Consider the following 144179-nt stretch of genomic DNA (forward strand, 5'->3'; position numbering starts at 1 on the left):
TTCTTATGATGGTCAAATGATCTGAAAATAAGATAAAAACTTTTTGAGTTACAGCACTTTGTAACTATGTAACTAAAAATTAAAATCACAAAAATACTGAACTCAGAGGAAAATCAATTTGGAAAGTCCATAATCACATGGCAAAATCAAAAAACAAAACGCATCAAAAACGAATGGACAAGAATCAGGGGGGTGTTTTTTTTCACATGTCGCACGGTATCTCAAAAACGATTCTTGCTTATGGCTTAAAACTTTAAACACTTCTTAGTTATAATAATCTCAATATCTGTATACTTTTTGGTGATGATTCAAAATTTGATTTTTGAGTAATTGAATATTTTGTAAAAAAGGGGGAGGGGTTTTTTACATGTCGCACCATATCTCAAAAACGATTTATGATTTTTGCTTAAAACTTTACACATGTCTTTGTTATATTAATCTAAAGATCTGTATACTTTTTGGTGGTGATTCAAAATTTCATTTTAGAGTTATTGAGTCTTTTGTAAAAAAGGGGGAGATTTTTTTACATGTTGTGCCCTATCTCAAAAACAATTTATGATTATTGCTTAAAACTTTACTCACTTCTTTGTTATATTGATCTAAAGATCTGTATACTTTTTTGGGATGATTTAAAACTTTATTTTTGATTTATTGAGTATTTTGTTAAACAGGGGAGGGATTTTTTTTACATGTCGTGCTTATTGTTACCTTCTAAGATTAGATGAGAAATATAATTACACACCTTCGTTTGGCTACAGACAATGTTTTTATCTTTGAAATTGATTTTTGGGGTTTGTCTTGTTTCATATTAGGTACCAGGCTTATAATTTGATACGCCAGACGCGCTTTTCTTCTACATAAAAATCATCAGTGACGCTCAGATAAAAAAAACAGAAAGTTTAAAGTTGAAGAGCATCGATGATCCAAAATTCCCAAAAGTTGTGTCATAAACGTATATTATAGAGATTTTCCTTCAGATTGTTTATTTAAGAAACACTATGTACCAAAGAAAATAATTTCGTGTTTTGCTATTGATAATAGGAGAATGTTTGACGAATTTGTTAATTGTCCAATTTGTATTTTCCCACATTATGATGTTTTAAGTTCTTTGTATATTACTTGGCTTCTTCTATTAGAATTAATTGTTGATACCTCCTGGTACTAACACCTGATACTCATAGGGATTTTGTATCCATTCAAAAAGTACTTAAAAAAGTATCGAGCTCTAATATGCACTGTGATTGAAATACATAACAAAAGCTGACACAATGAAAAGTATTCAACTGACGGAACAAAAGAATGACATCTATTATGTTCCGAAGAAAATCGTTGAGTACAACTGGTATCATGACCATTGGCGAGTAAAATTATAAATAAGTTCCCGTCGTGAGTACCAACTTCTTTCCTTTGAAGTAACTCTGTGGTTATGTAAAACATCATACTTTGAACGACAAATTTATTTTATTTATTAATATTGCTTTCACCTATGAATGACAAAACTATTTTTATTCAATTATACTACTTTTTCTGTTAAGTCTGAACGGGAAACAGGAGAGGACATACTTGGAATCCAAACCGATACTGCTAAATGCCAAGCTGTATTCCTGGTAGAGGAAAGCCGAAAATCATACGATAAAGGATCTCGGAGAGAAACTACCGATGCATAAGGGGAACAGCTAAAACCCTCAGACATCAAATAGATTGGTCTGATAGTTTCCCACATGGAAACTACTAATGGATCCCATCTGACTACATGTCTCAAACAAACCTGAAAATATCTGCAGAAACCTTTCTCAACAAATAAATATAATCCAAATCATAAAATATACGTTGTAAGGATAATAAAATTTATCCATGAAACCAATTTGACAAAACAATTTCAATGATGTTGAAGGATTGTCTGTGCAAAAATTTTCACGTCCGCTCTCATCGGCATGCTCAATTCATATATTATTTTAAGTCTGTTTTTTGTTAAATCTACTTTACGTGACTCTCCATGTATGATTAGATTAGATAAGTTTTTATTTTAATTAAAGTGCAACCTGATACAATATACATGAAATTACAATTACATTTCAATACATTAGCAATAGTATACCATATCAATATGTATGTATGCCGTCATAGTTTGAACGACAAAATTATTTTCATGTCTACCTGTTCGAATTTCAAACGCGCAATTTTACACCAGTACTGAAAACCTTCTATCCTTTACGGGTAGACTTAATATAGATAAATTAAGTCGTATAAGAAAAGCAAAATGTCATGAGTATGTTAAATTTGATGTATGCTTTTTTTGTGCTTCTTCGTTACATTTGTTGTTTTTATAATGATATTAAGATGAGAACACAATATTGACTGTTGTTCCCCTATTTTTGTCATTTTAACTCTTTGAGTATGTTTGTTTTGTTCATGCATCGTTGACAATGTAATGGAATTTGATGCGACTATCATACAAGTGAGAGGTTTAGCTAGCTATAAAACCAGGTTCAATCCACCATTTTCCACATTCTGTACCAAGACAGGAATATGACAGTTGTTATCCATCTGTTTGATGTGTTTGGACTTTTGATTTTTGATTTTCCTTTTTGAATTTTCCTTGGAGTTCAGTATTTTTGTGTTTTTACTTTCTTTTAAGCCTGTTATATGTAATGAGTTTTTGTATCTTGTTATTCAAATTGATGTTTTTTTTAATTTTCTGTTGTATCCACTTATTCTCCTATAAGATAAAAGAGGAATTAGAAAATTATATTTTTTTTTATCTATTTAACAACTAAATAGATATAAGAAGATATGGTGTGAGTGCCAATGAGACAACGCTCACTGCAAATAACAATTAAAAAGAAAAAAAGAGTAAACCATTATAGGTCAATGTACGGCCTTCAACACGGAGCCTTGTGTCACACCGAACAACAAGCTATAAAGGGTCCCATAATTACTAGTGTAAAACCATTCAAACGGGAAAACCAACGGTCTAATATATATAAAAAACGAGAAACGAGAAACACGTATATATTACATAAACATCTACTGTGCATCAGACTTTTGACTTAGGACAGGTGCAAACATTTGCAGCGGGATTAAACGTTTTAATGGATCCAAACCTTCTCCTTTTCTCTGAAATAATAGCATAACATCACAACATAGAAAAACGCGTGATAAATTATCAATTGGCAGACTTAACTCAATCAAAAAACGTAAATTAATTAATATACATGTTGCGAAAAAGACAGACATCGCTTTAATCAAAAGAATATTATAAGCTAATACTTTAAATAAAAAAAGAATCATTTACACACCTCTACACTAAAACGTAAAATCACAAACATACTGAACTTCGGGGATAATTCAGAACAGATAGTCCCTATTTGAATGGTGAAAACAAAAGCTCAAAAACACCAAACGAATGGATAACAACTGTGATTTTCATGATTCGGTACAGGCATATTCTTAGCGGGTATTCACACAATGGTGGATTGAACTTAGCTAAACCTCTCTCTTGTATGACAGTTGCACCAAATTTTATTATATTGACAACGTTGTGTAAACAAAACAAACAGAAGTAATTAGTAAAAATATTATTAATACAGCAGTCAACATAATAATCCAAACAAAACATGTAATAAAGAAGCACAAAATGGCATACACACTAAGCATATTAGGTAACATTAAAGACAATAATACACAAATTTACCATAGTACAATAGCACAATGACGGGATGTATAAGTACAAAGCGACGTCTCATATGTTACGAAGAAACATAAAAAGACATATTGACAAATTTAAAGCACATAGCAAAAATGAAAGACAAACAAGTTTTCGAAGAACCCCAAAGCAGCATAAACATTAATGACAGAACGTACACGTACCACAAATATCTTATTAACAATAAAACAAACAAATACTGAACAAAGAAGTACAAAACATATATCAAATGAACAACCTCATTCATTGCTTTCTTATTTTTTAATTCCTTTTATGTATGTTAATTACATATTTATTTTTATTGATTTTTTTTTACTAGAATCAAAATGCATGTCTATGTGTCTGTCCATGTAAAATGCTATAGATAAGAACTCAAACATTTTCTGTTGCATTAGTATCAGGTTTAATCTTAGTTTGACTGGACTCACACATGTCATGACATACAAAAGTATTATGTTTGTTGTTTGTTTCTAATTCAGGAAGTTGTAAAATAAGAGAAAAATCTTGACTATTTTCACATATAGATTGAATTAGATAAGATTAACAAGGTGCATTATTCCACTGTCATTCATCTCAACTCGGTCGATTCCGTAGGAGAGTAGCGGATTCTACCGAGGATTGCCGAAGTATTTCTATAAGAAGGGAAACACTTGCCTTTTTTCACATATATATTGAATTGAATAAGAACTACAAGATCCATCATTCCATTGCCAGTTATAATCTCCAGATAATGCGAGACAATCTTCGTTTCCACCAAAATTATTCGGCTCATTAGGGTACCAGTCGTTATAATCGAGATCACTGTCGTCTGCCGACCATACCCAGCTACCTTCAGTTATTTCGTCTCGTGCTCCTAACCAAAAATCTAAAGCAAAAATAAATCATGCATAGCTAGTACCACTTATACATGTATAAATCTAATTGAGTGTTCTTTGGTTGATAATATTTGGAATAATCTCAAATATTTCATAATCAACCAAAGTCAATCATTTGCAATAATTATCCCCCGAATTAACACTCTGTGTTTGATTGACAGGATTCCTAAATATCAAAACTCACAACAAGAAAAAATGTCTTACTGTCAAGGTAAAAATATATTTAGAGCTTGTTTTTTACATATGATTTCAATATACCAACGTACGTTAAAGTACTCAGGAGGTCATCAAGAAGTTGAAAGGATACATATTCAAAAAATAACATTATCCACTTAGATTTTATCAATTTGTCTTCTAAACTGTCTAGATCACACTCGGAATAATAAACATTGTCTCTTGTTAAATGGTAATATTATGTAATAATGCAAAAAGATACAATACAGATTCGTCGATCAAAAACTAACATCGCCACAGCAAAGACACACATAGGATGTAAAGACGAACACGTTCAAAATACACTAAATAGAAAACTAAAGATTGAGCAACACGAACAAGACAAAAAAAACCAAAAACAATATGGTTCATCCTTTGGTAAGAAAAGTATACATCACAATAACAAATTGATTAATGTAAACTTTCAGATTTAAAACAACTGACAAAATCGGCGATAAGAATTTATCAACTGACGGAAAAAAATGACTTAGTTAGAGCCTGATTTTATAGTTAGCTCCCCACTTGTATGACAATTGCTTATATTGACAAAATTGGGTGATAAACCCAAATATACATTATAGGTTAATGTGGTAATCATTGGAACCCAGTAAACTAACATTTATTATAAAAATCAAGTCACATTAGATCTTTTATTATTATTTGATGAAGATCTTAGAATAATGATTTCAGTTTCTCCATTATCAACCTCTCGTATTTTATCAAAAATTTAAATTCCGGATACGTTTTGGTGTATAACAGCCAGAGACCGTATTCTATAAATTAAATACGACTTTGATCTGACAACGTGTATTTCACATCAAGAGTTATACTTTAAATTAATTGGACATCAAACACATTTGCAGAATAGATGCATATATAATTTTTCAAACATTTAGCTTTCACCGTCAGAAAAATAGTATACAGTTCTTTGCTGCTATAACATATCAATTATGGGTTATCATCTGAAAATGGGGCATTCATAAGATGTAGAATTATTCGGGTTTTCAACACCAAACAATGATGAAGATGTCCTTAACCTCATTTTAGTCTTAACTGTTGGTATGTGGGTTTTGAATAATCTTCAACATCGAATTGTAATTTGACTTCAATCTGAATTGGTACCACTGGTGAGTTTTATGGAGTCAAAACGTGCGTACCGAATCATAAGCTTTGTTACTTTGATGAATTTTTCAAAACTTAAGTTTTCACGAAAGTGTTTATACACAAGCTGGAATAACCAATTATACGGCTTATTTTAGGCTGATAATAATAAACATACTGCAAATCAATCAATATTGTCAAATTGCACCTCAGTTGTTATATAAGACAAATAAAACATTCTCCGTCAGACCCCTTCAGAGAGAAACATACATACGTGTACCGTAATCACTTGCATTTGTCTTAAGAAACATTTCTTCGTCTACAGTTTCAACTTTAACAAGATCAGCATGATAAGATTGACAAGATCTCTGAAAAATATTTCTGAAAAATCATTTCACATATTTTAATAAAAGTAGTTTTGTAATTAGTTATCAAGGGCACCCGGATATTTGATTTCGTCTAAAATGCATCACATTTTGTATAGATAATCTTTAACTTCTACATTTCGTTAAGTGAGTAATGCATAGGTCAAATGACTGATATTTTTCTTACTTATATATGACAATAACTCAATACCAAATAAGTTTGATGATTTACGTTGTACGTCGTCTTATGTTCGATCTTATAAGTCATATACAATAATGATATACGGTATGATTGCCAATAAGATAACTATCACCCAGAGTTTACATGAAGTTGTTGTTAGTAATTATAGGCAATTGTTCGGTCTTCAACAATGCAAAACACCGTACCGTATCGTCAGTTGTAAAAGACTCTGACATAAAAATATGAAAACCATCAATTGATAAAATAATCCAGCTACTCTATAACAAAACAATATAAAAAAAACCATATGTAGCAGACATGAACTAACGACAGCCACTGAACTTTAAGTTCCTGATTAGGACAGCTTCAAAAAGAATGCACCGGGGTAAAATATGTTTGCCAAACCCCCATCTAGCTTGAGAGGCATTTTTTTTTAAAATGTCCTGTACCAAATCATGACAATGACCATTGTTATATAAGAGTTCTTTTCTGTGTATGTTACATTTAAGTGTTGTGTTTCTGTTGTGTCGTAGTTCCCCACTGGCCATTGTTATCTAAGAGTTCTTTTCTTTGTATGTTACATTTAAGTGTTGTGTTTCTGTTGTGTCGTAGTTCTCCTCTTAAAGTTCATGTGTTTTCCTCAGTTTTAAACAATAGGTTCTTGTTGTTTAATAAGATTTAATCATTAAGCATTAAATCAATTTAATAAATTAAGATTATCGTCTGCTAAACTAAAGTTGTCTTTTCTTTAATTTTGAAGGACTTGAGCGTCTTTCATTTACCTACATAATTTCGTAAGCGGTTTTCCCGCTTTTATTTGGTATAAAATTGCATGCTTTTCGTGATTTGTTCATTGTGTGATTTGAACTGAAGGAACACAAAACCCACCCTATCCCACCCTTGAGAATATTTTCTGCTCTCTGTTGTATATTTTCAGATATCGTTAAAGAAGCGTCATGGATTGGACAGAATATGAACTGAATATATTGATTTGTCATCCACACTGAAATAATTTTGATCATCAAATTGTAATAATTATTATTTTTATCAAAATGAAAACAAATTTTGTAACATTGTGAATTGGTTTATCTAGGAAATTTTCGAAAAACTAAGGTTTTTTTCTTATCCCAGGTATAGATTACCGTAGCTGTATTTGGCACAATATTCTTGGAATTTTGGGTCATCAATGCTCTTCAACCTTGTACTTGTTTAGCTTTATAACTATATTGATCTGAGCTTCAATGATAAGTCCTATATAGAAGAAACGAGCGTCTGGCGAATTAAATTATAATCCTGGTACCTCTGATAACTATTATACTAAATTGTTTTAAAACGTTTTTGCTTTGTATAAATGACATTTAGATTATTACCAGCATGTTGTGGTGACATAACAATAAATGCTTACCGATGCCTTATACCAATTCAATTTATCTTTGGCAAATAAGTAACACGAGTTCTGAAAATGTTTCCATCCTGTATGACAATCACAGTTTATACAAGCTGAAAATAAACATAGTATTCATTTTTTTATCAAGGCATTTAATCAGCAGTATATGCGGAGCTATAATCCAACAGGCGTATTTTGTCACGTGTACACAAAATGATAACTGTATTAACATCTTATCTTGAATTTTTGTTTTTCTCACCATAAAATATCTACCATTGCCATTATAATGTCAATGTCAAAAACACAATGCTCAAACTGTCATATTCCTGATCGACTTGGTACAGACATTTCTCTATGTAGAAATTATGGATTAAATCTGGTTTTAAAGTTATTTGAAACCTCAGTTTCGGGGTGCATAAGTACCGAGCCACGTCAAATGAATATTGAAAACCTAAACAGTAAAAAAAATATTCACAAAGACAAGTAATACTACAACACGTTATTAAGATGGTAAACAATGTTGGTACCTAGAATCTATACTTCAAGACCATCATATATCATTTGTACAGTTTATACGGAATATTCATCAACAAAGTCTTGGTACCTTCCGATGAACTTCTTGTCAAGAAAAAGGACAAGAGTTCTTTGACATACCCCTGGTTCATTAACTTTCTGCTTTTACACTGATGACGTTTTACAAAGTTTAAGTAGCAGCTGTAAGCTCTTGAATACCGAATAAGTAGGGAAATGTATACCCCATCTGTAGGTGCATTTGGTATATTACTACTGAAGTGGGAGGATATCAAAATTAAAATCGTTTCAGGTTTAGTTTGTAACACGGATTTATTTTTCTTAATCGATTTATAAATTTTGAAAAGCGGTATACTACTGTTGCTTTATTTGTAACTGATTCTGTCAATGCTATGAAAGCGTGTGTCAAATTCAAGATATAATTCTAAACACGAGGCAGAGGAAGCCGTGTCTGCTTTTTCTTTTATTGTTAGCAATACGAAGCCCATTAAAAGCTGAGGGGATAGCATATAGGACCCGCCTGGTTGTAAATGTAAGTAAAAACTCGGGGATCAATTTTATTATGCAGGACATATTCGAGAAAATGAGGACGCTAAGTGTGGCTACGATAGTTGGAAATATACACATATACGTTGTCATCGGAGAAACAGATATTCCATATAGCTTAGTTTGTTTACTATTCAGTGCAGAGAATTATGTAGACTAAAATGAATAATTATGTTTTGTTCCCAATTACCTTATCCCTGTATGATAATTTGGTGAGAGTTTTTTAAAATTAAAAGTAATCTGTGCGAAAATGCACAGATTGCCAAAATCAACATAGTTGTATGATTCTGACATTAATATCAGAATGAGATTATAAGCTAATAACTTAGTTTCTTAGTTTCATATTATATACCTGTCTATACATTATCCAATTTAGCACATATTTACAACTTGAGTAATCATGTGATTAGTCTAATGACATCTTATGGCTGACTATATATAGCTCATTTACATAGTTTCGTTAATCTACTCACTATAATATCATTGTAAAATATGGTCTTTAAAAAGGCCCTTGACTTTGGAATGAAAAGAAGGTATCTGCTAGTGTAAGTATCTTTATTGATATAAAGTGGTGTTTTTCTATGCTTTCTATGCATGTACTTATTTACATGGTTAGATGACAATATAAATTAACCAAAAGCAGACAATTCTTAAATTACAGTGAAATTATTTATGAGTTTGACTGTCACTTTGGTATCTTTCGTCCCTCTTTTAAGTTACAGTGAAAGCTTTACATTCTTGAAAACATTTTTTTCTATTTCACATAAAACTAAAAACTATACTAGTATTGAACATGCTTTTGAACTCGTACAAAAAGTTGGACCCCCTCCCATATCTTTAGTTGAAACACCTTTTAAAATGGCTGGAGCTCTCCCTGGTATGTACCCATAGGTAGTCTAGTGGATATTTTACATGTATGAAAAATTTGTCACTGTACATTAGGCGACCAATAAGCGACCAATTTGTTACGAAATATATAACTTATTGCTTTATCGATAATTTCCATTCATAAGATTCATGGTTGACTCTTTTTGTGTACAAAGTAATTGCATGGAAGATAAAGGATTACAAATTTTAGATGGAGTTGACTTATATAAAGTACTTTAATCAAGGTATAACAACACTATAACTATTACTCTTTATTCTAATGAAAGCAACTTTTAATTGTCATTTTTTTCTTATAGATCAAAAGATTGATTAGTTAGATGTTAAAAATCTGTTTCAAAAATAAATACAAACTATTTAGTTAAATTTGGAACACAAAATTTATTAAAAAATAGCCAGTAGCAATTTGTGTTCTAATATCTTGATAAACAAGGTTAAACAAGGATGTAAACCCTGTTCGAAAAGTACCTATATGGTCTAAAAATTTTCATGATCTGTCCGTTAATAACAATTTCAATTTAAAAAATCAAAAACCTAAACCGACTTTAGTGGTTGTCGTCTGTTTATGTGATTCATCAGGGTTTCTTTTTTCTCGTTTTTATATAGATTAAAGCCTTGGGTTTTCCGTTTTAATGGTTTTACACTAGTAATCTGTTAGAAACCTTTATAGCTTGCTGTTCAGTATGGTCCTTGTTAAAGGCCATACCTTGACCTATAATGGTATACTTTTATGAATTGTTAATGGGATGGTGAGTTGTTTAATTAGCACTCATACTACATTATCCTATATCTATTCAAAACACGCTCATTTTCTTAAGTACCAATTCGACCAAAAACCATGCAAGGGGTAATACATCCATAGTGTAGGATAGTTATCTGTTGACTTTGAGGTTTCAGATGAAATTGACTATGTATTTATTAATGTTATAATAAACACATGTATTGTTTTGGCTACGGACGTGCAGAAAAAACATTCGCCCATTGTAAATATAAAAAAAGTTGCTTTACTCTGTCCATGCAAGATGATATTCCAAACTGTGATTGTTGTTTTATTTAGGGAAATAATGTAATATGATTTCTATCTATGAATAAATAACATTAGAAATGAAGTGCCCACTTAATAACCAGTGTAGCTGGTTATTTTAGGTGTGCACCACATTTTTGATGTTATTTCGAATAGGCTCCATGCTTGTCAGACTCCAACAAGGGCAAAGTATGGTCCTTTTAGCGTTCCTATCCATTTTCTTTTGTTAATTTTTCATTTCAGGGGCATCCTAGTTTAAATTCGCTGAACAATTATAATAAACTGCTAAACTAATACGAAAAACGTCGTTTACTTGGACCGAACTGATTATGACCCTGAATAATATTGCGGGCAAATGGCAATGGCACGCACTTTATCGGGCCTATTTTATTTACTAGTAGTTTTGAATTACATAAACTCATTATAAATACCAAGACTAAATTTTGTATATACGCCAGACGCGCGTTTCATCTACAAAAACTCATCAAACGCGCGTGCGAACCACGATTCTTTTGCGACAGACGTACGACACTGACACGACAGTATATTTTAAGACAGTAACACACGCATCCCATGACACGAAAAAAAACACCTCACGATTGTCGTGCGACTGTCATACGACTGTTGCACGACCGACTTTCGGCAAACGCACTTTTGGCCTTTATAAATATTTTGATATGATCTTCACTGATGAGTCTTATTTACGGGAAGGATTGTGCCTGATGTTCATATGATGAAATCATAATCTTGCAGTCAGTTTAATTGAAGTCTGGAGCTGGCATGTCAGTTAACTGCTAGTAGTCTGTTGTTATTTATGTATTATTGTCATTTTGTTTATTTTCTTTGGTTACATCTTCTGACATCAGACTCGGACTTCTCTTGAACTGAATTTTAATGTGCGTATTGTTGTGCTTTTACTTTTCTACACTGGTTAGAGGTATAGGGGGAGGGTTGAGATCTCACAAACATGTTTAACCCCGCCGCATTTTTGCGCCTGTCCCAAGTCAGGAGCCTCTGGCCTTTGTTAGTCTTGTATTATTTAAATTTTAGTTTCTTGTGTACAATTTGGAAATTAGTATGGCGTTCATTATCACTGAACTAGTATATATTTGTTTAGGGGCCAGCTGAAGGACGCCGTCGGGTGCGGGAATTTCTCGCTACATTGAAGACCTGTTGGTGACCTTCTGCTGTTGTGTTTTTTTGTTTTTTTATTTTGGTCGGGTTGTTGTCTCTTTGACACATTCCCCATTTCCATTCTCAATTTTATTATGTAGACGAAACGCGTGTCTGGAGTACTAAATTATAATCCTGGTACTTTTGATAACTACTATCATGACAGTACAATTGCAATTGTTTTCTTTGAACATGTAGCTGATGTGTCTTCTCGAAACATTGTGTTGGCGTTTTGCACGACAAAATAAAAAAAAAATCGTACGATCTTTTGTGACCGGGGCTTAAGAGTATTTTATAAATGTTCCGCAAATACTGCAAAAATAAATTAAAATGTACAAATATAACCATCGTAAACTTTCAGAAATTTTCTACTAAACCGCATTATACATTTAGTTAGAAACAATAACCTTTTTAAACTTGAATGGTCTCAAAGAATGAGAATGAGTGAATAAACTTATGTCAAACACTCCATCTGTTTTATTTTACGAGACTGCATTCTTTAAACTTTGTTGTTTTAAATACTGCTTGCCTACTTCCTTATAGTGAGGTTAAGTATATGGGATAACAGATACACTTCTATAAAATAGATTTACGTAGAATAAGTAATATATTTGTTAACTAAGTGGTGTTTGTCTTCGGAAACACCAAGGAAGTACAGGAACAGTTTAATTTAAAACAATATGTCTTTATTAGACAACTACACAATCTTAGTGAAATAAGTTTTCTTGAGTAATAAAAGGATCTTTTGTTCAATCTTGTTCAAGCTATATTTGTTTTTTCCCTAATTATTTTCGTCAGTCTGTTCGGCTGTCTGTTGTCTGTTCGTCCGTATGTCTCTCCCGATTATAATTTTAGTCAGGGAAGTTTTTGATAAAGTTGTAGTCGAATCAACTTTCAAATTAGAATACATGTTCCCTATGATGTGATCTTTCTACTTTTAATGCAAAATTAACCCCAATTTTACGGTCCACTGAACGTAGCAAATGTTAGTGCGATCGGGGCATCCATGTACTATGAACATTTTTTTTTATATATATTTCTTCCTTAGTCCTGGTTCTTCAATACATTAATTTCATAAATAATATTCTTTTCAATGTTCAATATAGTACCATATATTAAATACATTTTGGTCAATTACTAAATACATTTATAAAAAACAAGGTAAGAAATAACATAAAGTTCCCGCTAAATTATTGTTCAACAAATATGTTGTTCAAAAACAGTGTTGATAAAGTACACCATCACATTGTAAGCAGGGTATATTTATCAAGGAATCAATCAACACAATATACAAAATAATGAAAACGCACTACAAAACAAGTCTAAATGCCACCCCACAGGCACGGGATTGATTAATTATTTGAAGCTGTTTTCAATTTAACAACGAAATATACCTATGTTAAAGGGACACAAGCTGTCAAATTCATGCTTAACAATTCTAATCAAATTCTCATATTTGATTTATAACAATGTAAAACATTTATCCAAACTATTAAAGTCTAAATAAAACAATAAACAAGGCACCGGCATGACAACACGTTGATTGGTTTCGTGTGTATGTGAGTCTAAACGCCAACTTATTGTTTATCGAGATAACCTCTATAATCATCCGATGACCATATAAGCGACGTGACCATAACTATAGATATACATATAGATTCAGAACACACGTACTGTTGGATTATTCAGGTCTATTTAATTTCATATTATATTATATAACAGATAAAAAATAAATCTTTCTCATCGCTTTTATCTGTATTAGTATGTATATTTGTGGATCGAATCAGTAAATCAAATGATTTACCTTTGTTTCAATATCAATGTTGACATCCTCTTATAATAGCCAATATATAAATATAATAATAAATACACACACAATTCACGTGTCGTTCATCTCAAGCTAAGGGTTTAAAAAAGTTCACATAAATACGGATTCAATGAGGTCGAATTATTCACGTGAAGGTAAATAATTCATAATAACTGTTTATTTTGCTAATTGTGACTAAATTGAACCGTATTGGCTATTAAAATGAATTCTTATTGCAGGGCAAAAACTGTAGTAAATTGCCTACCCTCTGGGTCATAAAACAAATAATTTTACTTGTAAATGCTATGATTATACAATTATCAAGTTCTTGTTATAGAAAACAATAACTATCCTTGGAAGGTATGCAAAAAAAAGATATGAGCAGTCATCTCTATAAGATTTTAAGTGATTTTAAACCCAGACTGGTATCTGCATACATACAACTATTACAACATGTTCAAATATGGCTTTGTTTAAACACTTCTAGTATATATATAAGCTAAATTGTGTCAGACATATGGTTATAAATTAAACTATTGTGACAAGAATCCTAAATTGACTATTTGAGGCAGAACATTTTAATTGACAAATAGGCATACAGTAAGATGTGAACTTGAGACAGAACCAGGATTGGATACTTTATATACTCTTGAATATTGTAATGATTTACTGGTAAACATTACATTTATAGTATTCTGATATGCTTTCAATATGTTATCAAAACAGTTTTAAAAAGGTTCTTGGCATTTTATATATAAAAAAATATGTAAATAGGGTAAGGTGGCATTAAAGTCTTAATACTTTTAGAAATTGAAACAGGGGAGGGGGTATACAATGTACAGTAACAAAACCTTAGAGTATTCTCAGTAATTTCGTTAAGGCTATAATTCTGATAAATCAGTATTTATGTGAGAAACACTGATATCGGAGAGTTTTCTATTTGAATAAATGTTTGTAAAGGTTGCACGTTGTAAATACAGCTATTCATAGAAAATTGATTGTGTTTACATACTGGTTCCCAGTTATGCTCTCTGTGTTTCATCTCACAGACATAACTTGGGAATGTTACCAGTGCATATTGTTAACATTGAAATATGTGGTAACCACTCATTCGAGGTAAGGGTAGTTTAGAAAATTAGTGTAAGTTTAAACTCCGAAAAGTTCAGGGCATATAAACGTTGAAAATATGCCGCACTGCCCTACATTTTGACCTTTGAAAAAAATTGTAGTGCATATGAACTTTCAATTCCAGAATAAGATTTTTTTACAATTACATAGTAAAAGTGGTACAGTTTCAGCTGTAAAAAGAGTTCCTATGGGAAATGGCATTGTCAATATTTACAGAAATGCAACCTATGTTCATAAATGAAAATGAAACTTCTCCTATAACATTGATGGGTTACTCCTATGGGTTAGAATAACATGTACGAATATATATATTTTACCACTTTTTACAGTAGAAAATGCCTTTACCAAGTCAGGAATATGACAGCTGTTCTCATTCGTTTGATGTGTTTGAGCATTTGTTTTTGCCAATTGGTAAATGACTTTCTTTGGAGTTCGGTTTTTGTGTTACTTTACTTTTTTCTATATTTTTCACATTGTTTAAAATTATAACCATGCGATAAAATATTTAACACACCTTTTTAAACCACCACAATCCCCTCTCCATCCATCTGATCATATATATACGAACCTGATTGATTAAATAACGCCAACGAATCCGTAAATGACTTCTCAATTTTCGACAACGAATCCGCAAATGACTTCTTAGTTTCCGACAATTCACTTCTTGTTTCATTAAGTTCGAGTTGATTCTGTTTAATGATATCGCTTAATTCTTCAATTTTGCATGACCAAAGTCTCATTGTGTTTTCAAGTTCATTGTTTTGCTTTTTCAAGACAGAGGTTTCTATTTCATCATAAATTACTCTTTTTAGAAGAGTATGGCTATTTCCTTTCATGACTTCAAATTCCGCTTTGAAGTCTAAGATTTCTGTTCGCTTAGATCCATCCTTCTTCGAACTAAGAACAAACACAAATTCATTATCGCAGAATGAAATAAAATAAAATATCACAACTAACCACGTTTTCATTTTACCAAATTTAACTTGTAGATAATCGTTATAGAATGTACATCAACGAGAGATTACTTCATCATGTGTAAAGAGCATACGCTATATATTGCATCAAGGCAGTCGAGATGTTTTAAAGGCGTTCTATTTCTATCTTCCAGATGATTGGCCTTCATGTTGCACTGAACTTTCACATATCACCTCTTAAGAGTACGATATTAATAAGTAGAAAGTACTTTTGATTTCATTCATGAAAGGCGGATTAAAGAAAACTCATTGATATTGTAATATTAAGAGGTGGTATATTTCAAATGTTGTAACTACAGTTCTGCCCCCTTTTCACCAAATTTGACTAATCATCGTTGAGCAAGATCTGCTTTTTCATTCAGAGTACCCGAGCTCACTCCTAGCTTTGGTGGGGTTCGTGTTGCTCAGTATTCAGTTTTCAATGTTGTTTTTGTACATTTATGACTATTTGGTTGGTAGTTTTGGAACATTTGGAATATATCCGTCGTCACTTGTGAATAGATATTGAATGAAGGGCAACCAAATAGTGATGGCGTCGGCACGAATAACTAATAGTAGGGTGCCCAGTATCGACGAAGGTGTCCAGTTAACGAGTTTAAGTTAACGGATAACACACGACTCTCTCTCTCTCTCTCTATATATATATATCAAACTATTGAAAATCATTATATTTTCCAATCATGAATGTCGTCGTAAGCTCACATGATCACATTTTTTTCAAAATTTGACCATACAGGCCATCTTAAACACGAAAAATAAATTGCTCTATGTGTTTTTTTGTTCAAAATATACTTATAATAAAGCTTAAAATTTAATTGATCATGGAACGAAAGCTGAAATAATTTATGTTATTTCAGTATAAGTATTTCATGATTTTAGTAAGACTATTTTTTAGTTTTAAAGGATAACCCGAATGATTTCTCTGATTTGTCAACCTTTCTAATTGTGACATCGATGAATCAATAGATACAGCACGAGACCTTGTTGTTAGGTTGAATGATCTGAAATCAAAACTCAAAACAGATAATAGTGACCAAATGAAATTGAGCGTAAAATTGGCCACAATTTAAAATTCCTCCCTTGTCAAATTTCCTCCTTGTGAATATACATTTAACTGAACAATATGTAATAAAAGCTTCATAAATTTGATGTCTACTCATACAGCATACAGCAAAACTACCCTACCTTGTACTCTTCGGATGAGAAAATACAAATGTCTTGTTTCTGTCTATCTCGAGGGTCAGATGTCATATGAATTTCTGCATGATTGAGTTTTTATTTGTAAGGAGAAATTTGTGTTTTCAAAGGGTTGCATTTTCTTCGAACAAAATGTATCATGTACTGACATTGGGACGCATTTTTCATTAGGAATTATTGAATTCAAAAATTCAATAGTTTGGTAAACAATTGATTTATACAAAAGACCATATCAATGATAATTCATGTCAGCACAGAGGTGCTGACTACTGGGCTGGTGATACCCTCGTGGAATTAAAACTTCACAAGCAGTGGCATCGTCCCTGTGGTTGTAAACGAACTCATCAGAGATTTTCTTATAAAGCGCATAGTATATTTGGTTAGAAACTATAACCTTTTTGTACTTTAATGTTTGTCACTCTTATTGTATCTTAAGTATGGTATCAAAGAATGAGAATAAGTGAATAAACTTATGTCAAACACTCTTTCTGTTTTATTTCATGAGACTGCATGCTTCAAACTTTGTTGTTTGAAAAACTACTTGCCTACTTCCTTATATATGTTATAGTGATGTTAAGTACATGGGATAAACAGATACTCAACTATAAAGAATAACATAAAATAAGTAATATATTTGTTTTTTCTTAAGAAACACTAATGAAGTATAGGAAAAGTATAATTGCAAACAATATTTCTTTATTAGACAACTACACAATCTTAGTACATGTTTAGTAATACAATGGTGTTTTGTTCAATCTTGTACAACCTCTAGTTGTTTTTCATCCTTAACAAATATACAACAAGTACACACACATACAGAGCATTAAAAGTTTAGTGCAACTTTAAATTGATTGCTTTATTGTATCCTAAGCCTTTAAATTCACAAGGCTTGTTCATCCTATCATGGACATTTTCTTGATGCAGTGACTGTTCGGAGTATTCTACAGTTGTCTTCCACTACTCAATTAAAAACCAAGGCATTTTCTGACATTAGGGTCTTTCAACTGTTCTTATTTGAAGGTTGCCAACCTTATCGAAGGAATTCTTTTGTTTTCCTTTTAAATGAACTCCCAACACGGTTATGATTATTGGTTACTTCAACCTTAACGATATGCTTAAAATGGTAGTTTTGATATAACGTTTAATGTTTTACTTTTACGTGGCATCCATCTTAGATTTTGACATGAGCGTCACTAATGAGTCTTATGTAGACAAAACGCGCGTCTGACGTACTAATTACACAACTGGGTCGGTGCCACTGCTGGTGGACGTTTCTAGGTTTTCTGTTTACAAGACTTTGAATTTTTCGAAAAATTAAGGATTTTTTTTAAATCCCAGGCATAGATTACCTTAGCCATATTTGGCACAACTTTTTTGAATTTCGGAACAATGCTCTTCATATTTGTACTTGTTTGTCTTTATAAATATTTTGATATGAGCGTCACTGATGAGTCTTATGTAGACGAAATGCGCGTCTGGCGTACTGAATTATAATCCTGGTACCTTTGATGACTAATTAGACATCTTCAAGCACTCTTTAACAAAGATATTATAATAAAAGAAGATGTGGTATGATTGCCAATGAGACAATTGTTTTCACTTATTTTTAAGCGTTTCAATATGGATCACATTAAGGAATTAATTGCCATGTAGTTTTTTTATGTAAGCACAGACAAGTTTTATTGACACGAACAAATTAGTGTAAAGCGGCGCCTTTTGATATCATGGAAATTGGCATTAAATTGAAAAGTGTTAAATTTTATCAACGTAGGAACATGAGTAAAATTAATTTATGAGTTATTGAAAAAAGATAATGTTGTCCTTCACTTCTTTTCTAATTCTCATTTAATTTTTTTTTTAACACAAGGCCCTTTGTTCCAAAACCCACCACAAAAACAACAATGTTAAACACAGACGTTTAAGTGAAATACAGGACTATATGCATGTATCATTTGTGTACAGTCACCAAACTAAGATAGTCATGAATATTAGAATAGAATAGAAATGGGGAATTTGTCAAAGAGACAACAACCGTATCAAAAGCAGCAAAATACAAAATGAGGCGGGTTTCAACTGGCTTCTAACCAGTAATGTTTACAAGCTATTATACTTGGAAAATAGCAATTTTTTGTTTTGATCGCATGCTAGATTACTCGAAAAAAAGGTCTACGTTCGAAAAACAAGTGGACCAATTTAAGCGAAAAAAACTCTTTTCATTTTGTGTATCAGTATTCATAAATTTACTGTATAAAAAAGTATAGAGGACATTGTTTTTGTTTCAAATACAGAATGAATTAGCGTTTTTTGGGTTTTAAATTTTTGCAGAACTGGTAACCATCTGATGCTCTATTGAATGAAAAATACATCTTTGTTGTTGTCTTGGAACAAGGATGACTGAGTTCCATCTATACAATCACCTTTCAGTGTACAGACATTTGTTTTCTTGTCATACTCTGCAGCTGTACAGGCTGTATTTGTAAAGCACATAACTGTACACTGAATGCGGTTGTTCGCTTCAGATGTTCCTATGGCAGGACCTAAATATCCGTGCCCGATATGTCCACATGCATCGGCAGTCCTTGATAAACCTTAAATAGAAATGATTATCAATTGTTAAATCTATTTGGATATAGATTGAAACAATACGCCAGCCTAAATGCAAGATACCTACTTTAAATAACATCTTATATCAACCAATTTTATAGTTATTGTCCCCTTCCCCTTTCGAGGAGACAAAACGTCTGTCTAAATTTCAAACACCTGCAGGGCATGTCATATCTTCCTGTAATATAGTAAGGGATCCCCTCCCGAAGAGACAAAACGTCTATCTAAATATCAGACACCTGCAGGGTATGTCATATCCTCCGGTTATAAAGTTAGGGATCCCCTCCCGAGGAGACAAAACGTCAGTGTAAACATCAGTCACCTGCAGGGCATGTCATATCTTCCTGTTATATAGTTAGGAAACCCCTCCCGAGGAGATCAAACGTCTGTCTAAATATCAGACACCTGCAGGTTATGTCATATCCTTGATATTAGACACCTGCAGCGGATGTCATATCTTCCTGTTATATAGTAAGGGATCCCCTCCCGAGGAGACAAAACGTCTGTCTAAATATAAGACACCTGCAGGGTATGTCATATCTTCCTGTAATATAGTTAGGGATCCTCTACCGAGGAGTCGAAACGTTTGTCTAAATATGAGACACCTGCAGGGGATGTCATATCCTCCGGTTATATAGTTAGGGATACCCTCCCGAGGAGACAAAACGTCAGTCTAAATATAAGACACCTGCAGGGCATGTCATATCTTCCTGTAATATAGTTAGGGATCCCCTCCAGAGGAGACCAAACGTCTGTCTAAATATAAGACAGCTGCAGGGTATGTCATATCCGCATGTTATATAGTTTTTACGTTTGAAGTTGGATTCATAACAAACTGGACATATATATATTACAGTTAATTGCTATTAATAAGTATTACAATATGCATTTTGTTTTAATGAATTATCAGTATTTAGTTTTAATATAATCTTAAAGCAATCCTAATTCTAGCTCACTTTTTAAATTATAGTTTTTCATAGTTATCAAAAGTACCAGGATTCATGTGTGACGTCATGCTGTTTCTAAATTTTATAAATTCAAATGTAGCATAACGTTTGCCTTTTCGCCATCGTATGTGACGTCATTTTTTTAATTGCGTTAACGCCTGGACTGATTCTGGTATGTCTATGCTGTATTGAACTTGGCATCATTCCCGATGAAACAAAACGCCTGTCTTAATATCATAAACCAGGAGCGTATGTCATATACTCCGGTCATATAGTTAGTGATCCCCTCTTCAAGTGTAGAGAAAAACGCCTGTCTACATATCAGACACTTGAAGGGGAAGTTATATCCTACAATTATATAGTTAGACCCCCCTCTTAGCGCCTGTATAAATCAGATTCCATCAAGGAACGTCACATCCTATGGTTAAATAGTTAGTGACCCCCCCCCCCCCTCACACTGACAAGACTAAACGCCTGTCTTAATATAAGACACCTGCAGGGGATGTCATATCCTCCGTTTATATAGTTAGTGATCCCCCTCCCAAGGAAACAAAATGCCTGTCTAAACAAATGTGAAAGGTGGACTATTTGTTGTATGCTTAACATCTATTGGTTAATACTGCATGCATGTTCGGAACAAAAAAAAGGGGTTAACATCTTATTATGTTTTACTTGGATTACTTTGTGGATTTATGCTCACTACAGCTACAAAAGAAAGGGTAAATTTGAATGCATTTTGAACACTATAATGGATTTTAACGTTTCAGCGCACTATACCATACACCAACTAATTGAATGTTATTTTAACCGGATTAAATATTCGTTCTTCCCACTGACCATATAACTCATTGATGTTGCATGATTATAATGTATACTATTTTTTTCTGATTACCTGATTCAGTCATTCTGTATACTGGATCACCCTGCACCTCTACCTCACAAATTCCTAGACTTTCCATATCCTTACGTTTAATCCTAACAAACCTCCCTCTTGTGTTGGGAGGGCACGTTATAATGATTCTGTGGCTTGCTATTGCCTGATAGTGACAGTGAAATACGTCTCCCTCATCTAAACTGTTCCATCTATTACATGTACATGCTGGCATGATAACTTCAACATCAAAGTTTGTCAGTGTGTTAGCTGAAAAGCGATCAAGCATAAGAGCAAGTTATATATACATGTATTTCTATTACATATTTATCATATTAGATGGTTACTAATGTGACAAGTATCTTCTTAGTAAGGTAAGTATTTGATTGGCGAAAAAAGTACCAACTAAATGAGGTAAGTATTTGTTTTGTTGGAAAAGTATCTTCACAGTACAAGTAGTAATTGGATTATTGGAGAAATGTCCACAAGGTAAATTTAATTTCAGATGATTTGAGACAGATACCAACAACTTGTTTGTTGAGACAAGTGTCTTCAAAGTTAGGTAAGTATTTGGTTCGTTGAGACAAGTATCTACAAAGTTAGGTACGTATTTGCATTAGATCGTTGAGACAAGTATCTATAAAGGTATGTAAGTATTTGGTTCGTTGTGACAAGTATCTATAAAGTTAGGTAAGTATTTGGTTCGTTGAGAAAAGTATCTATAAAGTTAGGTAGGTATTTGGTTCGTTGGGACAAGTATCTATAAAGTTAGGTAAGTATTTGGTTCGTTGAGACAAGTATCTATAAAGTTAGGTAAGTATTTGGTTCGTTGAGACAAGTTTCTATAAAGTTAGGTAAGTATTTGGTTCGTTGAGACAAGTTTCTATAAAGTTAGGTAAGTATTTGGTTCGTTGAGACAAGTTTCTATAAAGTTAGGTAGGAATTTGGTTCGTTGAGACAAGTTTCTATAAAGTTAGGTAAGTATTTGGTTCGTTGAGACAAGTTTCTATAAAGTTAGGTAAGTATTTGGTTTATTTGACAAATGTCCACAAAGTAAGTTAAATTTAAGGTGAGTTGAGACAAGTTTCAACAAAGTAAAGTTACTATGTAGTTGTTTAGAAAAGTACCAACTTAGGCAGGTTTGTATTTGGGTCGTTTGGCTAATATTCACAAAATAAGGATACTTTTATGTGAGTTAAGACAAGTAACAAGTAAGTAAGTAAAGTAAGTGTTTCGTGTGATGAGACGATCTTCTACCAAGTTAGGTGCCATTTTTTTGCCGAGACAAGTTTCCAATAAATAAGATATGTATTTGGGTCGCTGAGACAAGTATCTACTAAGTATGATAATTAATTTGTTCGTTTAGACAAATATCCGTAAAGCATGGTAAGTATTTTGTTCGTTGAGAATTATTCACTTACTACGGTTACAATTTGCTCTTTGAGATAAGTAAGTATCCACTGCGAAAGGTTAATATTTGGTTCGGTTAGTCAAGTTTCCAATAAATAAGATAAGTATTTGGTTCGTTGAAACAAGTCTCCACAACATAATGTAATATTTGTGTCGTTAAAACAGGTCTCCACTTAGTAAAGTTAATATTTGTTTTGCGGAGACACGTATCTACTAAGTAAGGTTTAAAATCATTTGTTGAGACAAGTCTCCACTTATTAAGGTTAATGATAGGTTCGTTGATACAAATCTCCTGTAATTAAGACAAGTGTGTGTTTAGTTGAGACTAGTGTCTACAAAAGAAGATTAGTATTTTGGATTGTTTAGACAAGTGTCTACAATGTCGGATAAATATTTTGGTTTGTTTAGAAAAGTGTCTACAATGTAGGATAACTATTTTGGTTTGTTGAGACAAGTAGTTAGTGAGTAAAATGTACTTGGGTCGATCAAGACAAGTATATACTTAGCAATTTTTGTATTTGGTTAATAGAGACACGTATTTTCTAAGTAAGACTAGTATTTAGTTTGTTGATTAAAGTCGTCACAACTTAAGGTTAATATTGGGTACGTTGAGACAGGTATTCAATTAGGAAGGTTTTTCTTTTTGTTATGTGCTAAAATTTTAGAAATACTTCTTCGAATGAACGAAAATATTAAAGGTATTACAATTGAAGACTCCGAATTTCAATGTCACAATATCCTTCTTCAATAATAGCACGATGTCAAATCGGGGACTTTTATAGCTGACTATGCGGTATGGGTTTTGCTCATTGTTGAAGGCCGTACGGTGACCGACAGTTGTTAATGTCTGTGTCATTTTGGTCTTTTGTGGATAGTTGTCTCATTGGCAATCATACCACATCTTCTTTTTTACCTATTTTCAATATATTCTGAGAAACTTTTTGACTTATTATATATTATATTATATTTTGTAGTGTACAGACTCATATTACATGATCCATCGCCCTCTACATAATTAAAGTTTCACAAAATATTTTCTGTACGGACTCGTCAGTAACCATAGAACACATTTTCTGGACATGTCCAAAACGAGTTGATGTTTAAAAGTTCAAATTGAACTACCAATTACTTAGATATAGACTTAAAAGGGATAGTAGAAAAAACGGGAAAAAAACTACATCTGAAACTTTATAATATTATTTACTTAATAGTATATACACAGAACAAACATAAAAAATTGGACAGGTATATATTGTAACTTTGAAAAATTATCTTAAAGGAAATAAGTTTAGTGACAAAATAATATTTCATAATTATAAAACAGTGCAAAGAGCTGCTCGTGTTGGGACCCCTGGCTCAACTTATATAAAAATCATACAAGTAAATGTTTACGTAATGAAAATATCTTCACGATCCAGGCTGCCTAGGTTTTTTTTTTTTTACCATTTTCATTTATTTATAAGTTCTACATATGATTAAAAAAATCAACTATCTGTATTTGTTCTTGATTTTGCAGATGTACTATGTACGTAATACAAGTCACAAATGTATACATAGCTGTATTCCAAGTACCGTATGTCGGCTATCTATAATTGGATTTTATATGTACCCCTTTATCTTTCACTATAACAAGTTTGCTTGAGTCAACTCAAGGGTTGGTATAAAATCCAGAAAATAGAGTGGCCGTGACGAATTCATTTAAAGAGGACCTTTTATGGAGCTATTGCTATGGTTAAAACAGACTTTTTAACTGTTACAGTCCAAACGTTGCATAGTTTTGGGACGACACCTTTTCAAAATCCTGATCTGCATCTAAGTGGGTTACTTATAGTCATATTACAGATGCATATTAGGTTATCAGCACTTTTGAATATAAACTGTTCAAGTAAAATTCGTGCTCTATTTTTAAACGAATATTTGTTTTGTTTGGTTAAAATTGTTTTCCAACATACGACAAAATTATTTTTATGTCTACCTGTGCGAATTTCAAACGCGCTATTTTACACCAGTAATGAAAACCTTCTATCATTTATGGGTAGACTTTACATAGATAAATTCAGCGTATTTGACGTGAAACTGTACTTATGTATCCCGTCATACTTTAAAGCACAACATTATTTAATTTATTATTATTACTTTTACTGTTAAGTCTGTTTTTGTTATATAAACTTTACGTAAGTCTTCATTTATGTATGCCGTCATACGACAAAATTATTTTTATGTCTACCTGTGCGAATTTCATACGCACATTTTTAAACCAGTAATGAAACCTTCCATCATTATGGGTAGACTTTACATAGATAAATTCAGCCGTATAAGAAAAGCAAAATGAGAATGTTAAATTAATGTATGCCTTTTTGTGCTTCTTTGTTACATTTGTTGTTTATGTAGAGATATTAAGATGATAACACAATATTGACTGTTGTACCCCTATTTTTGACATTTTTACTCTTTGAGTATGTTTGTTTTGTTCATGCATCGTTGACAATTTAATGGAATTTGATGCGACTGTCATATAAGTGAGAGGTTTAGCTAGCTATAAAACCAGGTTCAATCCACCATTTTCTACATTAGAAAATGCCTGTACCAAGTCAGGAATATGACAGTTGTTACCCATTCGTTTGATGTGTTTGGACTTTTGATTTTGCCTTTTGATTTTTGATTTTCCTTTTTGAATTTTCCTCGGAGTTCGGTATTTTTGTGTTTTCACTTTTTACTTTATTTACTTACTTAATAGAGGTATTTTTAGAAAAAAGAAAAAAGTAAGACTTACGACAACAATCTGTGCGTCCATAAATATCTATAACACTGATATCATAAACATTCTGTAGATCGACTGCCCACCATGACTGCTGATTAACGTTAATGTCTGAATGTGCACACAAAAAATCGCTACCTGTCCATACTGTCTTTTCTCCATCAACAGCATATGTAGAGTTACAACACAGATAATCTTTTCCCTCGCTAAGTTTAGGATCATAGATTGAAGACATCTTTGTAGGTTTCTTTAATGCAATATTCACATCAGCCATTACTAAAACGAAACGAAATACATGTTATATAGATATAAGAAAATAATGTATGTGGGCCAATCAGACAACTCTCCATCAATGTCACAATTGGTTTAAACAGACACATATAATTGCAGACAAAAAGGTAAGGGTGAAAATTGGTACATCCCAAAACAAGTGAAATGCACAAAACCCAAACTTTGCTAAAAACTTTACCTATAATGTTTCTATCAAATTGTACTTCAAACACATTTCTACACAAAATAATTACACTTATCATCTATTCTCTGTCACATTCCCCACCACATTTACAAAGTGCTGTACATAACAGAATGGCCTTCACACATTTGCATCGTCCACGACATTTCATTTCAATTTTACAGCCACATTTTATCAGCTCATTACAACAGGCTGAAGTTTGTTGCAAGAATGTCTAATAGGGTATCCACATCTGTGTTTTGGCTTTCTGTCATCCTCTTTCACTCGGTGAACCTACTTGGGGAGAAGATTCTAGAAATTTCCCCCTATAGTAGGGTGCCCAGTATCGAAAAAGACGTCTAGTTAACGAGTTTAAGTTAACGGATAACACACGGCTATATTTATATGCAAATTATAGGAAAATCATTATATTTTCCAATCATGAATGTCGTCGTAAGCTTCCGTGGTCACGTTTTTCAAAATTTTGTGGTTTCTTAGGGTATCCAAAGATACCTAATCATACAGGCTATCTTCAATACGAAAAATCAAATTATTGCGTTTGTGTTATTTTTTCAAACGATACTTATCTTTGTTCCTTTGGTATTTCAACCAAAGATGAAGAACTGGATCTTCCATCACTGTATTGGATACCTTAACTACATAAGTGTCCTTACAAACAACGGTATATTGCTGGGTCTTCCAAGTGCTCCACGAAACCCCTTTCTAAATTATTAACATCCATCTTATCAGCAATCAAAAAACGGGCTTCAAAGTTATTGTGAAACTGCCTATTCCAGAGGTGGCGTCAATCAGATGTGGATACTTAAAAATTCCAAAGATCTCTTAGAGTACATACAATCTAACTCTCTTTCATCTTGTAACAGTATTAAAACATTTGACTTTTCTACTCTTTACACTAGTATTCCACATTCCAAACTAAAAGACAAATTAAAAGAGTTGGTATTACTTTGCTTCATAAAAAAGAATGGCCAACGTAGATACCAGTATCTTGTCTTAGGGAGGGATAAATCCTACTTTGTAAAGAATCACTCTGATTCAAACAAAAAATTCTCTGAAACCGATATTATCAAGATGCTTGATTTCTTGATTGACAACATATTTGTTACGTTCGGAGGACGTGTTTTTCAACAGACTGTCGGCATCCCAATGGGCACAAACTGTGCCCCTCTACTTGCTGACTTGTTTCTTTATTATTATGAGGCTGACTTCATGCAGGAACTTCTTCATATCTTGACTTACATCTAGAAATTGACAATGAGGGTCGGTTGAAGACAAAACTTTACGACAAAAGAGATGATTTCAGCTTTCCAATTGTGAACTTTCCATTTCTAAGTAGCAACATTCCAGCAGCACCTGCATACGGGGTATATATCTCCCAATTGATACGATATTCCCGTGCTTGCGTTTCCTATCATGATTTTCTTGATAGAGGGTTACTGCTCACAAGGAAGCTATTAAACCAAGAGTTCCAAATGGTGAAGTTGAAATCATCCCTTCGTAAATTTTACGGACGCCATCACGAGTTGGTTGACCGTTATGGAAAAAGCCTTTCACAAATGATATCAGATATGTTCCTTACGTCGTAACTACAATCCCCTTCCCTTTCATGAATTTGACCTACCGAATTAGACTATTTACCGGATTTGTAATCACATAAGCAACACGACGGGTGCTGCATGTGAAGCAGGATCTGCTTACCCTTCCGGAGCACCTGAGATCACCCCTAGTTTTTGGTGGGGTTCGTGTTGTTTATTCTTTAGTTTTCTATGTTGTGTCATGTGTACTTTTGTTTTTCTGTTTGTCTTTTTCATTTTTAGCCATGGCGTTGTCAGTTTGTTTTAGATTTACGAGTTTGACTGTCCCTTTGGTATCTTTCGTCCCTCTTTTATCATTAGCTTAGAATTTAAATTTATCATACAACGAAAGCCGAAAAGATTTATATAACTTAAGTATAGACTATTTTTTTAGCTGAAATTTACCACATTTTGAACGAAAGAAACTTTATTGCGTGTTACTTTCACGGGATTTTACTCTGATTACATCAATAAGACATGGTTCATGTGTGAGCCAAATATCTTACATGTAATGTTAATAGGTGAGAAGAAAATAGCAATTTAAAACACAAATTTAGTGCTAATTCTGTCTTTTTCAAAAACGCCTTTTCTCGTGCCGTTAATCGTTTTGTTGTTTACACTATCAGGTCATTAACTAGGACAATTGTCACTTAGTTCATTTCTCTTTTTTGCTTGTTGTATGGTTGATTTGTATAATTGGAATGGTCCAGTTAGTTTGGAGAGCGTTGTTTTGTAATTGGAATGGTCCAGTTAGTTTGGAGAGCGTTGTTTTGTAATTGGAATGGTCCAGTTAGTTTGGAGAGCGTTGTTTTGTAATTGGAAATATTTTTTTGTTTGTTTATAACTTTAATTGTTTTTTTTTTAATAGATAGGTTTGATATAAGAATAAGAATAAGAATAAGAATAAGAATACTTTATTAATCCAATTATGGACCCTTGCGGGTTTTAAATTTCATACAATGATTACAATGATTTGTTATAACAATGAAATAATAAAATGAAATACATGACACTAGAACTCTGAACAGTTATTGCATGCACATGGAATAGAAAGTAATATGGGAGACAATCAATCAATTTCTGTAAGGATTATTCCCCTTTAAACAGATATGGTGTTTTGAGTTGCATACAAATGATATGCAGCCCCAACTGATTAGATATAAGGGTATTTTTCTGCCATGTACACACAGCAACCAATTACTAGATATTTATGTATATAATTATATTTTTTGACAATTGCAGGAATATGATAAGCACCTTAGAGTTTTACTGCAGTTTGTTTATAAGCATTTACATATTAATAGAAGAAATATGCATACACATAGAGAAATGTGCACTTAAATTCAATTTTTGAATTTAAAATATATATATATAGATAAACTAAAAGAGATTTAGCCATTAACAGAATTTGTGGATCTCAATTGAAAACTCTGGATAAGAAAAATGCATAACTTTTTCAGTATATGTTGATCTTCAGTGGTCATTAACCATAAAAATTTTGATTTGCAGTCCAAGTTATTGAAATTTTGACAGTGTTCATGAGCTTGTGCAAACAGTGATTCTCTACATTGATTATACAATGAACAGTTAATTAAAAAATGAAACTCATCTTCAATATCATTATGAGAACAAAAATTACAAGTCCTCTGTGACCTTTCTATAGGTTTGTTCTTATGTCGCTCTTTTTCTACTCTTAATTGGTGAGCACTTATGCGAAATTTACATAAAATTTGTCTTGATTGAAAACTTTGAATATCAAGATATTTTTCCATTTGGAAATTACTTTTATGAGAAAAATATGTATCTAGCTTTCCATTAACATTATCTTTATCATTGAACCATGCTTTTAAAAATAATGTCTTTAACTTTTTCATAATAAGTTGTTTTAATCTATTAATTGAATAATCAATACAATATGTTTCTTTCAATTCAAGCTTTTGTAAAATAAATTTAACAGAGGAATACCATGTCATAGTGTTATTTTCATGCATATCTTTGTTACATATAATTGTAATATACAAAACAAATCGTTCGGTCACGTATCAGACTAGGAATATGGCACACATTCACAGTAAAGCCCAAAACGAATAAGGACTGAAATACAATGGGATAAGTGTTATATGTCAGGGTTCTTCTACTGAATTGCTTATAAATAAGCGAAGAATTAGCACTCAAAATCGTTATCGAGACTATGGGAGCACGGAAAGACTTTAGCTTATTGCATGATGCTTCAGACCTAGACCATCTTTGTACTGATGGTTACATTGATTGATTGTTGGTTGAAGACACAACTGCAGTTATTTTATTAGTAGTGTGCGTCTGTAAAAGTGTGTCATGCTATATATAGAAGGTCGTCAAATTCCTCACTGGAAAAAAATTCTTAAAACCATCAGGCCTTAATCAGATTTCTTGTCGAATCGATTGTACAACATCATGGTATATCAACAGTTACGATTATACATGAGGAAGTCATATTCTAACTAGCACTTCCAAGGACTCTATATCAGCTCAGAAGGAGTATAAAGTAGATGCTCGCATGGTTTCACTGGCTATTCATGTAGACAAAGAGTTCTTTGTGAAAGGAATCACGGGTAGTATAATAATAAAGTCAGTAGGTACACATGTTCTGATCTTATGCGTTCATGCAGCATGCAGCATACGCATGAGCTATGGTTTCGAACAGGCACTATAACTTGCACACAAGATTTTCGCCGCTATACTAGTATACGGTACCTGTCTACGAAATATGTAAAAGTCTCATGACCAGTGCGATGTACAACGTTATCGGCCCTGTTTAGGATCGTTATGCACACTGTTTTTTTAGTCTTGAAGGACAACTTAGATGATTTCTCCGATTTGCCAAACCTTTCCAATTATGACATCGATGAATCTATAGATGCAGCTCGAAATCTTGAATCTCAAGTCAAAACTTTAAACAGATCATTGTGCCATTAACAAATTGAGCATAAAATTGGCTGCAATTTAAACTTTCTCCCTTGTCAACCTTCCTACTTGTGAATATACTTTTTAACAATATGAAATAAGAGCCTCACGCCAGACGTAAATTTGATGTATATTAACCACCGACAGCAGGTATAGACAATAGTAAATTTGATGTCTTCCCATATAGCAAAAGTAATGGGAAATGAATAATGACTTGGTTCTGTCTATGTCGAAGGTCAGATGTCATCAATATTTCTGCAAGATTTTGTTTGTTCTTGAAATAGGGGGGAAATTGGTGTTTTCAAGGGGTTTGTCTTGCTTCGAACAAAATCTATCATGTACAGATTTACGCCTATGTCAGGCAAATGACATACGGTCAAAATGTTAATTCTCGTCTGGTTACAGTACGAAACAAAAATGACGATGTACAAGATTTAATTTTTCTGTGTGTACAGACCTAATAAATCATTATTAGCTATCGAATGAAAATTAAGCAGTCCATAATATTGTCTTAACAATAAATAAAAAATCTAATCAATTTTGAAATCGTTGGAAATATAGTAATAATCTATCTAGTGGTGATTCCGAAGGATATTTTAAAAAAAATAATTAAAAAAAACCTCTGCCATATGTTCTCTGACCATGGCGTGGTTGGTGGGCTTTAACTACAGGAGACCATAGAATGTAGTAGGTAATACTAGCATCGATCACAATTTTCTATTTGCATTTGTGTTTTTGTTCGTGTTTTGCCATGCTGAAGTCTGCTTGTCTTCATTTTATATGTTTTAATGTCTCTTTGGTTTCTCATGCCTTTTTTGTTTGCAATTGTTTGTAAAATACATCGGTGCTGTGCATACCACTCTCCCTTAATATATTTTTTGGAATACTTGTATACATTATAGTCAATTGTTGTTCATTTAGTCATCTGAATATGTAAGATGTGGTGATTTACCTGTATTTTTATTGACGTTTTGTTTTCGTAACTTTGACCCCCCCTTTTTTTCTCCGTATGCAATATTATGCAGCAAAGCTATACACAGAGCTTTATATTCAACCATGTTCGACATTTCGAAACAAATCATTTATATATACTCTTTCACATCCAATAATAGAAATTTTATATTTTCCTAAAAATTGACGAACACCTTACTGATCTCAATGATCAAAAGACGTAGAAAAAGACATTTTGTTTTCGACAAATGATTAAAATTAAGATCTAAAAAACGTCTTTATATATTACTTGTAACGAATTGAATACAAAAAATTCAAATTTAGATATTGAAATAGGTCAAGGTCACTGTTATTTAACAGCTGTTTGAACATTTCAAATTTGCCCCACCATACAAAACAGTCAATCTAAAGTTCTTTTAAGCGATAAAAGTATAAAATAAGTTCTAAATGTAGTTATAAAAGATATTTTTCTATAAATTGGTAGTTTTTATTTTACTCTGAATGCATATATTTAGGAGAAACAAGCTATCTAAATGTGACTGTGCATTTTTCATGATTTTTGCTTTGACCTTTGACCCTGATTTAATAAAAAACGTGACCACGGCAGACAATGACGACACCGCTATTTCGATGAGGCTTGTTCTCCTCTTTCAAAAGATATTAAATATAGCCGTGTGTTATTCCGTTAAGGGCATCCGATAAGTTTCTCGATTAAATGTCATTTTTATAAATTTGTAATATGTTGTAGGCCTTGGCGAGTAATAAAATAAAACACAAAATAAAACATAGGTCACCGTGCTTGTTTTCGAGAAAATTGAGGCTGAAAATTGGGGATTTGTGCAATTTTGTAAAAAAATTAGGCAATGTTAAAAAATATTTGGAGCAGATATTTTTCGTCGTAAATGATTAAGATCGGGTTCAATCTGAAGCTGTGGTAAGTGACAAAAAGGAAAAAAATAAATCACTACATGAATAACTATACAATTATTCAAGCCTTTCTTGTCATTGCGGACCAGATGCTCAAAGAAGTATTTTTTTAAACCTAAAAAAATAGAAATAAACTGTTTCTGAAAATGTCATTTTTATAATTTTTCTGCATAAATTGCATTTTGTTATGCTTTCTCCAAATCCCAAATAAAAAATATAGGTCACCGTGCTTGATTCCTATGATAAACGCGATTTATCCTAAAAATTTGGCCCCCCTTTGTAACCTCAACGTTAGCGCTAAAGTGCACGACGTCGCTGGCAGACAATTTCGACGTTATCTCTGCAAATGACCGGAGTCATTTTTCAGATGTATACATATTGCTTGAAAGTTGTAACATGTGTAAATTACTATCTATAAATTGGTAATATTGTTTCTGGAAATAAAATCATGTGAATAACAAATCCCTCTCTCTGTTTGTGGTCTAAGTGAGAAACATCTCAAGAAAAGTTATTACGGACTGTTGATAATTTTTACGACTTTTAAAATTAAAGACTCGGCAATTTAGAACTTGACATATTACAGGTACATTTACTGTACACACTCGTATATTATTTCATACCGTATCTTGACCTCTAGATTTATTTTGTTTTGTTTGGTGGGCTGCTGTTTCATTACAAATTTTCCTTAAAGTCCTTTTATTCACGCTTTAATCACTGAGAAATCCGGTTTTGTTGATACGAATTAAAAGTTAACGTCGTTTGGACAGTAAATCAAATTTAACGCGCATTGCAATTCGAATTATAATTTACGTTAGTACGTAAAACATTTTGAATGCGAATTAAACTAATTCGAATTAGTTAATGCGAATCGAATTCGAATTACGTGTGAACTCAGCATTATCCTGCAAACGGAACTTCTTTTGTACATAAATTGTAGCACATAAATTAGGCCGTTACTTTTCTCGTCTGAATTGTTTTACATTGTCATTTCGTGATCTTTTATACTATGAGCTGACTATGCGTTATGGGATTTGTTCATTGTTGAAGACCGTACGGTGACCTATAGTTATTAATTTCTGTGTCATGTTTGTCTCTTGTTGAGAGATCAACTTGTCTCATTGGCAATTATACCACATCTTCTGTTTTATGTGGTCAGAAAACAAAAGCAAAATCTTATAAAGGAGAAGTCTTCAATTTGCTAAAGAATGCTTTAATTGTCATCTTGTTTATTTTCTTTGGTTACATCTTCTGACATCAGACTCTGATTTTTCTTGAATTGAGTTTTAAATGTACGTATTGTTATGCGTTTACTTTTCTAAGTCCAAGTACCAAGTCAGGAGCCTCTAGCCTTTGTTAGTCTTGTATTATTTTAATATTAGTTTCTTGTGTACAGTTTGGAAATTAGTATGGCGATCATTATCACTGAACTAGCTAGTACAATGTATATATTTGTTTAGGGGCCATCTGAAGGACGCCTCCGGGTGCGGGAATTTCTCGTTACATTGAAGACCTGTTGGTGACCTTATGCTGTTGTTTTTTCTATGGTGGGGTTGTTGTCTCTTTGATACATTCCCCATTTCCAATCTCAATTTTATTTTGTCCAAACAATGAAACTATAACTTTGATTTTTTTTATTTGGCAAATACGATTGGATTAGTTGCGATTAAAATCCTTCTCTCATAGCGTTGGTCAATAACTATATATTTTTTCACCATAAAGCGCGTACATAAAATATCGCACGTCCATTCCTCTGTCTGTCCTTCCGGTCCTTCTGGTTAATTAAATTTTCAAGTGTACAATTCTTGTTAACTTTCTATAAAACTGATATCGTATGAACACGCTCGAAAATCAGTGCATATCAACTATTCTTTAAAAGAGTTATGCCATTCGGAAGTATTGATTATATTGGAAATTGCATTGTATTTGCTGTCATACCGTCATTTCTTTAATATATTTATAAAAAATATAAAAAAAAATAAAAAATAAACAGTTGCGCTACGATAATTTGAGTCCATTCATTAGGACTATAATAACTTGCATGAAATCAATGAGACAACATTTATTGTTATATTTAGTTTGCTCATACAAGGATTGCAAACTAATTTTCCTTTTATCTAAAATAATGAAGATTTTACATTCAGAATACTTTCATTATGATATATTTTAAGTTAAATGAAAAGGGAAGGACCAGGTAAAAGTAGCCTAATGAAAAGGAACTCCTGTTTTTATCAATAATCCTGTCTTGTCAGATCCATTATTCATGAATATTTTGACTACTTCTTGTATTAATTGAGTAGAAATTTATTTCTGTGTAGAAATAATTTGGTTACAGCAGTAAAAATACTTACCAAAACATAAAAATTAAATTAACCTTTGGAATATTAAATTAATATTAGATTATTACGGCACATAGGGACACATAGGGCCTATTTCACTGGGAGTGGACTGAGTTCTGAAAAGTGCTAAAAAGTGATTCACTATTTTTTTTACAGTATCAAAATATATTTAATAGAATTATTTTAATGATATCCACATGTAATTACAGCATATGGTGCTTGGTATAACAATAGTTTGTTCATGATAGTGTCAAAAAAGGGACGTAACTCGTGAATTAACGTCGGCCTCGCTTCGTCAGAAATATTGACACATCTAACTGGCACATTTGCGTATCTTAGCATATCAACTGGCACAAATTTGACATATCATAGTCCAAGTTATGTTACATAACATAATTTAAATTCAGCATAGCTTCCCGAGAAGTTAAGAAAGAAAATTACGATTTTAATTTTCTGTGACCAATTTTTGTCGTCAACACCTTGACTTTCAGAACACATTTGAGAGAGAAAAAAAATGAGTGTAATCCATAAATGAGTTGAGTAATATATTTCTTATATACTCAAGAATGTTCACTATAAAGGAAATTAGTTTTAATTCATGCAAAGTACTACAAATTCCAAAAAACGGGCTTAACTGTTTTTGGTAAAAATATGCCCATATATGGTAATCACATGACGTCCATTGTTGCTTTAAGAAATGGGGTCAAACCGGGGTCAGCTTTCCGACTGTATACGATATTTTGTTGAAGATCTTAAAGAAACTGTAATTTGTTTTATTTCTTATGATGTTATTAGACTGTTATCCTGTTAGAATCAATATTAATGGCGTAGAAGTTAGCATGCGGAAGAAACAGCAATTGGAGCATAAAAATTCCACATTACGTTTCTTATTACGGAACATAACACGCATAACGTCCCGTAAAAAGTGACGTATTGTGGGAATTCAAACGCTTACCGTTGTGCCAAGAGTTAACTCCCTTGAAACTGTATCGGATGCCCTTAAGGCAAATCGATAACATTTCTTGATTGGGCATCCTACTTCAGTTAAGGCTTGCCATGTAAACAGCTCGATCTAGTAAAGCCGATTCTAATGGAGGAATATTATCTATTGCTCTACTTTTCTAGTGAATAGATCTTTCCGTGCGTCGTTCACCTTCGTACATTCACTTGTTTTATCATACATCAGTATAACATATCGCTCTATTTGAAGCATGAAATTGGAAATAACATTAGGTGATGCTGTTCTACTGAATGTTTCAAACACAGGTGTAATCTCTTCAAAAGAGCTCCATTTATCCCATGCAGTTTTCCTTCCTTTGCAGATGTAAAGGAGTGCAAAAAACAAAAGTCCCCTTGAAATTAAAGATCCAGGACTTTTGGCGATGTCATGAACAGCTAAATATCTGAAATTTTTGCCAACTCCAAAAGCAATCCAAAACTCATTGACCTCAATTTCATGGACAATAGAAATTGCTATAACTACCACAGCAGTATCAACTGTCCTCAATATAACCCGTTTCAATCCTTCTTCTACAGCATCATACCCATGCATCATCATCCGTGTGTCTGCTTCTTCGTGTCTGCACGGTGATAATTTTCTTATATCTTTTGGTACAAATGTAGTCTTCATAGAACATCAGTTCCTTACGTAGTAATCACCTGTTTCTGTTCATCATACCCTCTTGCTGAAGCTACTAATTGTTCTGCAGCCGGTTGTACGAACGTTTCATTAAAGTTAACGGCTAATTAAAGTGTCATTAGCGCATCATTAACTAATGTGTCATTAAATCTGTTGTACAAATATTTTAATGAAGTAAAAGTTCATTAAACTGTCATTAAAAATCAAATTATTAAATGATGCCCATGGGGCATCATTAAGCGTTCATTAGCAATTAAAGATGGCAGCCAATGTTTTATTTGACCAACTCGGACGCCAGCGAAATGACCGTGTTTACAGGGAAAGGATTGATCACTTAGATCAAATGCGCGACGAGGAAGTTAGGAAAAGATACAGATTCAACAAAGAAAGTATAAGGTTCATTTGTAACTTACTTAGAGAAAAACTGCAGCAACCCACTAAGAGATCACAGGCTCTCTCTGTAGAGCTCCAGGTAAATTATGAAACAGTTTTCGCATACAAACCCATTTCCACCTGTCAAAATACTGTTTACTAAATGACGTCATATATCTATAACATTGGGACCGATAACGGGCACTTTTTTGGTTCCCGATCCGGTTTCTTCCATCAAATACCTGTACCCGATTAAAAAATTAAATAAACATATTTAATCAAATTCCAGGTATAACACAAATCTGTATATTACGAATGTTAGTCCGAGATTGCTTTGACGTTTGAATGCGTCTTTTTCTCCATGATTCTATAGTTTGGGCGTTGTTAGCCGACGACGGATGTTTACAACTTAGGAATTGTGGGAAATATTTAAGGGAAAACCAATATTTAATGATAGTTTAATGACGCACCCTTTATTAAATGTTCATTAGTTAATGAGCAACAAAAGTGTGCTTCGTACAACACATTTTAATGGACTCATTAACTAATATCACATTAAGAACTTAATGCATCATTTAGCCTTAATGACTCATTAAGCTAATGACACTTTCGTACAACCAGCTGCTGCTTAATATATGAACAGCTCCGTTTTATTGTCATTAACCCTAAGAAATTCCTCCCAGTTTCGTGGTACTCTTGAATCTGGTAGGACTCGTCTTATCACAGCTTTGCCTCTTTTATATCTTGTTAAGGCTTGCAAACTACTACTAGTAGTATTTTTTATAATGAACTTCGAAATGAACTTTACTCAACCATACCAAGCAAAGAAACATTTTTATCACTGCCACACTGTGAACAATTAATACAATTTTTAATTTATTTTCCAAGAAGAACAGCTAAATATATTTTACAAGCATTTACAAAACGCAGACAATTCATTTATGTAAATAATTGAACTACATGACTCTACTATGAAATGATTTAAAGATTTATATTTTTTAAGTGACTTATAGGTCCAATGGGCCGGGTGTACAACTATTGTATTGACAAATATTATTATTATATTGTATATATACACAATGTCACTATAATAAACAAATTCGTATTCGTATTCGTATTCGTAGTATTCGAGATGTACTCATCCCAAACTACATCAAGTCGACTTTCAAAACGCAACTGATCATATATTTAAGGCATGCAAATGTCGTTGAAATAGTCTTCAAATGTCTAACGTCCACGGGGTTTTCAATATATTAATGATTGATGCGCCTTTATTTACCGAAACGTCTGCATTTGGTGCCTCCTCATGCAGCTCTGTCAATCATTCCAATGGAACAAACAGGTCAGATTTTGATCCCGAAAGCATTTCTCTAAACTATTAAAAATGAGCCTTATTATTTCAAAATTGTTATGTTTTGTTAACGGTTAATTTATCATTATGACCGTATCAATGACAATATACTAGTATGCATTTTGGTCATATTGAAATATGAAACAATCCTAAAGACAATGTAGGGGTAATTTCAAATTCTAGTGTAAGTGTAATCTCCATTCGCTGAAAATATGCTTGACAGCCCTTTGTTTTGACCTTGGAAAAAAAATTAGTTAGGCATATGAACTATAAATTAGGATAATATTCTTTTCTAAACGTCATAGTCACAATGGTACAGTTTTAGCTGTAGAATGAGTTTCTAAGAGAAATTGCAATGTCCATATTTACAGAGATGCAACATCTAGACATATTGAAAATTCAGAATTAAATAAACTCATAGATACCAGGATTGAATTTTATATTTACGCCATACGCACTTTTTGTCTACAAAAGACCCATCAGTGACGCCCGAATAATGACATGTGAAATGGCTAAAGAAAGAACGAGCTTGAAGAGCATTGAGGACCAAAAATTCCTTTAAGTTTTGCCAAATTCAAATATCGTATTACAAAATTTTAATAGATATTACATCACAATATTACATCTCAACATTTAAGTTTCTAAACTATCATTTTTCACCTTTGTACAATTGCATGGGGCGTATTTAAGTAGAATGAACATTCAAACATTGTATTTTTAATAGATTAAGAATTAAGACAAAGAAATGCAGCAACTTTAAAATACATTTTGATGTTATATGAAAGGTTATTTATTCTTGACACTTATTTTGTAAAACAAAAACTGTTTCAACATACGATAGATATAGGGAGATGTGGTGTGAGTGCCGATTAGACAACTCTCCATCCAAAAACAATTTAAAAAAGTAAACCATTATAAGTCAATGTACGGCCTTCAACACGAAGCCTTGGCTAACATCGAACAACAAGCTACATGTATAAAGGGCGCCGCATTACAAGTTTAAAACCACTCAAACGGGAAAACCAACGGTGTAATCTATATAAAAAAAAATTATATATACTGTTTAATAGTACTATAATACATTACCACACGAAGTAAATATGTACAATAATCCTTTAACATAACTTGACTTCATGGCAACCTAGGGTAGTCTCTTTATAGCTTGATAAACATTCAACAGATATCAACAAACTGAATGCTCTTTTTATAATACGATTTCATCATAAGGTTTCATATTATGGTTTTCATAGGTTACTTAAAAAATATTTTGTAATAATTGCTATTTCGTTGTTATAGTCTATCGAATTTCTAACAATTTTGAAACAAATCAGTAATACAAATTTTAATAATTTACATTTTAACTACTAGTATCATTCATCACCCTTTTACAGTCGTAAGGGATTGTCATCGTATAACAAAGTTTGATTGATTTTACCAAAGCATACATTTTTTAATTAGGACTTTTGCTCAATAATTTGAATTCTGATTTAATCAATTGGAACCAAATTTATTATTTATTTCATTGAGGACAATGCCAGATTATGGGCTTAACGAGAAAATGTTCAACTGTTCCTTTTGTCAAATTTGGTCAAAACAATCAGGTCTTTGATATACGTCAAATTCATAAGTTGAAACACTGTGAATAATAGCTTAAAGTCTGTTTTCTAACTTTTTTGGATTCGAGCGTCACTGATGAGTCTTTTATGGATGGAACACGCGTCTGGCGTATATACAAAATTTAGTCCTGGTATCTATGATGAGTTTATTCAGAGACAAATTAGCTGTAAAGTAATCATTTCTTCACGATAGATATGTTGCTGTACCTGCGGAGAAAGCTTCAAACAATATTGTCTTACTACTGCGAGTGTCTTGGGAATAAATTAGCATTCATGTAATTCCACACAAAAAAACCATATATACTTATTCAATGAATGTATAACAATTATATAAATTCTTAGGACGTGTTTGTATTCTTAGCTTCTCAAAATACAATACAAAACAACGGTACATTACCAGCTCATCTGCATGTTTGACGACAGAATTGTTCATTAAAGTGACAATACAATTCTTTTCGCAGCAGAAATACTTCGAAACTGTTTACTTACGAAGTGTTTAACTAATCATTTATTAATGTACTGTGTATATACACATTTTAGGTATCAGTCATCCTAATAATTAAAGATATTAACTAGAAAGATGTTGAATCTCATTTATGACTGATACTCAAAAAACAGCTGAAAAACAGTGAAATGATCAATATGCCACTTCTACAGTGCCCTATAGACGGCTGTAATTGGAAATAACAGGACCTGGATGAAGCATTTGCGGCTGCTCTAACCACTGCTCTACAGATTCATGATAGAACCGTCCACCTACCTCTGACTCAACCGTCAATTCACAAGTAAAAGTTGGACCCACCTACTATAGCTGCAGGATGTGATCCAGACCAATGGTCAGCAGTGGAAAACAGGGATGACAATCACAGACAATGTCTTGCCCACTGCCCTTTTCTACTGTTGTGACTGACACTTATCTTTGTAATGACATTTTGCGTGACCTTAAAGGAAATGTCGCCAGTATGGTCCAAGGACACAGTTATCGTCCTTTGGTTTTCGTTGTTTACGAGTAAAGTCCCTAGTGTAAACAGTGTATAACTTGCATGTTTTATTTGATACACTTCCCCAATTTATTTCATGATATTAAATGCATGAAATATTAAGTAGGGGGATGTAATTACATGTCAAAAGAATTTTGGTGCTGAATCTTTATGTTAAGAAGTGAATTGGTCCAGTTCTAAAAGGTCAAATTTTATCACGTCTGAAGCTGTCAAACTGAATTTTACACCCTCTTAACACAGAATTGTCAAGATTTTGAGTTAGAGCTGGTAGAAGTTTCTATAATTTTGATATTTTTTGGCTCACTGGTAGTACACTACACTGTAAAAGTCTTTTTGTGAAAGAGCAGGTGCGAGTTTTTTAATTTGAATTTATTGTCTAAAAGAAATTCACTACGAAATAACTGTGTTCTCGGGCCGTATGATAGAGACAGCTCTTCTAAAAGCTATCAAAAGACTGGCCGTAAAGGAAGGAAGCACACTTGTCCAACGTATTAAATTAAACATTAAACACATTAAACAGAATGGCTCAATCACCTGGGTCAAATATCAGGACTTTTTTGGCCAATCTTAGAGGCCAAGCATCACTCTACCAGTATAAAGCCACGTGCAAAGAACTAGGTTGCAACCACATATTTGATAACAGTGATGATATCATAAAAGACAATTTAGTGAGAGGTATTGCAGACCCAAAAAATATGTCTGACCTGCTAGGTGACTGATAGAACACTAGAAGAAACGGTGTCATTTATTGCTCAGAAAGAACAGGATAAAGTCACAAGGAGTGCAGTTGGAGATTTAGCTAGTGCAATGAGTGCTTCATGTAATACAAGTAATCCAAAACGACATCAAGCAGATAGAGCCAAATGTTGGGCTTGTAATGGTCCTGCTCATGGACAGAGGAATGATTGTGATACTGTGAGGCGTGGACATTCACATGTGATAAATGCACAATTAAAGGTCATAACACCAAATCATGCAGCAAGTGCACTACCTGTGGAGTATGGAGCCACCGTGATGCATCTTCTAGAATCTGCGCTCAAGGTTAGGGCAACAGGAACCACCCCCCCCCCCCCAATCAAGAAAGATCAAATAAAGATACAGACCAGGAACAAGTTGGTTATAAATATGAGCAGCCGTGCACTACATCAGAACAGACAAACCAAGCACCACGTTTCGAACAGCACATATTTGATGGACAGTGGGTGGCTAGACCCTAAAACCCCCCACCTAATGCTTCTGGTAAACATGACAACTCTGCATGAGGACCATGCATTATTTGGGCATCCCTTGCAAGACACCTCTCAGTTTTAGTCAATCACTATGTCCAAGGTGGCTGATACATTAAATATTTTTTTTTGAAGATTTAATTCTTATGAAACATTCTTCACAAATATACATTGATTGAACCTATTTATAGTTAAAAAAAATCTGACTTTCAGGGAGCCAGATCTGACATGGTATTGAAGAAAACACGGAAGTAGGATTTATATATCAGGAAACCTGATCAGACATGGTATTAGAGATTGCCCAGAAATAGGATTTTGTCTGAATTTTTTCAAGCAATCTCTTTTTTTATTTAGATTTATTGATGAATATCATGAGTAAGATCCCTGGTCACAATATAAACAAAAAATGAAAAAAATATAGCTGTTCAAGCGTTTAATTTATCAGATTAAAATACGCCTTTACACATTTGCCAATGCATAAATAAGCAAGGAAATATAGTATATCATTCCCAAACTTGATCTGCTAGCATAACTTACAGTATAATAAATCGTTCAAAAAGCAATTATATGAATCATGTAATTAGTATATTGTCAACGAAGTATTATATATCTTTTCCATTAGTTTACTGTTTTCTGTTTGGTATCAAATAAATAATTGATATCTATTGATCTGAGTTTTTTTTTTGCAATCTCCAAGGCAGTCAGCAGTGTTTATATAAAAACCATATTATATAAAACTGTTTCGATTCTTTACATCACTGAAAAGACATTTATTGTCGAAATCCGGATATGGTGATGTCGTTAATACAAATTAGTTGTAAGAATATAAATTGGCCTTTCGATATTAATGCTACGTCAATCTTTAAAGACTCAAATTGAATGTTGCAAAATATTTGTCCTATTTCCATTACGAATTTGCGGTTGTCCCCGCAGATAAAGCACAAAATAACATTGATTTTATGTGTAAATATCATGACATTAACAGCTTGATAAATGAATTAGTTATTGACAATTTACTTTGACACTCAGCATGACCCTTCGACACTTATCAAAGAGGTAATCCTAGATAGTCATAGGTTTGTTCTATGGTCCTTTGGAATTTTAACTAAAGATGAAAAACTCGGTCTCCAATCGCTCTATTGGATACATAAACTTCACAAGTATCCTTACGCAAAATGGTAGATTGCTGTGTATTTCAATTCATCAAAAAAACTTTTTCTAAATTTTTAATATCTGTTGTATCAGCCGGGATTCAAAGATGTTGTGAAACTGTCTATTCTGGAGATGGCAAATTGGTAGAGTTGGTATTACTTTGTTAAAAAAAACAAGAATGGCCAACTGAGATACTAGCAGTATGTGTTTTACTTAAACTATAGGTACCAATAAGCTAAAGAGATTACACAAAAAAATCAATGAAGAATTTTGTTTTTCACTGACCAACCTACCCTCTTTACTTAATTTGGGAAACATCGATTGAACAGTAGGGATGTCAAAACAAAACACTCAGCATTTTTGACCCCCAAACTATTTGAATAAAGTTTTTTTTTTTATTCTTCATTGATTTTTTGAAGTTATCCTTGAATGAGTTTCATAAATGTTCATATACTTTTGAAATTTATGAATTTGTTATTGATGACAGTTGTTGCAATTCACTGTTAGTTTTAGTCTGTAACCCGGATTAGATTTTTCTCTATCGATTTATGAATTTTGAACAGCGGTTTGTTACTTCTGCCTTTTTTATTTTGCTTTATCCATATGTTTTTCCATACCAAGCCGACGAGCGTGTGACACATTTTGTGGGAACCTGTCTATTCTATTTTGACCCATATATAAATCTTGTTGTTGGGGTATTTGATAGACATATTCTTCTTATGTCGACAAAAAACAATTATGAATGCATCACTGTGTGGTAAATCCAGATTCGAAGCATGAAGATAATTCTGACTTAAGGCGTACTCGACCTCAACAGACATCTGTTACTCTGTATCTAACTTGCAGACAATATCACATATATAAAATACAAACTCAATGACCAATATCGTGTTTTGTTTTTAAATAAAAATCAAACTGTGAAATCAAAATCATCAGTTTCGTTCAAATAAACGTATTGGTAGGCTATATTAAATAAAACTAAAGTAATAAAAATGACATATAAGGCTATACCAATCTATATCTAATGGTAGACAACATGAGAGATTCGAAATCAACATTTTATGAAATCAATTTTTAGCAAACAAACATATCAGTATTCGTTTATCACAACACGACAATGCTGGTTATATTACCTTTACGAATTACACGTCCATCAGCAGTGATCACAACCACGTAAAAAACTGCTATTAAGAGTTTAATGCATGATCGGTGATTAAAATTGTATATGGTAATTTTCCAATGTTATCATGAAAATCAAACTCGGTATATCTATGAACTTTCCAAGAGAGGTTTTAGAATATATTAAAAACAAGAATAATGGTGTGTAAATCAAAATATCAAATAAGGCAAGATAGTTCCATGATTCATATTTGGTAGCAGTCATTATCATAAATTAAAATCACATACATACAGTTGATCACTATAAAAGATTTTTTTTAATGAAATCGTAGAATTGATTAAGCGGGTGCGTCTAATCCAGTGTATGCAATTATACAAATCGATGTAAATGTTACTCGTATATATATACACGTGGAAAAGGTATTGCAACACCAAATAGAAATTGAAATAAAAAAAAACGCTCTTTATTTTTGTGTGATATTATTTGGTAAAATAGAACTGGTTTAACATTATTTAAGTATCACCTGAGATTAATGAATAATAATCGACTCGATAAGTTCTTATCTGCACATGCAACTACTGTACCCATAAACAGCAAAACAGATGTTTTTATCCTCAATGTTTTCAACACTTTAAAAAACCAAGTTTTTAAATTTATGTGATTGACACCTTGTAATGGGTATTCGAAAACACTTCACTGTAGCAAGATGGCAGATTATCAGCATGAAAGAAGCAGGGATATCGCTGTAACAACCGCACGTATTGTTGGTTATCACCATTCCACTATAAGTCGTTTTGAGAATAAAAATCAGGCAATAAACAATGTTAAAGACCTCCCGAGATAAAGAAGACCCCCTATACCATTTGCTAGGGAAATCAAGCATAATGACGGTTGGTCAGAAAGAAACCCATTGCATACAATACAATCCTAAAAAGAGAGTGGTGGGCATACAGGAGCCTTTTAACAAGAACTGTTCGAGATCGACTCATCGCTACTGGTAATCGTGCGATAAGACCATTTCGGAGACCTTTGCTTACGAACAGACACACAGTTTTCCTTATCCAATGAAGTGCAGAGCTCGCCAAATTTGGAAATTAGCATCGTGGCGGAGATCCATTGTTCCAGTGGAAATCGGTTTATCTTCCTTGGCCCGAGCGTAGCCCATATTTAAACCATATCGAGCATATATGGGACACTTTGGATGGAAAGTGCGCGAAAGGACACCTCAGTTCAAACACATCATGAATTAAAAAATGCCCTTCATCAGAACTGGTTGCTGCTACCTTATAAAATTAGCAACAAATTAGTCGATTTATGGCAGGAATCAAAAGACGTTAAGATGCGGTTATCCGTTTACGTGGAAGCTGCGCACAAATTACTAATTATTTGGCGTATAACGATCAACCATGATGTGAACAGTCATCTGAAGATTAATTTTGAAATGTCTGACATTGTAAAATGCGACTACAGTAAAAGTTGTAAAATGCATTTTTTTGTACAAAAAAAAAATTATTTTGTTATTAAAATTGTGGTTATATAAATCATGTTTTTTCAAACATTTTTTGTTCGTTTAAATGCCAAAGATATCATAAACTATGTTTCAATAATATCACACAAATATTTTATTATATTTCATCCAAAAAAAGAGGCTGCTTTTCAAGTTTTAAAAAATCAAAGTGTTGCAATACTTTTTTACATGTGTATATATTCTAATCGACCTTTTTCAGTGATAAGAGGCATAACTCAAGTACTATAAAAGTAGAGTCAGATATAAGCCCAGGTGGTCGTGTGGTCTAGCGGGACGGCTGCAGTGCAGGCGATTTTGGTGTCACGATATCACAGTAGCATGGGTTCGAATCCCGGCGAGGGAAGAACATAAAATTTGCAAAAGTAATTTACTAATCTAACATTGTTGGGTTGGTGTTTAGACGAGTTGTATATATATTTATATATATATTACATTAATTTGTAGGATCCTTTACTATAGATAATTTAGCTGATCTGTTACAATAACATCTTCATGCCTTATATAGCATGTACTGTAGTACGCCGCTAGATTAAAACTGACGTGGAAAGGTAACACATGGCCAGCGAAAGCTCATTTTTTGAGAGCCCAGGTGGTGGTGTGGTCTAGCGGGACGGCTGCAGTGCAGGCGATTTGGTGTCACGATATCACAGTAGCATGGGTTCGAATCCCGGCGAGGGAAGAACCAAACATTTACGAAAGCAAATTTACAGATTGTTGGGTTGATGTTTAGACGAGTTGTATTTTCATTATGTACACAGCTAAAAATGAAAAAGACAAAACAGAAAAACAATAGTACACATAGTAATAAGTCTGTAACAATGCATTAAAGGGACGTAACCCTTACAAAAGTAACGTCTTATCTGTTTAGGCTTGGTTTGTACTTTTGTATAAACATATTTTCTTTATAAATTCTCATTTCTTCGATGCATTGGTCGTCACATTGGTAAAATGGGAAAACATAGTATTTGGGTGATTTGTTGCTAGCGCATAAATCCAGGTGTTCACTTACGTTAATCATCCTAATTTCTTTATGTCGGATTTGTTATCGGTGATCAGTAAATCTTTTCCGTTAAGTGTTTCCTGTTTGTCCAATATAATCTTTTTTACACCCATTACATTTGATGTCATAAATAAATTGCGCGATGCACACGTGGAAGAGTTTTGTGATAGTGAAATTCTTTACTGATTTGAATTCATATGACTGTCCTATATATATATATATATATATATATATATATAACAAGTCCCGGTTAGCGGTTGAGTTAAGCCATTTTTAACATTTTTTTTAATTTGTTCGTATAATGTACTATATCGCGACTGTCTCGGATAATTAGAGTGTTTGGTGCCAAAAAGACGAGTTTAACCGCGCAACATTCTACATATGCCTGTCCAATGTCAGTAGCTTGTTATTCAGTGGTTATGGTTTGTTGTTTTTCTCAGCTTTGTCTTCGTTTTTGTTTTGTATGTGTAGTCCTATTGGACCACTATCCAATTTAAGGAGAAGTGTTGACGCAAACAAACTAGTTGATTCCCGCAACATTTTGTATGTGCCCGGTTTCCGGTTTTTTTTGCATTGAAATATATTTGCTATTCATTAATTATTTTTACATAAATTTGGCCGCTAGTTTCTCGTTTGCATTGTTTTACTTCAGTCATTTCGATGCTCTTTGCAGCTTACTACTCGGTATGGGCTTTGAAAAATAATTTATTGACTAGCATCATAAAAACAATAACAGATAGCTACATGTATAGAGTCTATACCACACAAAAAAATAGACTAAACAATCAACCAAATATGACTTATCAGACACTTTATTTATAAGCATTTATTATTATATACTGTGGATTCATTTTTATTCGTGGTTTACCAATTTTCGTGGTTTTCGTGGGTCACAGCGAACCACGAATTTAAGAATTCAACGAAGAATAATCCCGATAAATGTGTATGAAGTTGGATGTTTATTTCCGGTTTTGGTATGCAGTTTTAGTATAGTGTTGACTAGCGATAAACATTGTAACATAAAACGTGTTTTTTTTATTAAAAGAAGATACAAGTGTTATAATTTAATCTATAAAAAATATATCGAATATCAGTGATAATTTACTTTTTAAAATTGGTTTAAAACTGTTCATGGAAAATAACTGCAAGTTGTTAATTACCGTGTCATAGTTTGGTTTACTAGTGATTAAAAATCAATAGGATTAAGATCCGGGATATTGCCCGTAGGTAATATTGTTTATGACAGGATCATTTATTTTCACACCTTTTACTTAAAGGATAGTGGACTGTTTATTATATCGTAATTAGGGAAATGAGCTTTCAATCATAAGTTTTGATTGTCTTATAGAATCCCGACAATCATTTATAAATTGTAAAACAAACAAATAATTAGTTGTCTTTGTCCATTATTGTAATAGAGGTTTTCAATGAACACTTTAACCTAAAATGACCAAGCAACGATTTTGACAATTCAAAACTTTTTCAATGAATTCCTTCTTTTTTGTTTGTTTTATTATTGATCAAACCAAGGAGGTTATATGATCTCCTGAATGAAAAAGAAATCCACGAATTACGCATCTGATTTTTTTTCTATTTTATAATCAGCGATCCACGAATTTTCGTATACCACGAATTGTCTCTTTTTCTCTATCCACGAAAATTGATACCCACGAAAATAAATGAATCCACAGTAAACTATTTAAAAACTAGTTGATATACGTATTCAACATGTTAAAGAACATTTTACTATTCACAATAACCACAATATACTCATTTCTCGTATCAAACATAAACTAAAAGAACTAGCCAATGAATTCTTTTGTGTCTCTGCCGATAAAGCTGCTAATGATATTATTATTGATTGACGTAAATTTTACATTGAGGTTCTGAAAAAAGAAATCACATATTCACCAACATTCCAACTGACTCCATTTTCAAAAAACGACATCTGTAACAAACATAAACTTTTAGCTACCGCTTTAAAAGCAGAACCAAATACAATGAAAGTCCCAATTATGAACTGGATTCCGAAGCTTCACTAAACACCTTACAGATATAGATTTATTTCGTCTTTAAGCCATTGTTCCATTACTAAATTGTCTATTCTTCTTACCAGCACCCTTGGTACATTTAAAAACCTGATAATAAATTGTTCAAATAAGGCATTCGAAAATAGTGGAATAAATTACTTTTGGAGTGTCAAGAACTCGTTAGAATTACTTGATAAATTGCATGCTTATATTGGTGACTTTGAATCTGTTCAAAGTTTTGAATTTTCTACCACATTGCGCACATTCTCATTAAGACGAAAATCACACACTTAATTAAATGGGCATTTAAAAAGTCAGAATGTGAATATATATTTGTTTAAACTCTTTTAGGTAATTTTTTAGTAGCAATAAACAAAAAAACTATGTCAATTGGACATGCTTTGATACTATATATGCCCTTGAATTTTTACTAGATAACATTTGTGCTCGCTTTGGAGATTCCGTATATTGTCAGGTTATCGGAATTCTAATAGGGGTTAACTGTGCACCACTTATTGCGGACCTGTTTTTTGTATTGCTATGAGTTACAATTTATGACAAAAACAAGCAAAGACCCATAGTAACAACATCTGATAAACAAATTTAATAATACTTTTAGATATTTGGATGATATTTTGGCTCTCAATAATGACGACTTCAGTATGTATAATAAAGAAATTTATCCTGTTGAACTTACTTTAAATAAAGCTAATGCTAACAATGACCACTGCCCTTTCCTCGATATCTATTCCTATCGTTAATTATCCATTTTTAGATGGGGACGTTCCTTCGTTTCCATCTTACGGTGTTTATATATCTTAACTTGTACGATTCGCTCGTGTATGTAACAATGTTTTACATTTTAACGAGAGAAATTTATGTATTACTAAAAATTACATCAGTGTTTTCGATATCACAAACTAGTCAAAACATTTACTACATTTTATCATCGGTATAAGGACTTCATTCGTAAATATAAGTGCAGACTTCTTATACGTTCAGGTATTTCACATCATAATTTAATGGAAATATTCTTTATAAAGCACAGAGGTGTCAGTATTCACCTCAGAAACTAACAAACCCTCTGAATAGACTTATTAAGAAGGGATATAGTTACGATACTGTCGTCAGGTCATTAAAGAATGCATATTTTGGCGTTAATATTGATTCACCTATAGGGTCTTTGCATCGGAACTAAACACATTTATTCAAAAACCAGTTGTTGGCATGACACGGATTATGTTCTTCTTATATATGGTATGATGGTATGATACTAAACCCCTAACGGGAAGAATTGTGCCTGATGTTCATATGATGAAATCATAATCTTTCCGTCAGCTAAATTGATGTCTGGAGCTGGCATGTCAGTTAACTACTAGAAGTCTGTTGTTATTTATGTATTATTGTCATTTTGTTTATTTTCTTTGGTTACATCTTCTGACATCAGACTCGGACTTCTCTTGAACTGAATTTTAATGTGCGTCTTGTTATGCGTTTACTTTTCTACATTGGCTAGAAAAAAGTTTTCAAAGGTACCAGGATTATAATTTAGTACGCCAGAGGCGCGTTTCGTCTACATAAGACTCATCAGTGACGCTTATTTCAAAATATTTATAAAGCCAAACAAGTAAAAATTTTAAGACCATTGTGGATCCAAAATTTCAAAAAATTGTGCCAAATACATCTAAGGTTATCTACTCCTGGGATAAGAAAATCCTTAGGTTTTCGAAAAATACAGAGTTTTGTAAACAGAAAATATTTAAAAATGACAACATAATTGATATTCATGTCAACACCGAAGTGCTGACTACTGGGCTGGCGATACCCTCGGGGACGAAACGTCCAACAGCAGTGGCATCAACCAAGTGGTGTGAAAAGTTATCAAAGGTACCAGGATTATAGATGTATAGGGGGAGGGTTGAGATCTCACAAACATGTTTAACCCCGCCGCATGTTTGCGCCTATCCCAAGTCAGGAGCCTCTAGCCTTTGTTAGTCTTGTATTATTTTATTTTAGTTTCTTGTGTACAATTTGGAAATTAGTATGGCGATCATTATCACCGAACTAGTATATATTTGTTCAGGGACCAGCGAAGGACGCCTCCAGGTGCGGGAATTTCTCGCTACATTGAAGACCTGTTGGTGACCTTCTGCTGTTGTATTTTTCTATGGTCGGGTTGCTGCTGTCTCTTTGACATATTCCCCATTTCCATTCTCAATTTTATAATAATTATCATGTTACGACCGACTTACAACATGCATGTCTCAATCATCGAAGCTATATTAGGTTATCTAAGCTACGATGTCCTAATCGCTGTTCTTAATGTCAGTGTATAGAATTGTATTATAAATGTAATAAAGTATTGTTGAAGATATAAAAGATGATATTTATCAAAACATTGTGCATTTAAAGTTTATGGAAAAAAAATGTCACGCAATAATGCATCATTTAATAATTGAACAAACAAATTGTAAATATTGAAAACTAATAAAGTACTATCGATTACACTATATATTATTGCATGAGTTTACTTTTGAGTGTCACAGTTTTATACTATATGGAGTACAAAGACAAATCTCGTACATCTTTCATGAAAATACTGAGAATTTTTGTTTTTTGTTTTTAACTATTAACTTTTTTCTTATGATAATTTTTGTCTCTTCATGAATTTACAATTATCAGCATACATTTATCTTGAAGCACATGCAAGTGAAACAAACAAGCATAACAAGCATGCAATAGTATGGTAGTATGAAATATGTGCATTAATTATAAATAACAATTTCATTAATATAATAGTAGTATGAATAGTAGTGCAAAAATATACATGTATATATATATAAGCATATGGTTTAACAATATATATGCATATAATTTCAAATTCTCAGATGTGGATTTATTCCATTTGAAATATAATCAGTGAACTTAGCCCAGGGGTCACAGTTCAAGTTGTGTTCTTCCGCTCTTACAATATTTTGAGGAAATAAGATTTAGTTTCTAGAATCAAGTTTTCTTTTATGCAATTTTGAAGTCATTTTAAAATTTTAAAATGAGTTTTTATATTTTCAATCGTAAATGAAACACTTAGTCAGCAAAATAACATGGTTTCTGGTAAAATTCAATTTATAAGTTTTATAGAGGCCAACAATGGCAATATTTAATTAAGTAGAATTTCGATATGAACTATATCTAAAATCTAAGAATTCAGATCGTGTCAAATAAAGGCTACCATATGGCAGAATTATCTGTTGAATTCCTTTTAAGATTATATAAGTTAATAACTACTATAAAAACAAGATGGCTGACAGTTCGCAAAATCCTTTGTGTCAGGACAAATTGTATTTGCATTCAAAATTGTACAGTAGTTTACATATTTGAAATCAATGGCTGGTCATATTGTAAGCACATTCATGTAATGGCGGTTTTCCTAATGTGTTCCAGAATTAAATACAGGTTGGGATAAAGTGCACATATATAAAATCATTTACTATAAGTTCACTAAATTATTCAATTGGAGGGTCAATAACAGCCCTCTGTTAAAAAATTAATTTAAAAAAATTCAAATGATAAATCCAGTTGACAACAGTCACAATTGTTCTTTAAATAAATAGACGAAGCTTATATTTCGGTACTGACATGATTTAACAAACTTTACTTAAATTTGTCCGTTTATAAATTTATAAATTATTAAGAAACTAAGGTTTCAACTCCCTCAGGCAAAGTTGGCTTTAGATGAATTTGGCTATTTATTTTAGGTATTTTTGACATACAGCTCTTCAACGGTTTCGGTACTTATACATCTTCGGATTTCAAATGTTTGGCTTTGAGCGTTCCTGATGAAGGTAAATCCAGAAAAGCGCTTCGGACGCAAGAAATTAATAACGTGTTGTTTTCAATATTTTACAAACTGTTGCCCTTATAGCTGAACTTTTACTGTTTGTATATATATATATAAATATATTACTAGTAACGCATTATCACTGAAGTTTGGCACAAATATTGTTATCCTCTGACATTCCTATCATCCTTTGTAGAAGTTATTTTGTAAACGTTTGCACTAAATCCAGTGTATTGCACATTATGGTCTGTTGTGAATGTAAGAAACATATATCGTCCAGTCGATATCATTGGCGGAGGTAGATCGTCTCCACTAAAAAATCCCATGAGATCAGTTGCATCCACTGCATCGAATACCTGCAGAATAAAAAGGAGTAGGTCGGGTTAGACCCCTTTGTGGCCCCAAAATATAGCAGTTTTACAAAATTGTTAAACAGTAAACTTTAAGTTATTTATTAGCCAGTAGAATGCTTCTGCTACATAAATATGGGCTGTTTTTGACAATACAGTGAACATATATCGGGTACTAGCACCATAAAGTCATGCCAAATCACTGAAATCTTCAAAATTCTATCATTTTAGTTAAATTTAGACGGTTTTCGTGTAAAACGAAAGGGGCCGCATTCGTGTTCATCCTTAATATTAAAATGTAAGTTGTATTTTATGATAATACATAACATATATAAAGGTTGAGGATGAACACGGATGCGGCCACTTTCATTTTTGACAAAAACAATCCGAAAAGTGACATGTTTCGGCATATTTTGTAGATTTTTCATATTTGAGCTTGAATCGGATCGTTTTTAATGACAAAATCAGTTAAAATATTAAACATAAACTAATAGAATAAAATAAAATAGACAAGTGTTTAAAAAGTGGTCAAAATCTTTCGTCAGATGAACCTGAAATTTGAGACCTACTCCTTTGATGATGCATTGTTAAGAATACCTCACATTTTTATTTGGTATAAACACAATGTAATCATGCAGAACAAACAACGTTTAGAAAAGATATGTTTTGTTTTTATTTGACTTTATTTGTTGTTAAAAAACTTTCTTTATACGCTTGTAAGACGACGATTATAATACAGTGTGTTCCAATTTGCCACTCATTTTAAGTAAAGAGGACTCGTGATTAAACTCTTAGTTAATTATTAAGTACTCTTCTTAAAACTCAGATAGTTATTCCTATGATATGGAATTACACAAGATATAAATATGTAAATATTCAAACAAGAATATACGGTATTGTGCATACTTCAAGTAGTTGGAAGTGTCTCATATACATTTAATTAGAACTTGCAAAATCAAAGAACAAAAAGCATCAAAAACGAATGGACAAGAACTGTCATATTTCTGACTTGATTCAGGCATTTTCAGATGTAGAAAATGGTGGAAACATGTTTCTTTGTTCATTGAAACCTGGATTGAATATACCAAAGTCACTAACATAAAACAGTTCATAACAATTTGAATGAAGTTGGACTTTGTGCTCTTTAGGTGGAAGAGTAAACTAAACTGACTTCGGTAATTAGACATATGAAAAGACTGTTACAGAATAAAACATGTAAACGAAAAATAACAAAAAATACCGAACTACGGGTAAATTTAAAAACGGAAAGTCCGTAATCAGAAACTTAAATTTCAAACCCACAAATCTAAAGGATACCACCCTTCATATTACTGGCTTGGTACAGGCATTTTCTAATGAAGAAAACGGTGGACTAGTATACCGTTGGTTTTCCCGTTTGAATGGTTTTACACTAGTAATTTTGAGGCCCTTTATAGCTTTTTGTTCGGTGTGAGCCTAAGCTCCCTGCTGACGACCGTACATTGACCTATAATGATTTATTGTAAACAGGGTAAGTTGTTATTTGGATTTCCATAATAGCTGCCTTAGAAAAATCAACAAAATATTCTGGCCAAATAAAATCAGCAACAAGAGCCTTTTGAAGAAATATAATGCTAAAAGTATAACAGCAGAAATCAAACGACGATTTAGATGGTTAGGCCATGTTCTGAGAATGCCACAACATCGCACACCTAAAACAGCTTTATATTTGACACCACCAGAAAAAAGGAAACGAGGGAGGCATAGAATCACCTGGCGAAGAACTGTTATCAGTAGATTAAAAGCTAACTAAATATTACTAGTATGTTATATGCATATCCATGTTCATGGATCTACAATCTGTCGATACCTGTAACTTGGCATTGCACAAGGTCATGTTTTTCTCTGGCTGTTTATGACGTCTTTACACTAAAACCATTGTATGTTTGTGGATAGTTGTCTCATTGGCAATCATACCACATCTTCTTTTTTATATATTACAACTATCCACAAAAGACCAAAATGCCACAAACATTAACAACTATAGGTCACCGTACGGCCTTCAATATGAGCAAAGCCCATACCGCATAGTCAGCTAGAAAAGGCCCCGATAAGACAATGTAAAACAATTCAAACGAGAAAACTAACGGCCTTATTTATGTAAAATAAATAGCGAAAAACAAATATGTAACACAAAAACAAACGACAACCACTGAATTACAGGCTCCTGACTTGGAGCAGGCACATACATAAACAATGTGGCGCGGTTTTACATGTTAGCGGGATCCCAAACTTCACCCTAACCTGGGACAGTTGTATAACAGTACAACATAAGAACGAACTATAAAAATCAGTTGAAAACAGCTTAACTAATCAGATAGACAAACAATACAAGTGGACGTGGCCGGGTACTTATACATCCCGACAAAAAAACAGCACAATGAACAGATCTGAGAGTACTCGCAGTTATCTGACAGCTTGTTCAAAGCACCTAACAGCTAATAAAAAAGAATTCCTCTAAGACTAAACACTCTATCCGTACACATCCAACATACAGTGGATTTAGTGTGAAGACGTCATAAACAGCCAGAGAGAATCATGACCTTGTGCAATGCCAAGTTACAGGTATCGACAGATTGTAGATCCATGAAAATGTATATAAATATAACATACCAGTAATATTTAGTTAGCTTTTAATCTACTGATAACAAAATCTATATTTATTCCAATCAAAACAATATTCAATGATCTTATTACAGTGTTGAATAGTTAACATTTTAGAATAAGTTTATTTAAAGGAGCAACAAGTTTACATGTATCATTTATAAATTTCCGGGGACGGTTAATAACATTTCCATAAAAATGAGGATGTGCTATCCCGTTTGAAATAAGATTTCTACAGGTACAAGCAAACTTCAAAACCAAATCTTTATATCTATGGAAAAATTTAGTAAAGGTTTTAAGTAATTTATGGTAACGATATCCCTACATTTGTAGTTTAATAATTTACCAGTAATACATAGGTTGCGTTCGTTAAAATCAAAAACGTGACAACAGACACGGACATAGCGAACAAGTTGTGAAAAATAAACACCGTAAGATGTTGCCAAAGGAACATCACCATCTAAAAATGGAAAATTATCAATAGGGAACGAAAAATAGCCAAACCTAGTGCATGGCTAAAAACAGAGAGAAGTTGAGGCAGTTTGTTGTGGCCTTACGTCCCACTTGGGATGAAAAGGATAAGTAAGTAAGTATTTGGATGGAGAGCTGTCTCATTGGCACTCACACCACCTCTTCCTATATCTTTGAACCTAGTTTTAAAGATAGGTAAATCTCTCACTTGTATGACAGTCGACACAAACTTATAGAAGAGACCCACAACATAGATAAAGCTGGATAAGACGGTCCTAATAACATAATGGATTTATTTTTATAGTCGTCCTCAAAATAAAATGGTGAGTAACATTGAAACAAGAGTAAAAGGAATAGACAAAAGAAAAAGAAAACAGAACAGAGACGTTTTATTGTACTAATCATGCTTATGAGTTACTGAAACAGATCATGTGTATGAGTTACTGAAACAGAATATACCAAAAAGTTATCATCAAGCTATTCTTGGTCACAAAAGAACGATGCCAAGGTATCCAAATTTGTATCCTGGTATTTAGGATTAATTCATTCATAATAAATTAAAAATATATGAGTAAACAATAAAACACATAAAAACACCGCTAACGACGAAAAGATAATAACAAAATAAACAAAACACTGAACAACAAATAAAAGACCGTGCAATACGAATCCAGAACAAAACTGAGGTTCCCCGGATGTGTAAACATTCCAGTCTCTACATGTAGCACTCGTCGTGTGTAAAGTTAAAAGTAACTTATTACTTGATATAGGAAAAGAAGATGTGGTATGATTACAAATGAGAAAAATCTGCACAAGACACCCTGTTTACAATAAAAGTTATATTTAAACTTTCCGTTTATTTTCTATTGTTTACATTTAATTCCTTTCAAGATACTGTTATCGTTACAATCAAATAACATGAAATAACCGAATATCTACAAAAAAGTAATAACATCTACAAACCTTTACAACATCGTATGTGCGCTCAGTGGTGAAATTCGTAAACTGTAATCTTGCCCTGTATCCACTACCGACATCAATACTCCAATTCTTAGCTAAGTTATTGCTATATTCTATTGGATAGCCAGGAGATATTATCGTTTCAAGAAAACTGCCTATGATTATACCAAACAATATAGATATTTAATTTGTTACACAAAAAGGTATACTAAGGACACTTTATTTAATCGAATGGAAAAACGATAGGTACTTTTAGAGATTTGAAACCTTACCACTAGGTCGCATTCGAAGAGGATTGTATATGTTTTTCTAAACATAAATGAAACCGCTTTTGAATTTTTGTTGTAATATGAAGCTGCAAAGTTAATGTTGAAAGTGATAAAACTATTAACAGCATTTTGTCCATTAAAATAATTCGAAAAAAATATAAACAAATTCAAATGTGCAGTGAGTCTTGAAACAATGAAATATATATGAGCGTCCTGTGTTCAGGTAACATGCAAACCAATCAAAATAAAGATTATTTTGAATAATTTCTTCCGAGTTAAATTTAAACAGTTGTCCATGTGGCAATTATCATTTATTATGAAACTCAATAAATGCACAAAATACATTGGGACATTGGGATTTTGGCAACCTTTATAATCGGCAATCCAAATAAATCATCGATTGTAAAAGTATATTATCGATTATAATGATTTAAAAATATATGAGTAAACAATAAAACAATAAAATGTTGGGAGGTGTCGTTGCGGATTTCAAACATTAGCTTTAGTGATATTCATATATGTAAATAATGTACATAATGGTGGAAGGATGATCCAAAAAATTCATGGATATATTATGGTGATGGGACCCACAGACACAGCACCAATGTAAATATTGAGCACCGCCACCCAAAGCACCTGTTCAACACACAGAAACTGTGTGGTTCTCCTTTGAAGGGGGTAAAGATACAGAGGTAATGTAAGGTAAGGATTTATACATACTGTGAAACCATTTACATGTATTATTGTGGTTACAATTTTCCGTCGAATTATTTCAAATTGTATTTTCGTAGTTTTCACAATTCACAAAACAAGATTATAGATTTTTATTAACTCGCTTGATATTCCGTTACATATGTGATTCAACTTTAATCATAATATTTATCAAAGAGACTATAATTATAATTTAGTACGCCAGACGCGCGTTTCGTCTACATTAGACTCATCAGGGACGTTCAGATCAAATTAATGTTAAAGAAAACAAGCACAAAGTTGAAGAGCACGGAGGACACAAAATTCCTAAAATTAGTGACAAATACGGCAAAGGTAATCTATTCCGGGATAACATAAACAATTCGACATTTAAAAAAAAAAGAAGACAAGGCAGTCTATTCCTGGGATAAGAAAATTCTTAGTTTTTGTAAACAGGAAATTTATCAACAACAAAAAATGAGTTTACGAACTATCACGTAGACTAACCATGGAATTTTTATATAGGAACAATTATATAATGCTTCCATGGGCTAACTATGCTTGATGTAAGAACAACTATATAGTATATTGTTTTTGAATAGTTCATCATTTAATGAGATGTAAATTAGCAAAAAATAAATCTTTGATTGCTATTTCATGAAAACACAAATGTGAACTTTGATCTCAACTTTTCCACGTTGATATATGTAATCATGGCTGAGTTGTCTGGCACTATGAATATATTGGCAGATAAATTCATTCTTATTTAATAGATAACAGTTTAACTTGAACGAAACCATAAACAAATATTGCTTACAATGTGGAAAGAAAAAACGATTTGAATATTTAGGTTAATAAACTATTGCTGTGTTCTTTCCCATCATGACGGTGTTAAATCAAAGACCAAAGTCAACACAGTAATCAAATGCTACATGTACAGGTGAGAAAATAGATTTCTAACGTATTTTTTTTTAATCTGAAACCCAAAACTGTCTTCTTCTAATGAGAATCATTTACCTGCTTTGTATACCAGCAATCTTGACACCTTATTATAGAAGTTATTTTTGACGATCCAAATAATATAAGTGTACAGCTACTAATACTGTTTAAATACGAACAATAGCAAGATGTGGTCTGAATGCCACAACGAGACAACTCTCAATCAGCGACAACAAGACATGGAGATTGATAAACATTTACAGGTCATTGTTTGAATTTTAACAATAGGTGAAAGCCATATTGCAAAGTCAGCTATGGATGACCCCGAAATGGCAAATATAAAACATAGCAATTGCGAAAACATACGTGCTAATTTACTTGCATCACAATGGTGAAAATTAAATATGATATACAGCAAAACATGACAACCACAGAATTACATGCTTCTGACTTAAAACAGGCCAATACAGTACAGAGTATATGTCATGGATTTAACTAGTTTGTAGGTAAAAACTATAGTTTAGTGGTGCAACACTACAACATAAGAACACACTATAAAATCATATAAAAAGGTTCACTACAGAAAAAAACAGCTTAAAAAAACACATACCGGACATGGAAGGAAATTGAAACATTCCAACAACACAAAAGACACTTATGGGTAGACTTTATATAGATAAATTCAGCCGTATTTGAGGTGAAACTGTACTTATGTATACCGTCATACTTTGAACCACACCATTATTTTAATTATTATTATTACTTTTACTGTTAAGTCTGTTTTTTGTTATATCTACTTTACGTGAGTCTGCATTTATGTATGCCGTCATACGACAAAATTATTTTTATGTCTACCTGTGCGAATTTCAAACGCGCAATTTTACACCAGTAATGAAAACCTTCTATCATTTATGGGTAGACTTAACATAGATAAATTCAGCCGTATAAGAAAAGCAAAATGAGAATGTTAAATTTGATGTATGCCTTTTTGTGCTTCTTTGTTACATTTGTTGTTTATGTAGTCATATTAGGATGATAACACAATATTGACTGTTGTACCCCTATTTTTGACATTTTTACTCTTTGAGTATGTTTGTTTTGTTCATGCATCGTTGACAATGTAATGGAATTTGATGCAACTGTCATATAAGTGAGAGGTTTAGCTAGCTATAAAACCAGGTTCAATCCACCATTTTCTACATTAGAAAATGCTTGTACCAAGTCAGGAATATGATAGTTGTTATCCATTCGTTTGATGTGTTTGGACTTTTGATTTTGCCTTTTGATTTTAGATTTTCCTTTTTGAATTTTCCTCGGAGTTCAGTATTTTTGTGTTCTTACTTTTTAGTACAGACCAAATTAATTCATAGCCAATAACAACTTATTCGTACATCAAAGACTAAAAATATCAATCTGTACAAATCCGACATCCAATAGATTTAGTGTACAGATGTCTTTAACAGTCAGGGAAAAAAATTACCTATTGCAATTCCATAATACAGGTATCGACATATTATAAAGTCATGAAAATGCCTTCAAATATATACATGAAATTGATTTATATTTTTCTCTGACTGTTTATGACGTCTATACATTAAATCAATTGGATGTTGAATGAGTACTGAGTGATAATTTAGTCTTCAATGCATGATTTTTTATAAGTTGTTATAAACTTTGAAATAGCTGCCAGTTACTGTGAGTACTTTCATATGTTTCAGATCTGAACTTATTACCTTTTGTTGTTTGGAAGTACAAGTTCCCGTTCACGTCAACTTCAGTTATATGTAAATATATTTGTATCCATCAGATGAGTTCAGCCTTTTCAACTGATTTTTATAGTTCGTTCTTATGTTGTACTGTAAAACCAGTAGGATGGGGAAGGGTTGTGATACCGCTAACACCTTTAACCTCACCACATTCTGTTTGTATGTGCCTGTCTGACGCCAGGAGCCTGTAATTCAGTGGTTGTCCTTTGTTCCTGTATTATATATTTGTTTTCGTTCATTTTTGTACATTAATTAAATCGCTTATTTTCTCATTATAGCTATTGTTCTAACTTGCTTGATGATATTTCTTTGTTTTATTCGGTTTAAGATAAATATGAATGAATATTAATGAGCTCTCCTGGTATTAATACTATATTTACAACATGATAAACATACGAACCTGTACAATTACATTCAGTCTGATTTTCTTCACATTTTAGCTTTTCCGGTTGACGATGGCTCAGTTCTTGCATTGTTTCATTTAATAACTTCAAAGACTGAGTAAATGAAATCCTAGTTTTTATTAACGCAGCTTTTGTGTCATTTAGCTTGTCTATAGTGATATCGTTTAACTCTTCCATTTGACATGTCATATATTTCTTAACGTTTTCAAGTTCATGTTTCAAATGTTCTTCTCGACTTTTCATATCTTCAATTTCATTTTCGTTATTTATAACTCTTTTAAGTAATTCATGGTAATTGTCTTTCATCACGTTGAATTCTTTTACGGTGTCTGTCTCCCTTACTGTAGCATTCTCCGAACTTTCATTAGTAACACCAGACACGTATCTGGTGCAGTGATACGACACACAATATAATACAATATATGAAGAACTAACCGCATTTCCATTTCATCAAAATAAAACTTTTAAATCTGAATTCTTAAATTCACATATAGAGGTAATTTATTTCTTTGCAAGTAAAATGTTGCACACAAGATGATGAATGAAGATATTATGATCCTATAATGTAAAGAAATATATTTTACACTTGATAAGCCAAAATATTGCAAAAAAACCGGATCTACGCTTTCCTCTTAAGATCCCGATATAGTCAATTGGAAATTACATCACAATTATAACTCACTTCCGTGATTTTTTTTTTACTGAATACATATGCTATTATGTTACTATTTTGCTTTTTAGATATACGTACCACAGGTTATATGTGGGTTTACTATATAAGAAGTTTTGCCATATATGTATATATATGGTGCTGTCCAATACTAATAAGAAATTTCATGTTCCATGCTTATGGTTTCAACGTTTAGTTTTAGATATAGTCATGTAAGTTGTGTGTGTGTGTGTGTGTGAGAGAGAGAGAGAGAGAGAGAGAGAGAGAGAGAGAGAGAGAGAGAGAGAGAGAGAGAGAGAGAGAGAGTTTGATAGAATACAATCCAATATGTATATGAACCAATTAAGGGGCCATAATTTTAGAACATTGGAAATGACAGTTCATTAATTAGTAAAACAACTATATAATTCGATCATTTGTTAGTGAGTGAAATAACGTCCATATTGTGCCCAGCCAAAGATATTATTGAATAATATAATATTGGATGTTTCACGAGAATTCACTATTTAGATAACTGGAACAATCAACAGTAAAACAGTACAGATAATAGAAACTTTAAGATACTCGTTCTATTTTAAATAAATCTAGACTCGAAATAAATAAAATATCCGTGATAAGCGTTTTGTGTTTCACAACTCATTTTTGTATATGGTTGTTAAATAACGTTTTCTATCTACATCCAGTAAATGTCCTGCCACACCTTAATCTCATTTGGCTTACGCTCTTTTTTCAAATTTTTGAATTTTCAGAAATAGTTAACATTTTCTACCATAGGATTATATATCTCTAGATGTATTTTGCCAAACCTATCGGAATTTAGGGTATTCAAGGCAGTATTTTCTTCGTTTTTTTGTTTGTTTTTATTTTACTTTTGATGACTTTCTGTGTAGGCGGAACGCGAATCTAGAGTACAACATATTTTACCTGACATCTATGATGAGTTCATTTGCAACATTAGTAGCTCGTCACGAAAACCCTTGATAAAGACTATGTCTTTTGAGATTAGGTTTTGATATAAAAAAAAATGTACTAGTAATTTTTCTGGGTTGTGCAATACTTATGTTTTTCTTAGAATTGCAAAGATTCTTTATGGGTCAGTTTGCCCATGTCAGCGGTTAAGATTTCTCAACCCCATTGAATGCTCTACCCTACAATCTTTTTTTAAAGTGAAGATCTCGTATTTGATAGACTGGTCTTTTGTTGAATCAGGGTTTTTGTTGAATTTCGGAATGTTATACCTTGTTAAATCCAGTCAAGATCCCTCTGTTGTCTATATCTAATATAAACAACCAAAATTCTTTTAAATGTTTTTTTTCAAAACAAATATTCTATTAAGTGTAAACCAATTCATCAACATTCGTATGAAACAGCAAGGATTCAAGCCTTGTGTTCACTAGGGTGAGAAACATACGCCGACACAAATGTGAATTATAAGTAGACTAAGAATAAGACTCAACATAGCATCTACTTTCTATACTAAATATAATATGGTCTAAGTAAAGCTTTATCTTTCATTTATATTATATCGGGAAAACCAATCACTAAAATATTAATAGGTAAAAAAAAAGATAAATATTAATATTGGTCTAAGTGAAAGGAATCCTATGTAATATTGAGGGATATAATGAACTTCTAAATTGAATCAGGGAATGTTCCATGCGCTTCTATATTGAGGCAGGACTGTCAAATTGATAGTATATATTATGCATATCCTATTGTGCTGACACCTGTTACACCGATTTCAAAAATAAAAGTAGAGTTGTCACTGACTCAGACGTACTTATAAATATAATTATTTTCTGTGACTGTATCTTACATTAATTTGTAGGATCCTATACTATAGATAATTTAGCTGATCTGTAACAATAACATCTTCATGCCTTATATATCATGTACTGTAGTACGCCGCTAGATTAAAACTGACGAGGAAAGGTAACACACGGCCACTGAAAGCTTTATTTTTGTAGAGCCCAGGTGGTCTTGTGTTCTTGCGGGACGGCTGCAGTGCAGGTGATTTGGTGTCACGATATCACAGTAGCATGGGTTCGAATCCCGGCGAGGGAAGAACCAAAAATTTGCGTAAGCAAATTTACAGATCTAACATTGTTGGGTTGATGTTTAGACGAGTTGTATATATATATATATAGAGAGAGAGTCTATAACAATCTACCAACCAGTAAACTTAATATTCTTTTAGACTCATATATATATAACTCGTCTAAACATGACAATGTTAGATCTGTAAATTTGCTTTTCGCAATTTTTTTGTTCTTATATATAATATATAATATATCAGAACAGAAATGTTCAACAAAAGCAGGAGTATATGTATATATAACAGAGAGCCTAACTTAAAAATAGGGAGAGTTTAAAATTAAACTTGATTTGCCATTCTTTACGCTCTAATAGACCAATTGTTCGGTGTGAGCCAAGGCTCCGTGTTGAAGGCCGTACTTTAACCTATAATGGTTTAATTTTTAAATTGTTATTTGGATGGAGAGTTGTCTCATTGGCACTCACACCACATCTTCCTTTATCCAATTATAAGTTTGAACAGACATTCTAAGAACTAGAAATTTCAAAGTATGTACAAATCCAGTTGCTATTTTTAATTTTAAAGGTCTTGTAAATTTCTTACTATAATTTCTTAATGGCAAATATGGGAACCAGCAGATGTTATTTTTTGTCTCAATATAAGACCAACAGAATAAAATCTTATCATAGGCTAAACAATACACTGACCCTGGATTAGGAATATCAAAAATGAAATTCATAATATTCCTTTGTGTTGTTGGTGAGTGTAAATTTGCATTTCTCCATTTAATTGATTATTTTGGCGTTTTGTCTTTATTTTTTTACTTTAATTTGGGTTGGTTTTCATATGAACTTATTTCTTCCATTTTTCTATCCTCAGTAAACAATTATAGCCTCGTTCTTGCAAGAGCTTAGGAAAAGTAATGTCTTGGTTTTTTGCTGTCTTGTGGTTTGTTGCTGATTTATAGTAGTTTCTCTTTTAGAAACGCGTGTCTTGTGTACTAGACTATACGCTTGGTTTCTGATGGTTATGAGTCAATTGATTCATACCATAATTACTGTAAACTCATCATAGATACCAGAATTGAAATTTTATAATTGTGCCAAACGCGTGTTAAATCTACAAAAAGACCCTTTAGTGGCGCTCGAATCACAAATGTTAAAAAGGCCAAATAAAGTATGAAGTTGAAGAGCATAAACCTATACATCTATAAGGAGATCTGCTTATTGTTAAATCTTTTCTAGTTCAAAAGAAAACAGTTACGAAGAAAACTTATACAACTTGAATTTAAATAAGATATAAAACAACAACTGTCAATTCTGGTGTTTGTCATCTCTCAGCATTTGTAGCTTGAATAAAAATTCTATATGTACATTAATTAAGTTCTCAATATTATAGTATACGTTATCTGGAACATAGTTGACTGCATGATACTGTTACACTGATTCTTTGTTTTCCCAGAACAACAACATTTTTTTCTAAATTTCATATAAGGAACATCATTACTACAAAAACATTCTAGTTTTGGTGTATTCTCCAAACGGAATTATTCCAAACTCTACCTCTTAACTACGACGATAACTTGTAAAATAAACGATGGACATGCAGCTAAAAGCGCTGCGTGTTGCCTCTAGGAACCACCAGTATCATTTATGTATGCCAAAATGTAATACCAGCAAAAACCGTTGAACTTGACCTTGTTCAAGTATAACCGGAAGTTAATATTTACAAGAAAAACAACATCATGATAAATTGAAGAAAAACAACATCATGATAAACGTTACAAAAAAGATGTATCAATATTCAAACACAGCCTGCGTATCAAATAATTATGTTCTTCCTAATTGATGTTATTTTCTCTAGTTTTATTTCCTAGATTATTATTCCTAAAAAGATAAAATCACTACGTTTGTTTGGTGATGTTCGTGTGTTTATCTTTTATTAAATGATTCGTAGATTTCTTTTGCAAAAACTTGGTGGTAACTCATCGAAGTATAAGCAACAACGATATCTAACAAAAACCTTACAATTTGTGACAATTGGTAATTTGGACGGTCCCATTAGATAACTGAAAATACTGCTCATTGTTGAAGGCCATATGGTGACCTTTGATAGTTGCTAATATTTATGTTATTTTACCTCTGGTAGAGAATTGTCACATTCGCAATCATACCATATCTTCTATTTTTTTTATATTTACCTATAAAATATACACTATGCATGTATTGATATAGGCTTTACATGTAAACTGATATGTGAATACAAGAAGTAATGATGAATTTGATATTTCTTCTTTGAATTATAGTTGCTTCATATGGAGGAGTCGTGATTCCTGAAGAGGAAGAGCTGTCAAATCAAGCTAAGGTAATTAAAACATACAGCTTATCAAAATTATCATAAATAGGTATTTAAAACAAAACACAAATTAACTACAACTGCTCCATCTTGTTTGTTAATTATAGAGGATTGTTGGTGGTAGTGATACAACTATTGGAAAACACCCTTGGCAAATATCTCTCCAGAGAGGAACCGGAAGTTCATGGAGTCATAGTTGTGGAGGATCAATCATTGATGAAAAATGGGTTGTAACTGCCGCGCATTGTGTTGAAGGAAGTTCGTAAGTAATCATACAAAAGATCAAAGTTTATAAAAGGGTAGCATTGGTTTTGAGATCGTTACAATCTTATATGTACTTGAAAGCAAAATACAATGGACATCTAGTAAAGTGGAGTTACATTTCAGCATTAACTGCACCACTGAGATGTTGTTATATTTTTTTCAGTTGCTTCGGTACTTCAGAGCTTGCGTTCAGAGGGTTGTTTGCTTTCATCGAGGGTTTCAGCTTAGTAAATATATTTTATCTACGGTTCTTTACGGAAAGTGGCGTAACAGAACAACATACGAAAGAACTATAAAAATCAGTTGAAAAAAGGGCTCAACTTATCAGATTGGTACAAATACAATATTAACAAACATCGTTATTGACCGAATACCAAATAGTATTTTATGTGATTTATCATCTTAAATTTGATTTGAACTGAATTATTTCATGTCTTATCTATGTATGTGTATTTGACATTTATATTTACAATCAGGGAATACCATACTATTTGAAAGTTTAGGTCATATAAACTTTATTCAAAATACCAGATATGTTTTATTCCTAGAGTTCCTAGTGGCGGATTCAGGATGTTGGGGGTATCCAGTGATGGAAACAACTTTCTTGACAATCTGTGCATTTGAATGGGGACATGTGATGGTAATCCCCCTTTTTCTTCTGGGTTGCGGTACTCTTTTTTAAAAGGCTGCATCCGTACTATTTGTAATTTAAATAGTAAAACACCTTTAAGTCTGTTGCACCAAAACAACAATTATTTTATATGTTTTAATGAGTACAATGTATCAAAGCGTTGTGTTTTTTTTTTTTTTTTAGTTAATTAAACTGTCTGTACTTTTTTTCGACTGGTGAATTTGTTTTTGTCTCATTTTTTGGTTCATTGATTACTTCTGTATCTCCTTTTTTTTAACAAACTAAATGCCAAATATTATAATGAACGGCGTTCCGATAAGGTATTAAAATTTTTCTTCCCTTGAGTATCATACTTTGTTATATGTAATGCATAAGCTAGTATATAACTTGCAATGACGGATTTTTCACATTTGAGTTGTTATATTTAGTTGAAATGTTAGCCGGTAAAGAGGCGACAATTCAATGTGCAAGTCTTATCATGTTCACTAAGTATGTCTATTTGGGTATTTCCAACACATACATTTATATGTCAATATGAGTTAACTACAATGTATAAATAAACTGTTCAACATGCGGGGAATTGAGAAAGCTATAAAACCAGGCTAACCCTACATTTAATTCAGAGATGCCTGTACCAAGTCAGGAATATGACACTTTTTTTTCCATTCGTTCCGTTGTTTGTTTTCATCGAGCATTAACTTTTTTTTCAGGTCCTGTAGATCCTTCTTTTACTTTGAATAAGATTTTTTGTCAATAATGATTGGCTAAAAAAAGAACTTTCCAGGAGTTGGAAAGACACTTGGTTTTTTTTTTGCTTTGACCACTAAAAGTTCTTTGTCTTTTGTTACGTTGGGTTGCTGCAGTCTTTACATGACCTCAGAGTATAGCATTATGATTATTTTACAGGCCCTTGTCTCAGATCCCCCCCTACATACCTTAATATAACACTTATATATATATATAATGTTATATTAAGGTATATAGGATTTTTTTTTTCTGAGACAAGTGCCTGTAGATTATGCTTGGAAACTTCAATCTCCAAGTAAATTTAATGTTTGACTATTTAAAGATGAATATTTATACTCATTTAATAGCAAAAAAAATAAAAATTCAAGTCGATGCGTTTTATAGGGATAATGAATGAAACGCTTTCTGTTCATCATAAAATCACTTGTTACAACAGGCACTCTTAGATGGGACCGTAGATGTCCTAAATGCAATTACTCAACCATGTTGATTTTGAAGATATCAACTTATTTATGTTGGTCTTTCGTGAAAGAATACACAAGAAATAAAAAAAAGTATACAGCTTGTGCTGTTGAAAAAACCCGAAGTGAAATGGGTTTGTTCGAAATTTTTAAAGATCAGGTATAACTAAATTTCTTTCGACGTAAATGTGGAATATTTCGCATTAAAATAAAAGGTCATATTTTCTTCGATTTATGAAATTATTTTCATCCAATGACGCAAATTGATACATTAAAAGCAAAGTTTGCTAAATGTAACTTAAATACTAAGAACTTCTGTATGTACCCGTATCCGTGGAGGACGTAATTTCGTCCATCAAAAATGTGTCGGACTTTAAAAACAACTTCGACTGGATTTGTAGAAATTTTTATTGTAAATAAAAATTACAGTAAATAAATTGTATGTAATAAATGCATGTATTGTAAATATAGAATAAATGTCTTCAACTTTTATTATTTAGTACATATTACTAGTCCCATCACGTACATTGCTTTTTTTCATGTAACAATAATGTAATGTAACCGTTGTCTCAATAATTATTGTTACATTCGTAATTAAATAGGACCTTACCCAACCATTCATTCAGGAATTTAGTCTCCAATGTAACAATAATATTTTTACCATTGTTACATTTCCATGTAACCGTAGCCAGTGCCTTTATTCAAAGGTTTCACTGCTTTTCTTTTTTTGTAATTGATTTGGTGCTCTAATTGTGTTAATTCAAGATTCATTGGCGGATCTCCATCACAGTAATAAAACACATACTTTATAATATAATTCTGGTATACATGTATATGGCTTTAATATGCAAATAAACTTCTATCCCAAATCTAAAGTTAATGTTGACTCTAAAAAGAAGTAGTAGCAACAAATAGCTCGTTGCCTTTAAATATTTATACACAAGTTTACATGCGAGAAGTTGTGACCGTTATCATTATGAATCTGGAGCTGGTTATATATTTATAATTAGTGCCTTACTGTTTTAAAGACTGACTGCAATGACTTACATCATTAACAAAGTATGTGACTTAAGAATTCAGATTCATTATAGTTTTTGAAGAAGCAAAATGAGAAATATTTCCGGAAAGTGTTTAGTGATTGTTCCCGGAGACGGAAAATATTCCAATGTTTTTGTGTACTGTATTTTTGCAATGTGCAATAGAGATTGAGCTTTTTACTTTCAGGGTTAGCTCATTGCGAATAGCTGCTGGCTCAACAATATGGAGTGAAGATGTTCAAACAAGACCTTTGAAAGGTGTCACCATGGTAACTAAGATATCGTCTTATAAAATGTGACTAGATCTGATAACTTAGTAGCTAAGATAACTATTGCAGGGTCCTTATTAAGATATAAAGTTGGAGATTTGTGGTAAAATAAGTGGTATAGTAAAATGCAACTTGCCATAAAATAGGGATAAAAAACAAACAAAGAATGAGTACAACAATACAGTAACTGATCGAAAAGCAACAATATGTGGACAAATCACATATCCCTTTCATTTGTGTCTATAGTTTAATATTATGTCTATAAGAGGCATACATATGAGGGCCTTTTGATAAATCGTTTAAATAAATATCACATTGCGGCCTCTTAGCAAACTAGAAAGAATTGATAAACACGTGTTGATTGGCCTTAATTAGAATCTGACGGAGGTGTAAGTTTATTAAAAAAATAAATCAAATGTTCAAATGGATTACATGTAGTAACTGCAAGTGAAAAAAAAAACTCGATTGGCTGCCTTTGCATTGCGATTTGAAATACAGGTTTTCTTTTAAAAAATCGTGTGTATTGAACATTAAATTTGTATCATCTTTTTTAAATACACGTATCAACATGACATGTTTACAATAGCATCCTGATTATGATGGCCCAGCAAGTGGTTATCCGAATGATATTGCTGTAATGGAGTTGGAATCACCATTAGAATTTAACGAAAATGTCGAAAAGATTGACATGGCGGACGAAGATGGTGATTTTGCGGGTGTGGAATGTGTTATATCTGGATGGGGACAAACAGGTGCGTCTCTCTTTCTCTCTAACGCCTCAAACATACATTTATGTAGTTCATGTTTTAAAGATGGAAATTGAATTGTTTATCAAGCAAACGGATCAACTGGCCGATGGCTTTTAGAGATTTCAATGACCAACCAGTCCAAAATAAATACCACAGAAACTTGTGAAGAGATCATATTTTTTTTATCATCATACTCATTAAACAGTAAATGGCATAAGAATATACCTCCCATAGTCGTCGAAATGAGAATAAGAAATATAGGAAGATGTGATGTGAGTGCCAATGAGACAACTTTCCATCCAAATAACAATTTAAAAATAAGTTAACCATTATAGATCAATGTACAGCCTTCAACACGGAGCCTTGGCTCACACCGAACAACAAGCTATAAAGGACCCCAAAATTACTAGTGTAAAACCATTCAAACAGGAAAACCAACGGTCTAATCTCTGGTTTCAACTGATATTCAAAAATTGACTGTTTCATATGGTATGATGCATCATGCATGTATATATACTACTAGTACTCATGTATGAAAAGGTTACGCAAATCGGAGTTATCAGGTTTGTTGTAAATCATAAATGTTTAAATTTGTCAAACGTGCGTTAATTTCATAAAATCGACATAATTATGAAAAAGATCTGAAGATTTCCTGCTTTATACTACATTTTAAGGTCACATGCGGCGGTGTTAAACATGCATGTTAGTGAGATCTCAACCCTCCCTCTATACCTCTAGCCTATGTAGAAGAAATAAACGCATAAGCATTTTTCAACATGATTTTTCGTTGTATCATTTCTGTTTAATATGAGTGCAAAAAGTCGGCTAGGTTAGATGCACAATTATAGAATCAACCAATCGAGTTCAACAAATATATCTTGAATTTCAAACAAATATATTGAAAGGAGTATCCACCACTTGAATTAGTTATTGTATCCTAGACCTATAAAAAGACAGGGTTAGTTATAAAGATAGACTATTGACAGTTATCTGTCTTACTTATTCCAAAAGACGAAGCAGTCAAGGTTAATTATATCTGCTTATAATAACTGAATGTATAAAGGAAGGCAGCTTATCATAGTACAGTCTTCTTCTGCACATTTTGTAACACTAAAAAAACTGTTACTAGCTTCATAAATCTACTAGTTATAACGTTTAACACAAACTGCTGGGAAAGCACCCGTCACGGACAAAGTACAGTGGGAATCAGTAGTAAAGTCTGTAAAGTTTAGCAGATTTTTTTTGTAAACATTTTGTTTCCGTTATAGGAAGCGGGAGTATACCAGAAACTCTCCAAGACGTTAGTATGACTGTTTTGTCCAATTCCGATTGCTCAAACATCTGGACTGGTTCTATAAATGATGGTCATATATGTATAGGAAGTGACACTGATATAGCAGATGGCAGATCTGCCTGCTTTGTAAGTGTTCGTTATTGTTGAGAATTTGGTATAGTCATTGACTTACCTTTTAAGATGTTTTTTTTTGAAAAAATCAAAGTTTAGTTTTTGAGAAAATGAAATCATACCAACCTTGATGATACGATAGGTGAATAACTATAAAATGTATTACTTGGTACACACTCTGTACTATTTGCTTTAGTCTTGAAACTCGTAAAGTTTCTGCGTATTGATACATCACGCGCCTTTACATGTCTGTGTCTGACTGTTCCTGCTGGGGAGAACCAAAAAAAGCTTGATTGAATTGTTAAGAAAATCTTATCACAATTTATTGCATAATCTTAGGATTTGCTCTTGTATGGAAAGTTTTATGGTTGTTGTTTTAATATAGCTACATGTATATTCCAGGGAGACAGTGGAGGTCCTATGATTTGCCAGTCTAAACTGGCTGGAGCGACGTCATGGGGAAGCGGATCCTGCTCCGGTAAACCTACCGTATACACGAGAGTTTCTCAGTTCCGAAAGTGGATACGGGACCAGACAGGAATTTAATTGTTTATATTAAAATAGTTTAATATTATGTGGATATTATTATTGTTGAAAGCAGTTCCAACACTTTAAGCTGATTAGTTCATGATATGATCTTGACATTGTTCTTTAATGTTGACTCTGAATTCTGTTAATATCATGTCCGCTCAGGTGAACAGCCTTTTGATAGCCAAAGAGATATCTACCCAACAGAGTTTACAAGAAATAGATGCAGACAATTACAAGAAACCGTACGGCCTTCAACAATGAAAAATAATGTAAAGTTGACTATAAAATGCCTGTATATGAAACATATGAAACAATTCAATTGAGAAAAACAACGGCCTAACGTAAACCACATACCGTTAAATGATGGTCATATATGTATAGGAAGTGCCACTGATATATCAGATGGCAGATCTGCCTGCTTTGTTAGTGTTCGTCATTGTTGATGATTTGGTGTAGCTATTGAATATCTCTTTTAGATGTTATTAGAAGAGTAGTTATCAACATAACTAAGCAAATTTACAAAAATCAAATTTGACGGACATGAACAAATGAGAGTTACTGAAGTGAACTGCAAGCTCATTCGTAATTTTAGGCAGTTTGTTCGAAGCAGATTGTCTATGTTAAATTCATAGTCAACAGCTATAATTTGCACTTGTTTAATTATGCCCCCACCGTAGCGGACGGGGCATTGAGTGTTATCCGTGTTCGTCCTTCCCATACGTCTCTTACGTCTGTCCTGTACGCCCCCTAAAATTGGTTTCCGTTCTCTTACTTTAACCAAATATTACAAAATTTATACTAAACTCTTCTTGTCGTATCTCAAATAACCGCTCAAAACGTTCCTTGTATACAACATGACAAACAGTCGGGTTTAAGAAGAAGAGAAACCGAACGACACAATTCCACAAACCACAATACTTTACAGATTACCAAGTGCCGATAGAATATGTTAAACTTAATTTTTGTCCTGTTTCTAAGACTAGAAAAGTTTTTAGTGTATAGGTTTAATTTTACCCTTAATTCACTGCGAAGAAATATGATAACTATAGTGCTTTAGTCGGACAATTTATTGTAAAGAAATATACATTATCATTACTTTATTTTAAACTCAGTGACTTCTTATCAAAGGAAACAATTAAGTGTATATTTTTAATGAAATCTAGACTACTGAAATTTGTTATTCAAAAGCAGTCTGAAATCGTTCTACAAATCTAACCTGTAAAAAAGTAATTTTGTAGATATATGATCATATATAAGATCTGTTTATCTTATGCATGTTTTCCAAATAAGTAAAGAAAACACGAAAACTAACTACTAGGAATACAAACGAATATTGGGTTTAATAATTGAAATTGTTTTCATATTTTAGATTTTCACGATTTGGGAAATAGTTGTATAAATTATTCATTTATGAAAGATCTACTTTCAAAAAACTTCCTTTTAAATGAGCATTTCTAATCTTGATTTAAGTTTGGATTATCTCTCTTTACATGTAGCTGCCGTGCAGTAGGTGTGATAACGCTTTCATTGCGTGTGTGCATATGAAAAATAACAAAGATATGTGTGATATGATTGCCCTATTTGACAGCTATCCAACAAAGACTAACTGTCCTAGGACAGTGGTATTGAATAAGATAGCGCCAATAGTTGAGCCGAAGTCGATCAAATAGAGCACGATAATTTCGCTGTGCAGTCAATACTAAGTACTGCCATACAGGCAGTCCATTCATATATTACGATAATTACCAGTTCTTCAATAACTATGATATTTATTTCATTGAGAGACCATGTTTAAAAAAAATTAAAACTGTTCAAAGCAAACTTGAGTTATTGTACGAGTTATTTAGGAAAGAGTAAAAACCAGTCGTAGTGATAACTATAAGTCACTGCCATTCATTTGAGTGCATTTTGCCAGTATATGAATACAAAATAAAGTTTTCTATGATTTTGTTATTAACGAAAACATGGTAAACAATTCAACAACTGCAATAAGAAATTGAAAACAGGAGCCTGTTTTATTATAGGGACAGCTCTCCAAACAGAGAAACCACACCCAACCAGTCAGTAACATGTAATTGGCCGTGAACGACTTGTTTTCTGCATGGTCCGTATTTTTCTGTAAATGACCGATAGAAATTATTACTGGGGAATAAAAAATGTCATGTGACCCCTTGTTATCTAATAAGAGAAGCTAATTCTTAACCGATATAAAAAATGTTAAGACAATTGAAATGAGGAAAACTAACGGCCTGATTTATGTAATTTTGGGGCCCTTTATAGCTTGTTGTTCGGTGTGAGCCAATGCTCCGTGTTGAAGGCCATACAATGACCTATAATGGTTTACTTTGATAAAATTGTTATTTGGATGGAGAGTTGTCTAATTGTCACTCAAACCACATCTTCCTATATCTATAAAATAAATAATAGAAAAGAATCTAAGTATGATATACAGCAGAAAAACCACGAGCACTTAATTACACGCTCCTGCCTTGGGTCAGATATATACAGATTGTGTAGGGGTCAAATACATTTCCTGGGGTCAAACTCTCACCCTTACCTGTAACAGTACAACATAAGAATACTACTATAACAATCAGTTGAAAAAGTCGCATTGACAATCATACCACATCTTCTCTTTTTTATCAACTCATCAGATGGATACAAAGCAAGCATACAGCTAACAAAAAACCAAGATCGGAAGTGGCAGGACATTTACTCTCACAATAAAACAGACACAAAGCACATCTTAGGAGTACTCACATCTATATACTGACAGCCAATAACTAATACAACAATCATGTATCTAACACCAAAGTATCATCCAGCACACATCCAATATCCAAGGTACTAAGTATAGTAGAGACGTCATTAACAGTGAGAGATGACCACGGAATGTGTAGAAGGTCATTTTGCTTAAATTAAAATCATTGAGATGTTTATAATCAAGTGGTCAGGGAATATACCTATTGTATTTGTTGGACACTCTCTTAGACAATCAAAGTTCCAATGGGAACCGTATGTGCTCCTCTTCGTGTCGGTGCATTCCTTTTTTGTATAAGGCAGCAAATACACAAAATTTCTATAAAAATCTAGTGATATATTCTTTATGTAATTTTGTTTTGTATTGAATTTGATATATGGTGCTTTATTCAAGTTCATTTAGACTTCTTGTGAATAGTTGTATGTTTGGTTGGAATTTATACCACACCTCCTTTTTCTATGTACTTATAGAGATATAAGTTCTTTAAATATTTTTTTTTTACAGATATGATTTCCCTTAAATCATTGATTCTTTCCCAATTTGTATAAGTTTTAAATTCCCTGCAGCACGTTCAATAGGATATTTTTCTGTAATTTATAATTTTGACCAGAACTCTTTTCATATGTACATATATGAATAAACACATGTCTGCTACAATCATTTACATGTTTGAATGTTTTATCAATAAAATGGCACGTTAAAATGATTTTACATAACTTGCATGTTAATGCTTATTACTAGACTCATTTGACAACTTCTTTAATTCCATTTGCCTTTAAATACTGCAATATTTTATAAGATATTAAAAAGAAGATGTGGTATGATTGCCTATGAGACAACTGTCCACAAGAGACAAAAATGATACAGACATTAACAACTATATGTCACCGTACGGCCTTCACCAATGAGCAATGCCCATTCCCTTTCGACATGATGGATAGCTTAAACGATCTTATTCAAAACGGAATTTAAATAATTTATTTCTAAACCCTTAAAGTACTCAAACATAATATGAACTGGGAGACATGCGTATAGTCGGACGTAATCGGCATTCGGCAATCCTCGGTAGAATCCGCTACTGAGGGTACGGAATCGGCCGAGTTGAGACGAATGACGTAATCGGTACGCTTAAATCATTGACATACATCTCAGAAAGTTAAACTAAGAACATTTTCTTCTTCCTTACTCGATTTACTACAGAAAAGAATAACAGGAACTTTAACTTTCCGGGAGCCATATCAACCATCTGAAATATGAATACCCTACGATACTATGTCATTTATACAAATATTCTATAGATAATTGAAATATTGACAAGTTATAGAAATCAATTGAACTCAAAAACCGGGAGTTCATCAATCACAGTCTTTGTTTCTTTTTATAAAAAAGTTTCCGACTTAATTAAACTTTCCGGACTACTTATGTCTTAGAAGAACACCGATTTTTCCTGTCGAGCTAGAACGGTTTACTCGTCCACAGAAACGTAGTTTGTTCCCTTGTTTGGTTTGGTTAGTTTTGACTATTCTCACTGCTATTGTTTATTGTTAAACTTTTCGTCTTTCTTTTTAATTCAAAAACGTTTATATTTTTGTATTTGAATATAATTTAATAAAGCGCCTATCGATACAATTCGCCGTTTCAGAATCTAATGCATTCTGGGTAATATTTACAGAAGCGCACACCAAAACGTCCTGATTGGTTTAAAAAGTCATAAACAATGGAAATTTAACCAATGACGTGACGTTATTTTTATTTTGGGGTACGAACAATGAAATTACCCATGAATCTTTAGATTCTGAAACGGCCAATTACGCATGGTACTTCATGGTAAACTGGTAAATCTGGAACATGTGGAAAACGAATCACTTTTATCATCTGTATTTGTTTGTGTTCCTTGAATTACCATGTCATAATCGTTAAAACAAATGTATAATCAATGCATTGTAGAGTATTTTGCGTGTGTACTTTATCACTATGAACACAAGAAATGTATATGATTTAAATCATTGCAACAGGTATATTCCCTTTATCTAGCGTTTTTTTTCTCCATTTGGCCGTCCTTAGATTTTGAAAAAAAGGTGATAAAGATCAGTGAAAAACAACATTAAATAAAATGATATTTACAGGGCAACATACACACTTCATCACTATAATAGTCTGTTATCATTCATTCAAAGACGTAAAGTCAGTATGGAAATATATCCTATATACAATAATTAAATAAGATATGTACGTCTTAACATCACCAATAGAATAATAAAAAAGAAGTATGAAACAATGAAAAAAAACATTGAATGAAAATTTCGGATATTTTAACAATAGCCTGATAGATTGGCGATATTGCGCCTGTTCCAAGTTAGAAGCCTCTGGCTTTTCTTTGTCTTGTATGATTTTTATTTTAGTTCATTTATATATTTCGGAGTTTAGTTTGACGTCTATTATCACTGAGTTAGTACGCATTTTTATTAAGGGGCCAGCTGAGGCGCGCCATTGATGGCCTTTGGTTGTTTTCTGCTCTTTATTTGGGTTGTTGTCTCTTTGACACATTCCCCATTTCCATTTTCAATTTTTTAAAATTTGTCTGACGTTCAAATTTTGGCCAAAAAAGATAATCAATTATACGATAATACATAAAGCCGCTTGTACTTTGTTATTCAAAATATTTATTAAATTATGGATACATTGTTTAATAATCTTTCTGACAAAGTATATATAATATCAGACGAAGTGATTAAATAACAGTGTAATCAGAGCTATGTACATGATACATTACAGAGGTACATTTCTTAATTTCAAACAATTTCCAAAGTCTTAATATAGCAAAGTTTTATTAAACAATATGTTTTTCCATGCCATTAACAAAGTACTGGTTTTCAAAACAAGATGCTAGAAATGCGATTGGTTAAATCTCTCTTTAACAAGAGACTATTAAAACAGAAATCCATACGTAATGTGTGTTATTCATACTGCTTGTGTGGCCGTGTTCATAATCAGTCGTTTAAAAATTGAACTCTTTGACCAATAGGTCCGAGACCACAATTATTTCATATTGTATTTCTTTTAGAACATAAATAAAAAAAAAAAAAATCCCACCTGCGCTTTCTCAAATTATATCAAAATTATAGAAAACGTCATCGGCTCTAACTCAAAATATGGACAATTTTATGTTTAGGGCATCTAGAAATCTTGATAGCTTCCTGAGTGCTAATTTTCAACATTTTTCAGCTGGACCAAATCACTACTTTCCTTTAAAATTGTGGATCCAATTTTTTTCACAGTGTAATTCCCCCCCCCCCCCCTCCCCCTTACTTGCAATTTGTGGCATTAAACATGGAGAAATAAATTTGGAAGTGGTATAAAAATTAATGGCAAGTAACCCACTGTCAACACTAGGGACTATATTCGTGACAACGAAAATCAAGGGACGCGACATCTGTAGTCAATGCATAATAACATTTATTTTTGGCATTGTACAAGTCTTGTTTTCTTTGACTATTAATGACGTTAAAATACTAAATCCCTGGGATGTGTTTTAGTTGATTTTCGTCTCTGATGCATGATTTTTTATTATTTATTGGTTTTGGCTCTTAACTAGCTGTCAGTAACTGGGAGTACTTTAAAATCGTATTTTCTTGTTAATTCGACCTGTTGATACTGATTATAATGCTTTTTTGTTATTTTTTATTTATATGGATCTTGTCTGTACACCAGCTTTGATTATTTGTAATATCTTCAATTTTGCACTTATTCTTACTACATTTGTATAAACTTCAAGATTATAATTAGTTTTTTCAAACCGATTTTTTTTTCTAAAGTGAATATTGATCAATATTTTCGAAGGGTTAAATATTTCTCAGTGATGTCCTGCCATGGCTTTGTTTGAATTTGTTTGTTAGCTTTTTGGTCATGAATGATTGTCTCTAATATTTAATTAACTGTGCATTTGTATTCAGATATCGCAGATCAAATATATTCGTTCATTGTGTAATCATACGTTTTTTGATTGAGTTAAGTCTTCCAATTGATATTTTATCGTGTGTTTTTCTATGTTGTGATGTTATGCTATTGTTTCAGAAAAGGGGAGAAGGTTTGGATCCATTAAATCGTTTAATCCCGCTGCAAATGTTTGCACTTGTCCTAAGTCAGGAATCTGATGTACAGTAGTTGTCGTTTATTTATGTAATATATACGTGTTTCTCGTTTTGTTTATATAGATTAGACCGTTGGTTTTCCCGTTTGAATTGTATTACACTAGTAATTTTGGTGCCCTTTATAGCTTGTTGTTCGGTGTGAGCCAAGGCTCCGTGTTAAAGGCCGTACTTTAACCTGTAATGGTTTACTTTTTAAATTGTTATTTGGATGAAGAGTTGTCTCATTGGCACTCATACCACATCTTCCTATATCTATATAAGGTATCATTTAATCTGAAATATGAAATAGACATTTCTTGTGGTTTTCACATCTTAGGTACGTTGCTAACTGTGTTCCGAGAAATTTGACATAAATGTAAGTTGATCGTTATTTTCAGTTTTGAAACAAGAGACAAAAAAGAAATGTGACATATCTGCATTGAGCAATTTCTTGAAAATCATCGTGCAAGATATCATAATCATTGTGTTATATTTCTTTAGTTATTTTATTAAGACAGGAACAAACATTTTGACTCTATTTCAATTGATGATTTACAGATTATCAGATACAGGGAAGTATTCTGGGTTTATCTCAGTTTCTCTAGTGCAGTATATTTAAAGGTCCAAGAAATGAAATATAGCAGTTCATTCAGCATTGTAATATAGACTGTATTGGCAGCATTGAAGGTAAAGACATACAGTACACTATTTTTATTGTTAAATTTGCATTTCAGCCTTAATTTGTTTATTTCAAGAACTACATAGATATAAACTTCACGTTTTTATACAGTTAATATCTCTCTCTTTCAGAAAAAAACCCAACACAAAACATGGCAGATGAAACGAAAAAGGAACCAAAAGTAAGTTCTTAAATATTGAAACCTAAACATAACAAAACATTATATTTTATCATAATAATTATGATTATTCTTTCCTTCTTTCTTTCTATGTTTCCTCTTTATTTCTTACGGGTCTTTTCTTTCTTTCAAAGCTTACGGCTTTTGATCACCACTAACTGTCCCCTGACATTTTTATATTTTTATATTGATGATATTTTATAAATAACATATAAAAATTGCACCCTATATACCCATTTCGGACCACGAACACGCAAACGTTAATCTGCGTTCTTTTATGACATATCACCTTTGTGTATGGCACTTAATAAATATTTTCAAGTCAATCATTTATGCGCATTCATCTTAAATGTCTTTTTATAATAATTGTAGTATAACTCGGTTTAGGAATCAGATATGATGGTTGCCGTATAAGATTATTTCGCATTTTCATAGCAAAAACGCGAAATCGCGAAGTTTAAAACGCAAAGACTTAAAAAAAAATTCTTTCCGATTCCGCGTTTTCAATTAGTGTTGTTACGAATTTGTAGTTTAAGAAGGTTATAATAGTTCTACAGTTTTATATTTTCCGATATCTCTATTACTTTCCCATATCATCCGTTTATCGTTGAAAACTGTATTTAAAATCATCCCTTTATCCTTGGTTGCTATCAGACGCTTTACCTGTACAGTTGTTACTAGGGTGCTCTCTTCGAGGTCCGCGTTAGAAGTATAAATAGTGGGTAGCTATTCAGTTCAAAAGGGCGCAAGTTCCATAGCAGGAAAGTCGCCTCCCAAAACATCAATAATAATAATAATAATAGTTCAAATCGTCATTTGTACCGAAGACAGCAGACAGTTAACATCGGATAGGTTGGAAAGAAAGTAGTGAATAGCAGGCAGACGGTTTAGTTTAAGTAAAGTGAAGTGCTTGGAACCTGCGGAAAGAATATAGAAAGGGCTGAGACTGTTGGTTCGGTACAGATTGTCCAAACAGGGCTGGTGCTAAGGTTTTGCGTCTCACATCTCTCACTATTGTAGTGAGTGTTTGCTGACATACCATGCCTTAGTGCTGCCCTGTTGTTCAGACAGTTATAGACATGTTTATTAAATAAAGTTTTATACCTTTTAGGTTTCAGCCTAGTTTGGTACATTTCGGTGTCAGTCCGTTTGATACATTTAGGTTTCAGACCAGATTCCAAACATTTAGGTTTCAGACAATAGTTCCAAACCGTCTGACCCGTTTCAAACATCTAGGTTTCAGACAGGTTCCAAACATTTAGGTTTCAGACAATAGTTCCAAACCGTCTGACCAGTTTCAAACATTATATAATTAGGTTCCAGACAGGTTCCAAACATTTAGGTTTCAGACAATAGTTATAAACAGTTGGTTTTAAACAGTATCGGACAGAAAGGGTTTTAAACAGTTTTAATTCAACAAGTTCGGGTTAGGTTGATAGGTGTTGAAAATCGTTTTATGTAGTTTAGTATTTGTTTCATATTTGATAGTGATAGTGTAAACTTTTTATTGACTTTAGTATTTTTGAATTGCTTTTCAAATCCCAGGAAACTGGTACGAACCCGAGGATAAAAACATCTAAACGTCCCCGCCCGGTTACACGTTACAAATGGTGGCAGCGGTGGGATTTGTCGAGCATTTCTTTTAAGTATTTTGTGATTGTCTATGACTGTCCGTCCGTCGGATGGGGACGTTAAATCCGAGGTCCCGTGTTCAGTGAGTACCACGCCTTGTGCACGTTAAAGAACCCTTTACAACAACTCTTATTGAGGGGTCCGTAAGTGGCCTGTTGTGGGGCAAAATTGTTTTAAACCGGTTTTTGGCAATACAACTTTTCAAGTGGTATTCAAAATAGAATATTTGAAACGGTTTTATCTGGTCAAAATTTAATTTAAGTTCAGTATTCAGTTGCTTGTATAAATGTGAATTAAAGTATGATACTAGTATTTGGAAAATAGAAACTTAACAAACAAAACAGAAAGAACATGCAAGTCGAAAGAGGCTGACAGGAACCCCGGAACTGTGAGTAGGCTAAGGTACCCCTAGGTCTGACGCTTGTCGGCAGATTGTTGTAGGAAAGCCATTAGTTGGTTATCATGGTATAACCCTCGGTGTACAAACAGTTGCTGGGAGAGATATTCTGCGGAATGAGTGGATACATTGAGGTTTAAAGTAAAACCTTGGTATGGTGTCAGCTAGTTTTAACGAGAACAGTTTTGATTGTGTTTTGATTAAGTCAGTATAAAATTGTAAAACTCATGCGAGGACGCATGAAATCGGAGGCGTGGGTAGTGTTACGAATTTGTAGTTTAAGAAGGTTATAATAGTTCTACAGTTTTATATTTTCCGATATCTCTCTTACTTTCCCATATCATCCGTTTATCGTTGAAAACTGTATTTAAAATCATCCCTTTATCCTTGGTTGCTATCAGACGCTTTACCTGTACAGTTGTTACTAGGATGCTCTCTTCGAGGTCCGCGTTAGAAGTATAAATGGTGGGTAGCTATTCAGTTCAAATCGTCATTTGTACCGAAGACAGCAGACAGTTAACATCGGATAGGTTGGAAAGAAAGTAGTGAATAGCAGGCAGACGGTTTAGTTTAAGTAAAGTGAAGTGCTTGGAACCTGCGGAAAGAATATAGAAAGGGCTGAGACTGTTGGTTCGGTACAGATTGTCCAAACAGGGCTGGTGCTAAGGTTTTGCGTCTCACATCTCTCACTATTGTAGTGAGTGTTTGCTGACATACCATGCCTTAGTGCTGCCCTGTTGTTCAGACAGTTATAGACATGTTTATTAAATAAAGTTTTATACCTTTTAGGTTTCAGCCTAGTTTGATACATTTCGGTTTCAGTCCGTTTGATACATTTAGGTTTCAGACCAGATTCCAAACATTTAGGTTTCAGACAATAGTTCCAAACCGTCTGACCCGTTTCAAACATCTAGGTTTCAGACAGGTTCCAAACATTTAGGTTTCAGACAATAGTTCCAAACCGTCTGACCAGTTTCAAACATTTAGGTTCCAGACAGGTTCCAAACATTTAGGTTTCAGACAATAGTTCCAAACAGTTGGTTTTAAACAGTATCGGACAGAAAGGGTTTTAAACAGTTTTAATTCAACAAGTTCGGGTTAGGTTGATAGGTGTTGAAAATCGTTTTATGTAGTTTAGTATTAGTTTCATATTTGATAGTGATAGTGTAAACTTTTTATTGACTTTAGTACTTTTGAATTGCTTTTCAAATCCCAGGAAACTGGTACGAACCCGAGGATAAAAACATCTAAACGTCCCCGCCCGGTTACACGTTACAGTGTTTTCAACCTATAAAATATAAAGGGGGAACACGAAATTGTTTTAACCAGCCACAAAAGGATATGGTTATTGCTGAAGTTATTTTCAATTATCACTTCGTGATTGATTTCAAAATATAAATCAAACAAAGAATTATCATTCTAAATACTATAATTCTATAAAAGTTTCAAACCCTTTGAACAGCCTTTTGTTTATGCCGACTGCACTCCCATTATTATCATACTCCTGCTAGAGCGCGATTCAAATTAATTTTAGAGTGTTCAGTTCAGCTTCGTGTATACTTTACCATCTACAATTTACAGTTTTCTCTTTAAAAGAGGTTGAGAGATACCAGAGGAACAGTCAAACTCATAAAACGAAAACAAAATGACAACGCCATGGCTAAAAATTAAAAAAAAAAAAAAAACAGACCCATAAGTGTACACAAGAAACAACATAAAAAACTAAAGACTGAGCAAAATGAATCCAAACAAAAAACGGTAATCTCAGGTGCTCCTGAAGGGAAAGCAGATCCTGCTCCACATTTGGCTCCCGTCATCACGCTCTGTTAAATGTCAAATTAGTCTGGACGAGACTATATTTTGATTTTTAATTTCAGCTTCAATATTTGTATTCAAATTTCTGAAATAATTTTTGAAGATGAAATAAAAGGAAATAAACAGTAATATTAATTTTCTGTTTCAGATAATTTTGTACGAAGGAGTTAATTTCAAGGGGAGATCCAAAACATTCACACAGGCTCATCCAAATATGGTAAATGCTGGATTCTTTGACTGCGCGTCAAGTGTCATAGTAGAAGGTGGCGTGTAAGTTTCATTCATTGTTTGATAAAGATGTGTACATAAGCTACATGTATACTAGTGAATGAACATTAGTTAAATTTCAAAAATTAAGTATGCTCAACACAAGTATTCCAAGTAACATTATGATACTCTAAAAAATGTCAATTGAACGAAAATTTCAACTGTTTTAGAAGTATATGATATAAAACAATAACAAAGATAATATCGACATCTATATCGGGGTTTACTATAATTGTTTATATTTCACACCAAGCTTATTTTCCGTGGTACTAAATTATATATTACTAAATGAAATAATTATTGTGATGTGTATTTTAACTATAACGAATTTTAGATGGGTATTATATCAACACCATAATTATAAAGGAAACATCTGTGTAGTAATGGAAGGAGACAGAACCAATCTTGTGAGAGGTACTCCAACAGATAAAGATACCAAGGTTCATGAATTTAACGATTCGCTGTCATCTCTAAAACCGTTGGATTTCGTACGTATATTCTCCCTACAAATATTCTATAAATGATAAAATGAAAGTTTGCCTAAAAATACAATACTGTTATACAAGATCGGCAGCAATATTTCTGAACAGGACGCTAATCAACATGTAGTTAACTCTAACACCCTCAATCAATTCCTACCTGTCAACTTACGTTTTCTTTAAAAAAAAGTATGCACACCTTCACTTCCATGTCAACTAATGCTAGTGCTCTAGTAATAATTCAGAGATAAATATTATTCTGAATACATTTGGACGGTAGCGTATTGGAATATACAACCATATAACTTAGATGGCAATACTATCAACATGTTATGTTTCATTGCAGGATTGTACCCAAGAACCAAAGATAACTGTTTACGCTGGCGATTTTAATAGCCGTTCATTAACTTTCACGGAAGACATTAAAGACTTGAGATGGTATAAAATGAACGACCAAATATCCTACATTAGGGTACACAGTGGGGCGTAAGTTGTCTTCTAGTATTTATTTCTAAATTTTTAGATGCGCTTATTCACATTTCACAACATGTTTATCTAAACGTTTATAAAAATAGTTATCACATTTGGGGATAAAACTTATCTACAAATATATCAATGCGCGTGTCACACACATAAGTAGTTCCGTCAACATTGTAACTGTTTCAGGTAGGGCTGGTTCACGGTTATTCTTTGAAAAATGGGAACCCATTCGACTAACTCCTACCGTTTGCAAACCAAATCCGTGAAACCCAAAACAAATGATCACATATTAAAGTTTTCAAACTTCAATACACTTTTTTAGACAACTCTGTATGTGTGCCAAGTATCACAAAACAAAAGTATACACTAATAAGCTAAGGGAGTGAAAGTTTGAAATCTTAATAGATCCAGATAAGATTTTTAAACTCCAGTTAAGGTATTAAAAATGCTTTGTTTAAAGTGTTTACGATAGTGTGGAACATGTATCTAAGAAACGTTTACCCTCATAAATATAGAAGCTATAGTCTCTCTCAATAGGTGGGTTGTATTCGAGGCCGTCAATTTCATGGGACAGCAGTCACTTTTTCTACCCGGAGACCACCTAATGAAAGCATCAGATGGAGCATTTAGAAATGATACAACGTCTTCTCTTAGACCTCTACAAATTGTAAGTATACAATAACCAGAAACTAACTATACCCATAAGAATAAATGAATAAGTTTTGATAGTTATAAACCAATTTGTATTCATTCAAATATAATTTAATTGAGGATGAAACGCGTCTTCTGATTGGCTGATGTCGTTTATAGATATAGGAAGATGTGATGTGATGTCGTATTGTTTATCATATCATAGAAAAATTTTGTCATGTGAACATGGCGCCATCAACGTTTTTTCATGATTTACGCCGGTTTAAAATGGGATTTAGAATTAAATTATAAAAAATAACTGTAATATTTTGTCAGTCTTTTCGAAATAACATAAAAAAAATGTGGTGCACACTGTTTAATAACACGTTACGCGCGTTATTCAGTATGCACCACATTTTGTATGTTATTTCTTCATAGACAGAAACAAATATTACAGTCATTCCTTTAATAAAAAAAACAAACATTTATACTGTATCTATTTTTTTTTCAAAACAGATAATTTCAGCTTCCCAATTGTGCACTATGAATTTTTACGTAGCAACATTTCATATCTCCTTGTGAAAACGTTATTTCAGAGATTGTATTTCCTATCATGATTTTCTTGATGGAATATAATTGCTTATAAGTAAGCTATAAAACAAAAATATCCAAGTGGTTTAGTTGAAATTATTTCTTCGAAAATTTACGGACTCCATCGAGATTTTTTTTTCTGTATTGCAATATCCGTTTCATAAAATACAACTGATATGTGTTCTTTGAAGATCTAACGCATTCGTCTTAGTATTTTGATGAAATTGCATAAATGATTATATGTTATCTTTTTGTACCAAATATTCTATTTGAATATGTCTTATCTAGTGAATATATCAGCTTCAATTTTACATCATACAAATTTCAGATCAACCCACCGGAAATTTCTCAGACTTCATCACACGATATGGGGTTACCGTTATGGAATATCTTTTGCATAAATGACGACTCATATGCTTCATAACGGTGATAACTTTCGCCTTTTTTACAATTTCGAAGCGACAATCCTGTCCTTTTTCTTTTGAATGAAACATCACAGAGCCGAAGGAATTGATGTTTATGGCAGATCTTTTAAGACTGTTCTGTTGTATTTTTTAAATGTAACAATCAATATCATGTAAAATACAAAAATATCCACTTTTTTATATATTATGTTGATGTTCAGATGTATGTTGGATTTTGAAGTGTTAATATCTTTCCTTATTTTAAAATGTAGAATTCTACTTCTTTCGCGATGATTTTTTGTAAATGTTTTAACATGACCATATAATCAGTAGATTTTGCTATCCCTCAGACCAAATAAAACCCACCATTTCTTCTTACAACGCTCCCTACCAAGTCAGAAATATGGCAGTTTTTAATAAATAGTTCGTTTATATGTATGTTGGCGTATGATTATGTTTCATATCAGGGTTTCTGTTGTGCTGTTTTTCCCCTCAGAAAATCGATATATGACTTTTGAACAGCGGTATATCCTATTGTTGCCTTCATTTATCGTCATATATCAATAAATTGAATGTGTGTATTGTTATACATTAGCCTAAGGATAATGCAATGAATATATTTATCATTATACATTTGAAGAAGCCATCTTATCCATTAATCGTGGATGGCATGGACTTTCATCTTGACAGAGTAAGTAAGGACAAAACCCCGATTACAGTATTTTCATGGACACAGAAGAACAACTCGAAAATCACACAAAATTTATCTGTCACAAAAGAAAAGACTGTAACTACTGAAGACTCATACGAGTTTACTTGGGATGAAGGAACTAAAATGACATGTATGTGAGATATTGTCAAATAAGATAAATGAAAAGTGGTTAGGTTACATAAACACTGTTGATATAACTAAATATTTTTGTTTTGGGTTTGTAAATAATGTCTTGATCATCAACATTTTCTGGAATACTTATTGCGGCAAAAGCAATCCGGCTCGATTATTAATATTTAAAAAAGTGATCACATAACAATGACGGGACTTATTAAACAAAAGAAACAAAACTGTAAGGTGAATTAAAAAAATGTGAATTAAGAAAATGTGAATTAAAAAAATGTGAATAAAAAAAATGTGAAGTTGATAAGATCTGTTAATTCAAACGCCAAACTATTTCAACCACCGTAATGACAAGTGACCAACTCTCAATTTCCTGACTTGGTTCACACAACAAAAACTTGTCTGACTAGCTTTAGATGTATAATTATAAGGGTACTAGGCAAATAACTTTAAGTTATATTAGGAGACTGAAAACATGTATAATATACATAAGTACCGTTGCGTAAATATTTGGACTAGTATATGTGTTTTCCTTATCTGCGCAGTATCTTTTTTTTAGACGATCAGGTACAAATTAGATTTTCTGATTGGTCCTTTGTATATAGGATTTACGTAACCAATGTAATCTTTTTAGGTTTGTGTGTAAACATCCTCGACACCTGACATCAATATTGGTTGAAACTGCAATTATCTATTTGGATATATGTGATTGTCAGTCATGTCTCCATCCTTTGGATTGTCCTTGATTATGTAGTTTCCTCTGCGTTGAGTTGTGATGTTTTTTTATTTATCAAAGAAACCACGTTTCAATGTTGTACATCAGACGCACGTGTTGTCTTCTCAAAATGCATATTTCACGCTCTAATCAGAAAAGTTAAAAAGGTCCAGATGAGGACCCAATTACCGCTAAAACATTCATAAATAGACGTATTTAGCTTATTCTATTCTCAAAATCCAGATATTTATAATTAAGATTTCATTTGTCGTCAAATAACATCATCTGATCAATACCACAGTATTTGTTTCCAATTTAGCAATCATAATCGTGATCGAATGCAGACAAAATATTTGATCGCTATTGTAATTTCATTTTTCTTATATGAAATTCTTTGTTCTATTAATCTGATATTTTGAATCATCTTTGTTCTTCATGTTCGATTGTCGTTTGCAGCCGAGTATTCATATGAAGCTTCAATTCCTGGGATATTCACTTCATCTGTTAAGTTAGGGATCGAAAAACATTTGAACATTGGAACAACAAAAGGAAAGAAAACTGAAAAAGCTGAAAAATGGTCTGTTCATTACCCATCAGAAATACCACCTGAATCTGAGTAAGTAAAATTTAAAAATGTATTTATTCATCCGTGACGTTTGATGTCTAATCAACAAATGATGGGACGAAAGCTTCTAGAGGGACAGTCAAACTAATAAATCGAAAATAAACTGACAACGTCTGGCTAAAAATGAAAGAATACAAACAAACAAGCAATAGAACACATGAAATAACTTAAAAAAACTAAAGAATAAGCAACACGAACCGCACCAACAACTAGGGATAATCTCAAATTTTATGTTATAAAAATATTTCATATCTTCCATAAAACGTGTGTATGCATTTGAAGACGACCTAAATCACATAAAACAATAATAAAATGCAACCATAACATCAAACATATCATACCCCGAATCAGGAAAAAAATTAAGACAATGACATGTAAACAATTCACTAGCATAGATATCGGCTTCGATTTTCAAACAGCCACAACTAGTGATATTTATTGAATAAAGTTAAATGTTCAAACATAATAACAGTTTCCTATCAGTAATACAGCCTTATTTGTTACCATTCTAATATTACATGTGTTCACTGAAGCTATATCCCTGAGAAATGTACATTCTAATATAACATGTGTTCACTGAAGCTATATCCTTGAGAAATTTCCATTCTAATATAACATGTGTTCACTGAAGCTATATCCCTGAGAAATTTCCATTCTAATATAACATGTGTTCACTGATGCTATATCCCTGAGATATTTCCAATCTGCCTTTCTTCTTTGATTTCAAAATATTTATATGAGCAAGTATCTCAGCAAGGAGCAATTTCCTTGGAAATATAATTCTTAAGAAATAACTTTGTCAGTAATCTCATGTCTACACTAGGAGTAGGATATTTACGTAAAACTTTAAAATACAAATATATTGTTTGACAGGTTTAACCTTTGAACTGAATATTTGAAAAAATAAAAAAGTATGTGACGTTTTCTTCAATTCTTGTTTGACTCTATTAATCTTCTATGATTGAAGTAAATTTAAAAAAGTATCCTATTGGTATGTATATATTTTTCATTATTAATAACTGCATCTGACTTATTCCTTTTATTGTTGATTGTTTACATAGGATAACATTGGAATCCACCATTTCAAAAGGAAAGATAGATGTTCCATTTACCTGTCGTTTTCACCAAGGAGAGAAAAAATGGTCAGAAAAAGGCACTTTCCACGGAGTGCAATACTATGGCTTTGTTACAGAATTCAAGCAAAAATGAATATGGCACCAATTACAACATGAACTATATAACATTACTACATTTACGCGTCCTAGTACATTTTATTATTAACACTGGTTAGAACTTTGCTTAGCTTAAAATCTTATTTTTCTGTTCAATTTCATGCAATGAATTAATTATCATTCTGATTCATACATGTATGTTGGTGACATTTCAAATACATGTATGCGTAAGAAATGTTCCCGCGGCCTTCAAATCTATTCTTTTTGAAGGTTAGAATCCATAACTGACATTCATCTTTTGGTTGTGCGCAACTTACACTGACAGACTTTGATTAAAATATTTTTTCTGTTAGAATACTGATAACTATGTTTATTTTAAGATTGAAACACATATATGATATTTGAGATCTGTATACAATTTAAACTTATTTCAAATTGGTTTCAGTTGACACTTATTCTGAGAATCTGTAATTAATGTATGTTTTAAACATGTTAAAAAAAAGGATTAATCGCTTAAAAAGATATATAAAGATATATGTTTGTAATGCTTTTTACAATAAAAATAGATTGAAACTGTTTCTAAATTATAGTTGGCCCATTTAGTAAATATCTAATGCTACTCTGGCGCCTATTGTTAAGTAGGTGTCAGTGATAGCTGTATTATATAGTTGAAGTTTTTTCTTGTTTTTGTTTTAAGGTGAAACAGGCCATAGGTATCCTCGTTTGTCCTGGTACCTTTTATAACTATTGTAATGTTTTACAAAACTGTCATCTCAGGGTACTTTATTTCTAATTATACGATATAGGTTTAAGTCATTGTTGAATGTCGGTTTGGAACCTAAAGTTTGTTCAAACCTATGGTAATTAGTGGACAGTTGTCTCTTTGGCACAAATACAAACGGCACACACAGTATATTTTCAATTAAGCATTGTTCATTTAAATATACATATATATATTGACATGAACATCAGTTATATGGTCATTTTTATAAATTTTCTGTTTACAAAACTTTGAATTTTTCGAAAACTAACGATTTTCTTACCCCAGGAGTAGATTACCTGATCCGTATTTGGCACAACTTTTTGGAATTTTGAATCCTAAATGCTCTTCAACTTTGTATTTATTTGGCTTTTTAACTATTTTGATCTGAGCGTCACTGATGAGTCTTATATAGACGAAACGCGCGTCTGGCGAATAAAATTATAATCCTGGTACTTTTGATAACTTATTGCAATATTTAATACACACGTGATATGTTGATTGAGTAACCCGTTAAATCGATTGATGGAATAGTTGTAGGTTGCTTATCTTCCATTGACAAATTTTTCATGCATGTTCGGGACGAGAACATATGAACCATAAATGCAATAGACATGTTCTGTTATAAATAATGACCGTGTATTAAGGTCGTTGACATTTTAACTGCAACTTATTATACTGACTGTATAATGAATAGGGACAGAACTTTTGTCATGGCAAATGCCACATACCAAATCGGCAAATTAACAACGAGTCAGAAGAGGAGTAAGGAATACATTTCTTACATGTTAATTTCCAATCGCAATTCAAAACATCAAACGGACGTTTAGAAAGAAAATTTAAACTATAAACGTCAGTCGAAAAAAGCAAAAGCTACCCGTACCTCTTTAAAAGAAAAAAGTAGCCGTTCTAACAAATAACAAACAATCCTGTACAAAGTCAGGAAAATTGCCATTGTTATATAATAGTTCGTTTCTGTGTGTGCTACATTTTAATATTGTTTTTCTGTTGTGTCGTAGATCTCCTTTTATATTTGATGCGTTTCCCTCAGTTTTAATTTGTAGCCCGGATTTGTTTTTCTCTCAATCGATTTATGAATTTCGAACAGCGGTATACTGCTGTTGTCTATTTGCTTTACTTATTTAATGATAATTCTCATTCGGGTATACCATAATCAAGGATAAGAAGACGAGAGTGTTGTTGGTAAAATGTATACAAAAACGAACAAATGGTTGGATAGGCTGAATTCACAATCAAGGCAAACATGTACAGGCATCATATCAGTACAATTCTAGTACATGTTGTCATCCAGCATTCTAAATAATAAAAAAGGTAGCAGTATATCTAGATCTTCAATGAATTAATCAATAGATATAGGAAGATGTGGTGTGAGTGCCAATGAGACAACTCTCCATCCAAATAACAATTTAAAAATTAAACCATTATAGGTTAAAGTACGGCCTTCAACACGGAGCCTTGGCTCACACCGAACAACAAGCTATAAAGGGCCCCAAAATTACTAGTGTATAACCATTCAAACGGGAAAACTAACGGTCTAATCTATATAAACAAAACGAGAAACGAAAAAACTTGTAATAAGATGTCCGCTGCTATTCTGTGGTTTACATGCAAAATATACTATTATATGAGCCAGTTCATGCGGAAAGGTACAAAAACGACAAAATTACGAAATTCTAAGAAGTGTGCATAAATGTTGGTAGCGGACTTGTGATCTATAAAATATAGTTTCTTTTCTCATACCCTAAAGCTCTAATTTATACGCACATTCAAGTGCAAACCCCCTCTCCCTTTTCCCCTACCCTTCTTGTTGGAAAAAAAATAATTTGCTGAAATATTGAACATATTTCAATCATTTTCAATGTATAATAGCTTGAATGTTTAAATTTGACATAAGATGTTGTTCACACCGGTGGGAATAAGACCCTCGCTTACAATGCAGATATCAATGAAATCAAAGCAGGCATCGGGTTGAATCCCGTTCAAGGATGGCTGATTAACACAATGATGAAAAACTTAACTTAACATACGTTTTAGTTTTGAAAACAAATATTTTTTTTTTGTATTTTTCAGTACGTTCAATTATTGTTTCCTTTCTTTAAACATGGTTAATACTTATAAAAAATATTGACCTTTTGTCTATATAGTGTCGTTAATTGTAAAATTTTCGATCAGTTTATATGTAGCATTGTTCGCGGGAACAAATGATTGTACACTTGCTCAAATACCAAAACAATCAAAGATTTCTACGTCTTTTTAATTGACAAATTCGGCACAAAATTGACAGTTTTATAAATGTTTACATAAATGTTATTTTTTTTTCAGATAGAATCGTTTTCCCAAATTATTTAAACAACGTGTCCTCCTGAGTATTTGTTATGTACTCTATTCCTGTCATCTAGTATTGTCGTCATAGCGATTGTTTTACATTGCAATAAAAGGAGGTGGTTTGACTAGCCAAAAAATCAATGTTCAACCCACCATTTTGTCTAAAACGTCTGGTAACAAATCAAACATCGAATAGTCCGTTTCTATGTATGTTGGCGATTTTGTTTGTTTGGTTACAATTCAGTGTTTCTGTTGTCCCGTTGTTGTCCTCTGATCGTTGATATACTAGTATTCCCCTTTTCTTAGTTTTGTTAGTAAGCCGGATTTGTTTACTCTCATTCGGTTTTTCACTGCCGTTGCCTTAATAAGTCATCAGACTAAAAAAAATTACCATGTCCGAAGTTTTAAATCAAACAAATTAACAGCACTGCACCACATCAATCATGCACCACACACCATATATAAAGACTTAATATCAAAATATCATAATCTATAATAGAACACAATTTGTAAATTACTGTAAACAATAGCTTTTAATCTTTAATGATGTACTACACATCAAATTATTCAACCAATTCGTGTTAAAATTAAATTTATGAAGGGTTTTTCATGTAAAAATAAGATATGATAATATTACCAAGTTGACAACTATCCATCAATTACCAAATGACCTGGTAAATCGAAACCATAGCCACCACGCGGCCTTCAACAAGATGCAAACCGAATACATCATATAAACAGATGAAACAGGTACCGAAATGTCAAATCTGAACAAAATTAAACAATAAAACTTACGACACTGACTAATGTCATCTAACACATAAAGAAAAATAAATCAATATACAGCTACAACATACTTCAGATTTTCTTACTCCTGACTTGGGACGGACTCTAAAACTATGTGGAGAGGTTAAATATGTTGTCCTATCCATAACCTTATACAGTGTTTTAACAGCACAACGAAAATAATAACACAATAAAATACACAAAACATTAATTGAAAACAAATTATAATATACAGTAACAAATGACAACCACAAACTTTCAAGCACCTGTCTTTCCACAGGCACAACTCGAGTGCAATGGGTTTTAATGTGTTTGCAAGCCCTACTCTTCTTCTGTCGTGACTTTGGGATTACCATAACAAGAGGCTCTAAAGACCTTGGTATATCTGAATATTAAACAAAAGAAGCAGATAGATTCATGACAAAATTGTGTTTTGGTGATGGTGATGTATTTGTACATCTTACTTTACTGATCATTCTTGCTGCTTACAATTATCTCTATCTATAAACTTGGCCCAGTAGTTGCAATAGAAAATGTAAGTAACAATTTACAAATTTTATGAAAATTGTTAAAAATTGACTATAAAGGACAATAACTCCTAAGGGGGTCAATTGACCATTTCAGTCATGTTGACTTATTTGTAAATCGTACTTTTCTGAACATTATTGCTGTTTACAGGCTATATCTATCTATAATAGTATTCAAGATAACCAAAAACAGCAAAAGTTCCTTAAAATTACCAATTTAGGGGCAGCAACCCAACAACGGGTTGTCCGATTCATCTGAAAATTGAAGGACAGATAGGTCTTGACCTGATTAACGTTTTACCCTCAGTCAGATTTGCTCTTAATGCTTTGGTCTTTGAGTTATAAGCCAAAAACTGCATTTTACCCCTATGTTCTATTTTTAGCCGTGGCGGCCATCTTGGTTGGATGGCCGGGTCAACGGACACATTTTGTTAAATTAAATACCATAACAATGATTGTGACCAAGTTTGGATTAATTTGGCCCAGTAGTTTCAGAGGAGAAGATTTTTTGTAAAAGATAACTAAGATTTACGAAAAATGGTTAAACATTGACAATAAAGGGCAATAACTACTAAAGGGGTCAACTGACCAGTACGGTCATGTTGACTTATTTGTAAATCTTACTTTGCTAAACATTATTGCTGTTTACAGTTCATCTCTATATATATTAATATTCAAGCTAATAACGCAACACAGTAAAATTTCCATAAATTACAAATTCAGGGGCAGCACCCCACCAACGGGTTGTCCGATTCATCTGAAAATATAAGGGCAAATAGATCTTGACCTGATGAACAATTTTAACCCTGTTAGATTTGCTCTAAATGCTTTGATTTTTGAGTTATAAGCCAAAGACTGCATTCTACCCCATTGTTCTATTTTTAGCCATGACGGTCATCTTGGTTGGTTGACCGGGTCACTGGACACATTTGAAAACTATATACCCCATTGAGGATTGTGACCAAGTTTGGATTAATTTGGCTCAGTAATGTCAGAGGAGAATGTTTTTGTAAAAGATTACTAAGATTTACGAAAAATGGTTAAAAATTGACTTTAAAGGGCAACACTCCCAAAGGGGTCACTTGACCATTTCGGTTATGTTGACGTATTTGTAAATCTTACTTTACTGAACATTATTGCTGTTTACAGTTTATATCTATCTATAATAATTTTCAAGATAATAAACAAAAACTGTAAGATTTCCATAAATTACCAATTCAGGGGCAGCAACCCAACAACGGGTTGTCCGATTCATCTGAAAATTTCAGGGCAGATAGATGTGGACCTGATGAACAATTTAAGTTCGTCAGATTTGTTCTAAATGCTTGGTTATTGAGAAATAAGCCAAAAACCGCATTTTACCCCTATGTTCTATTTTTGGCCATGGCAGCCATCGTGGCTGGTCGACCGGGTCACTGGACACATTTTTAAAACAAGATACCCTAATGATGATTGTGGCCACGTTTGGTAAAATTTGGCATGGTAGTTTTAGAGGAGAAGATTTTTGTAAAAAATAAAGACGACGGACGCAAGTCGACGAAAGACGCCAAGTGATGGGAAAAGCGCAGTTGGCACTTTGGGACAGGTGATCTAAAAACGGAAGCACATGAATTAAAAGAGGGACGAAAGATACCAAAGGGACAGTCAAACTCGTAAATATAAAACAAACTGACAACGCCATGGCTAAAAATGAAAAAGACAAACAGAAAAACAATAGTACACATGACACAACATAGAAAACTAAAGAATAAACAACACGAACCCCACCAAAAACTAGGGGTGATCTCAGGTGCTCCGGAAGGGTAAGCAGATCCTGCTCCACATGCGGAACCCGTCGTGTTGCTTATGTGATTACAAATCCGGTAAATAGTCTTATTCGGTAGGTCAAATTCATGAAAGGGAAGGGGATTGTAGTAACGACGGAAGGAACATATCCGATATCATTTGTGAAACGGTTATTCCATAACGGTCAACCAACTCGTGATGGCGTCCGTAAAATTTACGAAGGGATGATTTCAACTTTACCATTTGGAACTCTTGGTTTAATGAATTAAAACTCATTTGAAATCAACAGATTAATACAAAGCACACTCACAACTAAAAAAAAAACACAAGAAATACAAAGTTAAATCTTTCAGTTAACAAAGTTTAATTTTTTATATATAACAAATATCAACTAAGGTGAAACGATATTCAAAAATATACTAATAGCGTTTATTTAAAGGATAGATAAACTGTATAATATTTGTTTTTTTATATAACATCAGAGACTTCTTAGATATACGAAGATATGGTGTGAGTGCCAATGAGACAACCCAATAAAAATTTAAAAAATAAAACCATTATAGGTTAAAATTACTTGTGTAAAACCATTCAAACGGGAAAACCAACGGTCTAATCTATTTATAAAGAATAATAAAAAAACCTCAAAAAATAAAAAAACAACAACAATGAATTTAGTCTTAGATCCATGATTTTTTTATTACTTGTAAGTGGCTTTGAACTAGATGTCAGTAACTGCAAGTTCTCTCAGATCTGTACTTTTTTTTTGTCTTTTTGTTTTTGACATATACAAATACCTAGCCACGTTAACACCGTTTTTTTGTTTTTTTTCTAACATGTTTAACCCCAAACCTCTCAAAAATTCTTGCCAAAACTATCACTTATAAGATAAATGATAAAAGTACCACTAACTTGGTAACAGAGACAGGGAAGTGTAGATACGTTTCGGGAATTTCCCCTAAATTCTTACTATTTGAGTGCAAGTTTTAAGCACTTAATACTAAAGATGCAAAGATTTTAGAACATTTTTAGTATAATGTTCATTTCAACGTAGCCTTTTTCCGGATTAACCCCTACCAAAAACATTTTCAAAATGTGTAAGAATTATGTGTATAAAATAATTCCACTAAAAGTGAAAATTTTGGAGCAAGTCCTAAAATATGTTAACAGAGCGAATGTAAAACACTTATACAAATCTTGAGTTTAAATCATACGTCCACACTTTCTTCCTTGCAATTTTGTGTTCATGAATAAAAAAAATATTTCCCTCTGCGAGATCGAGACATTTAATATTTGTTCAAATTTGATTTTCCTGTTGGAACCGTGCTTAACCTGATTGCTGACTTAATGTGTTATTTATATTTATCACTTGCACGAATTATTCGAAGAAGTTTAACATGATCGTATTTTTCGGTTTAGAAATACTAAAGAAACCTGTAACACAAGTTTCAAAAATCACTATTCAATATATTCTCTCTCACAATTATGATGTTATATAGTTTGAAATACTAAGCTATAATCCTTTTTCTTCTGAATTGTAAAGTAAGGAACAAATATATGAGATCTTATCTAGTTATAAAATAACAACACCCAATTCATGGATCTATTACAATTCTTCATAAATAGGGAAATATGTTGGGTTTTCCTAGTTTCCCTTCTACAGTATAAATAAAGATGTGAAAAGGAAACATCTAACCAGATCATTCAGCCTTTGTAATTGAATTTGGTTTCAAAGGATCCATTAAAAGGTAGATGACATTTAAAAATTTATAATCAATTTTTTTTTCTACCCAAACTATTGTTTCTGAAATATATATATATATGTACTTTACTGTAAATTCAAATATAATTGCGATGTTCTTATTTTTGCAACAAGGTTATAACAGCAATAATTTAAACTTGCTTTTTAATTCTTTTTTAAAGAAATTAAGCAGGAATGTTCTCAATATCGTTAAAATTAACAATTTTTTTGAAAAATGACAAAATCGTGATAATAAATGCACTCAATCAATTCTTAATTACAGTATTCATCATTGAATTCATTCTTTCTCTTTCAGACCTCTGTCAAATTATGGGAGTTGATGAGAAAAAGAAACCAAAGGTTAGCGATTTATTTAATATCTGTTGGGAAATATTATAAAAGTAGTTAACATTCATTTTATTATTATAATTATCATAACTATTTTTTTGAAGAACTAAATAATGTTGATTATTTTAGCTTTCAGTCGTCATATTATGATACAAATAATCATATGTAACTATTTTAATATATAATTTTATTATATGTGTTATAATTGTAGCTTTAAATGAATAAGTTCGAAAGTTAGACCTTGAAATACGTTCTGTATTGCATACCTAATTTTACAAACTTAAATCAAGTGTATTTATATTATTAACGGCATTTGTCTAAGGTTCACTCGATGGAGAAAAACAAAATTGAAATTGCTTTTTAAAAAAACCCAGATAAAACGGCATTATTTGCGATTTAGACGAGAAAAAGCATTAATGGTTATGTTTGCCTAAAATATATGTAAACATGGAATATTGAAACATTGTTTCGCCATTAAAAGTCAATTTGATACAAGTCATTCAAAATAAACTTAAGAAAGATTTGATAGTAGTATTGTTTAACATTTTTGTCTTCTCTTTGTCATTAGTTATTAACGAGTTTTAGTTTGTTCATGTTCGTTTGGTATTATCCTTCTCTGTTTTTCAAGATATCATGACTATGCCACAGATATAATTCTTGGAACATATTCATTGTTGACTTCTTCTTTTACAGATCACTTTATATGAACATGTGAATTTTAAGGGCAGGTCTAAAACATTCACGGAAGCGAATGACAATTTGATAGATGAAGGATTCAATGATTATTCATCAAGTGTAATCGTAGAAGGAGGAGTGTAAGTATTCCATATAACTTGTGAAACGACTATCAATGCAGTTCTTATAGAATCTGATTGTCTACTACAAACGTAAAATACAAATTAAAAATAGGCTAATTATATATTTTAACCTTATTAGCCGACTTAAACGATACATATCATAAGGTAGCCCAATCATCCTTGTAATCTTCTGTTCCGTCTGTCCGTTGAATTTACTTGATCTTCTGGTTTTTACTATTATTGATACTAATACTAAAAAAAAAAAATTGGTTACATTATCCTATATATTATAGCTTCCTTGTGAGCAGCAACCCTTATCACAAATCATGATAGGAAATGCAAGCACGGGAATATCGTATCAATTGGCAAATATATACCCCATATGCAGGTACTGCTGGAATGTTGCTACTCATAAATGGAAAGTGCACAATTGGAAAGCTGAAATCATCTCTTTTGTCGTAAAGTTTTGTTTTCAGGCGACCCTTATTGTCTATTTCTAGATATAAGTCAAGATATGAGACAGACTTAAATGTATATGTAGTATCCTTTATCTCTAGTGCAATGGGATAGGTGCTTTCCACATAGTCACCAAATTTTAATTATTTAGTGAAAGAACATCATATATATAGCGGAAAGTAGAGTAAAAGGATATCGCTAACTGCTTATCTTTCTTCTAGAAATCCAACCATTAAGCGTGTATTAATTACAAAAAAAACCACACATTCGCACTGCGGGATCCTGTTTTCTTTTCCAGAATGAACGCTTAATAATTTTAACTATATGACATAAAATTTCTTTTGTTTTCATTCATGTAATCTAGTGACGGAGTAGATCCACTTTGTTATATATTTTTGTACCTAATAGATTACAAAAATTTGAAGATGAGAACATTTTGAATTTGCTTTGTTTCAGATGGGTATTGTACCAACACTGTAACTATACAGGAAATGTTTGTGTAGTAATGGAAGGTGACAGAACCAATCTCTTGAACTGTAGAGGAGATAAAGGCACAAAAATTCATGATTTTAATGATGTTGTTTCATCTTTAAAGCCATTGAACTACGTACGTAAATTCGTTAATCAAAACGACTAGTAAATATTGATAGCATTATCCTATCAGACAGACAGTCATCGCTTTTGACGTTGACACATTCATTTAAAAATAACACAAAAATAATATAGTGTTGCGTTTCTAAAGTCGGTCAGTATATAAATAAATATAAGTTGTTTATCGATTAAATCAAGTAAATTCAAGATATGATTTTCCGAAAATACACTGTCACAAAGGCATATAGGAAGTTAGCTTCTCTAATTCTTTGTCAATTTATCCCTTTCTGCACCCGTTGTAAATAAACATTTAATCAGCGTGTGGTTCGTTTGATCTCACTTCTTCATTTGTTAAAATCCGAATGGTTGTCGAATTTTCTTGCTTTCCTCTGATTTCCTATTGTGACGGCATGAACAAAGGCGACGATGCCTAATGACGTCAAATAGAAAAAACACATCTTTTTGCAGCTCATTCGAATAGAAGGAATACGTTTGCCTGCATATTGTTTGAAAATCATTAGAGAAACAGATTCTACATCCAAATCCTGCGTAATACGATATTTATCCACTCTCGACAGTTAAATTTTAAATATTTAAAACGCTCGGGAAGCCTCGCGTTTTAAATTTGAATAGTTAACTGTCTCGAGGTGATAAATATCGTATCACACTCGATGCATTGGTAACATCTTTATTTTTCTCTAGAAAAAAGGTTGAAGACATTATCAAATTCAAAATGCGACTTCTATTTCATGAGTTAAACACACATAATACTACTTTTACTTCCTCAAATGCGTATTCTGACAATTAGTTCCCTATGTCTCATGCAAATTTATTTCAAAATTTTACACTTATGCAAACGTGCAAGCATATTAATATATTTTGTCCGAAGGTCTTTAGTGTACTCCAGGTCAACATTTTTTAAAAGATAAACAACAGAGGAATTAAACTTATCCCCATATCAATTCTTCGTATATAGACAACCCTTAGCTTTAAATGTTTATACTATGGTCTTACTGATGACGATTAATTTGGGGAAGTCATTCCGACACATACACACATATATAGTGTTATTTTCATTTTGTTATTTCAGGATTTTACTGAAGAGCCAAAGTGTACCGTTTACATACATGGTTTTGAAGGTCGTTCCTTAGAATTCACAGATGACATTTTGGACCTTGGGTGGTATAAAATGAGCAATCAAATATCCTCCATCAGGGTGCATAGTGGAGCGTAAGTACTTATTGTCTAACAAATTATTCTTACTCTAGATCAATAGCAATCAACTCGAATACGTGTTTAAGACCTCATTTGAGAAATTAACAGATTGTATACGATACGGATACAGTTAGTTGTAGTTTTGCTTTAGTTTGAATGCTGACAACCATGTTTTTATGTCTTACACTTTCGCATATTTTCTTGCGAGTTAAAATAACACATTTGATAAAAGGGTATAAGTGTCTGCAGTATACCAAAAGCATTTTTTTTTTAAAACTCTCAGGGAAAGTGAATAAAACCAGATAACATTAAACGCTCGACTAAATAAACCAATGATCCAATGGAAAGCAACTGTCTTGATACTAAATTAGTACAATCGTTCTCGAAACAAAATGATGCGTTACAATTGGATTTAAAACTAGCAAAACCTGACACTTGCATGGCAGTTGTTTCATTTTCAAGATATTGGCAAAAAAAAAATTCATTGATAGATTTTTGTTTTTATAACTTTTAATTTACTAAGCATAATGTACATACTAAAATGCATACATAACAGTTCAAACATCAATCTCACAGGCTGCTTATGATTGTTTGTAACTTGTCGAAATAACATGTGAATCCTATTTCCTTTCATAGATGGGTTGGGTATGATATGGTTAATTTCCATGGAACACACTCTCTCTACTTGAAAGGGGACCATATCATGTCATCCACAGAAGGAGGATTTAGAAATGACCAGCTATGTTCACTAAGAGCCCTACACATTGTATGTTCTATGTTTAATATTAGTTAGAATACAAGTCAGTTCAAATATCATATTTGAATATTTATTTTTATAAAGTGTTTGAAACTCTATTTGTATACTATCTATTTCGAAAGAAAAGGACTGTATTATGAAAATTTAGTTTCTTCCAGATTGAATTTTTCTCGGTGTTCAGTATGTTTGTGAATTTACTTTTTCCGTACTTACTTAAATATATCTATAAATGGATATAATATGTTTATAAAGTCATGAATGTAAATAAAAGACATTTTCGGATAAAAGATATTTTCGTGATTATTATAATATGTCACTACAACTACAAATATTTTGTTGGCAAGACGTTAAGTAAATGTTAGAATGCGTGTCTCTACTTTGCCAAATCGTAGTATATGTGGTAATATATGCATATACTAAGGAAAATAACAAAAAATATAGATACAAGCTACAGGTTGTGACAAAATTACACAGTTTGTATGGATTATACAGAGAAAAAATATCATTATGAGTTTAGAAGATAAATGGAATGATAAAGTTTTAATATAAATTATGAGAAAAAATCTTTAAGTAAAGATATAATCACGGTATTTTTTTTCTCATGTTAGATTTGTTCAGAACATGCACTCTTATAAACATATAAAACATCAAACAATAATCTACAAACAAATAAGATAACTTATATATTCCAGCCAAGTAGTCAACATTTTGGTATTGACATGAAAATCAATAATGTGGTCATTTTAATAAATTTCCTGTAACAAAACTTTGAAATTTTCGAAAAACTAAGAATTTTCATACCCGAGGCATAGATTACCTTAGCCGTATTTGGCACATTGTTTTGGAATTTTGGATCCTGAATGCTCTTCAACTTTGTACTTGTTTGGCTCTATACATATTTTGATAGTGTATCACTGTTGAGTCTTATGTAGACGAAACGCGGGTCTGTCGTAATAAATTATTATCCTGGTACCTTTGATAACTAGTTATAAGTTAAAATGTTATGAATTTGCTCTTTTAAATTAAAATTTGCATTTGTTAACCTCGTTCCTGCATCAATTTGTGCTAAATTTATTGAAATCTGGTCCTTATGTTTACTTTTATTTACAATTAAGGATAGCGAAATTCACCTATTTTACCTAAATATTATGTTACACTAAATACAACTGATTGTCTAGACGTAACGCGCGTCTGTAGTTCTTTGTAATAATCTTGACGTGATTTTCTGAGTAGTTTTAAGGGGATTTTGTCTGAATACTTAAAACAAGTTTAGTTCGGATACGTTTTATCTATTTCAAGATCTCCGTTAATTCATTAGGGAACATTTCAGTTTTCTCGTTGGTCCTCATGTTTTCAAATATTTTTGCAACTGATAAAGTTTTGTATTGTTCCATTCTTGGGTTTTATTTGTATTGATATTATGACAAATGTTTATGATCACAACAAACATAACAAGTTTTGTTTTTAATTTTTGCAGACGGACACTATTCCTTTAATTGTTGATAAAATAGAGTTTCATGCAGGAGGACATCGTACTTTAAAACCCACGACTGTTTTGTCTTGGACGCAGAAAAACAACACCGATATCAAACAAAAGCTGTCTATCAGTAAGGAAAAGATCATCACAACTGAAAATACATACCAATTTCGCTGGGATACTGGAGCTAAAATTTCATGTAAGATCTTGATGTCAAATTACGACATTTACCAAGATTTGCGTAACAAATGCACCCAATAACAAAATATTGATAACATACAATCATTATACTTTTATCGCACATTCTTTAATTTGTGCTTTAACTTAACTATCTAATTATTAAAACCTATTAGCATTGGTTTACTTTTTTCATGTTCAATGCGTTTTAAAAGTACTTTTAATGTTTTTCACCTCCATTATTTGATTAAGATTAACAAATTTTGTTGAATTCTTAAAATGCAACAACCGTTAAATCTATTTTAAAAGCAGAAATAGCGTGCTTATATCTGATGGTCTTTCTTATATTTCAAGAGAAGAACGAAAATGTACTGTAGAATGAATATACATGAAATCAATAGAACATCTTTATATAACCTTTTAGATTCAACATGAATTCAAACATTATTCACACACGATTTGAATATGTGTTTTGAAGTATATAGTTCTCAAATTAAATTAATGTGTATATATTTCGATTTAAATTCAAATTTCCGTGCATAGAAAAAATAAACAAAATACTTAATTCCAATTATACAATGGTGTTTATTTCTGCAAATATAAGTTTGTCATTTGGCATAAAAATTGTTAAATGTGGCGGAAGATACCAAATAGTAACAAGCAAAAACCTCAAAATACAAAACGGAAAACCCTTTTTAAATTTTTATATAAAAATTGCCAAATCACTCACATCAAACACATCAAATGAATGGAAAACATTTTAGACATTTCCTAACGTAAAGAGTATTGTTATATATCTGGCCTTATGGTTAGCCAAACCCCACACTTGTATGACAGTCTCATATGACTCCATTGACCACAGTTTCACAATGGGCCTCAAAATCTCATAATTCGAAAAGAAACTGACAATTTACATGACGAAAAAGAACCAGTCCCATACAAACTGCAATCACTTTTGTTAGTTATGCTAGTAATACATACTTATTGTAGACTGTTATTGTATCTGATTTTTATTTGTAGTTGACATGACTACTGAAATATCAGCCGATTTGGAGGCAGCTTTGGGAGTTCCCTTGTCGGTCAGCGTATCAATGGCCATCGGTATGGAAGCGCACTTAAACATCGGGAAAACACTCGAAAGAAAAATTTCAAAAACAGAAAAATGGAATGTTCAGTATCCAACAGAAATTCCACCTAAATCTGAGTACGTTACTATTATACAAATTTGATAAGCATTAGACAGTATAACTAAGATATAAGAATATAATCGCTTAAGACTCCGGTTGAGAGGTTTTCTCGCTGAGTTGAAGAACCTTTAAAGCCTTCTGTTGTGTTCTACTCTTTAGTCGGGTTGTTGTCTCTTTGACATATTCCCAATTTATTTTCTCAATTTTTCTATAGCACCAACTGTATGAACTAAGCAAAGTCCAATCAAACAAGGAGAACACTTTATAGATTTAAATCACGAAATAAATTGTTAAACTAAAGTTATTGATATAATGAACACTGAAAGAGAGACGAAAGATACCAAAGGGACAGTCAAACTCATTTACCCAAAACAAACTGACAACGCCATGGTTAAAAAGGAAAGAGACAAACAAACAATAGTACACATGACACAAAATAGAAACCCAAAGAATAAACAACACGAACCCTACCAAAAAGTAAAGGTGATCTCAGGTGCTCCGTATTGGTAGCAGATCCTGCTCCACGTGTGGCACCCGTCGTGTTGCTTATGTGATTACAAATCCGGTAAATAATCTAATTCGGTAGGTCACATTCATGAAAGGGAAGGGGATTGTAGTTATGACGTAAATGTTTCAATAAGAACACCAAGAATCCATTTTTGGTCGAACAACAAACAATTTAAACTTTATATATAGTGTAACTTGTCTTTCTGTTGGTCATAATCGTTACCTAATTAACGCTATGGTTAAAGAATACAACAACCTAGACAAAAACAAAATATTATCAATCTGTCACCGTCAACTTATTATAACATTGGCAATACGATGGTTGCCACATGAGGAGCAGGTTCTGTTTACTTTTCAGGAGTACCTGAGATCACCCCTTGTTTTGAGTGGGATTCGTGCTGCCTAATCTTTAGTTTTCTTCCATGTTGTTGTGTTCTGTTATGTATCTATTTGTCTTTTCATTTTTAACCATGGCGTTGTCGTTTTATTTTCAATTTGTGAGTTTGATTTCGTTCGTCCCTCTTTGATTGATTGTATACTTATGATTTAGTCCTATTTATTTTTGAAATAGGATAACGTTGACATCATACATTACAAAGGGGAAGATGGATATTCCGTTTACAGCCCACTTTCACAAAGGAGAAAAAAGATGGACAGAGACTGGCACATACTTCGGAACACAATACTTCGGTTTTGTTACAGATATTCAACAGAAAACTTTAGGTTAAACCCAAACCTCAGTACTGATAATTTATCGCTTCTGATTTTTTATTCAACATGATTGAGATTTGTAAAATCTGTAGATTCAACTCATTAACCCATGCAAAAACAATATTCTCTGTTTGAAATGAATTCCAAATATGTCAATTTTTATTTATAAAAACAAAAGTCTCTGCTTATAAAAATATACGTATGCTTTTTGTCTTTAATAAGCTGGATATACATATTCTTATTTTTTCCATTTATATACAATTGTTTATTATTCAACATAACATTAAAACCTTTATTAAACCTTGAATATCAACAAGGATACAAAAACATGAACAGACGTTATCACATCAAAATATGTTTTTCTATTTTAATGAATAAAGTCAACATAGTGTGTTAGCACAGGAAAACGCCTTATAGAGGATTAAAATATTGATTAACAGTAAACAAAATCTGTAAATGTATTGAATGTCTTAGTTTTTATTGTTGTGCAAGTGTTGTTATAATTTTTCTCAAAAATAAACATCTTACTTTCAACAGACGTGTTTTTGTTTCCTTTTTTATAATTAAAAAAAACAAATTTCCTCAATATATGAGCTTAAACAATTTGAAAAAAAAAATCATGATTTTGACGTAGCTGCAACTATTGTAAAGAATAATTGACAATGAATAATTTCAATATATACAGCTGCTATTTAAACATTATAATTGAGCAAAATAGTAATTCTGAACTAGATACTGTATGATCAGATGATATTCTAACGCCGTGTTCAAATAAAACGATGAGTACTGTAGACCTTTTTACAACTAATTGCATTCAATGAAGACTGGTCATTAAAGATTGGTCTTTGCATCGGAACTAAACTCATTTATTTAAAAAAAAACAGTTGTTATGACACGGTTTATGTTCTTCTCATATATGTTATGATGGTATGATACTTAAATTCTAACGGGAAGGATTGTGCCTGATATTCATATGATAGACTCATAATCTTTCAATCAGTTTAATTGAAGCTGGCATGTCAGTTAACTGCTAGTGGTCTGTTGTTATTTATGTATTATTGTCATTTTGTTTATTTTCTTTGGTTACATCTTCTGACATCAGACTCGGACTTCACTTGAACTGAATTTTAATGTGCGTATTGTTATGGGTTTCCTTTTCGACATTGGCTAGAGGTATAAGGGGAGAATTCAGATCTCATAAACATGTTTAACCCCGCCGCATTTTTGCGCCTGTCCCAAGTCATGAGCCTCTGGCCTTTGTTAGTCTTGAATATTTTTAATTTTAGTTTTCTGTGTACAACTTGGAGTTTAGTATGGCGTTCATTATCACTGAACTATTATTTGTTTAGGGGGCAGCTGTATGACGCCTCCGGGTGAAAGAATTTCTTGCTACATTGAAGACCTATTGGTGATCTTCTGCTGTTGTCTTTTCTATGGTCGGGTTGTTGTCTTTTTGACACATTCCCAATTTCCATTCTCAATTTTATTCCAAATAAAAGTTAATTTATCTTAAATTAAGAAATGATCTTGTTTGTTATCGAAAACACATGTTGCTTTTTCAAACGGAGATAAAAAGTCGGTACCTTTAAAAACAGGTGATATTGATTGGGAAACTTTGAGAAGGTCATATTGGATTGGTACAGGCCAGATTCGGACCATTCAAAGAGTTTTAGCAAAGTTATTTTTTGTTCAGAGAATTGACATGCTCTTTAAATGTGTCATCATATATATTGTTACCATTCTGATCGGACATGGCTTGTACTCCAGACAAAGGCAAAAAGACATCCAATGTTGGCAAAGGTGTTATGGAAATAGAAACCAAGTCACCATATTTGTATTCACCAGTCACACATGGAAATCAATATTAAAAAGTAGATGTTGTATGATTGCCAATTAGCAAACTATTCACAAGAGACCAAAATAACACAGACATTAACACAACTAGGTCATCGTATGGTCTTCAACAATGAGTTAAGCCCATACCGCACAGTTACCAAAATTGCCCCGAAATAATAAATGTCAAACAATTCAAACAGACAACCTTACGGTGTAAATATTGTAGAAATAAATGAAAAAAAAAAATGTTACACAGCACCAAACGACAACCACTGAACTACATGTTCCTGACCTGAGACAGGCACACACATACAGAATGTTGCGGGTTTAAACATGTAAGCAGGATCCAAACCCTCCTCTAGCCTGGAGTAGTGGTATAACAGTAATACATAAGCACTAACTATAAAAATCAGTTGAAAATAGTAATTCATCAGACAGAGTGTAAAAACATCAGCAAAAAGTCCTCCTAGCACTGAAAATCGTCTGATCGAGATTGAAGGACGCCGAACATCTGAAATGGGTTAAAATTATCTTTAATTTACTAGGACAATATACAAACTGTTTTTGCTGTATTCTTAATTCAAATATTGTGTTCATATGTAATTCTTTTAATTCTTTTTGGGATTTTTATATTTTCCGTACATATCGTCATCAGTAATGTTAAACACCAAATCTTCCAAATATTGTTATCAAGAAAAAAATCAGTCTGTTAAAAAGTGTGAAACCACCTGAATGAAGATGGACAGAAAATAAACTGAAGTATGGAGCCCTTGTAAATATATTTTTACTCAGAATGACGATTGGATACAAATAGTAACTTTGAATAAACTGGATGTAACTTCTTATCAACTATTAAGAAACAAAATAATGAAAGACCTTGAATTGTTTTCTGAAATTTTTTTTTTAGACTGTGTGTGAATTTTTGCTCTTGTTAAATAAAAGTCATAGTCATCTTTACAATTCAAGTTGGTGACTGAGTTTTCTATGAGGTAGTATGGCATTTACTGTCACAGGTTTAACATACATGAGCTACGAAAAGTCAAAAATCGATTAAGAGAAAACAAATCCTGGTTACAAACTAAAACCGAGAGAAACACATAAACTATAAAGGAAACAACGATCTGCAACAGACGAAACATTAAATCAAAAAAAAAGAAACTATTTGATAACAACTACCATAGGCATGTATTTGTATAGGACATTTATAGAAAAAAAATGGAATTTGAACCTAGTTTTAAAGTAACTCAAACATCTTGCTCATATACATGTAGAAAACATATCGTGACAGTTATACAGTACAAACAAATGCAAGAATTTTCAGCTAAGAGAAATGAAAAAATTAATGATACATTACAGCATTTTTACCGCAGAAAAAAACAACAGATTAAAATGATTGACAGAACAAACAGTGACGAATGTTTGTGACGTATATATAATAAACATTTATATGGAACGAGATCCAAAAGTCCACTATTATTTTCACAATACTAGTCCAGAAAAACAACCTTGTTACGACGTTGTGAAAGTTTTTTTTCAATCAATGCTGCGACGAAGTCAGAATTATTCGGAATATCACAGTACGTTATCAATCATGTCAATAGAAAACAGATTTTAACTGGACTTTACTGACAAATAAAACTTTGGTTGTACCTGAAATACAGAATTCAAATTACAACAAAAAAGACGTAACACAATATCTAATCGACGATATAGAAAGGAACCAGCATTGCTAAATACATGAATGTTGGATGTATGAATACCGAGATATGTCAAATAGCATTGCTAATTCACACTCGGCAAAACAGTCATATTCATGAATATGAAACATTCGGTACTTAGAAGACTAGACGACGTAGATGGTATAGTACAATCTAAGACATGATAAACATAGCGACAGTAAGGCCGTGTTCACATTGACCTAAACTCGGTGTTGTGTTAGTGTAACTCACACATAAACTTAACATAATTACGTCCCCATTGATAAACTCAATGTGTACATGTAGTTTAAATCATGTTTTGTCTACATGCAGTCGAAAGTCGATGTAGGCCTTGTGTAGGTTAAGTGTACATAACATTAGGCATTCAGAACTTTAATTTCAGAGGTATATTTAAAAAAGAAACGATTTTTATATACCATTGATACAGAGATATTTGTCTAAACTTGATATATTTATTTGTTATAAAAACTCTTCACGTAGCCTTATTAACACCTTATCAAGATTCATCCATCATCATTGCCGAACACATAATTCATTTGAAAAGGTCTTCCCGAATCGACTGGACGTACGTAGAAATACAAATATTTGCCACTGGTCTTTACTCAAACAATGATTTACTCATAAATGCAGTACTGAAAAAGGGTGAGGTTAATTGTTTGTTTGTGTAGTATATCAGATCCGTTAAAATTCAATCAGAAATTTAAAAAAAAAATATTACCCCCCACTTTGGCCAAATACTCCTTGGAGACAAAATACCATTTGAAACAAACAGAAACAAGAATGTGTCCATAGTACACGATTGCCCCACTCCCATTATCATTTTCTATGTTTAGTGGACCGTGAAATTGGGATAAAAAATATAATTTGGCATTTAAATGTAAAAAGAGAAATATCATATCATAGGGAACATGTGTACTAAGTTTGAAGTTGATTGGACTTCAACTTCATCAAAAACTACCTTGATCAAAAACTTTAACCTGAACGAACGAAAGAACGAACGAACGAACAAACGAACGAACAAACAGACGGACGGAAAGACGGACGCACAGACCAGAAAACATAATGCCCCTCTACTATCGTAGGCGGGGCATACAAATAAAAATCGAGTGTTCGAGTCAGAATTTTTTCTGGCGCGAAAGTTCATATTTGATCATGTTTAGTGTTTTTTTTTCGATGGTACCAATTCAATATTTAACTCTAAAATGTATGGGGAAACTTTGGATTCAGAATATTTGTTCCTTCTAATTATCTTTATGACCCAATATTATTTTAATAAAATTGTGAAAAAATCGATCCCCCCTTTTTTTCTAGTCAAATGGTCGTTCCCTAACTGCTAGAAAAATTTGAATTCAGTTCTACGTCATGGACATTTAAATGACATATAGTTTACAAGTGTGAACAAAACTTAGGTAGCTAAACAAAGTGTAAAGATGTGAACAAATTTAATGTGAAATTAGGCCGTGTTCACATTGACCTTAACTCGGTGTTGTGTTAGTGTAACTCATACATAAACTAAACATAATTACGTTCTCATTGATAAAACTCAATGTTTACATGTAGTTTAAATTATGTTTTGTCTTCATGCAGTCGATAGTCGATGAAGGCCTTGTGTAGGTTCAGTGTATACAAAACTAGACATTCCGAACTGTAATTTTTCCATTTATATGTAAAAAAGAAACGATTTTACACTTATTAATTAAGTTCTTTTAAGAGATATTTTTCTAAACTTGATATATTTATTTGTTATAAAAACACTTTACGTAGCCTTATTATCCCCTTATCAAAACTCATCCATCATCATTGCCGAACATATAATTCTCTAGAAAAGGTCTTCCCGAATCGACTGGACGTACACACTGACAGAAATATTTGCCACTGGTCTTTACTCAAACAGAGATTCACTCATTAATGCATGACTGAAAAAGGGTGAGGTTAATTGTTTGCTTGTGTAGATACTCAGATTCGTTAAAATACAGTTAAAAAATATAAAACCCCTTTCCTTTTGCCCCCCCCCCCCCCAAAAAAAAACCTTGTAGAATCAATACCATTTGAAACAAACAGAAAAGATAGAAATGTTGTGATCCTTAACATCGCAATTCTTTTTCTTTGTCTATAAGCACGCTGATGCAGCATACATTTTTAAAGCGTAGTCGAGACATCTTTAAACTACTGCAAATCATCCAAAATGACTTTCTTAAAGGAGCAACCACTTTACTTTAAAAAAACAAAGGGGGGGGGGGGGGGGGTTCTGAGTCCGAATTTTCTCTCGTGCGAAAGACAATATTCAAATGTTTTCGATGGTACCAATTCAATATTTAACACAGTGACTATAATGTATGGGGAAACTTCCATCCCCCCCTTTTTTTATAAGTCAAATGGTCGTTCCCTTACTACTAGAAAGTTGTTAGAAAATTTTAGTTCGGTTTTACGTAATGAACATTTACATAACATACAGTTTACAGTTTACAAGTGTGAACACATCTTATGTACAGGTAACTAAACAAGGTGTAAAGATGTGGACAAATCTTATGTGAAACAAGTGTAGATTACATTAAACCATATGTAAATGTTTACTGTACACGGCGTTTGGTGGGAACACGGCCTTAGTTTACATTCCATTAAACGAAATGTAAACATGTTAACTGTACACGGCCTAAGTTTAAACACAAACACATCGTATAAATAAAAAGAAATTTGATGGTGTTCATAATATTTACGGAGTGTCATTATTATTCTTTCCTCCTTGTAACTATGTTGGGGTAATTTCAGCGTAGGGAACACACTTTTGTATATGAAGTCTGTATATTGCGAACCTGTACGTACATAACGTTTCAATTGCGATATGTAGACACCATACGATGGAGCAGAAGTTATGTTACTGATGAGAAATTGATAATTTGGAAGTTGACATCATCCCGTGTTTCATAAATGTGTGTGTGAAATCGTCAATCTGTGTCAATATTGAGGAAAAGTTCAAGAAATAAAGCAGTAATTCTCTCATCAGTAGTATCAATAACTTAATGCTAACTGGGATATATGATATGCAAGGATATGAGGTACTGACTGAATATACACCATTGAAGATTCTGAGTGTCTGTTCGGAGCACTAACATAAGTATGAACTAAACAATATAAAATAATTCAAATCATTGCTAATAATTTTATTTGAGAAAAGCATTATATATGAACACAATTAATACAAATAAAAAGGACATGTAAATGTATATATAATATGAAACAAAATATCTTTGTATATGTTTCAGATTTTTTTTTATCTACTTTATGTCCAATACGCAATTCTCATAGATAATCCATAGTGTTTATGTTTTTGTTATCAACCCTTTTGGTTCCTGTAGATTAGATGTTGGTGTGTTACATAGTGGTAAAATAAACTGTTTTGATTTAAACAAACCGTTTAATGATTTGAACAATAACACGTAAAACTGCTAAAATTGCCAAAAATGTGAATTAATGAATGCAAATCATACTATGAATATGCTTCAAATTGATGACTAGTGTCTAATTATTTAATATCAAGTCCGAAAGGAACTTTGCTCTGTAAGTGTTGACGTTTTTTGTTTGTAAAACTCGTTGTTAAACTTGTGATAAAAAATAAACATATTTCTTTTTTTATACAAAAGAAGCATTTCCATTCATTTTTTAAATAAAGTCATTTACAGATAAGTAAATCATTAGTTTTAGTATGTGTTCACAGAAGAATGGGTTATAAGATTTGAAATGTAATAATGTGACAATAAGTGATCTCTACTTGTTACTTATTATATATTTTTACATATAAAAGTTTCCAGACAACAGAAGACATATGTCAAGTGGTGACCGTTACTTTTGATAGGCGTTCAGGTCGAATGCAGCAAATTTATTAATACTATAGCATGCATTTATTATAAAATGTTCGGGATTAATGTTATTTGATACATAATGTGCTAAATAAAGTGATATAATCAGAGAATGGTCACTACTTGTTAGACAAAATTATTAGTTATTATTAGATGAGTAAAGCTACTGATTTGACCATTTTAGTCTCATTAAGAATTGTTATCCGCTAATTCTTTAAAAGAGTCTCATATTTATGTCTGTTTAAATTCTGTCTGAAATCCAAAGTAATTAATTCCATGGAAGGTGCCCTTTTCTGTCCATTTTTTGTCTCCTTGGTGAAAACTTGCAGTGTATGGTACATCCATCTTGCCTTTTCTAAGGGAGGATGTCAAAGTAATCCTGTAAGAAAGAAATTTAATGTTCATTCATGCAGTATAACTTATGTTTAAATTTTTTCAGCAAATGTAATACTTGATAGTTGCGCCTTACTTCTTTATATATTTCAATAATATTAGAATGATTTGTAAAAAGAGAATACTACAGAATAGCACGTACATCATTCTGTCTCTCTGCGATAACCAAATATACATTTTCTCTACTTTTAAACAGTTTTGAATGTTGAATTTTAGAACAGTTTGTGATATTGGAAGTATTTGTTTTGGATATTAAATCATTGTGTAGATCTAACTTTTAATCATCTCGATTTGATAGCTTTTTACTTGCGTTTTGCCTTCATTAACAACTATATTAGATTTAAATGTTATCCTTTTTGAATCTTCATGGTTGTTTAAACTAGCAAAAGATTTATTCAGAAAAAGAAATCATACTACTTTAATCAATAACCGTTACGAGATCTACAAGGTGATCGGTCAACCTCAGTAATGATAGTCCATGACAAGCGATAATAACGCAGTAGTTATAAAATTTATTAATTGCGGAGGATGAAGTAGCATTCGGAAAGAACTACTAGTACTAAACTTTGACAATAAACTGAAAATTCTAGTCAATTAAGATGAGAGTCGAGTGCATCTCACAAGTGTGACAGGTTAGGGATAGAGAAGTGACTACTTAATTAGACCACTGGGCAGCCACGGACTCTTTATTTAGAAATTAATGAAACATATAATGACATCGATAACACTTACAAAATAGACTAAGAGAAAAAATAGTCACTTTAATGTTTACATTATTTTGTGTGTCATTTTTTGTCGTTTGAGTAATGTTTACCTCCTTATTAGACCACAGCCACTTTCCATTGTTTTTTTAAATACTACTTACGTAGATTTCGAAGGTATTTCTGAAGGGTAATGAACAGTCCAGGTTTCTTTTTTTCCTGTTTTCTTTCTCTCATTTGATCCAATGTTGTAGAAAGATTCAGCACCCAATTTCATAGATGTGTTCATGGAGGTGAAAGGAATGGAAGTTTCAATTGAAACTTCAGCTGTATGAAAAAGAAAATTGTATAAAGGTAAGACACAAATTAAATCCCTGTTAGATATCACATTAATCACACTCTTCACATCATTTGTTAAGTGTTTGGCAATATGGATTTTTTTCTTCTTACTTTCTGTAATTTTCATTTATTAAATAATTTAATACTTGTGTTTCTTATATTTCGTACAATTGTTGTGATACAAATTGACGTTTAAGTTTTACATGTATATTTTCATTTCGGCAGAAATTCTTAAATTATGATAACGCAATTATCACCTGATACTTTAGTTCCTTTTTCCCAGCGAAACTCGTATGAGTCTTCAGTTGTGACAGTTTTTTCTTTTGAAACAGATAGTTTCTGTTTGACATCGGTGTTGTTTTTCTGCGTCCATGAAAATATATCTACCATTTTTTCTTCACATGATCCTCTATCCATATGGTAATCAATGCCATCAACAATAATTGGAAAGCATGGTTTCTATTATAATACACAAATTCATTTAAAGATACGTGATAATATATACCATTATCATAAAGGATAATATGGAATTCTTTAGTTTATTCTAATCTCAGTCAACTAATCTTTCCTTAATACAGCAACTTGTGGATTCAATAAAATTATTAAATTTTATAGGCATTCACTGCATTATTATTTTATCAGTGACATAAAACAAATACATACTATTTGGAGTGCTCTGAGCGACGAAAGTGTGTCATTTCTGTAGATTCCATCTGTAGCTCTAGAGTTGTGGTCACCTGGTAGATACAGTGTCATTTTCCCATCAAAATTGACACCTTCAAATCCGACCCATCTGTTGATTAAAATGATTATCACGAATTAAAGACAGAAATTTGTTTATTTATTATATCTAGTACAAAAATTAGGTAATGGTCTATTGATTGAAACACAAACCAAGTGCGATATGTGATTAAGTGTTATAAAAAAACGTTCTAGTTTAGTAGTTGTTACATGGAAAGAGTTTATTTTACATGAACTGATATATTTCTCAAATATTTTCACAATCACGGTATACATATCAATGCGTTCACATCTTTTGAATATCCATAAGTCTGTTAATCAGTTATAATATGTATGACATTTCGATTGTTGTCAAATACGTATATCATCTTATTATAAATTAACTTACAAACATTTTCATGTCTAGCATATCTAAATTAAGGTTTTTATTCTATATGTAATTCAAAATGAGAGGTTTGGGCTTAAAAAAAACAGCAGATAGTTCTTACCAGTGTGAAAACTCTGTCTTTTTATGTTATCTCTATTCAATGAGATTTCACGATGATCGACAAAACATTTTTTTACATTTTAGTCCTATTCAAAACCCTGTTTGCTATCTTTGTTGGCTAGTGCGATCATTCAGTTTTTTTTCAGTTGACCAAGTTTGTGTAAATTTAATCCAGTATTTTGGAAAGAGATTTTTATAATATTTAACAATGGACGAAGATGACGACGGACAATGACACAGAACACGGACGCCAAGTGGTGAGAAAAGATCACTTGTCTTAAGGCAGGATGATGAGAAAACAATAAATGATTGCTTATTATGATAGAAAATAAAAAAATAAATAATTATAATAAACTAAAAATCCAACTTACGCTCCACTATGCACTCTGATAGATGATGCTTTGTCGTTCATTTTATACCATCTTAAGTCCAAAATGTCTTCTGTGAACTGTAAAGCACGGCCTGAAAAATCATGTTCATACACTGTACACTTTGGTTCCTCCGTGCAATCCTGCCAAAAAAAAAAATGTGTATGCAGATACTGTGAAATATTTTGCTTGAACCGCAGTAAACTATTATGCACAGCTTGTATTTTGGCCTTTAAATATTTTGTATAAAATCTGCAACTTAAAAGATACAGAGTTAAAATAATCAAACTATTCCTGAGTTTTAAATTCGCGAACATAAAAACAAATGGAATAAACGAGACAACTATCCATTCATGTCCAAAAGAGACATACTTCTGATTACCATACAGTTTCAATTGAAAATGAAAACAAAAAACAAGTCTAAATTATGAAAAGCAAATCAGAAAGCAAATATTGCATCTAGCAACCAAGTACAGCCACTGTATTAGCTAGATACTAGTATATAAAACGGTTTGAATTTGTTTGTGAGATTATGTAGTCGTTCCCTTAAACAGGGAAAGTGATTTAACATCAAAAATTTTCAAAGATCAACAGAAAAATTTAACATAATGCATGTGTAATCCTCAAACAACTAAGTAAATCAATTCTTCAGATACATGTATGTGTGTTCACGATAAAAAGTTTGTTTTTCGGAATTATATTCAACGAAAAGATATTTTTTTATAATATAACTTGTAACATTACAAAAGTGAAATAGACGTACGAAATCTAATGGCTTTAATGAGGATACAGTATCGTTGAAACATTGAAACCTTGTGTCTTTATCTCTTTTACCAGCAACCAGATTTGTCCTGTCTCCTTCAATTACTACACAAATATGTCCTCTATATCTACGGTATTGGTACAAAACCCAACTGAAGTTAATACAAAAAAGGTGAGTCGTTTTGATATGATATGAATATAGAAAACTTTAAAGTCATATGAACATTTTTCCATACAGATACATGAACTAGGACTTGTAAAAAAAGTTTCATTTAAAATGTTAACATTACTAAAAGTAGTGTGTTGATGGATGCACTTGTCTCTTTCGATAGTTAATAAAACAATATGGAAAGGCATGCATCGACATAAATAATAGATGTAAAAAAATAAACAACAATAATAAACACACACATACACACACAAGTATATATAAATATGAGTATACAGATAATCTGTATGTATGTGCAAAATCCCATATAGGTTGTCAACAATACTATTGATAAAGAGTCAACTATACTTTAGACCTCGTATTTCGTTGAATTTGGAGGTTCTGTCTTCCAACAGATCATTGGAATCCCAATGGGTACCAATTGCGCTCCTCTTCTTGCAGATTTATTTTTAAATTCCTATGAAGCAGAATTTATCGAAGGGCTTGTAAAGAAAGGAAAAACGAAATTAGCTCAGTCCTTTAATTTCACTTTTCGGTATATTGATGATGTTCTGCATCTTAATAAAAATAGATTCCGTGATCACTTACACATGTTACATTTAATATATCCATGTGAACTTGAAATTAAAGATAATACCGACACAGATAAATCTGCTTCATATTTATACCTTTTTCTCGAAATGACTACTGATGGTAGGTTGAATACCAAAATTTATTACAAACGCGGTGATTCTAATTTTCCTATAGTCGACTTTCCGTTTCTGTGTAGCAACATCAAAGCGGCACCGGCATATGGAGTATTTGTGTCAAAATTGATAGAACTAGCTCAAAGTACGTTGATTCGTAAAACGAGAAATACTGCTTTCTCAAACATTGCTAAGACGGGGCTATGAATCAATCAAATTAAGGTCATCGCTCAAGAAATTTTACAGTCGCCATCATGAGCTGATTGGTCATTATGACAAAAGTGTGTCAGAAATCATATCTGGTATTCTTCCCCAGTTATAATAATTTTCCATCATTACCGAATTGAACAAAGAAATAAAACGACGGCTGCCGTATACGGTGCATGAAATGCTTACCCTTCCTGAGCACCTGATTTCACTCCCGGTTTTTAGTGGAGTTTTTACTGTTGATGTAAATTGTCCTGAGTTTTTGAGTCTTGTTTACTCCTTGGTTTTGATTGTTATTGTCTTCGACATTAAGTGTGAGTTCAAATGTTTATGGTGATCGATAACGTGCTTAAGGTGGTATGGGTGTCTTTCGCCATCTTGGATTGTAAAAAACAGAGAATCTAAGGTCCATATTTTCTATCAAGTTAGCAAAATTTGATGCAGGAATGCAATATTTAATGTGAGTTTTCATTTAAAAGAACCAATTTATAAGAATATAACTTAGAAATATTAAATTTTTACAAGTGTAGATTATTTTTGGTTGCGTTTTTAATATTTTCAAATTGGCATTTTAAGGGGAGGTAACTCTAAAACAGTGCATTTTCTGAAGGACTTTACATAAAATTTTCTTTTTTGTCTGTGAGCCGGAAAAGACGTACGGTGACCCTATCTTTTCTTTTGATATTCTAAAAGCATTGTCTGAAAGCTATCTTTTTCTAATTTATTATACGATTTTATCATTTTGTTTAGTTTCTATTCACAAAACGGTGCTTTTTCCGGTATAATCCATACAAAATTTGTCATTTTGTCACAACCCGTAGCTTGAGAAAATGCGCAGTGACCTATCATTTTTATAACATTTTTGAACATGTATCAATAGATACTACATTTTGACAAAGTATGAACAAATTCTATCATTTTTATTCTAGACTCCCATACCACCTTAAGCCTCTTTACCCACAGAATCAATTGTTATTTCATTATTTCTATGTCGTATGAGGATATGTGAGATATAAAACAAACTTACACGCCACCTTCTACAATGACACTTGATGCGCAATCAAAGAATCCTGCATCTTCCATATCAGGATGAGCCTCCGTGAATGTTTTAGATCTCCCCTTAAAATTTGCATGTTCATACAAGGTGATCTGCAAAGAACAAATAACAGAAAATGAAAGGTACATGTATGTTTGAAAATTTTTATACAGAAATGTAATCTTCATTTAACAAATATATTTGATAATAAACATATACAGTTTGTTGTTATATATAGCAATTAAGGAGTAAGAAATAAAAAAAAGTTCATTTTGTCATAGTAAAAACTTTAAAAATAGCTTTTTATCTTAATTGGTTTATATGTCTTCATCCTTTTAACAACGTTTTGATTTTTAAATGCTTTGCCTCGAGCATCACTGAGGAGTTCTTTCTTGGCGACTGGTACATCTGACGAAGAAACACGGTACCGTTATTGTTTTGGATGATCATTCAAGGTACGTCAGAGTGGTGATGTATAAACTTAAGTCTTGTGTAAAGACAATTTGAGTAATTATAAAACAGACAACTCAATTGTACGTGATATATATATATTGCACGCAAATCACACAAATCAATGAAATCAAGATAAATAGTTCGAGTTTACATTTGCAATAGCTACGAATAATTAAAACTCACAAAATAAAGATTTTAATAAAGGCATGCATACATTGAACTGTAGTAAATTAACGCTGCAACAAGGACTTTTAACTAGAAGGCGTTATCGTTAAAAAGAGAAGATCCGAGCTAAGATATTTAGCGAAATCTATATTTTTACTTCTAATATAATAATTATTTTTATAAAGTTATGGATTCAACTTCTTACCTTTGGTTCCTTTTTCTTTTTCTTTGATTTCTGAAAGAAAATTTACAAACTAAATCAACAACTTTTTTGATTTGTACAATTAATATTTTACAATCAAGTCATTAAACAATTAAAAAACTGAAGGTTCTTGACTAATTCTTTTGATTCTTGATTATAAATACTTCAATTTAGAAAATATCCAAGTTGTCCTACATCTGACTTGTATTATGTCTACTTATATTTAAGTTTCCTGTTTGATGTGACAGTCTTCTTTTTTGTATGTATTAGTAGTTTTTATAAAAAAAAATAAAAAAAAAATAAAAATGTCAATACATGAAATACATATATATAACATAATATTTAATATATCTGACACAATATATAGATAAAGCAAATGAGTTAGAATGAAAAAACCCCAGAGAAAACCAAAGATCCAAAACTGAACATTACAAGTGCTCTTATTGACGATAGTGTATCATTCTTGTATTCTCCATCTGTGGCCTTCATCATATGGTCTCCTGGTAGGTATAGTGTCTGTTTACCACCAAAATTAACATCTTCATATCCAACCCATCTATTTGAATAAAAGAAATCACTACATAAAATCTTCGATTAATCTCAAAATGAGCATGGGTGTATTGATTGTGTTTTTTACGAGTCAGGTTTGAACATATATGTTTAATGTGTTTGCATATACAGCAGTACTAACTTTATTTTGTTCAAATTTCATACATATTTTTTGAACACATCTTTCGTACAAGGGTATTTGAATGTATAGTTTTATTATTAATAAATGATACCAATCAAATAAAAATAAAATTATTATTACAATAAGCTGCAATTTAAAAAAAAAAGGTTAGTGTGAGAGATACTAAAAATGTAAGTCAAGGGAAAACCAAATCTTATTGAATAGGGGTATAAATGTTTCTCAGAAAGCTCAATGTTACTATCACTTATTCAATTTTAGATTGATAAATAATTTGATATACTATGTGTTATACTGTAAATCTTCTATAATAACTGAGTTGCAAAATACAAGGATATTTGATTTATAGGTAAGTTTATCTGAGAAAAAAAAATGTATTCTAGAAACAAACTTTAAATCAAACTTACATTCCATTGTGTACCCTGATAGAAGAAACAGTATCGTTCATATTTTTGGTTCGTAGGTCTAGAAGATCATTTGTCAACATTAATGAATTTCCTTTAAAATCATGAACGTAAAGAGTACACTTTGGATCCTCAGTTATATCCTAAAAATTAAAAAAAAAAACAAACTTTCTAAAATTTGAGATGTAAGGTTATACCAGTACGTCAAGTTTTCGAAACTAATACAATATTAAAAGAATTAAACATGTTTTTACAAAGCAAGCATTATTTTTAATGAGTTTTTTTTATACTTTTTAACAAATATGTTTTGCTGACGTTTTAAAACATTCAAACGTTTATGCATCTTATGTATGAATGATTAAATTAACTGTACAGTATGTAATCAATAAATTTCGAAAATAAGTTTAAAAAAATCAAAATTATATCAATTATCAAACAAATTTCAAAATGCAGACAAATTGGCTTCTCATAAAGAAAATCATATTTATTCAATAAAAGATGGATAAAAGATACCAGAGGGGAGACAAACTAAATGAACTAACAATAATATGCATACACGTACGCCATAATTACACTATCATATTTTTACGTGCCAAATTTTAAATGACCCATACACCAAAAAAAAAACCACAGCAAAATAAAAATTTGAAACAAATGTAATTTTAAACCTTAGCCGTATTTGGCACAACTTTTTGGAATTTTGGATCCTCAATGCTCTTTGTACTTGTTTGGCTTTATAAATGTTTTGATATAAGCCTCACTGATGAGTCTTATTTAGACGAAACGCACGTCTGGCGTACACATTTATAATCCTGGTACCTTTGATAACTATTAAGTAAAAGTTTTCAAAAAGAACAATAAACGTACGATATCTAGTGGCTTTAATGATGAAACTGTGTCATTGAAGTTATAAAAAAGGGTGTCTTCATCTTTATTACAGCTCACAAGGTTCATTCTGTCTCCTTCCATCACCACACATATACTTCCTTTATAGTTACAGTCCTGATACAAAACCCATCTAAAAGAAAATAAATTTAAGATATTTTAACCGAAATGATAGTAAAAATATAACATTAAAGCTCCGATTTCTTTTTAAAGTGAGACTGTGCTTGAATTTAGTAAATGCTTCCAAAAAAAAAACACTTATCAAACAGATACATCTACCCCTGTATGTTTTTCTATAGCGAAATTTACCGTGAAGAATAATACTACACACCAGTATAATTTTGTAAATATTATGTGTTATATTGCTGCAACTTTTTTTTATATTATGTACTATGTCGTTTAGTCGGATTGTTATCTCTTTGACATATTTTCCATTTCCATTTTCTCTTTAATGATTTGTATAAACAACAGAACAGAAAAACAACTTCTAAAAATTTCGCTCTATGGTGTCATTATTTTCAATCTTTCATATTTTGAATATTTCAAATTATAAACCTGATGTGTATTGGTATTGCAATTACTACAAAACTTTGGATCATGCTTATTTCTCAATGTGTCGTTGTCGCATTCAATGATGCATTAAACCTTGTGATGAAAGAAACTTACACTCCACTATCTACGATGACACTAGATATACAGTCGTTTAATCCTGCATCTGTCAAGTTGACATGACCCTCCGTAAGTGTTTTAGACTTTCCCTTAAAATTTGCATGTTCATATATGGTAATCTACAAAGAATATGCAGTCGTTATATATCTTTTTTATGAGGCTCATTTATGGGTCTATATATCAAAATAAAGGTCTTGGATGTAACATTCACCTGACAATCAATTATTATGTAAGGTTAAGTGTTGCCCCTTTATTTAGTGCCACGTGGAAAACAATAGATTAACATTTTATTTTATCATATAATCAGCCTGAGCAATATGTACGATGTTGCTCTTTTCATAATTATATATGTTTCTGCCTGGTCCAAATCAATCAACCATGTTATAATATCTTTCTTATAATTTCCGTTGAAACTTAAATCGCTTTAAAACCATTCAATGCATACATTGTAGTTCAAATCATGCTTTCTACCTTAGTATAGAATAAACAAAAGTAGTAGTATGTCACATGAGTTACCATATTACATGTAAAACGGAAATATCACACAGCCTACCCGGACAGACATTTCTAATTGATTCCACAGAAACGTGTAAAATCGTAAAAACGTTAGCAGATTTAAAAAATAAACTCATCATAGATACCAGTTTGAAATTAAATAAATCAATTCAGCGAATATAATTCCAAAATCCTATCAAATAATATTTTTAGATTTAGAATTTAGGTAGCGAAAAAGGTTTTTTCTTTAGAACAAAAAAAACGTTCAGTACTCGAGAAGTAAATGAAATGAACCGTCCATGAATAAAGTAGAGCTATGTAGTTTTAATGTCATGGAATCTATAATTACACCTGTATACTTAATTAGTTTACTTTTAGAAAAACGGGGTTAACAGTCATTATGATTAAATGTAAAATTGAAACTAAAAAAAGACATAATTATATTACTAAAACTATTGATATCATTATTATTCGTTTGGTTGGTTCAGCTGAACCAAGAATTTAATGATCAACAATGTAAACATTTTCGTACGCTTATAGATGGACCTCGGCAAAACTACGCGATCTTAGATCAATATTCCACTAAAATCATATTTGTTCTCAATCACCAGAAATTGGAATTCACAAAAATAAATGAATCAACAGTAAAAGTTGTTGAGTTTTTTCATATTCGTTATTTTCATTTTTCATTATTATTATCAAAGTTCATATTGTTATCATTATGTAAAGTAGAACTAAAAGAAAAATGCTCACCTTTGGTAGCGCCTTCATTTTATCTGACTGCTTTAGATCTCTGGAAGAAGATAAGAAGGATTTAGAATACGTTAGATATATGAATTATTTGAAACATAACGTATGAATAATACAAACTCGACTATCTTTATTTATACTAGATGAAACTACCTTGTATTCTTTTTTAATAAACTGAATTTCAATAATAAATGAACTGCTTTGAAATATTTTACACCATATTTATATATACAGTAGAAGAGAAACTGGGGAAACCCAAGATTTTTTCCTGTATCTGTTGAACTGTTATTCATCTATCAGTAATATTTTGTAATTGTATGACGCGATAAGGTTTCACGTCTTTGTTCCTGGCTTTTTTTAAACAAAACTCTCAAATTTAGCATAGAATTTTGAAACATTTAACACCATGGTAACAAAGAAAATAATCAATGCAGGTTTCGCAGATTAGACGAAATCTACAACATATCAGGTTTGCACCAAAACTGAAAATAAAGATCAAATTCATTTATGTAAAGTTTCTTGGAATTATTATTTCCAGCAAAAGATGACATCTGCAATCACAGTTATTTGAAGACATGAACAAAAAACACGGAACATACTAAAACGATAACACAAACAAAGATAAGATAAAAACAGCAACATATTTATGTGATGTAGACGAGAGAAGAAAGAAATCAGAGGGACATTCAAAATGAGTCGGAAATAAACCTACATCACCATTGCTCAAAAAGTAAATATTACATAAAACACGGAAACAAAAAGAATGATACACACAAACTCGGCAAAATCGCCGATGCTATGTAGTATTTGAATGATTTAATTTAAACTACGATTGAATGATTAAGAATTAATTACAAAAAAATCACCATGTTGTATAATAACAACAAGTTGAATGTCTGTTATAACTTTTATGTATGTTGCTTTTTTTGTAAAAAGAATGAAGTGTTTAAGTTGTTTAATTCAACACACTATGCACCTGTCAAAATGTTCAAAAACTGTTACAGTGGTAATATCACACTCTCAAACGAAAAACTGTCATGTTCCTGGCCTGGGACAAACACGTTCTTATTGAGTAAATGATGGACTCACTCTGGTATTATTTATGTTTTTCTTGAACTCTGACATATGTGCTGGTATTCGTTTGTTCATAGTAATATGTTCGATTTACAGGAAATTACATTGGCATCATACATTAAGAATTTGGGAACAACAAGTTTGTATTACATATTCGAAAATTACATATGAACAAAACATTTTCATTCATGACGTGTATATTTTTTTTTTCCAAGTGGTGCATTGATTTCTTTGAAAAACTATCTTGATCGGTATAATAAATCACTAATGTTTGATGCATCTTTGCCTTAAACAATATTGGAATCACCGCAGATAAGCGTGATATATCCCTCATATACAGCCATAAATCAAAACGGCTGTATTTTTAGCTCACCTGGCCCGAAGGGCCAAGTGAGCTTTTCCCATCACTTTGCGTCCGGCGTCCGTCGTCGTCCGTCGTCCGTCGTCCGTCGTCGTTGTTAACTTTTACAAAAATCTTCTCCTCTGAAACTACTGGGCCAAATTGAACCAAACTTGGCCACAATCATCATTGGGGTATCTAGTTTAAAAAATGTGTGGCGTGACCCGGTCAACCAACCAAGATGGCCGCCACGGCTAAAAATAGAACATAGGGGTAAAATGCAGTTTTTGGCTTATAACTCAAAAACCAAAGCATTTAGAGGAAATCTGACATGGGGTAAAAATGTTTATCAGGTCAAGATCTATCTGCCCTGAAATTTTCAGACGAATCAGACAATCCGTTGTTGGGTTGCTGCCCCTGAATTAGTAATTTTGAGGAAATTTTGCTGTTTTTGGTTATTATCTTGAATATTATTATAGATAGAGATAAACTGTAAACAGCAATTATGTTCAGCAAAGTAAGATTTACAAATAAGTCAACATGACCGAAATGGTCAGTTGACCCCTTTAGGAGTTATTGCCCTTTATAGTCAATTTTTAACCATTTTTCGTAAATCTTAGTTATCTTTTACAAAAATCTTCTCCTCTGAAACTACTTGGCCAAATTAATCCAACCTTGGCCACAATCATCTTTGGGGTATCTAGTTTAAAAAATGTGTGGCGTGACCCGGTCAACCAACCAAGATGGCCGCCACGGCTAAAAATAGAATATGGGGGTAAAATGCAGTTTTTGGCTTATAACTCAAAAAACAAAGCAATTAGAGCAAATCTGAAAATGGTCAATTGACCCACTAAGGAGTAATTGTCCTTTATAGTCAATTTTTAACAATTTTCATAAAATTTGTAAATTTTTATTAACATTTTCCACTGAAACTACTGGGCCAAGTTCATTATAGATAGAGATAATTGTAAGCAGCAAGACTGTTTAGTAAAGTAACTTTTACAAACACATCACCATCACCAAAACACAATTTTGTCATGAATCCGTCTGCTTCCTTTGTTTAATATTCACATAGACCAAGGTGAGCGACACAGGCTCTTTAGAGCCTCTAGTTTTGTTTATTAGCAATAACTGTATGTGTACTTCATTTACATACCTTGCATAACTCAAATCAACATACATTAATTAATATCAGTTGATATTCGCGTCAAAATTAGGAAGAAAAAAAATCCACGCATCTTATAAACAATCAAAAAGAAAAATAAATTAAACTGGTTCTCCCACTGGTGTCTTTCGCCCCTCTTTTATATGAAAATTCTTCCATACTGATACAAGGACAAAATACATTTTATTTAAAATAAAGACATGTATATTATTAGTTATTATTTGGTGCTGAAAGAAGCTACGCCTCTTTCGATAGTTAAAAGTTTGTCGATGATAATAGGTGCAATTGGCTTATTTCGTAATTATAAAGATTTACAGTATAAACAATAATTCTACACACATTTATGATTAAAGAGAAAACATAAACAAACATTTATTTACAATCAACCGAAAGTATACTCAAGGAAAGTTGACACAGGCTAAGCGTTATTCTTACGGTTACAGCTTTAGTGTCACTGTACATTTCATGGTGCTTAAGTTACAGTCAATAAAATTGAAAATTTAGCGAAGAAAAATATTTAAAATATAATTTTCATGCTATGATTTGATATTTCAGTTTGTGTTTTTATCTTTTATTTCATCATGAACTCCGTGCATCACTAACGAAATATTTATGTTAAGGCTTTATTTAAGATTTCATAAATAAACTTGAGAAGACCTTTCATCTATCTCTAGTTTGCTGATATACAATTTTATCTGTACGTCTTATTTTGTATATTCAGCACCTCTTTTATTTTGTTCATGCCAATCAATTTTAAGTAAAACGAGCAGATTTGCGGAAGATATCGTTAACTTTTTTTTATTTAAGCAATGCAGATCTGTCATATCGATTTTCAAAACAAAGGATATCTGTTAAACCAAACAATTTTTCGAAACTGAAATTATTATTGCCGTATTTCCATGAAAAAATGTCATGTTATGAATAAATTTAGCAGCAAAAGTTAACAATCACAAAATCATCATACTTATTACATAAGAATAGTGCAAACTTTCTTCACTCAGCAGTATTATACATTTTTTTGATGTTCGTTTTGTTGTTTTGTTTTGAAATGTTTTCCTTTTTGTAATACAGGGGCCTTGTTATACGGTGATGACTACTAACGGAATTTGATGACACTGTCATCAATTGAGCGGGTAAGCGCTATAAAACCAGGTTAAATCCACCATTTTCTACATTTGAAAATGCCTGTATCAAGTGAGAAATATGACAGTTCTCGTCTATTCGTTTTTGATGCGTATTGTTATATGATTTTGCCATGTGATTATGTATGGACTTTTCAAATTGACTTTCCTCTCAGTTCAATATTTTTGTGATTTTACTTTTTATTACTAACTGCATAGTCCTCAAATGTCATATGTTTCCATGTAAATAATCACATCTTTGGTATTTGGTATATGGTTAGTTATGTCATCGGCAATCAAACCTCATCATCATTTTCTTTATTCGTATCCACGACTGGGAAAATTAGAGTTAAATTATCGATCAGAAAATTATATTATAATTTATATTTCAGTAATTTTTCATTTGAACATCACTTCTACATTTGTCTTGATAATTTGACGGTGGTAAATCTAGAAAACAATTTAGATACAGTATTTTTTTTAATTGTATTTTCATTGTCAATATATAGAAAAAAATATATCATTTGTCTGAAATTCGAATAGTCAGTACAAACTTTCAATGGTCATGATGGTAGATTATTACGTAGATTAAAGTAAACACAAACATTGAGAGTGTCCTTTTGACATAAAACCATAAATGAACACAAAAAGTTTGCTTTTTTTAATTATTAATATTTGTCATTCTATCATATCAAACTGAATTGTTGCAAGAAAAACCTGTAATACATATAGGTAAGTACCAAACTCATGATCTAAATATTTTTGATTTTAATTGTAATACGGTATTATTGTATCAATATATTATCTACATTTTTTGGGTTAACGCGGCGTTACATGTTAACTTCTCAAAATTTCAATCATACGCATGTCTGTTTATATCTAATGGCGATAAAAGATATAAACTAAATCCATGTGTATATAGACAACTGGACGGACAGTTTTTTGAAAATGGAACAAGTGCGTCGACAGATTAATTAAGTGGCGCTTGCTTTAAGATTCATTTCCCGCCATGCAAATCAGGTTTGGTTCATTTTTGGTTATGAGGTTAAATTCTTAGTTTTTATAATTTGACAAACTTTATAAGCTTACAAGTTACTCGTTGCATCTTTTATTCTTTGTCAGTATCGAACCACTAAATACTAACGACAGCATCGTATCGTAGACGTTACCATTATCATCAGGCGTCATACTGAACCGATAGAAGAGAAATAGAAAACGACTGTAATCAAAATAATATCATCGGTACAACTGGTGTTATTTCACTATTTAAAACTGTTTTAAGGAAATAATAAGACACCTTCAATGTTTCCCGGTATCTTTAGAATTGAAGTTCGTTGGGCCTAGTTTATAATTCCGGTTCATTTGATCCAAGGTACAAGAATCTAAAATGGCTTACACTGTTTGATCTATTTGAAATATCAAAGCAATGCAGAGTACGTGTTTATTATCATTCATTTTAACAATAGGAGCTTTACGAACAAGATTCCAATGTTGACGCTGGTTTCAAAACTGAAAACAGTTGTCAAATTAAAGTATGTCATATTTATTTCCAGGAAAAAGGTTCGTCCGTAAACAATATGTTAGACAATCGATATCGCAGCTGACCATAATTTTTTATCATTGTTATCAAGGAAAGTTCAAAAAAGAAAACAATCAACCGAATTCCTTTAAACAATCACATTATGAAAATAAATAACCCATAGCTACTCTTAGATTATTTATGAGCATATAGAATATTGATCTAACTTTCTCTGTCGAAAATGCTGTCATTTTAACGAGATGTAGTTTTTCCCGTGGCAACTAGCTGCGTCGTTGGTATCAGGAATCATTCAAAAAAGACTCATGTAAAAATATATTAAAACAAAAACAAGGTTCCATAAAAAATTAACTTAAGGGTAATGGATTGAATTAGTTTTTATAATGTGTATTGCCTCATGCAAAAAAATCAAGACTTTTTGAGTACTTGAATAATCTCAAAGAGCAGCAAGATTTTCAGAGTTGACAGGTTAAGCGGCTCCTGTTTTGAAAGCATTCATCCCTGTTATGCGAACCATACTCAGTCAATATGTAATATTATATTCGATAAAAGGGAACAAGCTACAAATGAACAATTCGAATCTTTTTAAAAAGAATTGCATTTACATATATGGCAGTGCATTGCTGTTTGATATTTGAGAGTAAAAAAACTAACAAAATTTTATTTCATTTTTTTTAGTCCTTAAGTATCCCTCGTTTGTACTTATTTCGTAAATTAACTGAACAAACGACTACAAGTAAATTGTATCTGCAGCTTGAAGACCGTCGCTAATGAGTTGATATACAGACATGGCTTATCATTAAACCAAAGTGTGGTGGCGACCAAACAAATGTAGTTGTGTGAATTTAAGTCGTGTTTCCCAATTAATCGCTTGTTTAATCGTTCATAATAATGTCTATTCCTACAAGAAAAATATCTGCCTTGTTTCAAACGTTTTAATACCTCTATTTTGTCGCAAGAATAAGTAGTATGCCCAATATAATCACCATTATACATGATGCACTAAAGATTGAATTTTGTAATGGGATTTTTACTTCTAGTCTGATTTTTCTTAAAAGAATCAATGATGTGTCTGTCATATTATATTGTTTCTTTTGTGTTACTTTAAATGGCATACGTTGAAAAGTTTATTTCAAACAAAACAACAAAAACGAATAATAATAGTTTTGAAAACCTAAAATATTCCTTACAATGCGAAGGTATTTTTCTTTTAGACTTTTTATTGAATAGGTTCATTACTGAAAATGAAACTCGAGTTCAGAAGTTGTGCCACGACACATCGTCCTTGATCAATTTCGGAAACATGAGATAATATCCTCTAGTGCAGTATTAATTTACTCGATACCTGAAACCAATACTAGGCTATCAGGACAGCTTCTTATCCTTAAGCATTTATTATAGTCTGTTGTCCAAAAAGTAAGACTTTCAACATTTATTTCTATAAAATTAAAATTTTACAGTTTTACAAATCTTGCAGGAAACTAGGTATAACAAGTCAATTTGTCACCATCCAATAAGTGTAAAGTATGTTCCTTATAAATTAAGGAATGTATCTCCCCAATGCAAAGCTTTAGTTCCTTTCGCGGATTTGGCTATGCTTTTTTTGGACCTTTTAGATTATAGCTCTTCATCTTTTATATAAACTTTGGATTTCAAATATTTAGGCCACGAACATCACTGAAGAGACATGTACTGTCGAAATGCGCATCTGGTGCAAGAAAATTGGTACCGTTAATTTTAGTGGCTACGAGCATCACTGAAGAGACATGTATTGTTGAAATGCGCATCCGGTGCAGGAAAATTGGTACTGTTGATGTTATTCTATTGCATCAAGATGGAACGGAGTGTCGATGAAATAAAGATACCTAAAAAAAAATAACCCTTGTTTGAAATGGTTTATTTCAGATCGCAACTAGTCTTTAATTGACATGATTGAGTTAATTGACAATTATTTATGAGAGCCTCTTTTTGTCAAATAGCGTTTACTTTGCCTACCTTGTGCATCAATAACGAAAACTCACAGCTTAAAATAAAGAAGTTTATTTTAACATTGGAAAGTTTGGGAAGCAATCTTGATGAATATAATGGTATTGATACTTCTTAAATTAATATATGAACTCAAATTACCGTTATCTTACGTAAAACTAATATGGAGACATTTCTATTTTTATTAGTATTATCGATGGTGTTTCATCATATTGACGTGTACCCTCCTTTCGTGAATAACAAAGTCTCTAATGACCCACAAACAAAGATATTTTGTAATTGATTAAAATTAAAAACGAGGAGAATATGCTATGAATTCATTTTCAAAATAGCAGCAGTTGACTGGTGTATCGACAGAATTAGTTAAGCCATACAAAGAAAAATGTTCCTTGTATATACAAAATTTAGTCCTGGTATCTATGATGAGTTTATTCATTGATGAAAGAAGGACAACTCTATGCACAAAGAAACAATTACAGATAAATAGGATAAATAATAGTCAACACAACACCACACAGAAAAACTATAGTGTTTGCCACCACGTTCATTCTACAATTGGACTCATGAATCAAAAACGTCAAATACATTTAGACTATAAAAAATATATACATATCATAAAGAATTACAAATCAGCTTATTGTACTCTATGACTATGTAATCATATTCGAATTTCAGGGTTCAGAGAGTTTCCGTAATCTTCAATATTGATTTGATTAAACCACTAATGGATTTGTAACTGAAACTCAATCAGCGATGAATCATTAATTTCAGCTTATTTTTTATTTCAATTAATTTATCAGTACCAGTTTCATATTAGTTTTTATACAAAATTTAGTACATTTCATGAACATATAAACAAACTACCAAATAACCAAAAATCTACGTCAATCTTTATTTTAAGTGCTGACAAATTTAGGCGTAAAAGTATGTCCTAAATCAGAATTCGTTTATACACTTGATAAACAAATCATTACAAGTCTTATCTTTCCGTTACTCTTCTCTTGCTGTTATTTAGTTAGACTAATCAGATGACACAACATTGCTTTCTTTTCATAAAAGACAAAATCACCAACTTACAAAAAAAAACATGTTTTACCATATTGCGTTTCCCTGCGTTTTAGTTTGTTACCCCGATTTTATTTTTTGTCCATGGATTTCTGAGTTTTGAACAGCGGTATACTAATGTTGCCTTTATGGACTAAAGAAGAACATTTAAGATATACATACATCTGAAAATCTTTAAAACAAAATGTTCACACACTTAAAAATTTACAAAACTATCCGATTTTTTTTTAAAACAACAGTTTTGATGATGGACTAAACATTCTGATCATTAATTACATCTTACACATGTGTAACAATTTCCTGTGCACTTTACCTCTCTGTATCTTTCTGAATTCATTCTTTATTTTTTTTGTTTCCCAGTAATAGGAATAAAACCAATAAAGACAATTACACAATAGAATGGAATCAAAAGGTTAGTATCAAAATAGACGTCTTGTTTGAATGCCATTATCAATCTTCCATGAACAAAAGTGTAAGCAAAAGTCACAATTATAGATGCATACAGAAGTGAAGAAGCAGCAGATACAAATTCAAAAATCTTAGGTTCGACTCGGCCAGGGTTTCGAACCAACGATCTCTCGCATTTGAGGCATATGCGCTACCACAAAACCACCGATGCGTTGTTTTTTTCTCTAAACATACTTTAATATGGAACACCAAACACCTAAAATCGAAAGACAATAGTTTATCAACAACTGAACACGTGCAGCGCTAAATGATTGAAAAAGATATAGAATTATGAAACGCCAAATCCCGACTAAATTATTTTGTATCATTTCAGGCTAACTGTAAAAAATGAAATGTTCTAATATTAAGCACGTGATCAATGAATAACTATTTTGCTTATTCAGATATTTTCAAACAAGGCGCACGTCGCATATTGGACAAGTTAGTAATTAGAGAGATGAAATAATGCTTTGATAATGACATTTGCCGAAATTTATTTGATACATCTTTTAACTTAGAATGCATAAATCCAAGATTTAGAGATTCAAACAAATTCTTCATATATGTTTTCCTTTTTTTTTTTAATTTCTACATAGCTACAGAAAACTGTATCGGTAAACCACGGATTTAGGAAATTAATATATAAGTTTACTAATCATAACATTGCGTATGGCCGTCATCAAATTTGGTGTGTTTTGAAATCATGGGAATTGACAGATGCTTTTGAACATAATATAAAATGACCTGAGTAGTCTAGAAATATGTTAGTACCTTGACAATACGTTAAACTTTGCGGTGGTAATATTCACCGAAATGGAATTTATTTTGATCCTGTGTATAGTGGGTAAGATAGTGAACGATATCCGATGTATAAAAGGATGAAAGCAGATAATTTTATTACATAAGTGTGACAGTCAAATAAATAAGTGTTTGATTTGCTTGTTCACGTTGAATAAGGATAAGAAAGTTCATATTTTTTTTTCGTTTCAGCTATTGCTCATGGGGGTGTTGTTCCAAATGGTGATGAAGTATCGAACGAGGCAAAGGTGACCTTAACTTTATTGAATATTTATACTGAATAGCAATTCTCATCACCTTAGTTTTAGATACTTTTACTAAAAGCGTTTGCTAGTAATGTATTGTTCCTGCGTGTCTGAAATCATTAAAAGCTAAATCAATATATCAGCATCATAAAAACATGTAACTACATTCGAGACCACTATAGTAATGATAAAGAAAACATACTTATTATAATAATTATTCCTGTCAAGTAATGATTTATCGTAGTAGTATTTTTAACATTTCCATAAAAGATGTTGTTCTCATTGTGTTTGTTAAAATGTTCTGTAACAAGTTCGGAATATGGCAGATTTTATCAAGTAGAAAGTTTATCTGTGTGCTTGCGTTTTTTTGTGTGTGCAGTTCAGTGTTTCTATTCTTCATCTGTTGTCTTCTCATAATTGATAAGTTTCTCTCTGTTTAAATTAACGATCCGAATTGGTTTTCGCTTAATCAATTTATGACTGTTGAGCAGAGGTAGACTATTGTTGCCTTTCTTAAAAATGGATATTATTTGGGGTTGATTCAACCCTTTTTGAAAGCAGAATTTCGTAAAACAATAATTTTTCTATAAGTTTCACTTTGATTTTGATTTGTCAAAATACGAACTATCATAATGTCAATGTGTGTATTCTTTTATTAGCGTATTGTTGGTGGTCAAGACACAACGATAGGGAAACATGCATGGCAGGTGTCACTACAGCGTAAATCCGGGACATCATGGAGTCACTCATGTGGTGGTTCTATAATTGGTGAGAAGTGGGTTGTAACTGCAGCTCATTGTGTGGAAGGAAGTCCGTAAGTATAAGATCGTTGGAAAGTAATCGACTGTTCAAGGGCTGTATGGCCAGTCAAGGTCGTTAAAACTTTTAATTTTTTTCGAAGGCTGAATAAAGTATTTGGATCCGACGCTTATCGTGTCGACGCACTCGGTTGCGCACCTTTTAGAGTTAATACGATTTCTCTCAGTGTGGTTTTTTGTACCTTTATTTGTAATCTCTCATTAGTTTACGAGATTTTATTATCAAAACAATTCTGTCGTCTTAGTCTAATCTTTGATGACATACATATTGTTTCACGTTGATAAATTGACCTGCTTAATTTATATTATCAAACTATTCCATAAATTTTGTTTTAAAATAAAAGGGCTCTGTTGCAATGTTAGCAACATTTCTTAAAAGCTGATTACTATATTTATTTTTGGTTCATTCAAATGATCTCTTGTTGTTATTTTCTGCAAACGGTTTTGTTTCTTAGTTTTTTTTTCGGATTCGTTTTGTTTAACTAGTACTGTTTTTAATCCAACGAACGAATCGAATTGTGCTGTTAACTACAGATTTGTCATTTTTTATTTTTTTTTATTTTTATAATTGATAAGTTAAAAATACTGTAACGAATTGCAACATTTAACATTGATGCAAAGCTCTGATACCTTTCACGGATTTGGCTATACTTTTTAGGCCTTTTGGATTACAGCTCTTCATCTTTTATATAAGCTTTGGATTTCAAATATTTTTTCCACGAGCATCACTGAAGAGACATGTATTGTCGAAATGCGCATCTAGTGCAAGAAAATTGGTACCGTTAATTTTATTACTACCACTCGGTCGATGCCTCTACTGGTGGACTATTAGTCCGCGAGTTTGTCACCAGCCAAGAAGCCAGTACTTCGGTACTGGCATGAAAATACGGATTTGTTGTGTTTGTTGTTACAAAATATTAGAAATTATTATTAATTAAGGAACGTATCTCCCTCATGCAAAGCTCTGATTCCTTTCACGGATTTGGCTATACTTTTGTGACCTTTTGGATAATAGCTCTTCATCTTTTATATAAGCTTTTGATTTCAAATATTTTGGCCATGAGCATCACTGAAGAGACATGTATTGTCGAAATGCGCATCTGATGCAAGAAAATTGGTACCGTTAATTTTATTAAGATAAACATGTCCATTAGATAAATTTTTCATTCTACTTAGAATCATCAACATTCGTGTACAATGTGTGATCATATCAACCTTCATGAAATATACTAGACCATTCGTGTCTTATCTTAGCCAACAGTTCAGATTTGCTATCAAGGTCAGGTTTAAATATACTGCCAAGCGAAAAGTGACATGACAGAATAATAAAAACAAATCTTTTTGATATTATTAATTCCATATTTAAGATTTTATTTACTTGGTTATAACCATCGGAGATACGATCATAAGATTTTCTGTACGCGAAAGGTGCGTTCCGTCCGATAAAGACATAGAAGTAATGCTTGAAGAAAGGTTAAAAGACCAAATAAAGTTGAGGAAGACGGATGGTTGAATATCCGGAAGGGTTATAAATAAGACAAACTATTCGTGAGGTGGAACATCATTGGTACTTTGAAAATTTACATGTTTCGTAAACAGTTTGTTCATAAATATGATCATAACAATATCAAGGCATAACAAAAACAAAGTATTCACTAATGGGCTGGAACCGAGGAGAGTTTTATTGTAGGGAATAAGGATATTCCCCTAAATACTATGCTGTAAAATGATTTGTTGAATAGCAGTCTCTTTGATATATTTATCTCAAGGATTCATATCAACTTGTCCAATTTTTTTTTGAATTATTTTAAACAAAATTAAGTCATGCTAAATTATTCTCCTATTTTAGAGTAAGCTCTCTTAGAATAGCCGCTGGAACAACAACATGGAGCAGTGGAGGCGACACACGCTTACTATCGTCCTTTACTATGGTAGGTGATTGGTTTATTCAAGGATGTAAAGCATTTCATACTTTGGGGATTGATGCGATCGCCTCAGACTTTGTTTGTCACTTAACTTTTGATATTTGAACATCGGTAAACTACTGTCTGCCGATTGAGATATTCTGACACGATGTATATTCGCATTGCAGATTATGTATGAATAGCAGGGCAGGTTCATGCACCCGTTCTCATCTCTTTTTAATTTCTTAATGTATTACATGTTACCTTGATGTTTCTTTTCTAAATCGATTTGCGATATTTGAACATCAGTAAATTTTCCTTTAAGTTCATATGTTTGTCCTTAAAAAATATATTTCTCATGAAACTATTCAATATAGGGTCAAATCCTCATTTCATTTATGGGTGATGTTACTCTCATCGTATCAATTATGAAACTTTAGCGATTTACAAAAAAGAGAATTGCACTTGTTGGTGCATTAATATGACTGATCAGGTTTCGTTTTACAATATTTGAAATGTTAAGGTATAGTCTGCCAGTTCCTGCATCAAGAAATGCCTGTACTAAGTCAAGAATATAACAGTTGTTGAATATTCCTTGGAGTTCGGTATTTTTGTAAGCTTTCTTCTTTTTTAAAATCATTGTTGATTAAATGAGTGTCTACAATATTACTTGACGCAGGACGTTATTCTTATACACAAATAGACCCCAATACTTTCTTAACTTTAGTAGTACTTTTTTTGCGCGCGAGGTTTTCCTTTCGTTCAAGTTATACCATTTTGCTGAAACTAGAACTTTGTCAAACTATACGATTAACAACAATTCCACAATTAAAGGGTCTCTGATATTTGATATTTGCATTATTGTCTCCACCATTGTATTTCAATTTCACGGAACAATAATTTTTTCACAGCATCCTGATTATGATGGGTTTGGAGATGGCTTCCCTAACGATATCGCTGTATTGGAACTTGAATCAGCTTTACCATTTAGTAGTTCTATTGCAAAGATTGAGTTGGCAGATGACGAGGGGAATTTTTCGGGAGACAAATGTATGATTACAGGATGGGGTCTGACAAATGATGGTAAGGTTTGGTATATTGTATGAGTACTTGTTCGTACAGTTTGGTTCAGCATTAGATCAATAATATATAATAGTGTGCCGTATTAGTTCAGTACACTATCTCATCCAATAAGACGATGATTGTGTTCTGCATTTACATTGAAGATTAAAGTATAATCCTTTGTTCACCAAAAAGGGTCAGGCATTTTAATTTATAATCCTTGTTCCTTTCACAACTAGTAAGGGTTAGGGTTATTTAACAGTAAAAACTGCATTACATTTCGAAACGAGTCAACTTTTTATAAACATTTCAAATTCTACTGTGACATACCACAAGCAACCTATAATGTTGGAATTTAAATTTTTGCTGTTGTTGTTGTTTTATTCTAAAACAGATTGACATTGTAGCACATCATTTAAGAACGTTTGCAGATTATTTGTTTGTGTTATAGACATCCTACAGTCACTTGATTGACCGTTCACGTTAAGGATTGCGAAATGCGATAATTCACAAAAATGACTATAACATGTACATAAATACATCGGGTCAATTAATTTGAACTATTATTAACTATAAAACAGCTAAGTATACTAGTTAGCTTAGCTGCAATTCGATTTTAAACGCAAATGGTAAATATGTGTACCAAGAAAGATTACTCAATTTCATTGGCAATATTATTACTAGTCCATATGCACTTTTTATATCAGCAGTTGATCGAAATATAACAACTAATTTTGTTTTCCAAGAGAAGTCGCTGAACCGTACATTGTGCATTATTGAACTTTTGATTCTATTCTCCAACAGCCTCATATGGAATATACAGATAATGTTATACCCAGTTATTTATTTATTTTTTTCAAAATAAGTACTTGTTTTCTTAAGTGGAGAATGGAATGCATACCTTTTTTATATGTTTATGTTTTTTTTTATGTTTTTATATGTTATTCATAGCATCAATTTTGTGTAAAAAATTACTGTATACTGCTAAAACTAAACAAAATGATTATCCTAACGCACAAAAAAGAGGGGGCAAAATACGGAGATTTTTCCCAAACCATCAGACGCCATGTTTTGGACTATACAAGTATTCTCCAGTTGTGATAGAGTTCTCTACACTGATGGTATTGCCATGTTCGGAGTTCATCTTCAGATATCAATGCTTTGATTTCATTTGATGAGAACTCAGTTATGTTTGATATCAATTTGATGATTTATATCATATACCTCTCTTTGGCTGTTTTGGTCGGGGATGTTTTTTCTTAGACACATTCCTATTTCCATTATCAATTTTAAATGTTAATGCAAATACAAACGTTTCAACATTCCAAATAATTTACATTCAGAACCAGGTCTTCCAGATGTGTTACAGGAAGTAACAATGACAGTATTGACTAATGCTGATTGTACCGACAGATGGTCAACTGTTACTGGTGCTACGATCAACGGAGGTCACATTTGTATCGGTAATGATCAAGACAGCGGCAAATCAGCATGCAATGTAAGCAGTCTAACGAATCTTGTAATTCTTAATTTTATACAAAGTACAATAACAATGCTGCGATATTTAATGCAGCAGTATAAGATTGATCGTGTGACCATTTCAAATTTTTGCTTGAATATGGAGGATATGATGACTCCTGGTTAACGGTATGCATTTTTAGAGGACAAAGAATGTGTTCACTTTGAACATCTATTGTTTTCGGATTGAATAGTTTTTTTTTATAAATCATGCGGCTGTTAGACTAAATCTCCTGCTAGATTGGGTAATACAGATACAGCTAAATTGATAAATCTATATCTACGAAAAGAAACTGCTTCACAAAGTGTCTGTGTTGAGAAAAGAGAAGGCTTCACAAAACCGTCATTTGTTCAGAAACTGCTTATTAAGGTCATTCTGATATGATTACTAGAAAATGAGTGTTTGAAAATTAGATTTGTTTTTAGAATAAACAATTCCACATTTCATTATTGCATTTCACAGATAATTGGTTTCCTAGTGCCTCTCCATCACTATTTCTCTCTTATTTTACACAAGTAAATGTTTATTTTAAAGGGTGACAGTGGTGGACCTATGCAATGTGAGGTACAGGGAACAACCTACCTGGCAGGAGCAACATCCTGGGGAATCAGTGGGTGTGGAGTAGGATACCCTAGTGTTTATACAAGGATCTCATTCTTCAGAGATTGGATCAGACAACAGACCGGGATCTAAATTAAAGGATGTAAAATCAAATATCTGTTTTTATATATCGTGATTTTGGGAGTGATCTAATTTATAAAATGGTCAAAATATATTTTCGACATATAGTTCATATTTTGAGTTTTGTGGATAACAAAAATGAGACATCAATCTAAATAATTATCCTGTAAAATTATATTTAAAACATTTATGATCAATTTGGTCTAGTTTAGAAAAATATGAAATAGTTTAACTTAATAAACATCTGCCTTAGACCATTGAAACGGTCTAGCCGTCTAGGGGTTGATAACAAATATATTTAGTTAAAAGAAAAGCATTCTCGATGTCATTCATTCTTGCTCTTTTATTTATTTATTTCATATGGTTATGACTTGGCGTCTGAAGACATGTTTTTCTATCATGATATTTCCGGCATTCGTGTAGAGAAGCCCTTGCTGCTTTATTATCACCTTTAATATGATATAATTGTATCACTAGCTGGTGCGACTTAAGGTTTCTTCCATCGATTTGCAAAGCGTTTGTCAATCTTTCCATTGCTGTCATATATGATCCATAATATATTAACCAGTCTGCTTCCACATTGAGTATCTCTGAGTTGTCAACCATTGCTGTGTTGTTTAGTATTGAATAAAAGGCTTGCTTCCTTATAGAGTCATCGGTTCTCTTGAGTATTTTAAAATCCCCAGATGTATATATTTCAGCGAAAGTGGAATCTATAGATTGTTTTCGAACAGTAACGATAAGAAAATTTATACTTGAATCTACTATTATACTTTTCCAAAGATATCGTTGGTTATTTACTGATATAAAATCCGAAATACGACTAAAAGTAAATATTGAATGTGTGCCATTGCTGATGAAATTTGAATTCACGGTTATCCGTGCGTCTTCTCCGAACTTGAAATATTCTTTTTGATTAAGTGCTAATACTGAAACATTGTGTCGAAGGATTGAAAAGCCCCCAGACATATGAAAATCGGCGTCTAGAAATACACCTGTGACGTTTTGCTGTCGACTAATGAAATCAAGGCATTTATTCACGTGATTTGAATTATCAATTCCTCTGTAGCTCCATTTGGATATTTTGGATTTATCAAGAGACATAAATGTTTTCCATTGGAAAGATGCAGTTAATATTAGAATCAAAACCAGACACTGCTTAATTTTGCAGAATTTAGATCCTAGTTCACAAACTACCAAAACAATTTTACTGTATAGAATGAGTATCATCGGAATTACGTCGTGAACAAACCTAATTTCTTTGTGTCCTTTTGACGAATACAAACACAACAAACAAAATACTATTAAAATTAATTGCTTAGTCAACTTGATTTCCAACATTACTTTTGGACTAGAAATTCCACGAGGTAAAATCACGGTATATAATGCATACGACAGAAAAACAAACGCGATAAAAGTAAGCAGTAGAAAGTTTAGCCAATCATCTAGCAACAGGCTCTGTATATAACACACAGTTGGTTCGACTCCAAACAGTTTTGAAGACAAATTTCCACCCACGTTAAATTTAATCCATTGCCATGGTGATATAATAACTGAACCGTAACTAACATAATCATCCCTTAAACCAAAAGAAATAGCGAGAATAAATCCAATCAAGTATAACGGACATAAGAGTAATTTCAATCTTTTCCAATTAATCGTAAACGCGATTACACTAAATATAACAGCACAAGTGTCTGGTCTGACGTAGACTACTAGACCCAGTATAAAACCATAAAACACAGATTTTATCATTCTTGACCATCGTCCACTACTATTTTTTGCCATAGTATGTAAATGCATATTTGTCGTTGAGTTGCTTGATTCCAAATCGTGTTTGCTCGTTAATATTCGGCTAGGTAAGTTTGCATTATGATCTGTTTTGCATTGATCGGATATCTGTTTTAATTGTGCTTCGTTATACATATTAACGTTTTTTACTCCACACATACTATAATACTCGTTGTTGTTATTGGGTGAGTTGTTCTCATTGTTATGTTTGGTTGTTGTTGTTACCATTCTCGGAGAAGATCGTTCAATGATATCGGCTATAACAAAGTACACAAAAGGAGACAGAAGACTGTTGATTAAAGTATGTGTTGACAGTATATTCAAGTAAATAGAACATGCACACATAAAAGCTGAGAGAACTCCAGTATCATGACATCCAAACATACACGTGGAGAACTTATATACTGATAAAATTAACAGTGACGATACAGCAGTGTGAAACACTTTCCAGATCTGTAAACGTAATAGGATAATTGTTATGTAAGGGTCAACAGGATAAAGAGTAAGACAAAAAAAAAAGATTTTAAAAGAAATTAGTTTGTAAGATTATTTCGTTGTTTGTTGTTATTCGGTTCCTCTCCTTTTAAAAATCAAGTGAAATGGAAGTTTCACTTCAATGTGTTTTAGTTGATTTTTCTTGAAATGTTAATCCTGGAGCCTTTTTTTCCTCACAACATTACCATATTTCTTGCTTCAAATTCGTTTGAGCTCTTCATTGCAAAATGGTAAATCGGCGGATAAATTGACGGATATACCCTGATTATATGTCAATACTAGTTTTTGTTTCATTGCAGATGTGCTTTTTTCTTTATTTTCTTTCTTTTTTGGTGAACTGGGTCTTTATGCAAATACATGTAGTTATTTTGTTCATATTTTTGGTAAATTCACTTTTCTTTTATACTATATAATTTACATACCACAAATAAACTTCCACTGTATCCAAAATACAAAAAGCAGCACCCAACGTATATATAAATCTTTGGAATAATGAAAGACCTCAGACTGTACATCCCGAGATGGTATTCGTGTTTCCTGGCAATTGTAATTTTCGTGTCATTCAAATTTGGTTGTGGGAGGTATTCGTAAGGTCGAAATCCAAATCCATACAGTTCTGAGTGAGCAACTGTAAATAGAAAAGAAGAAATAATGTTATTATTTCATTATATTCATTGTAAATACCATTTAAATATCAAAGACAAATTATCATCCTTGTAGTACTTGTAATGTGATATAGTTACTTATTATACACTGATGTATGACGTTACAGCACGATGTAGAGACAGTTTACAAACTTCGTACATGTATTACATACATTACCATGAATGGCTACCGTTAATATAAAAAAAAGACTCAATATTGATACTGAACATACATACATGTATACGGCTTCAACATATAACCTCCTTGATTTGACATAATGGGGAAAAACGCGAAAGTAAATGAATATGTAAAAATAAAACAAATATGCACAGTATCTTTTGTTTAATCTATGGAAAGCTGTTTTAAAACGTCTATGTGATTTAGTCTCTAGTTGAGAGTTGTCTCATTGGCATTAATATACAAAATCTTCTTATTGTTATATATTCAAGCTATAACATATTTACAAATCAAACAATAGGTTGGTACTGTCATGCCATGCGTTCGACTAGGAAAAGGAGGGAGGAAATTTGAACTGTTGAGTTTAACTGTTTAAATTGATGGTACGTTTGATAGGGACAGATAATTATATATATTTGTAACAGACAACCTGTGGATTATCTAGAGAGTTGTTAAAAAGTTACTTTAACGTGTAGACAGTGTTCCTCTTGTTCTACAGTGGCGGATCCAGAAATTTTCATAAGTGGGGGCCCACTATCTGACCTAAGAGTGGGCCCGCTCCGGTCACGCGTCAGTGATTCCCTATATAAGCAACCATTTTTTTTCCCAAAAAGGAGGGGCCCGGTCCCTCCTGAATCCGCCTCTGCAGTACATAAGGCATCGCACTTTAAAGTCTGCAATTTGATTGAACGTTGCTGCGTATTTATGCATCCTGTGTAGCCATTTGGTTCATTCTATAGACTACAATTTAGCTCACAGGTAATGTAGCTTAAATATGCATGACTATCAGTACTTGAATCAATGGTTACACTGATTTCTAAATTGTTTGCTCAACGAAAAATAACTTAGAGTAGAAATTGAACATGGTTTTTGTTGAATGACACTTTAATAGCTCCAAAAATCACTAGAAAAATGTTGTAAGTGATTTATATAATATA

At 32.2% G+C, this 144179-nt stretch overlaps 7 protein-coding genes across 7 annotated transcripts; 4 read left to right on the forward strand and 3 right to left on the reverse strand.

The window, feature by feature from the left end:
• Positions 1-17843: 17843 nt before the first annotated feature.
• On the reverse strand, positions 17844-39432 carry LOC134681580 (uncharacterized). The gene is made up of 4 exons (XM_063541227.1): positions 39335-39432; positions 25699-25959; positions 21537-21785; positions 17844-19681 (listed from the first exon to the last, which is right to left on the reverse strand). The coding sequence occupies exons 1-4, from the start codon at positions 39381-39383 to the stop codon at positions 19440-19442; spliced, it is 801 nt and encodes a 266-aa protein (XP_063397297.1). The 5' UTR covers positions 39384-39432; the 3' UTR covers positions 17844-19439.
• Positions 39433-51998: 12566 nt separating this feature from the next.
• Positions 51999-61804, reverse strand: LOC134728115 (membrane frizzled-related protein-like). The gene is made up of 3 exons (XM_063592547.1): positions 61248-61804; positions 57187-57338; positions 51999-53115 (listed from the first exon to the last, which is right to left on the reverse strand). Exons 1-3 carry the CDS (start codon positions 61555-61557, stop codon positions 52924-52926), a joined length of 654 nt encoding a protein of 217 aa, XP_063448617.1. The 5' UTR covers positions 61558-61804; the 3' UTR covers positions 51999-52923.
• Positions 61805-64684: 2880 nt separating this feature from the next.
• On the forward strand, positions 64685-72420 carry LOC134681521 (trypsin delta-like). Its single transcript, XM_063541160.1, has 7 exons — positions 64685-64715; positions 66262-66320; positions 66419-66573; positions 69639-69720; positions 70307-70472; positions 71738-71889; positions 72277-72420. The coding sequence occupies exons 1-7, from the start codon at positions 64685-64687 to the stop codon at positions 72418-72420; spliced, it is 789 nt and encodes a 262-aa protein (XP_063397230.1).
• Positions 72421-79952: 7532 nt separating this feature from the next.
• On the forward strand, positions 79953-90686 carry LOC134681581 (epidermal differentiation-specific protein-like). The gene is made up of 9 exons (XM_063541229.1): positions 79953-79983; positions 80107-80156; positions 84146-84267; positions 84599-84752; positions 85090-85229; positions 85761-85890; positions 87489-87690; positions 88855-89014; positions 90085-90686. The coding sequence occupies exons 2-9, from the start codon at positions 80127-80129 to the stop codon at positions 90230-90232; spliced, it is 1086 nt and encodes a 361-aa protein (XP_063397299.1). The 5' UTR covers positions 79953-79983; positions 80107-80126; the 3' UTR covers positions 90233-90686.
• A 7771-nt stretch (positions 90687-98457) lies between these two features.
• On the forward strand, positions 98458-106538 carry LOC134681582 (epidermal differentiation-specific protein-like). The gene is made up of 8 exons (XM_063541230.1): positions 98458-98497; positions 99179-99300; positions 100195-100345; positions 101420-101559; positions 102181-102310; positions 103779-103977; positions 104976-105159; positions 106221-106538. Exons 1-8 carry the CDS (start codon positions 98468-98470, stop codon positions 106375-106377), a joined length of 1113 nt encoding a protein of 370 aa, XP_063397300.1. The 5' UTR covers positions 98458-98467; the 3' UTR covers positions 106378-106538.
• Positions 106539-113198: 6660 nt separating this feature from the next.
• On the reverse strand, positions 113199-124410 carry LOC134681583 (epidermal differentiation-specific protein-like). The gene is made up of 13 exons (XM_063541231.1): positions 124375-124410; positions 123124-123245; positions 122440-122590; positions 121576-121715; positions 120913-121036; positions 120484-120513; positions 119652-119773; positions 117564-117714; positions 116804-116943; positions 115868-115997; positions 115462-115663; positions 115030-115192; positions 113199-114150 (listed from the first exon to the last, which is right to left on the reverse strand). Exons 1-13 carry the CDS (start codon positions 124390-124392, stop codon positions 114003-114005), a joined length of 1641 nt encoding a protein of 546 aa, XP_063397301.1. The 5' UTR covers positions 124393-124410; the 3' UTR covers positions 113199-114002.
• A 9449-nt stretch (positions 124411-133859) lies between these two features.
• LOC134728116 (chymotrypsin-like serine proteinase) lies at positions 133860-140148 on the forward strand. The gene is made up of 7 exons (XM_063592548.1): positions 133860-133950; positions 134097-134152; positions 134809-134963; positions 136817-136898; positions 137783-137954; positions 139277-139431; positions 139987-140148. The coding sequence occupies exons 1-7, from the start codon at positions 133920-133922 to the stop codon at positions 140143-140145; spliced, it is 810 nt and encodes a 269-aa protein (XP_063448618.1). The 5' UTR covers positions 133860-133919; the 3' UTR covers positions 140146-140148.
• The last annotated feature ends 4031 nt before the right edge of the window (positions 140149-144179 follow it).

The sequence above is a fragment of the Mytilus trossulus genome, chromosome 8 (genome assembly GCF_036588685.1).
Source record: "Mytilus trossulus isolate FHL-02 chromosome 8, PNRI_Mtr1.1.1.hap1, whole genome shotgun sequence".
Lineage (NCBI taxonomy): Eukaryota > Metazoa > Mollusca > Bivalvia > Mytilida > Mytilidae > Mytilus > Mytilus trossulus.

Bases quoted from the DNA above. Each gene is read 5' to 3' on its own strand.
- LOC134728115 (XM_063592547.1), bottom strand. From the start codon at position 61,557: ATGAAAGACAATTACCATGAATTACTTAAAAGAGTTATAAATAACGAA. The intron at 57,339-61,247 runs GTTCGTATGTTT...GTATAATCATAG, and splicing joins GACTGAATGTAATTGTACAG to GCAGTTTTCTTGAAACGATA. The intron at 53,116-57,186 runs GTTTGTAGATGT...TTTATTCTGCAG, and splicing joins GCACATACGATGTTGTAAAG to GTATTCGATGCAGTGGATGC.
- LOC134728116 (XM_063592548.1), top strand. From the start codon at position 133,920: ATGGAATTTATTTTGATCCTGTGTATAGTGG. The intron at 134,153-134,808 runs GTGACCTTAACT...TTCTTTTATTAG, and splicing joins AAGTATCGAACGAGGCAAAG to CGTATTGTTGGTGGTCAAGA. The intron at 137,955-139,276 runs GTAAGGTTTGGT...ATTTACATTCAG, and splicing joins ATGGGGTCTGACAAATGATG to AACCAGGTCTTCCAGATGTG.
- LOC134681582 (XM_063541230.1), top strand. From the start codon at position 98,468: ATGGGAGTTGATGAGAAAAAGAAACCAAAG. The intron at 98,498-99,178 runs GTTAGCGATTTA...CTTCTTTTACAG, and splicing joins ATGAGAAAAAGAAACCAAAG to ATCACTTTATATGAACATGT. The intron at 99,301-100,194 runs GTAAGTATTCCA...GCTTTGTTTCAG, and splicing joins GTAATCGTAGAAGGAGGAGT to ATGGGTATTGTACCAACACT.
- LOC134681521 (XM_063541160.1), top strand. From the start codon at position 64,685: ATGAAATTCATAATATTCCTTTGTGTTGTTG. The intron at 66,574-69,638 runs GTAAGTAATCAT...TTTTACTTTCAG, and splicing joins CATTGTGTTGAAGGAAGTTC to GGTTAGCTCATTGCGAATAG. The intron at 69,721-70,306 runs GTAACTAAGATA...TGTTTACAATAG, and splicing joins CTTTGAAAGGTGTCACCATG to CATCCTGATTATGATGGCCC.
- LOC134681583 (XM_063541231.1), bottom strand. The intron at 119,774-120,483 runs GTAAGAAGTTGA...TGTTCTTTGCAG, and splicing joins AAAAGAAAAAGGAACCAAAG to ATCACCTTGTATGAACATGC. The intron at 114,151-115,029 runs GTAAGTAGTATT...TCTTTCTTACAG, and splicing joins GAAATACCTTCGAAATCTAC to GATTACTTTGACATCCTCCC.
- LOC134681581 (XM_063541229.1), top strand. From the start codon at position 80,127: ATGGCAGATGAAACGAAAAAGGAACCAAAA. The intron at 80,157-84,145 runs GTAAGTTCTTAA...TTTCTGTTTCAG, and splicing joins AAACGAAAAAGGAACCAAAA to ATAATTTTGTACGAAGGAGT. The intron at 84,753-85,089 runs GTACGTATATTC...GTTTCATTGCAG, and splicing joins CTCTAAAACCGTTGGATTTC to GATTGTACCCAAGAACCAAA.
- LOC134681580 (XM_063541227.1), bottom strand. From the start codon at position 39,383: ATGAAGTCAAGTTATGTTAAAGGATTATTGTACATATTTACTTCGTGT. The intron at 21,786-25,698 runs GTAAGTCTTACT...ATCGCTTTTCAG, and splicing joins TGGACGCACAGATTGTTGTC to CTAACACACTGACAAACTTT. The intron at 19,682-21,536 runs GTAATCAGAAAA...TTTCTATTTAAG, and splicing joins ATACAGAATGACTGAATCAG to GTTTATCAAGGACTGCCGAT.